A 135968-nucleotide genomic window follows, 5' to 3' on the forward strand; every position below is an offset into this window, starting at 1 on the left:
TTCATTCATTGGTATAGACCATGGAGGATACAGGCTATTGTATTTAAATTATTTTACTCACAAAAATAATTAAAATTTCAATTCAATGTAAACGTTTTCTAATTACAAAGACCAATACGATTTTACTGTAATGAAACAGTCAGTAGAATACATTGTAATGCTTTGTTATTTAATTTATTTGTTATTTATGTCTGTGCCTCCTCCAGTTCCCCATCAAGAGGCCTTTTGTCTCTCACCAGGCCGTCACCGTAAATAACAATTTGTTTTCTTAATTGACTGGTTAAATAAAGGTTAAATGAAGACAAAATGTGCATGGTTTTCCTGCACTTTGTCAACAAGAGCTACAGCTGTAGGACACTATATTCTTACTGGATTATTAAGTTTCCCCCCAAAAAATATTGTTTCCCAGCTTGATCTAAATGTTACAGCTCCTGCAGCCACTAGGAAGAAAACATTTGTGCAATAAAAGTCATAGTGCCAAACAATACATTTCACATATACCTCAGATTTAGATATATATTTGTACATGTAGATGACATTCATTCAAAAATATATTTTAGACATTGGAAACACATTTCTCTTCCCATGTGCTGTTGCCACTCAAAATATATTTCAAGTATATTTCATCTACATGTACAAATACACAAGGATGGAAGTAACATTTACTCACATTACTGTAATTGAGTAACTTTTTTGAGTATTTTTTCAAGTCAGTAATTTTACTTTTAGTGCATTTTTGCCCTAGTATTGTACTTGAAATCACATCCATTAAAGAACAAATTCTGTGGCTCTCCATCAGCAGCAGAAACGCGTTGCAGTGAACAGTCAGTCAGCAAAGAAGAGAAGAGGAATCTGACTTTACTTTGTTTCTGCACTTTATTTTGTAATTTCCAAATTTTCCCATTAAAAGAATCTAGTTTGAACTCTGTCCTAACAACGTTCTCTTTTCTAAAGAGGAACTCAGTAACTTTTACTCTGAGGACATTTTAAATTAGACACTTTTTACTTTTACTTCAATAGATTTTTACACCGGTACTTTTACTGCTACTTAAGTAAAATATCAGCAAAGTAACAGTACTTCTACTGGAGTAGGACATTCTAGTACTCCACCACTGCTAATATATTTTTGAAAAAAATATATATTTTAAGTCATATCTCTGCATATATTTTCAATTCAATCAGTTCAAGGGGGGGAAATTCTCCTTGCAGCCAGGTGAATGGGAACAAGCGTAAAACCCAGAATACATGAATACAGAAAACATGAATACAGAAAATAAGTGAAAAAAAAATACAAAATAGCACAAGACACAAGAGTAATGAATTGAAAACATCTTCCTCCATCCATAGAGCAGCATTCAAATAAACAGCACTAACAATGGACTCTCTACTCCCCAATAAAAATACATTTACCACCAGAGTTGTGTTTATAAAGTTGAAATATAGAGTTAATCTGACCTTGTAAGACATTTTAAGGTGTGTAAAGTTACTCCAGACATCACTGCAGACAGCTCAGCAGTTGTGAACAGGCTGTTGTACTCACAGATAGGAGGTGAAGCCGCTCAGGTTGGAGGGAATGACGCCGAGACCGAGATCCACACAGTCGACCCGCCGGAGCCTCCCGTCGCCCTCACACCTGCAGGCGGAGGGACAGCCGCTCCTCGGCCCCCTGCCGTGAATAACTCCCAGTGAGGCGAGAATAAAAACAAGACGGTGCATCATATCTGTAGAGAGAGAGAGAGAGAATTCAGGGTTCCTGTCATCCGGCAGCCAGCTGCAGGCCAGAGGTGATGTGATGTGAGAGACGCAGGCAGCTGCAGCATCTGGTGGAGAGATGAGCACGTTCAGCACTGGACATGCTGATGGAGAGAGAGAGAGAGAGGGAGAGAGAGAGAGAGAGAGAGAGAGAGAGAGAGAGAGAGAGAGAGAGTGTATGTGTGTGTGAGTGTGGCAGGGTGCTCTTCTCTTACAATTTGAGCAGGTCGGTTTGATATTGAGTTCTGTGATTTGCTGCCATCTCCTGGTGTTTGGTAGATATTGTAGGGTGACAGCGGCTGAGAGCAGTGGTTCGCAAAGTAGGGTCCTGGGACCACCAGGAGGCCTTCAGAGGGTTCCAGAGAGGCCACAGCAACATCAGCATCAGCTGAAAGCCACTGTTATTTCATTCACTGGTTTGTTTGGTTCGGTTCGGTTTAGTTTGGTTATGTTATGTTATGTTATGTTATGTTATGTTATGTTATGTTATGTTATATTATGTTAGGTTAGGGATAATACAGCATCAAAACTCTCCTAATCTCTACCTTTGAGTTTTGAAAAACACAGAACATTTAATCTTGATTACTGGTAAAGGTATTATTGATTACCCAACCCAAATCCCAATCTGGATGATCAGATTCTCATTTATCTGTTTTAAAAAACCCAATTTTCATATTTAATCCCATATGATTACTGAAGTCCTATCAGATAAATAAAATAAAAAAACAGATCCAATTCATAATTTAGTATTGGTCAGAGAGGGTGTCTTTCATTTCACAGCTGATTGATGTGTGTACTGCAAGTAGGACACCTAGTGGACACACCTGTCACTGCATTTGTGTCTGCCTGATTTGATGTCATTTACCACCAGGCATTTGCAAACTGCAGCTGGTTTCAATCCAAAAATATCTATGTAAATTAAAAGCGGAGGAACTGAAAGACAGAAAGTTTGAGGAACTAACAAGTGTGTCGACCAAACCTGAGAAGATTGCTGATATTTGAAATCCTTGGTTTCTATAATTGAATGGTTGGTTGACAGAATGGTTACGGTTGTGCACAACACACACAAACTCCTAAACTCAAGTATCATACCTACAAATTATGTTCTATAAATAAAATGTGCCACATAGAATCTTTTCTTAAGGAATAGTTTATCCGAAAATGAAAATTCAGTCATTATCTACTCACCACATGTCAATCAAAACGCAAAACTCAGCCTCTCCCAGACTATTTTACAGCTGCAAAAAAGCATGAAATGTCCATCAAATTTCTCTAAACAGCTTGTGCAGCAAAATCCAAGTGTTTTGTAACCAAACGATTACACTGTGGGCTCAAAAGTCCAATATTTATCTCATTATCTCCTATATTTTTCTCACTGACAATGCTCTGGTGGAAGACTCTGCTTGCTACTGTAGGGCGCGACTGTTGAAAACAAACCAATGTCGCTGAAGATTGGGATTTTAGCAATTAATTAGTGAAGGGAGCCAATCAGGGCCAAGTCCAGTTGTGACACGTTGACTGGAGTTAGTCTGAAACTTCCTCTAAAAAGGGATGGCTTTTTGAAAATGCAACAACCTTAAATTTAACTCAAATTTTAACAATATCTCCATTAAAATCTGTTCATATATATGTAGAGGCAAAGGTGAACTCCTATAACAGGCACCTTTAAATGCCCAGAAGCTGAGTGTGTGTTTGACTACAGAAGACAACAAGTGGAAGCTTCGCACAAACTCTCTTCCTTCATCAACAGAAGGTCAAGGCGAGGAAGCGGCTCTGGGCGAGGGAGCGATGCCCCGTGGGTTTATTAACAGGACCCCGGCCACCGCGCGGGGCAGCCCTGCCTGATCATAAAACCCTGGGCTGGACCACATACCGCTGCGTTTCCTCTCCAGGATGTTAGGTGTTCTCTGTCTCAATCAGCAAGCTGGCAGAGGAAGCCGAACCTCGCCGCCGTACGAATCTTCCTCCCCTCTCTGACCTTTATCTCCTCCTCAAGCTGGACTGATGCATTATTACTCATTACATTTCCCTCTAAAGCTACAGCCATACTGTGTCAGATAAGATGTGACGAACCTTTAATGATCCCTGTGGGGATACTGGGGCATTGCAGCAAAAAAATAGTAAAAGAATACAGCATGAGAAAATAGAATATAAATAAGAATAGAGCAAATGTGCTGTATTTAAACATAACGCAACCATCAGCCTTTTTGATACACAACCATTGTTTTGCTTTGATTTGATTGGCTCAGAGTGTTTAGGGTCACCAGGGACTAATTTTGAGAACAGGCAAAGACCAGTTTTCTCACAGCATTCAAATGTTATCGTCTCGTAAAGTTACCAGCCGGTGTGGCAGGTGAACCCTGTTGGTTTAACTGCCAAAAACAACTTTTACCGGCATTTGGCGCTTGGTAATTGTTCATTTTGGTCCCTGGTTGGCGATCCACATAGAAATTACAGCTTGTTCTACTGTTGTACTCATTGACTTTGTATGAATGCCAAATGCCTAAAATGTAAAAAAAAACAAAAACCACACACCTGATAAAAATATTGCCTCTGTGCGGACATTTAAAAATCCATGTGGCTAATGTGGAAAACAAAACAGCAGCTATACCCAGAAGGCCTGTTTTCTTCTGGTCCGGCACTGCGCTAGCGTGATAGGTTGGCACTCCACCTCCTCAGACAGACAGTTCAGCCAATCCATCTCTCCCCAAGGGGGTCAAAGGTCAGGGTCTGGGCGTGCGTTCAAGGTCGCCGTTCGCTGATTGGCTGAGGAAGCGTCTAATTGCGAAGGAACAGGAGGTTTCCTGGGCAGAGCGGAGCCAAACCCAACCTGCCTGCATGGAACTGAAAGACAAGGAGGAAGAGCTTTATGACGGCCTGTTACAGCCGCTGTGTGTGTGTGTGTGTGTGTGTAGCTCTAGTGTGTGCCTTTGCTGTATATATGTGTGTCTATGCAGCTCTCGTGCAAGTGTGTGTGTGTGTATGTGTGTGTGTCTGCTTGTACGTAGCTCTAGTGTGTGCTTTTATACAGCTATTGTGGATGTGTGTGTGTACCTTAATATGCAGCTCTTGTGTGTATGTGGTGTGTGTGCATGTAGCTGTAGTGTGTGTCTTTACTGTATACGCCTATGCAGCTCTTGTGCATGTGTAGGTGTGTGTGTGTGTGTGTGTGTGTGTGTGTGTGTGTGTGCCTTCATATTCAGCACTTGTGTATGCATGTGTGTTCCTTTATATGCAGTCCTTGTGTGCATGTGTATGTGTTTGTATGTCTAGTGCAGGTCTTGTGCATGTGTGCTCTAGTGTGTGTGTGTGTGTGTGTGTGTGTATGTGTGCATGTGCGTTATGTAATCACATCACCATTGAACAGTAATGCTAGTTCCTCAGTCTGACCTGGCATAATAACGTAACACACTCCTTAGCTTTTCCTACATTTACATTTCAGGCATTTAGCTAATGCTCTTAAACTTAAAGGTGCTATGTGTATCATTTTAACATCAATCAATCATTACCACATTCATTTTGAGACATCAGTACAATTAAGAAACAAAAAGGGGCCATCACAGAGAAGATTGACAGCCTCTAGCAGAATCTACACTCTATTTTCTATATTTTAAAGCTGCTGGATCGCTTTACGGCACAAAACAGGAAGAGGTTCTGTTCTTCCAGAGCTAACGGAGCTAAAGCTGAAAGAGTTTCTGGCAGCAGATGGTGGAAGGAGTTTAAGGCCGATGGAAAAATCTCTTCCAACATGTTGATCCTCTTCAGTAAAAGACAAAGAGAAAACAAAGACCAGCGGAAGGGGAGGGGGTGACACAACATCCTCTTTGTGACAGGAAACAGTGGGTTTTATGGGAAATGTCGTCTTGATTTTGAAAAACATTGAAACTAACCCTGCATTCAAGTGATGTCGGGTCGTACTTTTCTTCCGATTCGGGAATACGTCACAACTTAGCGTTCATGTGCTTTATGGTCAGAAAGTTGGAGAACGTATCCCCAGCCTTCTAGGCTAATGTTAGCAATCGAGCTAGCGATAGCCTAGCTAGCAAGCATCTTCGGCTATTTCAGGGGATTACGAATGTAAATACCACAGGAAATTGAATGCCGTAGCACTATAGTTATCAAGGAATATCCACGTCTATTAAATTTGTACTTGTGGTTCATTTTCGGCTTTATTGTTTGAAATTTCTTATGTTCACATACGACTCTGTACTCTGTTCAGCCATGTTGGAAAGAGCGATTATTTCACTCTAATTTGTAAATCCGACACCACTTCTATGCAGCACTGGTGTGAGTCGGAAGCTACCAATCATATCGACCATAGCCTAATTTGTTTACGGTAATTATACCAAGGTATTATAGTTTATTTGACAATGATATACTGATGTTTAAAAATGTTATATGTAGAAGTAGTTTGTTCAGGGGTTTAGAGCCTCAGTACCGCTTGTAGTAGAAGCAAAGCTATTGAAGAAGAACACTGATTGCTGGGATTGAACCTGTGACCTTTTGGTTATGTGATGGTCTGTCTACTGTAAGCACTGATTCACCTTGATTCGCCTCATATTTCCTATGTTTAGTTGGACGTAGGATGTCTCGATTAAGTGAGTTAGCTTCAGCATTTTAATTTGAGTGTTCCTGTTTCCCTTCCAAATGGATAAATCATGGCAAAAGCTAAAGTGTTACACAACTATAACACTCTTCACAAGTCTTGGACACGGAGACAAAGCCGAGGTGTAGATCAACAAATATGAAGTCTTTGTTTCCCCTTTAGGGAAGTGCTACCAGCTTCCATGAAACAAGTCAAATAAAATCATACACAGCATTGTTACATGTATGGGTTGGACCAGTATTTTTGGGTTGAAGTTTCTGCTGATATTTTGTGCCAAAATTCAATAAATTTGACCATTTTCATGCCAAAAGATTCAAATAAATGACAAACATTCAGTGTTTCCATCAGAGGTTTATTCTTGTCAGGATGGAAAAGCCTCTGAAACAGCATTTAGACCATCATGGGACACTAAAACTCTCTTGAAATCCATGCTAATAAAATTATTAGAGCAGCATTAGGCAGGTTTGCAGGTTTTACAGACTGACACCCCTGAAGCTGTTGAGTAAAACCATCCTGGAATGATTTCTCTGGTCAAACATCTGAAATAATAACAATACAATAAATGCATATTAGCTAGCTGTGGTCAGGAAGGAACCTTCATCATATCAGAGATGTATGGTATTGATTCGCCAATGACTGATATTCAATGAAAGCCCAATATCGAGAGTTAATATGGTTCAGGTGTTGCTCATGACTGCTTGAATTTAGCAGGGAAGTTAGCTAGTTTACTAGCTAGTTAGCTAATAACTAGCTAAGCTACATTCTCGTAGCTAGCTGTGGGCCAAATATAGGCCTGTTACCTTCAAATATGAACCTGTAACCCTCCAGATTCTTGTGATCCATTCCTTTTAATATGTTTTTCAGTGGGGAGTCTGGGAAATGAGAAATATTTGTCTGATTCCCAACGTTTGTATGATGTGCATCTTAGTACACAACAGTACAGAGAGTACAAAGTTCAAAATGGCATGGGAAGGTCTATGCTCAGGTTAGACAGTGCAGTATAGGTGTGTGTGTCAATGTGTCAGTGTATCTGTGTGTGTGTGTGTGTGTGTGTGTGTGTGTGTGCGTGCGCTGGTCTGGGCTCGTCCTCCAGGACCGATGCAGACAGGGTTACACAGCATGACTTCCTGTAGAGGGTGGAACTTCCTTCTTGCCAATCAGCAACAGGACACTTTTCAAGAGGGGTTAAATATACAAGCGCACGCTCGGCACGACATGGACCGGACCGCTGTGCACTGCTGCTGGCAAATATTAAATATACTGAACCAAATAGTTACATGTTGTCCCTACTCAGTAAGTGTTTGTGCAGTAAATATTGCAGCGTATTGTAAAAACATCAATGTATGCTGTCAGTGTATTATTAGGTTACACTACATAAAGAATACATTTACATCTTACATTTAGCTGACTCTCTTTACCAGAGTGACTTACAATGAGTAAGCAGAATAAGCTTCAGTTTCTACATTAACAACATTACAACCAACCAATAGCTCAGGTGGATTATGTATGATAGACAGAGAGAGAAAGAGGGAGAGAAAAAATAAACAGAGAAGAAACACAATAATATAGCAGAATATCATTATTCCATCTGTTAGTATGATAGTTGCCTGTTCTGGTGTGATGCTAATATTGTAAATATTTTGAAGTTTGAGTCAGATTGAGAGGATGTGACATATACAATTATTTTCTCTGCATTTGTCTTCTATATAAAAACATATATCTGCAAAAAGTGAGTTTTCCAGGAATAAAGAACGCTTGTTTTCTCAGTGATGCCGACATATTTTTTAAATTGAACAAATAAAGCACCATAGAAACTTTTCATTTCAGTAATAAAAAACACAATAAAGTTGAATTACTAAATCTATCTGTGTCATTCAGACAAGGAAACACAGGGAAGTGACAACATGTCATACCAACAGTAATGCCATTACACAGAGGAGGAGGAGCCATGATTTTAAATTTTACCCATTCTGGACTGCTGGCATAGTATGCTTTTTTCCAGAGATGCTGATTTAGACTTTGAAAGTGATGATGACTCATTGTCAAGGCTAAGAAGACAAGATGAAGGTGAATGAGAGAGAGAGAGAGAGAGAGAGAGAGAGAGAGAGAGAGAGGGAGGAACTGAAAAAAGGAGAGAGTGAATGGGGAAAGGGGACGAGGAAAGAGTCAGGAAAAGGAGGCTAGACTAGAGACTAGAGAAGGAAAAATCACTAACACTACCAACACCAGAGGGTTGCTGGCTTGAGTCCTGCCTGGGAACATCTTCTAGGGGCCAGAGAATGAGCACCAGCCTTGAGCCGCCCTTGAGCAAGGCACCTCACCCTGAACAGCTGCAGGGGAATCATCCAGCAGCCAGCAACACAAATCTGTGATTGGACTGTTTGTGATTACACTAAATGTGTCTGTAACCCTTCTCCCCCCTGCAACAACTACATAATTTTTTTTCTTTTATATCTATTTCTATCTATTCTATCTATATCTGTTTTTTATATCTATTTTATATTTTATATCTTTTTTTCTTCTTTTTATGCGTTTGAATGATTGTATATTGTGGCCTCTTGGTGTTTATGAACTCGCTTGAGGGATGAATAAAGTATTTTTGATTTGATTGACTGATTGATTGATTGATTGGTTCTTGGTAACCTTGCCTATTTTTTTTTTCTTTTATATCTATTTCTATCCTATCTATATCTGTTTTTTATATCTATTTTATATTTTACATCTTTTTTTCTTCTTGTTTTTATGTGTTTGAATGATTGTATATTGTGGCCTCTTGTTGTTTATGAACTCGCTTGAGGGATGAATAAAGTATTTTTGATTTGATTGACTGATTGATTGATTGATTGGTTCTTGGTAACCTTGCCTGGTTAAAGCTACAATAGGCAACTTTTCATCTTGAGGCAGGAAGTATATTGTTCATCCCGCCCTCCTCCCCCTCAGTTTGTCAAGCTCCCACCCCAACACTTGTCCCTCATCTTGATAAGCGGTCATCTCTCCTGAGGCTGAGGTAACTGGAAGGGTAAAAGCCTCCACTGGTGTCTGTACAGCCGATCTGCAGTAACAAAATCAACGCTGATGTTCACCATATTTTTTAATGCCTTGCCTGCTGCACGTTTAGCTTCGCTGTTCTTTCTTTTCTTACTGCTTTCCTCCATTATTTTAATTAATGACTTCCTGCTCTGTGGCTGCTAGCCTCACCTTGATAGCCACAAACAGCTCACTGGTGGCCACGCCCACAGCCAATGGTTCACACCCCAAAAAACATCCCGAACATCATTGAAAAGCCAATTTCCGGCACACGGGGGGATATAAGCATGAACACACAGGGTCCCAGACACACACAGACTGATAATGTACAGTATAACCTATGTATTTATTGTTATATTAATGTGAAAGAACTTGCATGTTGCAGCTTTAAGTAAGGCTTTTAAAAGGGAGGAGAAAAAGGAAAGTTACCTAAGAGCGCACTAGAAAATGAGGATGGAGAGGAGGGCTTCTAGAGGAAGGGGCCCTCTTGGTCCACCCCGGCTCGACCCGGACGGTACTGACCCCCCCCTCACCCACCCACCCCCATTACTCCTTGATTTATCTGGCCCCGTGGGACCCGGCCCTCTGCAGTCTCTCCGGCCTCGCCCGTCTCTACGACTGAACACAATGCACCGACAGGGAGGAGACGAGGAGCCTGGGAAACATATGCTCACATATTATACCTCATATTCCAGCTACTGTACGAAGACGTTCCTCATAGAGAAGGCGCCTGCTTTGGTTTTGGACATTTCAGTGTCTTGCAGAAATTTGGTGAGATCTTAGAAGTCATAGAAAAGAGCAAAATCTGTTTGTTTTGTTTGTTTCTTTTTGGTTGTGCTTGTTCTCTCCCTGCATGCTGCTGAAGAGGATCTGACAGGCGCGTTGCCTTGCTCATCCTGAGGTCAGTCACTCACAACATCAGCCATAAGTTATCTTTTAAACTGGAGCTAGAGGAGCTGTTGTGATCTGTGGCTAGTTGGGTCAGTGTGGCTGTCTGAACTGGGCTGAGGGGTCTGAAATGTCTCTAATGGTTTGTTTCTGTGTAGAGCCTGGATAGCTCAGTCGGTAGAGCATCAGACTTTTAATCTGAGGGTCCAGGGTTCAAGTCCCTGTTCAGGCGTTGCTGCTCTGGACAACAGAGTAGCCAGGTCTTTAGAGGAAACTGTCCTTTAACTGAAGGACCTGGTTTCGAGCGTCTGTGTGTCTGCAAACCTCTGGCCTGCTGAAGTGTCTTTGAGCAAAACCCTGAATCCCTACCGGCTTCCTGCGATGCTGTCATGTAGCTCTGACCTCAGTGGAGAGGCGTAAGAAAAAAGCGAAACTCCCTGTGAGATCAATAAAGTACCAGCTTGTTATTATTGTCTTAGCTGGGTTGGCTGGATCAGTGTGTAGCGCTCTGAGCTGCGGTGCAGCGAGGATGCAGATTTGACGAGGATGCTGCAGGAAATCGTAGTGGGACTCTGGGGAGCCGGAGAGGACAGACAGGAAAAGGGAGGAGAGGAGAAGACACACAAATAGCTGACAAAATGATAGACAGCTCAGACAGACGTGGAAAACTGAGCGGCGGTCCAATAAGTTCAGCATGTGGTTCGTTCAGCTGTGTGGGTCGTGGCACAGCAATAATATTGTGATAATGTTAGAATCTATTAGGAGACGTACTTTGTGATTAAAAAGAATTTATGTGCCATGATTTGCTGTAGAAAAATCAACTTGTCTTCTGACTTTTAGTGTTGGCATCCTTTATATAATCATGTGAGGTTTTCCTTCTTGTTTTAACAAGGAAAGAGGCTGCATGGAGAAACCAGGTTGTGTTTTGTTGTGTTTTTATAGTGATTAAAGGAAAAGTAGAAACAATAAACAGAGCTATGCCAAGGATTTCACAATTTACAATTTCCCATTTGGCAGACGCTTTTATCCAAAGCGACGTACATATGAGATTTTAATACAACACAAGCAAGGATCTAGTCAGGAGAGAAAAAGGAGAGTAAGTGCCAATCATTTGCATAATTGTCTGTGCAGAGAATGTGCAGTGGGTTTGTCTTAAAGACTTCTGGCACATTCAATTTGACCTCATATGAGATGAAATCATGTTGTGTGCATTAGTGTTTGATAACAAGACTAAAGAGTAAATTTAAAAAATGTTACCTTTCCATTTTGGAAAAAAAAAAATCCTAACCTCAAGTTCATCATTCAATGTGTAAAAATGTGATTATTTTGTCAACCAAATGTCAACTTAAGTTACCTATTATCCTCTAAAAAGTATTATATTTTTAATTAATTTTGTGCCTTTAATGCTTTTGTAAGATGCATGTCACTTTTTTCAAACGGTGGACTTCAGCTGACTTCATTCTACCACCCGGTCCATCAGAAAACACCCAAAAATCATGTTTTTTCCCCATTTAATTCCACTTTTAATTAATTGTATTATCTGGAAAAAAACAAAAAAGAAACAGACTCCCCAGCAGTGAAGGTCCAGGCTGGCAGGTTAGCGCTCTGAAGGCTGAAGTCAGGATGTGGAAGGGTGGAGGAGATGTCCTGCCTGGTGAGAACGCTCCTTTCTCTGCTCTTCCTCTTCCTCCTCTTCCTCCTCCTCCTTCCCCCAGACTACGACAGGATGTCAGTGGAGGGGAGGGGGCAGAGGGGGGGCAGGAGGGGGCAGGAGGGGGAGGAGGGGGTTATTGGTTGATTTAGCACCCTGTCCCACAAAAGGAGCGGTACGGCTGAAGATAAGAGCAGGAAAAAGGAGAGAGTTTGAATTCAAAGGCCCAGAAACTCTGCTGACCCAAGTGATTCTGTGGGGAAAAGACACAGAGGGGTGTGTGTGTGTGTGTGTGTGTGTGTGTGTGTTGGACTTGTACTACATATTTTCTCAACTACTTTATCATTTACATTTACATTTTAGTCATTAGCTGACATTCTTAAACTTAAAATGAGCGCAACAGCAGGATACATTTCAGTGTCTAGATCGCCTACATGAATCATTTTAACATCAAGAAATCATTACCACATTAATTCTGAGACATCAGTATAATTACTGTAAACAAATGAGACCATCGCTGAGAAGACTGTCAGCCTGTATTTTACATTGTGTGCCACCAGGTCGGATTTGGTGGGAAATCTGCTTTTTGTTTAGCATCATCGTCTTTGTGACAGGAAGGGGGGTTTATGGGTCTTAATTTGGAGAAACACGAGCAGTAACAATTCCACTAGTGTGAGAAAGAAGCTACCAATCATCTCCACCAGGTCTCATTTGTTTACTTTAATTATACCAAGGTATCACGGTTCATTTGACAATGATATATTGATGTTTAGAAATGCTACGCGTACCACCTTTAATTTAACAGGCCGTTTAGCCACTTGTGTCTTCTATGTCGTCTAATCAGAAGCTTTCACCATAACTATGTCATTATGTAATTATGAAACCACACATATCTTGGCACTGCTGTGCAGCTTCAGCTTCTTCAGCACTTATAATTTATTTTATTTATAACATTTTAACCTTCATTTATCCAGGAAGACTGAGCTCCAGGCTCTTTTACAGCAACGCCCTGCTTCACATTCACAGTTACTCACATTCACACCTGGGAGATGTAGTCGTGATTTTGTGGCAGCTGGTGTCACTTCTTTTTTTCAAATGATGGACAGCCCATTTTAGAAAAAAAGTCATTATATGACTAATTGAAAATGAAAATGAAATGAAAACTACAGAAAGGTTCATTCATACAGTCCCAGCAGTAGAAGTTAACATCCAGCACTATCTAGTCTGATTGTGCTCTTCTGCAATATTGTACAGAAGTAAAATTGATATATGATGTTTTATTGTTTTTTATTTAGTTATTTTTTGTTATACATTTGTATAGCTAACTATCATTGTGTGTCATTGCCTCCACAGCAGCACCAGTCTCCTGCACGCTGCCTGTCAGGAGCCATGTTGTTGTCTTTTCTGCACATGAACAGAATCAAACCCGGACGTAACTTTTCAACTTGATTTATAAAGTAAAAAACGACTGTCTATGTGAAAACACTGGGGATTTACAAATGACTGTGATTAATTGTAAAACGAATAGAAACGTTTGATTTCAAAATGTCATATACAGCATTTGAAAAGAACTGACATCTGTTGCAAAATGAGTCAGGAAATGACTCTTGAGAGATTTGCTTACAAAATAGTCCAATAGAATAGTGCTGATAGACTCCTTGACATGTTGCCTGATGAATCACCGGTAGCAATGTTTTTCATAAAGTATATATAGCATTTCAATTATAGATGTTCTTTTTGCAGTATTCTCTGGTCCAAACTCTTTTACCTTCAACCATTCTGTCAGCTGTCTGTCTCAAAGACCGAGTTGTTTGTGAAAATGGATTCTCACTATTCAAATGTGTTTTGGACATAATAACAAAATGCATCATAGTACCGGTGGACATATAAGTGTGATGGAAATGGATCTCTGCATGTAACCGTTAAATTGTTTTGATTGAAACCCATGCTTTCCTGTCAAACCTTACATCAGTTTGTATAGATAAACAAACTTCTTTATAATCTTGAAAACTGAAGGATCAAAAAATGATTTGCCCTTGAAAAGCGACATTTATGTGATGTGAAGTTGTATAAAATGATAATAAAAGAAAACATGGTTTCATTTTCTTCTTGTCAGTGTGTTGTTCTTGTGTAATGTGAAGTGAATGTAATAATTGTCCCCACATTCAGCATCTCTGCTGTTTGTGTGTCCTCTTGTTGAATGTTTTCTCCATCAGGATTATTAGAACAAGTGAACATCTGGGATGTGCTTTGGTATTTCCGAGAGACGAGCATTTCCACGTCGGTGAGCAGCGCCTTTACTATGAAACCTCCAAAACAATTGAATAGAAGGAAGCGCTGCTCGCTGACTTTTTCCTCCCCAGAAAGGCGCACTTCCCTTCAACACTTCTATTCTGCTCATCTGAACCTGGCAGACGCATGAAACCACCAGAGTAACATGGATACTTGGTTTTTGGTTATATTTATACTTCTGCGATTCTCCTCTGCATGTAAGTACTGCTGTGATGCTGTGATAATAATGTTTTGGGTAATGATCAGGGCGTTTGAGTCAGGCACAGGTTCATATTGAGAGAAGATAGCCAGCTACGGAAACTGAAGAGTTCATCCTTATCTGTATACAAAGGAGGGTCACTCTAACAGTTTTGGATTCAGATGAAATGTAATGTTATCAAAACTTTGAAGAGGTTCACACTTGTTATTCCTATAAAGTTGTTTTAACCTGATTTCTGTAAAGCTGTTAGATTCACTCATGTTAACTAACAACTTACTTAAGTGCAACATTCTGCTACAAACAGTTTAAGTGGAAACATAACTCAATCAAAATGGTATTTTTTCATGATAAGTGTTAAATGAATGTGCTGCATTAAAATGTCTGCTTCGTCATTAATGAAATGACAGTGAAAGAGACTTGTAATGGAATCACAGTTTGATATGAATTTGGATTAAAAGACATCAATTTAAAAAGAAAAAAAAAAGAAAATATGAACTGCAAAGACAATAAATGGCACAATTTTCAAATATTTCTCAAGGCCCTTTGCTATAAAACTGGTGACAGAATAATCTTGGGTGCCGCAGTTTCGTCCCGGGTCACGTGTTCTGAGAAAAGAAAATTGAAAGGATGAAAATCATGAAGTGCTCCCACTGACAGTGCATTTATTCAAGTGGTGACGTTAAAGCATGTACTGCTCTCTGTTAGGATGAGAGTTAAGATGAAAGCTTATTGTTTAAACTAAAATGGTTAAATAAGAGATTATATGGAATATTAATTATCCAGTGGAGGCTGGTGAGGAAAGGGCTTGGTCAAATTCAAATTAAAGGTTATGGACCAAAAATGTTCAACTATTAACTCTACTGTAGGCTACCTAAGACTAAACGGACACCTTTTTTCACCAGTTTATTTATAAAAAAAAATGAGGGGGATCATCTTCTCTATCCCTAACACAAAAATCTCTATAATATTCCTACAATATTCCTATAGGTTCTTATAGCGTGTCTGTGCTACTCAATCGTGAATCCTTATCGTACTTTATGGTATTTATTTTATCTCCTATGCTGGTATCACTATAGTACAATATAGTTTTGCTGTGATATTTGTATAGTATCATTCTAAAATGTATTATATAGTTGCTATAGTTCTTTTTCATTAGGGATGGACCAGCTTTCTCTGTAATTATCCATTAAGAGAGTTTGTTGCCCTTTGTATTGGACTACTTGCCACCTATGTTGATGGCTGGGCGTCAGCTGGGGATGGCAAGGTGTGGGAACATACCTTAACCAGATGAGTCCAGATTTGATCTTGTAGTTTTTATTATCATTTAGCAAAAGTTATCAGAAATTATTTTGGAAGCCAAATCTAAAAATGGAAGAAAAAAAAAAATCACATTTTCACATTCGCAGACAATTTGGGACCAAAGTTCCCTCTGAGCTGACAGTTTGGTGATCTACACTTACTAACAATATCTCCAGTATCAGTATTATTCAGTGTCAGTCATTGCGGCACTTTGTCCACAGATATTCAGTCAATATAAGAGTGTGAGGTTTTGGTGGGAAATTATATTATATAAAACAGTTTGGGTCCTAATGATCCGATTGGCTGATTCATGATAAAAGCCATTGTAAAACAGCTGATAAACACACACCTGTGACAGTTAAATCGCTGCTTATAGGCCACTGGTACAAATTTTAAAACCTATATTGCTTGGAAGAAAAACTAACATTTAAACGTTATTGATTATAAAGGAAATGATTTCTTGAAGGGTTAGGGTTAGGGCTAAACCACGGCCTCTAACGGCTTATTGCTTAAAGGAATAACAACGTTTTTGGGAGACTGGCCTGTTAAGTGATGAGAGGGGCTGGGTCCTGGTGACTCACTGAGCTAAAGCACATACCATGTAATCACAATGTTCTGGGTTTGAATCCCACCCAGGACCTTTGTCACACATCATCTTCATCTTTCCTGTCACTCTCCGCCATCAACCACCAAGAACACCAAAAACACCACAAACAATCCCTAAAAACGAAGTGATGAGACATTAAAATCATCCATGTGTTCCTGGTAGATCAATGCTAACACTTTAGCATACACTGTGTTGAGTGATAGCAGGCGAATAGCATTATCTCAAAAGTGAGAAAATGAGAACTTTTAGTAGCTCTAAAGCTAAATAGTAAGTGATCTTATGTGGCTAAGTCTGTCAGTCTTGTGTTGGAAATTGGTCAAATTTAAATGAAATATGATATAAAAATAAAGAACTGTTTTGAACGGAGGAGGAGGGATACTTTTCCTGTTTCCATAGGAAGTGAAGGTGGTGGATTAACTCAGCTGTACTGAGTTAATCATATTTCATTTTAAATATTTCTGAATCAACGGGCTAATAATAACAAAAATATTGACCACCTTTTATAACTAAAAGGTCAGTTTTCTTACTTTGGATAATGCTAGTCGCCCACTATCACTCAACATAGTGTATGCTAAATTGTTAGCATGTAGCAACAGAGCCAACAATCTACTGAGGACACATGGTTGATGTTTATGTTCTCAATCCTTAACATGCAGTGTGACCAATGGGCCAATCTCCCAAAAACTCACTGTATTCCTTTAAAGATCGGGGACTTTGCCATACTTTAGGTTATAGTAAACCGACACTTCTCTGTCGATGCGGATTTGTGTCTTTCCAGCGGGTTTCCTCGTCATGCAGACCCCGAGGAGGCTGTGTCTGTTGACCCACAGACAGACCGTCATCCTGGGCCGGTGTGAAGCGACAGACCCTGCCCAGCAGTGGGAGTGGACGGGCGGCGCGAGGCTGATCCACGCTCAGTCCTCCCGGTGCCTCTGGGCCGATCCGAGCCCCGGCCTGCCGCGCCACGCCCGCCTCGTCGCCCTCAGCGACTGCACCGACGCGCCGGCGTGGAAATGCTACGGAGGCGCGAAGGGAGCGTTCGGACTGGCGGAGACGCCGATGTACCTGAAGAAACAGGGCTTACGGCTCGTGATCCGAGGAGACCCGCGGTATTCAAACTGGACCAAATATGACGTCGATTCAGGGGGGAATGATGTCATGACGTCTTTATGTCCAGATACAGGTGAGCGGAACGAGGACGAATCACTGAGGGTGGATGTTGACTTCATGGTGTGGCCAAGCAAACCCTTCCAAGAATATGGATATCTTAAAAAGTTGAAACTTATTAAATTGAATACTTACATAATTGAACTGAATATATAATTGAGTTGAAATATTGACATGAGAGTATATAATGTTCCTCTTTTACATGATCAGTCAAGAGGAATATTATCAATGCACAATTGCTCTGACCCTTGACCTCCTTATTATTAGTTGTTTGAAATGTTGGTGATCTAGCAATTAGTGTCAGATTAATGACTAAAGAGTGTAAAATCTAAAAATGTTAATGATCTCAATAAGGAATTTGCCAAATAATATGATAAATTAGCCTATATGACTCGGTTCATCTTGAGATAAATTCATGCTAACTTAGGACGGCCTATCTAGATGATTCTATAGTGAAATGTGCGGCCCAGCTTCTCTCTGGATCAGTCGTCCCTCGGCTCATGAGGCAGAGGATGACACTCCTGATACTGACTTCCCTAACATTGTTGTCAGCGTACTATTAGCCCCCTCAGTCAGTCAGGAAAAACGTCAGCAGTGTTCTTCCTGTCGGAGTCGGTCACGGAGGGGACTGAGAGAGCGTCTCGGCCAAAATGTCCCCCGACAACATGCCAGGAGGTGTTTGTATTTTCTGCTCAATGAACGAGAGCTGACTCAGACGAGTCGCTTTTTTCAAGAAGGCAGGAAATTCTTACATCGACTGTAACGTGATCTCACTCAATGCCTTGAAGTTGGTGCATGTAAAATGGTGAAATCTCAAACCTAAAATCTTCCAATTTGGTTGAAAATGTGATCTGAAGCACCGAAGTTCATGATCACATTGCATGATTTGTTGCACCTTCTTTCCTGCACCTTTTTTCAGTTATTTTCGATGTTTCGGCCCCGGCAGGCGCTCATCTCTTCCAAACTTCCTCCAAATTGAACATGTCTCCACTGTAGCTGCGCTGTGCATTATGTCAATGTCAAAGAAAAAAAAGCAGCACCTGGGGGGAAGTAAGCAGCTTCTTACAGTTTCCTAGTCAGGAAACTTTAGCTACATCCTGCATTTCAAAATAGGCTCCTCATCCACTTCTTCAAGAGCAAGCAGAGCAATCGCTAACTCTCTCTTGTCCATTTGTATTTTCAACAATGTATGTATTCTTTTTATGGGACGTGCTTAATATTCCTCGTCTCCTTGTTTGTCTTATTGTCTTATGAACAGGCAATTTCCTAACACTGAGCTGTTGGTATGGCAATAAAGTAGTGAATCTTGAATCTTATTATCCCTTTTGTTACCTCAGGTTAGCTAGCTAAGGCTAATTAGCACACTCCTTGCACCCTTTGAGCTCTTGCCCTCTCTGTTACTGCAACGTTCACAGCTGCACTTTGCATGTGATCATGAGAAAAAGCATCCTGTCTGTTCATGGCCTAACAGTATCACAAGTGCATGCATTTTTGGCATGGGCAGGCTTAGCAGGAATGGAACAACAGTACAACACACTACTCATTTTAAGTTTTAAAACTTTAAAAAGTAACCTGCCGGGGTGATGCCACATGCCTGCAACATCATGGGTTTGAGTCTTTTTGTTAGAAGGGAATTCTGGCTCAACTTCACCTACAGTCTTTTTGTCACAGGTCTTATTCTTTCTCTCTGGTCTTTTCTGTCACTCTTGAATAACGTTATGAAAAACGTTTGCAGTGCCTACCACAGGACAAAATCCAAATGATTGTTGTGTTATTCACAGCAACGGTATAGTAGTAGTAGCCGTTATTTCTACATTTCATTTGAAACCTTGACACAGATGACTGTAAACCATATATGATGCACAATGACAATTATTCTAAACTCTGTTGCATCGACTCTACTGACCATTTTATTCAGATCGCTCTTAACTGCTGCTGTTCCTCCTGTTGTCTACATAAAAATACAATACAATCACATGTCAAAAGTAATACATTGCCCCAGCTCCATGATAAAAATAGATATAACAGAGAACAACAATGCAACAACAAGAAGGACACATTATAATATATCAAGGAATCGGATATACATATGGGCACATGGATTGTACAATATACACATTAAAAAACAGGAAGGCAAGTGTTTCTTTAGATCTTTAGATATTTCCCTCTTTGTTGTGTATGATTTCCTTTTCCTTCTGCCAAGTACTTTTCTCTTTGTTTTCCAGACACAACCCCCATCTCAACCACACTGTATTCATCCACACATGAACCACTGGGACTGACCAGCACCGTCTACGCTATTAAAACTCCTGCCATAATCGCCATTAACGAACAGTTATCAAATACAGTGAAAACCCACAGGATTACCCGACAAGTCACAACATCAAAACTCCATGGCACAATGCCTAACTGGGTTGCAACGTATGTAAACGACATTATCAAAACTCGAACCAGGAGGTCGGTAACATCAGACTTGTTTAGCGATGAGTCAACGTTCGTCACTGAGCTGTCAGCGTTGAACAGCAGCCATATTGTCTCGTCCAGCCCGACTCTGCTCACGACCGACCCAACCACGGATGTATCAGCGAGCGCTTCAGCCAGAAATGCCCCCGAGCTCGGGACTGAAGCCAAGGAGTTAGCACACCAAGGACTTTCCACCTCCTCTCTTGGAGATCAGGCGGTTTCGACTGAAGCCACAGCTGTGACTCGGGTTTCCTCTACAGTTTCCTCAGAGCCGAACACAAGTGGCAAGACAGATTCAGCAGTTCCCTCTGAGGTCACGTCTGTGTCTTCTGACGGTAAAGTCACTGCTACTGTTGGTTTATCTGATGTTTCCGACATGAAGTCAAACTCGGCCACCGTGCATACCATCGATTCAACTACTAACAATCACATACTGTACAGAGAGACTCATGCTCCACCCACATCCACCTCAGTGCAGCCCACAACTACAGATCCTTCAACAATCGATCATGTGCCTTCGACAGAAAAACGAACACCTAACTCAACCATGAAGACAGGCCCGCCATCGACCCCTCGAGCCCCGCCTACGACTTCCAAAAACGCACCTACCACTGGCTTGACCCTACCCACAATCCCCTCTACAATCTCACCAGCAGCCTCATCAAGTACCGCAACTCCCAATGCTCCAACGATGTCTACAGCAGCCTCGACCACCGCTTCATTAAGAGCCAGCGCCACAACTCCAGCAGTCCCACCCATCACTTCAACAACCACACCCACTTCCACCAAAGCCACACCCACTACCAAAACCACGCCCACTGTTACAGCCACACCCACTACCACCCCTACAACCATACCCACCACCGCCGAAACAATGCCAGCCACCACCAAAACCACACCCACTAGCAAAGCCACACCCACAATTAAAGCCACACCCACTACCACCCCTACAACCATACCCATCAATGCCGAAACAATGCCAGCCACCACCAAAACCACACCCACTACCATTCCAACAACCACACCCACTACCAGCAAAGCCACACCCACTACCAACAAAGCCACACCCGCAGCCACACCCACTACCACCAAAACCACGCCCACTACCACTCCAACCACCACACCCAGGACAACAACTCTTGCAGCCACCACAACAACAACAACCACGGTTCCCCCAACAACAGCAACAACAGCAACAACAACCACGGCTCCTCCCACAACAACAACAACAGCAACAACAACCACGGCTCCTCCCACAACAACAACAACAACAATAACCACGGCTCCTCCCACAACAACAACAGCAACAACAACCACGGCTCCTCCCACAACAACAACAGCAACAACAACCACGGCTCCTCCCACAACAACAACAACAACAACAACAACCACGGCTCCTCCCACAACAGCTGTCCCGACAACAACCACACCTCCGACTACGACTACAGAATTAACCACCACTGAACCAGTAAGTAACTTCAAATTTATGTCCCATCTCTTACACAACCTCCACCCACTTCATCCCCTTGAGCTACGGTGGCCTGTAATTGACAATACAGTCACATTTCCACACTAGAGAGAAGCTAGAAAATTACAGCAGAGATCTAGTGGAAATGTCTAGTGAAGAGCTAATACAGTATATGACAATGTTAAACAATTTGCTTTTAAATTCCAGTGGGAGTTTTTGCTTGGCAGGGGAGTTGCTTCCAAAACTGGAACTCTGGAACTGGAAAATTCATTTTGAAAGGCTGAAGTTTCAGCATCTCAGCATAATCATTGAGTCATTGGTATTAATCAACAGCTCTATCGACCCAGGGCAGATATATATAGTTATTATGTGCTACAGGGGAGTCAAATTTGTACTTATTTCCTCTTTAAAGGTGCTGCTAATATTGATATACATTGAGTCTAATCTTAATACAGTGATGAAACTACTGTGATAGACACATGGGTTGTGTAAACGCTTTAATCTAGTTAGGGTTATTCCTAGTTCCCATGTCCTTTGGGGTTTTCATGAGTTGCGAGTTGCCCAACATATTCTCAACATGCTTAGATATTACATGTTTACAGCTAGTCTGGGCTCTTTGTTTTCAGCCAGGAGCTTAAAAACAGTAAATCCTCCTGTTGTTTACAGGAGTGTAGAACAGTGGTTCTCAACGTGGGGTCTGGGGACCACCAGGGGTCTTTGAGGGAGTTCCAGGGGGTCCCCAGCAAATTGATGAATTGTTAAATTCACCATTATTTCATTTACAAGAACTTAACACAATTAGAGAATGTAGAAGAATGACTATTTTAGTTTCACTGTTATCTCTCTACCTACAATACAGATAGTCATGGGATTCTGGACAAAATCATATCTAACAATAAAAATATTCTCAGATTTGGGTCCAAGACAAAATATGTCATGAAATGGGGGTCCATGGCTCTAATGTGGACTAAATTAGGGGTCCTTGATATGAAAAAGGTTGAGAATCACTGCTGTAGAAGACCAGATAGCCTACAAAATGTGCAAAGAAACAAAAAAAAACAAAAAAAAACAACGAACAAAGACACATACTGTAACTGAGGAAGGTCACAAGACTGAAGCGGTGTATGTTTCTTCTCAGTACATTTTTTATTTAAAGTAAGAGACAGTGTGCGGAAGTCTCTTTGTAACTTTTTTTTTTTTCCCAGCTAGTCTTCACATCCCTCCAGTCTCAGCACTGGACGACCTGTGGGAATGTTACATGGGCAGCAACACAAATACAATGGGAGCAAGTTTACTGCAGTCCGCAACGGGAGGAAAATATTATTGTCACTTGTAGCCTAAAGGGGAAAAGGCGATTGATCTATTCAGTCATTAATCACAGTATGTGAAAGTGTGTGAAAATGGGACTTTTCTTTTTCCAGCACAAAAGATGAGATAAAGATAAGACAAAACTTGAATGATCCCAGAGGGGAACACCAAGAAAAATAGAATATAAATAAGAATATAGCAAAACGGGGGTATTTAAACATGACACAACTAACAAATTCAACACTAGAATGTGTTAAATAGAAATCTATGAATGAAACGTGAAAAAGTACAGCATCATGAGGCTGTGCAAAATCACAGCAGTGGAACATTAGATTAGATTAGATTAGATTCAACTTTATTGTCATTGCACAGAGTACAAGTACTAATACAACGAAATGCAGTTTAGCATCTAACCAGAAGTGCAAAAGAAGCAGTAAAAGTGCAGTGCAATGTAATGTATATATATATATATATAAATAAAATAAGCTATAAGGGTAGTATGAATGTGTTAAGATATATACAGTATGAACAGTATTAACAGTATCAACAGTATGAACAGTGGATATGAGTATGCTTATTGTGTATATGTTATGTAGTCGCTGTTTGAACAGGATGTCAGGCAATTTAAAAAACAAAGATTTGCATAAACAAAAAAAACAAGTTTGCATAAAGTTTGCTGTCATTTTGCATAAGATATTAGCCGATAATAACAGGATCTATGCTGCAATTAGTGATTCTGACTGAAATGATCCAAGGTAATTGAAGAATTTTACCCTTTTTTGCTTCTAAACACACAAATAGTTTACAGCAATCTTGCTTATCATCTTACTTCTAACACAGAAAACAAGCCTGATGGAGCGATCAGAAAATGAAATTTAAACAGCATTACCCAGTGGGAAAATGGAGGTATGAGGCTTCACTAGAGGAAACGGTGTGTGTGTGTGATAATAATGATATCAGATCAGGGTTAAGGTTGTGTTCAGGCGGCAGGGCGGTGTAGTAGCTGGAGAGAAAACATCCCACAGTCAAAAGGTCACAGGTTTGATCCCCACAACAATCAATATGTGTCCATCAGCAGCTGCATGTCCTGTCAAAGCCTTACCTGTTCACTTGTCAGTCACTCTTGACAAGAGTGTCAGTGAAATGCCTAAAATGTACTTTAATGTCAAAAACTCAAATGTGCTTTAGAAAACCTGGTGAACAAGAGTTTACCTTCTGGTGACATTAGAGGTTTCAGCTCTCTGGCTTCTGGCTTTAGGAGAGAGTTCTTCATGTTCTCATATTAATCTCGACCATAAGGATAATATGTAAGTTATTAAATAGAGTGATGTTCCTCTTTGATGAGATTTTTTGCTGCAAATGTTAACTTATCTGTGCTATTATTAGAGCGTTGTTTTTGGCCCTGGATCTGAGGCTATTTCCTGATGGGAAATTCATAACTCTTATTCAAACATAACAATAGTTGATGCTGCCTAATTGATTGTGGTTAGTTTGATGGTAAAGGTCCTCAGAGAAAGTCCAGGGCCGGCAGGAAGGAAAGAAGGGTGGGGTGTCGGGCTGGAGAGAGACCGCCTGCTTCTGTTTCACAGTTTAGTGAAAGTTTAAGATAGATGGATCCCTTAGAGAAAAGCGTGTGGACTGTTTGATATATGTTGACATCTGATGAGGCCGTTTCGGAAGAGATTTCCAGTAAAAAAAAAAAAAAAAATCTCAGATCTGAAGGTGGATGTTTGATAAGGAATTTCCCGACAACTCTTAGTCTGTTGCAACTGACGTGCTGCACCAGTGCAATTCCTTTTTGACTCGAGTTCATCAGCTGAACTTGACGCCGGTGATGCTGTAGGTTGTGGGGAGAAGCATGTAGATGTGTACGGACACTGGACGCGTTGGCGACAACTTTACGCACGACGTGCCAAGCTGCGGCGCGCGTCCCATGTGGCTCATTCGAGAAGCGCTGACACATTTCCTTAATTTTAGATGCTAGTTATGACAGCTAACCTTGGAATATCCTCTATATCTTTGTTGTTAATTGATCGGACGGATTTAAATCAACGACCGCAATGCTCACATGCGCAACAAGCTATTTGATACTTGGTTTTTTGTGGAGCTTACACGGGGTGAGTTATACTGTAGCTCATTTTGAAAAGGTAGTTTTTACTCCGTAGATTGACGTTGCTTACCTTCTTCTTCTTCTTCTTCTTCTTCTTCTTCTTCTTCTTCTTCTTCTTCTTCTTCTTCTTCTTCGTGCCTTTCAGATCCAGACCACAGAGGCTGCCAGGTGCTGCGTCAACTTCACAGACATCAACACCAACTCTGATTCTGTTGTTGTCACATTAAGCACAACTGGCCAGTCCTGTAACTTTACGGTGGTTAATGAGGACACCCGGGCTGAAGTCACCGACTGTGATCCATATGGAGAGTTCAGTAACGTGTTCGTCTGTGAGATCAGGGATCTGGCTCCCGGGACGCTGCTGCATTTAGCGGTGATATCCAAGAGGGATGGAGAGAGGGCCAACATGTCGGTGCGCACAGGTAGGAGCAGCCTGCACGAGGAATACTTTGTTCTGATGAAACTTAATCCTGGCTTAGACCGTCTAAAATCTATGCTATAAAGAATATTATAATAATTATTACTCCAAACATTATTTTTCTCCCTCAGTAAACTATATTCTCTGTACAGATTTTATGCACGTGCAGTGCTGGATAAGGGATTTTCCTTACAAACTGGTCTAATTTTATCTGCAGCAGAACTTTAAAAGGGCAAGGATGAAAATACTGCTAAACCTAAAAATGAAATGAAATGAAACAAATATTAAGGCAGGTTAGGCCAAGTTAGTGTAATTGCTTGCTTCGCTCATTCATAAATATATAAATGAATTACCCAAAACTAGTTAGTCTACATTATGTGGCCCAAGCTGCAGGTTTGTGAGTATAGCCTCTGATCTGCTGTAAGACTCAAAGGCTCAAAATATGAAAGTATTAATGCTTTTAAAATGGATCTTGTAGAGATTAAATTCCAGATTAAAAACCGTTCTGGTTTTGACCAAGGCCAAAATTTCAGTTAACAAAGTGTAAACAGTCAAGTTTCATATTCTTCACCTGATGTGGCAGGCAGACCTGGCATATAACTTATAACTATATAACTTCTATATATCTAAAATAATATATGCAATGCCTTTATGTGTTCCATTAGATAGAGGCCATACATAAATTAGAAATACAATAACAGTGTAATTATCAGTGATGGAAAGAGTACTAGAATGTCCTACTGAAGTAGAAGTACTGTTACTTTGCTGATATTTTACTTAAGTAGAAGTAAAAATCTACTTCAGTTAAAGTAAAACTGTGTCATTTAAAATGTCCTCAGAGTAAAAGTTCCTGAGTTCCTTTTTAGAAAAGAGAACGTTGTTAGCTGTGATCTTTTCCATGTGATTCTAAAAGCAGAGAGACAGAGTTCAAACTGGATTCTTTTAACTGGAAACATTAGAAATGACAAAATAAAGTGCAGAAACAAAGTAAAGTCAGATTCCTCTTCTCTTCTTCTGTGAATGGATCCACAGTTTGTCAGTTTACATTGATCCAGTTTCTGTTGCTGATGGAGAAACACAAAATGTATACCCTGTACTGGATGTGATTTAAAAAAAGCCAGGTGGTCTAAGGCGTGTACCATGTAACCGCAACATCCCGGGTTCGAATCCGGCCCAGGACCTTTGTCGCATGTCATCCCCCCTCTCTCTCCCAGTCTTTCCTGTCTCTCCTGCTTTGAACTATAAAAGGAAAATGGCAAAAAAATAAAATGCACAAAAGTGAAATTGTACTCAAATAAGTACAAATACACCAAAAAGCTGCTCAGTTACAGTAACGTGAGTAAATATAATTAGGTACTTCCACCCTTGGTAATTATAATTTATGGTTTCAATTAATTTGGCACAGTATGTTCTTGTTTAAAATGTCAAAGTTTATGTGGCATGATGAGGGCCAACCCATATTGTGCCAACACAACTCAAGTCTTCCTACCAAGGTGGGAAATAAACCAGACACCAACCAAACACTGGTGAATTTCAGCTGTTTTGGTGAATTTCAGCTGTCTGGTGAGTTTGTCTCTCTGACTGGCAGGTAACCAAATATTATTCAGAGCTGCTGCTTCTTTCAAAAAACTCTAGATGGTAAAACAGTGAAAGTGGCTAATGATTTTTGTGATTCACCAGCCACTGCGACCGGGGGACAGAAAGTTAATTTCCCATCCTGCCTCCTCCTGTTCGTTAAACGCCTCTCTGTACATCCTTTGTACATTGTCAAGGCCACAACCTCGGTGCGCTGCCAACAAGCGTCTCGCCAGAAAATCTTTTTGGCTGCCGGTCCGTCAGAGCGCCCCGGCCGGGACGCCGAGTGCCGCTCAGATCATCTGAGGCTGTAAAGTGAGAGCGCGGTAACAATGGCGTGCATCTAATCTTAAGTGTTTGTTTCCAGACTCGTCTCCTCCTCTCCCCAGAGCCGCTTCCCGCCTCGCATTGTTTCTCTGTAGCGGCGGATACAGGAGGCCTTCGCACCGTTTGTTTTTGCAGGACAGATAGATTAGACTGAGAAATCTGCATTCGCAGTCCAAGATGTTTTGTTTACCTTGAGAGCAGGGTGAAGGTTTGATACTGAGGGTGAAGAAGAGAGATGAGGGTGAAGAAGAGAGATGAGGGTGAAGAAGAGAGATGAGGGTGAAGAAGAGAGATGAGGGTGAAGAAGAGAGATGAGGGTGAAGAAAAGAGATGAGGGTGAAGAAGAGAGATGCGTTGATCATAACTACTGCCAGTTCACTGTAATCACAGCTTTTATTGCAAATACTTTGATTATTGGCAGATAATTATTAATAGCTACATATTGACTTCCAACAAGCCTGGCTGTATTTGAAGGGTTTTAATTCAAATATAATCGTTGGTGAAAATGTTACCTAATGTTCTAGCTCAATATTTCAAAAAAAAGAAATTGATTATCTTACAAATTGCTTTTTTGGCTACAGCGGTTTTCGGATTACTAATAACTTCAACTAGTGACTTTTAATTTCATCCCAGCAATCAGTTTAGTGGAGTAGATGTCACATTTTTGGCGTCTCATTATGGAACAGAACTCTTCTACCTTCTAGTGGTTTTCTCCAGGGTCCTGGATTCGTGGCTTTAGTGTCGGACATTGTCCTTGGGGTTTCACTGATCTGCCAACGAGATTCCTTAGGAAGCAACGAAGGCTCCTTGGGGAGGAAGCCATTACTAAGAAAGGGCTATAGTTCAGGATTGAGCTGTGTGTGTGTGTGTGTGTGTGTGTGTGTGTGTCCGTCCTGCGCCGCTTCTCTCCGTTTTGTCTTTTTTTTCTGCTGTTTCCTGTCCAGGCTCACACTTGTTGGAGACTCATGCAGGTCTCCCGGCAAAAACGCCACATTCTTTAAGCTACCAAAACAATCTTATCAACCTCGTCCATCGCTGCTGCCGCTGGCCTTCAGCTGGAGCACAAAGACAGGATACACACACACACACACACACACACACGCACACAGACCTGCCATGCACTTACACTGCTGTTGTGTAACATCGAAAAAATGTTTAATTGAGCTTTATATAATCTAGCCAAGGTGCAGACGAGGTCGCTGAGTAAAAGATGGAAGGAGGTCCTTCAAAACCGATCAGTGGTAACCGTCTCGGTCACCAGGTGGTGTCCCGCATTAGTCCAGATGAACTGAAGAACCTAAACACTTCCTGTTCTCACACCCAGCCAGCATTAGAAACTTCCTGCAGGATCAGGTCCAGACCCAGCATAAGAATCTTGAAATCTTAAAAATATTAGTCCATATGAAGGGTTTCATTCCACGATGATACAGATCCATTTTTGGGAAAAATGTTACCTGATGTTCATTGTTTAATTCGTTTTTTTTTTATTTATTTGATTCGTTTATTAAAGTGTCACACACACAGGCTGCCCAGCCCACATGGACTTACATGACACTTCCATGTAGTTCCATGAGTGTACAGCATCAGAAAAAGAGAAGATTCAGCAAAATCAAATATCACACAAACAAAATATCCTGCCTTCTTTCCCATGCTTTACAAATGAAGAGGGCAATATGGAAGCTGCCCTTTTTTCATAATCATCTAGTCAAAAGAAATTCATAAAGACAGAATTAATTTTGCTATACAACACATTTCTTAGATCAACATATACCGGACAGTAGAACATAAAATGAATCTCATAATATTTATAAAAATGCAGCTAATTGCATCATCTTAAATATTGCTATTTTGTAAGCAAAGGTCTTAAGATAGTAATCAAAAGTGAGTTTTACTTTCATGCCAACAAATCAGTTTGTCAGTCCAGACAAACTGCATCAACAAGTTGATTTGTATTGGAAACTAAATTAAATTAAATGAAATTAAATGACTGGCAGATTTTTTAAGTTGTTATAAGAAAATTACAATTTTAGGACTCAATAACAGACTACAAGACTTGTTAAGATGGAGATGTTTTGCAGTGCAGGTCCAGTGCCGCAGTCAGTCTCAGGTCCAAACACGAGTCCAGAGCTCAAGGTGAACTCAACCCCCTCTCTCCGCCTTCTCTCCTCTGTCAGACCCGGTCGGCCCGGCCCGGCTGGACGTGCAGCTGGACCAGGCCCAGGCTCAGTATAAGAACCAGTCTCCGGTCCAGAGCGGGACGTCGGGCCTGCGGGTCTCATGGCCCCGCTCCCCCGGCCACGTGGACTGGTATGACCTCACCCTGGAGGACACCGCTGCCGGCTCCAGCCGCAGCACCCGGGTCACGGGCAGCGCGGCCCCCCGGTCCGGCTTCACCTCCCTCACCCCCGGCTCCCTCTACACCCTCAGCCTGGTGGCGACGGCTGGGAACAAGAGCGCCCCGCCGGTCCAGACCACTGCAGCTACAGGTGAGGCTGTTTGAAGAGACGCAGTCAGTGCACAAAACTGTAGGAGACTTTCTCAATATTCAATCTCTTGCATAATCCATGTCCCAGTTGTCTGAAGGATTAAAAAAAATCCCTCTTTCTTCCCACCCAGAGTTTGTTTTCTCTTGTCCAAACCAGAGTGGAAAAGTTTACTTTTTGTATTTGGTTCATTTAGGTTCACACTGACCGATTACAAGTGAACCAGGGCTTGTAAGCAAAAGTCACATGACTCACAAGTAGCTCTTTTATTGGACAGTTTTGGTCACCTGTCATCCTGCCAGGTTAGAGATAATAATTATAATAATAATAATAATAATAATAATAAACTTTATTTATATAGCACTTTTCTTAACAATGTTACAAAGTGCTTCACAAAAGGATAAAATACAATAAAACAATAATAATACAATAATTCAACAATTCACACAGAGATAAAAGCTTTTCTAAAAAAGAATGTTTTAAGAAGAGATTTAAAAGCAATGACAGATTTAGCAGACCTAATCTCAGCAGGTAACTCGTTCCAGAGGTGGTGGTGGAGGTCAAAACAAATCTAATTTCGGTCCCTGTAACTTTAGCTCAGCATGATGGACTTGTCTGTCTCTTCTTCTCTGGTGTTGATCCCAGTTAAGAACACATGAAGAAACAGCTGAATCTGAGCATCAGCCCAGACTTCATTTTGCTCTGCTCGGCTTTCCAAGCATGAGGAACCGCCGGCTCTCAGATGTCAACATCCATCTCCTTATACCCATAAACCCTTGTGTTTTGGGGTTGTTTCCTGTAGTCAGTTGGATTACGTTCTCACTCCTAACAAACCGCACCACAGTTCTCCTGTTAGAGGACTGAGACTTGCATTTTCAGGCAGCTCGGCGTCATTATTTGGTGCCACCAGAGATCGAATGGCATCGTTCTCACCTGACCGAACAAACCAAATGAAAGGAGCTTCAGAGTTTGATTGAACTGCTTGGTATAAATGCACCTCTAGTCTACATCTCCTCTTCAGGATCTTATTTAAGATTTCAAGCTATGTTTGGTTTATTTTGGATGGTGGTAGGGTCCCATTGTCAAGCCCTTTGGTTCTTCTGACCTCGCCTGCACAGTTCTTTCCTTATTTTTTATTGGCTAAATAAAATTTGACCTAACTGTGCTGGAATTAATAGGTGAAATCAGTAAGGAATCATGAAATGGAATGGAAAGAGATGTTTCCAAATCTTTTGTCCACCCTGTGTAGAATTAGTATAGGATTCATCTACCAGCATGTTAACACTACCTAATGGTTCACACACACTAGCATATATATTACCTTCTTAGACATGTCAGGGTTCGCCTATTAATATCTTCCACTTCACTGAATACATGTTTCCAGGTGAATCATGTTTGTCTGCATGGACACAGGAAGCAACGTGATACATGTCACATACACAGAAACAACATGCATTGTTTAAAGTACAGGTGTCTATGTGGAAACATCGTGTTTACATGTGTGTTCACGCACCTCTTGAGTCCTCTGACCCCTCTTTATTGGAATAGTTCCCTTATAGGTTGTTTCACACACTGGTGAAAGGAAGGGGGGTCGGGAAAAATTATGGCAACTGAGCAGCCAATTAATAAAATAACACATTTCTGTTTTTTTTTAATAGTAATTAGTAAATAAGTAAGTGAACTTTATGTATATAGTGGGTTTCAAAGCCAATGTTACAAGGTGCTGTACAAGAGAAGATAAAAAAAAAGTAATGTAAAAGAAAACATAAATAAATAAATAATAAAAAAAAAACACAAAATACAAATAAAAGCTTCTTAAAACTAGTAACAGACTACAGAGCATCCCAAAACACTTCCTGGTGAGTGTTTTAAGACTCTAAATATTACACTGAGGCACTTTTGATGCACACACAAGACCTGATGCCACTTGTGTATCTTGTGTATCTTGTGTTAGTTTATGATGCTGAGCTGCTTGCTCACCATTCATGCTGCACCAGTCCACTCAACCATGCGGTAAATCACTGTCCCTAACCAGTAAACATCTAACCAACTAAAGGAAGTCAACACTCACATGGCTGCTGTTTACCGACCACACAGGACGTCCCGACACGCTGCTCAGCATCTTCTCCTCATTTCATCTCATATTTGTTTACTTTTGTTGAGAATTTTAAAAAAAAACCAAAAAAACCTGTGTTATTTACTGTTTTACATGCTGTGTTTAGGTGTAGCTTGTTTTTCCAGAGAGTGATGTTTTCAATGACATTTAGTATATTAATACACCTGTAACTGGGCTTACCTTCAGTTCACTTTGTAAACACCAGTTGTCAATTTACGGCTTTTGTTAGTTCCAAACGCCAATCCTACTATTAAAAAAGCCTATTTTAACATAAATCAATGTGCATATTAGACTTAAATGCTTAGTCAACTTAAAATACTTGCCAATAGGTGACTGATAGGTGACCAGCGTTATCTCAAAGTAAGAAGACTGACCTTTAAGTGCTAAAAAATTTTTTATTCGTTTTTATTATATGGCCTGTAGATTCCTAAATCTTAAAAATAAAATATGAACTCAATATAGCTGAAGTAGAAGGTTTATTTTTGGAGTTATTTCAGGTGCGCAGCCACATATTCATCTACTGTACTGTGATTTTTAGCTGTACATAGTCTCTTATACTAAGAAGTGGATAATTACAGGGAAAGTAGTCCCTGCTAGTTCCAAACAGGATGTTATTTTTGTGCGTTTTGTATACATTTTAACAATCTCCTCCACAAGACTGCCAGACTTAGCCACATATAATTTAAAATGACTTACCATTTAACTTAAGAGCCGCTACAAGAGTAAGTGAGAAAGTGAGTTTTTAATGCTAGTCGCCTACAATCCCTCAACATAGTGGATGCTAAAGTGTTAGCATGGAGCTCCAGAGCAGATTATCTACTTTGGACACATGGATGATTTTAGTGTCTCTGCTCTCATCTCTTACCGGATAAGTTGACCAACAGCCAGTCGCCCCAAAACTTGGTGTATTCCTTTAATCCAGAACCCATCTTGAATTTCTCCTTCTCCCCTCAGCTCCCTCCTCCGTCAGCGGCCTCCAGGTGGCGTCTTCCTCCTCCGGCAGCCTCAGTGTTTCCTGGCAGGCCGGGCCAGGCAGGACAGAGCTGTTCAGGGTTCTGCTGCGGGACCAGGAGGGGGTTCTGGTGAGGAACGTCACCCTAGAAAACACCATGACCTCCGCCACGCTCCCCGGCCTGCGGCCCGGGACGCTGTACACCGTCACCGTGGTGGCAGAGGCTGTCGGCCTGCAGAGCTCAGTGTCCAAACAAGCTGCTACAGGTAGATAACCAGTTCATTCACTTCTGCTGTCTGTGGTTTGTTTTTGAGCAGTTTTATTGCTAAATGAGACAGTTTATGTTGATGATTGATCACACAAGATTAAACAAATGATGGTACTTTCTAAAGGATTGTAGGTAACCTGAAAAGTCCTTTATGACAAAATGATACCACCTTTACAGACTGGATCCCCTAATCTTGGAGTTATTAAATCATAACCTTAATGTAATGATTTTCCTTTTCCAAGATTGATCCCTTTTGGAACAGAACTATTTGATTACTCAAGAAAAAAAACATTTTTGTCACCTCCAACAAGGAGTTTATGGTCTCATCCTTGTTCGTTTGTTTGTCTGTCTGTCAGCAGAATATCTCAAAAATGTATAAAAGGATTTCCATGAAATGTGGTGGACAGAAAGGCCGTGGGTCACGGTACTATAGACTAGATTCTTGTGGTGATGCAGATCTGGAATTTACGTCATTAGACAATTATTGTTTTTAAGCCGTAATTATGAAACTAACTGAGATATCCAAATTCTAAAGGTATATTTGCAGAGTCAATAAATCAATTTAACTTAAAATCTAAGTGATAGGAATGATGTCTTTGGGTGTAACAGCAAGTTGTTATGTTGGCGGACTTTGTGCTCCCCAAGTGCCTTCTAGTTTGTTTGTTTTTTTCAACAAATATTGTGATTTCAACATGTATTACATGTTGGATGTAGAATTTTCTGCATAATTTCCTTTTCAGCACTTTACATTTTTGAAGTAAATGTAGGTTAGGGGAGAAAACAGGATGCATATGCTGAGGATTTGCTCAGTTTGAAGGAAATTAATAAATATTTTCCCTTGCATGCAACTTCAATTAAAGGCACAGCACTAGACTGCCTTGTTTAAGAGTTTTTCTGAAGTTCCTTCCCTTACAAGAAGTAATTGCAATTTAGAAATTCCACTTGTCAAAAATATGGAATGGCCATAAGAGAGCAGGTTGGCGTTCGTGGTTTCTCAACAGTTGACTCTCTTCGTAGCTCTTTGTTTTAGTTTCCAGTGCTGCAGCGTCTCTCTGCTCACACACTGCCAGCGTCACGCTCTTCGCCGTTGTTTCCAGGATATTTTAGGCCGCCCCCCTCCGCCCTTCCTCTGTCTGCAGCTGGCTGCCTCGTCTGAAGCTCGCAGCCTTCCCACCCTGCACTGTTTCAGCACAATAAATCTGTTCATACCTGAGAGGGATTTAAATCTGATAACAACTGAATAACACTATATATCAATTTTGAAGAGAGAAATGCTAACCTGAAGATACAAAGAATGGAGGATCCAGTCTCTAAACATAATTTTGTCAACCAAGGACTTGAGTTAACTGCTATCTATTAAACAGTAAAGCAATTTGCTTTAATTTTGTGCAGCAAGGGCGTCAATATCCTTAGAATATAGAGGATCCAGTCTGTTGAGGATTAGGGAAGTTACCTAAACTATTTTGTTTTCATCTTGTGCTGTCAATCATTTTGTCAGAATAGGTGTCACTTTTTTCAAATGTTGGAAACAAAAAGTAACTCTAACTCTTTAAAAGTATATATTCTTTTATTTAGGCAGTTTGAAGCTTACAACCAAGGCCAGTTTCATTCACAATGCTTCAGATTAATTCACATTTCAAATTTTATGCATTTAGCCAACGCTCTTATCCAGAGAGTCTTATAATGAGTGCAACAGTAGAATAAGCCAATCCACCAATAGTAAGGACATACATTTACATTTTAGGCAGTTAGCTGACAATGCTCATTTTTACTTACAATGACTGGAAATAGAGTAAACTTGTGTTGTGAAGTGAAGTGAGAATGACCTAACCCTAACCCTAACCCTCAAGTGAGAAGTGAGAATGAGATGTGTTAGCAAAAGCAATTAAAGCCAGGGAGGAAGTTTTAATTTACACAAGACAGGAACGTTTTCATAGCCAGCAGAGGAGGAAGCAGTCTCATCTCGGGAATTTTTTGAAATGAGCAGATTGTCTGAAAATGCAAACAATGTGCACCGTGCGCAAAAAGTGTGATGAATCTGTTTCCCCGCCATGAAAGGATTAGGTGGAGGAGAGAGACTCGACTAGCAACAGGAAGTAGTTTGACATTGAAATAGTGGGTGTGGAGGTCAGGGGAGCAGATGGGCAGATGGCCCGGATTCAATTCCCAAAATCTTAACCCTAACTTTAATCAAAGTTGTTTTAGTTGCCTAAACTTAACCGTTAGCTAAACTTCTCATGTGACAAATGTGAAAATGTCATGTCCAGTTCCTGCTGTTGTCACATAATCCTTTCATGATCACAAGTAATCAGTTTCAGAGTTTGTGCTCATGTCCCGAAAAAGAGACCAGGCTGCAAATATTTACATACTGTATATATGCTGCAAAAAATGGCAAGTTGTCAGGTGATTTTATTTTGTTTCCAGACCTATCAAGCTTCTTTCATGATATGTTTAGTCAAATTATCTCACTGCACTGGCAGATAATCCCGCTGTTTTCAATAGGCTACATTTCACTTGATACATACCAATATGACATGTGTTCCATTATCCTGAAAAAAGTCAAATTTGTTGAAACCAGTAAAATGATCTGCCAGTGCAGTGAGATGATTTCACTACAGAAATCCTAAACTAAGCCTGATAAGTCTGGATACAAGATAAAATAACTTCACAAGTCTGTCAGTTTTTGCTGTGTAATAAATATTCCTCTACAATGTTCATGTAAAACAGATAGGTGCTAGGTAAAGAAACAAAATGTGATAAATACTTTCTTTATCTTTTTTAACTCCCCCCCTCCCCCCCCAGCCCCAGCAGCAGTGTCAGATCTGAGGCTGGACAACAACGGCAGCTCGGAGGCGCTGCGGGCGTCCTGGGCGTCGCCCGGCGGGGGCGTGGACTCCTACCTGGTGACCCTGTCGGCCCCGCAGGGACCCGCCCGCCCGCCGCGCCGGCTGGCCCCCAACGCCACCCAGGTGCTCTTCCAGGGCCTGACGCCCGGGCGGAGCTACCAGCTGTCTGTCAGGACGGAGGCGGCGGGGCGAAGCACAGAGGCCCGGGGCAGCGGGAGGACAGGTGGGGTCGCTGCCTGCTCACAGCATGGAAACATCTTTACACTACGTTTAGTTCCTTTTATTTTATTACACGCTGCAACTTTGATAAGAAAAGTGCTCAACAAATATTCATTATTATTACTAATGTTATTATTAGCAGTAGCAGTACTAGTAGTTGGAGTAATAGTTACAGTTAGTATTAGTAGTGCTAGTATTAGTATAAGTAGCAGCAGCAGTAGTAGTAGTTGTAATAGTTGTAGTCATAGTGCTGGTAGTAGTAGTAGTTGTAGTAGTATATAATATCTACAACATGTATAGTAGACTATAATTGTAGAGTATAGTAGTATCTAATAGTAGATTGATTTGTGTGTTATGATGACCAATTACTTCTCAGAAATACATTATTACTTATTAGATACATTTATTTCAACTTCTAATACATTACACAAGCTTGGGATAATCATGTTATGTCTGCATTCAGGATAGTTTTGAACTGTTGACGTTTTTCCATCTACTAACTACTAACTACTAACTGTCCTTAATATACATTTTCTACTTTTAAGTAAACATTTTCATAAGTTAAACTGCAGCCATGTTTGTTTAGGTGCAGCAAAGGTCCCATATTATACAGTTTTCACAGTTTTCATGACTTTGTTTTCAAATACATGATGGCTCAGGATCAGAATAATGTTCTTCATTATGTTTTGCAAATAAATGTGAGAGCCAATCAGGACCAAGGCCAGTTGTGATGCGTTTCCTGGAGTTAGTCTGGGAAAAGGATGGATGTTTGAAAATGCAATAACTTGAAATTTATCTACTCAGACAAAATCAAATTTCAACAATGTCTACATTAAACACATCTTCTTTCTCTTTTTTCACAACATCTTTGATCATATATGTAAATAAATAGAGGGGATTGTGAATTCCTATAAAAGGGCCCCTTTAAACTACAGTTAACTCCTTTTAGGTCAAAATATTAGATGCAACATTTAGTGTATGTATCCTTCATCAATCCTTTGTCACGCTTTCTCTTTACAACTGTCCCGTCTCGTGGTTCTCCAGTCCCTGACAGCGTGTCCCGGCTCTCCATGTCGGCCCTCGGTGCCGGCAGAACGCTGACGATGACCTGGTCGCCCCCCAGAGGCGAGTGGGAGAGCTACGGCGTCCTGCTGTGGAACGGTTCGGCGCCGCTGGTGAACGAGACCGTCGGCAAACTGGTCAGGCAGCGCTCGTTCCCCGGGCCCGGCCTCAGCCTGGTGCCTGGCCGGCTCTACAGGGCAGAGGTCACGGTGCACAGCGGCCTTCTGGGTAACACGGCGCACTGCCAGGGACGACTGGGTGAGTCACTTTAAGTCAAGTTATCAGTTGTTTTTTTTTTGCCCATGATGCCACAGTCATCAAGAGACAAATTTAGATGTGCCACACCTCTGTCACTAAGTCATCAGCGAGGCCGGATGTAGAGGTGGGCAGAGGTGGGCAGGCATTACCCACCCAAATTTTAGCTTTGCCCACCCAATGGTTGGTTGTGTTCTTTGCGTTTTCAATCCAGCAATCACATTTTGTTAGTTTCCATAACGCCCCTGTAGTGTCTTGCTGTAGGGGCATCAACAATTTCAAGTTGATTTCTGATTGGTTGGTTGGACAGGAGAGAAAGCAGAGACAGCACCAGTCTTATGTTACTTTACAGTGCAGCTGTCACAGCCTGTTACACCTGACCTGACAGGTTCGCTCGTAGCAAAAAACTGAAGAGAGTACATTTTAGCTAGTAAATGTAATTTAGTGTAAAATGTATAATCAAGTCTGTGTGAATTTGTTATTATCACTTTGTGGTTACTGTTTGCTGTCATGTTGTGCTGCATTAGGAGCTTTGCTGCTGGTGGTTTTAGGTTACTTACCATTAGCTAAGTAACCCGGATAAGTTAGCTGACCGCTGTCAGTACATTACGTCCGTGCATTTGTTAGTATCAGTCCATTGTTATTGTTTGTTGTAGTGTTGTTGTACTGCATTAGGAGTTTTGCTGCAGGTGGTTTTAGGTTACTTAACTAGTTAAGTTAAGTTAAGTCAGCTAGCAAGCACGCTGTGCCATGACACACAGCTAGTGTCTGTAGACTGTAGTACAGCACACTTTGATATGAATAAAAAGTTGCCCTCCCCAAATCTCTGATTGCCCCCCCAGTCAGAGCAGTCTAACCGAGTCTGGTCATCAGTCACAGAAAAGTGTATAAAATTAACTTTGATGGTCTAAACTTTCCAATAGTCATCGCTGTGCCCTTTATGTGACAAAACCCCATCCATCTGGCACTCCAAGAAGATTAAAACAAACAGCAAGAATTATTTGCACACACAGAACTGATCTGTTCTCTTCCTCTCTCACCCCCCCCCACCCCCCCACCCCCCCCCCCCCCCCCACCCCCCCCCCCCCCCCAGCCCCTCGGCCGGTCCAGCAGCTGGTCGTCCGCCACAGCGATGAAACCACGCTGAGCGTCTTGTGGAATCGACCTGCGGGCGAGTGGGAAGGCTTCACTGTGGTCCTCAAACACGTCGAGCCCGCCGGGGTCGTGTCTCAGAAGACGCTCCCCTGGGAGGCCAGAGAGTGCACCTTCAACATCCTCACCCCGGGACGCCTGTACGCCGTCACCGTGACGACCAACAGCGGCAACCTGACCAGCTCAGCCTCTGTGACCGGATGGACCAGTGAGTCATTTTTTACACTCATTATTTTTTCCTTATTGAAAGAAAGATGGAGCAGGGGAGACACAGGAGGAAAGAGTCTGGTTATGCCAATTTAAACTGGGGGTCACATGTTTTGGCTTGTGAACCCCAAAAACAAAGTCATGAAAAAAAAAACCTCACAATTCTCAGGAAGGTCTTCATCATTTAAACCATCTTTAAAGTAATAATCTGTGATATTTTATCATGCAAATAAATGTCTATATCTCCTGAGCTCAGTCCCAGTAACTCCTCCTCATCACAGCCAGTCTCTAAGTCTCTCTCTCTCTCTCTCTCCTCTCAGCTCCAGCCCAGGTCACCCAGCTGCAGGTTTCTAACGGCGGCAGCACCGACAGCCTCCAGACGCGGTGGGAGCGCGCCGCCGGGGATCTGGACTCCTACCGCGTGCTGCTGGTCCACGACAGCAGCGTCATCAAGAACGAGAGCGTGGCGGCCGACACCACCGGCCTCAGCTTCCTGGCCCTGCGGCCCGGCGCCCTCTACAGGGTGGTGGTGACCACCGTCCGAGCCGGCCAGACCTCCAGGCAGAGCGTGGCGGAGGGACGCACCGGTAAGACCGACGGGCCGGGGTCCAGTTAGACATGAGGAGGCGGTCCTGGGGCGCTGGTAGCCAAGGTTAGGGGTTCAACTCCCTGTAGAGTGTGGCACTGATGCAGGGTTAGGGGTTCTGTTCCCATTGGAGTCACCCATGCTAAAAATACATGCACTCATGGAAGGGTAAAGCTTTTTGGATGATTTGTTCGGTTATTATGTGTTTCTTCTCGATGATGTATTATTTTTGGGGGTCGGCTGTAGTCCGAATCCCAAAACCAGCTGGGAGAATGTGGGTGGGGAAAGTTAACGAGTAACACTCTCCCCTCCATCAACAACTAGCTATAGTTGAAGTCACTGTTGCCAACTTATTGATAGATTTAGCAACTTTTCAGACTGTATTTCTCAAAAGCAAATAGCAACAAACTCAGCAATTTATCCCTATGGGGAACTTTAATGTGTTGATCAATCAGTACAGCTGATTCTGATGTACGTACGATTTGCTGTACTTGCTTATCTAATCCAAAGAGGCCTAATCATGGTCCTTCCCATGTAAAGTGTAGCCCCTCCCTCTGCTAAGAATGAGTAGCAAATATATTCATATGCAAATTAGCATGTGATGTGATGACTTTTTGAGCAGCCAATAGCTGCTTCCTTGGAAAAGAGTTGGAAACACTGGTTCAGGTTCCCTTGAGCAAGGCACTAAACTGCAACAGTAGAAGACTGTAGGTTTCACTGTGTGAATGTGAAGCAGAGCATTGCTGTTGGAAAACAGCATGTTCAGTCCACTTTCTCTGAATAAATACAGGTAAAAAAAAAACTCTAGTCTTAACAGCTGAAATACCACGGACGCGCTGGTTAGATTTGTTCATTTATATTTTTGACACATCATTTTTATTGCATTTGTCGACATAGTAATGTAACAAAACACAGCATAATCAAACATATTTGTCGGGCGTTACACATTTCTTACACACAGCATATAGCAGGTACATTCTGACAAGCTTATTAGCATTGCATTTCCATTTCCATTATTATTTTGAGGTCTCTATGCCATTTCCCCCTTTTTCTCTCAAAATTAGGCTTCTTGTACTCAAAGTTTACCCTTTGAACAAATATAGTAATCAGTGATTTCATTACGATTTTTAAGTAAAAAGAGCAGTTCAATGTAAAAATGCTCGAATGTGCGGCTGTCTGTCGCTCTAACACAATAGAGTGTCACTTGTACCTCACACTCATCCTCAGCTCCTCTGGTCGCCAACAACATGGTGACAGACGGAGCATAAACAGCTCTTTGTATGTCAAACTAACTAGAGGATATTATTGAAAACTCTCTCTTATCTGATGCAACAAGAATTTTCCTGGAATGTTCAGGAAGTGTCGACCACACAACAAAAAAAAAAAACGCCAAGGTCCGTCTATCAAAGACTTCCTGCCAGGCGAAGGGAAGAGGATGAGGTTCCACTGTGCATTGTTGAATTCCAACAAGAACGCTTCACTGCCGCTGGAAAATATTTGAGCGTATTTTCGACGTCACCAAGGACTTCTAAATGATCAAACAAACAAAACAAATATAATGCAATGCATGATGGGATGCCAGAGAGGATTAGGAATCTGGAAAATGATCAACCCTTCTGTGGTATAGAAGAGAAGAGAACTTTATGACACTGCTGGATTTTGCAGTTTGGTGTATTTTTCTTCTTCGTGGATAACTGATACTGATATATATTTTTTATATATATATACGTATATTTCCAGCAGCTACAATGGAGTTTGATAGCAGAAAATGTTTCAGGATGTAAAACATCAACGGTAAACGTCAGGTTTTGGTTTTTGGAATCAAAGAGCGAGGGCTTCTTTCTAGAGCCGCCATTTTGCACCAAGAGACGTTCAACAATCATACAGGGAGAAATCCATCGTAGAAGAGGAGAGAGACCAGTTTCTCCACCCACAGTAGACTCAACAGACCAGAATGCAATGCAGTATCAAGGCAGGTTGAGTGTTGAGTAAGGGGAGACTCTCACTTTTTCTCGACTGGAAAAACTCTCTCTCTTGCCCTTACTATGCTATGGCTATCGCTCTCTCCACCTACATGTACAGAAAGCAACAAGTTGGGGTCCGTTCTCTGCAGGTTGTCAGAGGGCATTCTGGGAAACGTAGGAAATCACAAGCTGAAGTAGAAGTAGATGAGGCAGGTTGAGGGAAAGTGGGCACAGAGTTCTACTGTTTCAAGATTTTCTCCAAGGAGAATACATGTTTCCATTGATACCTAGATCTTGAAAAATCTGTATTTTTTCAGAGATTTCTGAAAAATGTGTTTCTGATACATTCTCTCTCTATCTCTGTCTCTCTCTCTCTCTGTCTCTCTCTGTCTTTCTCTCTCTCTCTCTCTCTCTCTCTCTCTCTCTCTGTCTCTCTGTCTTTCTCTCTCTCTCTCTTTGTCTCTGCCTCTCTCGCTCTCTGCATCTCTCTGTCTTTCTCTCTCTCTCTCTCTCTCTGCCTCTCTGTTTCTCTCTCTGTCTCTCACTCTCTGCCTCTCTGTCTCTCTCTCTCACTCTCTCTTTCTCTCTTTCTCTCTTTCTGTCTCTCACTCTCTCTCTGTCTCTCTCTCTCTCTCTCTGTCTCTCTCTCTTTCTCTCTCTCTCTCTCTCTCTCTCTCACTCTGTTTTTCTCTCTCTCTCTGTCTCACTCTTTCTCTCTCTCTCTCTATGTCTCTCTCTCTCTCTCTCTCTCTCTCTCTCTCTCCCTCTCCTCCTCTCTCCCTCCCAGTCCCGGCGGCGGTCGGCGAGGTAACGGTCAGTAACAACGGTCGTATGGACTTCCTGAGCGTGTCGTGGCGTCCGGCGCCCGGTGACGTCGACGGCTACATGGTGACGCTGCGGGACCGGGAGAAGACGGTGCACACGCTGGCCGTCTCCAAGTCCAGTCCGGAGTGCGTCTTCAACTCGCTGGTGTCCGGACGCCTCTACAACATCTCCATCACGTCCCGCAGCGGCGTCTACGAAAACCACACCGTCGTCCAGGAGCGCACAAGTGAGTAGGCAGAGTTAGGGGAAAACATCAGGTCGGTTTATGGATAGTGAGGACACATTTAACATACTTAAAGTAACTAAGTACATTAGTCTCATCAGCCTAAGCATAAAGTGGGGCTGCAACAGAGAAGAGCGTCCCATCAAACTTAAAAACTCAAGAGTGAAAAATCTCCATCTTAAAAAGTCAGTTAGTCTATTATTGAGTCCTAAAATCAGAATTTTCTTAAAACAAGTGGAAAAAATCTGCCAATGTGGGCTAGATAATTTCACTTGTTTCCAATGCAAATCAACTTGTTTAAAACATTTTGTAGAATCAAGTGTAATTTTTTTGATAGTAGTGCAGTGATCTGTCTTATTCTGAGTAAATTCTGCAGTACATGCGAAGTTGCCTAGTGCTTTAATAGGGCTGGGCGATATGGTTGAAATCAATATCACAATAATCATAAGGATTTTTCTCGATATCAATATATATCACGATATGGTTCATGTATGCATAATCACATTAAATAACCAAATTAATGTTCATCTCATTGAACCGAATGGTAATGTTAGGTGTGATGTCAAACAAAACAGAAATATTCAAATAATATTCCTACCATACCTCATTTTATGAGAGTTTTGAAGTAAAATTTGCTTGTCATCATCAATTTAGACAGCAGAAATGTGTGTCACGATATTAAAATATCTTCATATCATCACGATATGATTCCACTGAAAGACGATAAACGATAATATTGAATTATCGCCCAGCCCTATATGCTTTAATGTATAGAACCGAACAGCAGCCTGGGCCTTACACTGACATCTAACAGAAATGTGACAGGAAATACAAACTGTCCTCCCTCCTCCCCCCTCAGAGCCGTCCAGGGTCCAGAACCCCACGGCGACGCACGCCGCCCGGGACGACTACCTGAAGGTGTACTGGCGCCACGCCGCCGGCGACTTCGACTTCTACCAGGTGGTCATCAAACACAACAACATCTTCCACCAGAACAAGACGGTGGCCAAGACGCAGAACGAGTGTGTGTTCAGCGGCCTGGCGCCTGGCAGGCTCTACACCGTGCAGGTCAACACCTGGAGCGGCAGCTACGAAGCCAGCATCTCCACCGACGGCAGGACCTGTGAGTGACCTTTGACCCCTCTGACCCTGCTACTGCTGCAGAAAGGCTTCTACAGATACAGATACAGACAAAAAGTTTAAAAATATGACATAGGCTGACAAAATGATAACACTTTAACAGACTTCAGGTGATGATTATATTTATTATTTTTTGGGTGTATAATGGGGGTATACTATAGCTTTTTGTAATTTGATTCTGCATTTATTCTTTTGCTGATACAGTGATGTATAATGTAATGAAATTATAGTGATGACTATGGGAGAAAACTGTTACTACTGGAGGATATTGTGTTTTGACATGCTGTGACCAGTTCACTCCTGCAATGCTAATTGAATTTTCTGTCCCACGGGTTTCTGCAGATGCTTTTGCATTTGTTCTCGTCCTTTTTTGTTAAAATAAATACTTATAGTGACGTGGTGGGTGTTGTAGAAAGAAGTGTAAGATGTCACGTTAGAAAGATGCCACTCCAAAAGACATTATATGTTCAGTTGTGTGTTCACCATTCTAGTGTTGATTAATTAATCTATTCATATACGACAAGTTGTCGTATATGTACTTGTCATATTCCAAATTTTGTCAATATCACTTTTTCCTGCCAACATTTTTTATAGAAGAAGACATAAATGATGGTTGGTTACACATCAAAGTGGTTGGTATGGTAGACAAACTTCCCATTTACCAGCATTTGGCCAGTGGGCGGAGGTAATTTCTCACTTTATTTACATGGTTACCTACAGAAATAGAAGCCACTCTGAGAGCTCAAGCCTGTGCCAATGCTGAAATATTCTCCAACTTATTGTTACACCCAAAGACATCACTAAAATCACTCAAATTTTAAGTCGATTAATTGATTTCTTGATCCCGTAAACTTACCCTTAGGATTTGAAATCAAGTCTCTATCTCTGTTAGTTTAAAAATGATAATCATCTAATGGCAGAAATCCCAGATCCAAAATCCAAAATCTAATCATCTCTCCCTTGGCCCAAGAACTATCTGTCCCCCTAACTTCATGGAAATCCGTTCATAAGTTCTTGAGAAATCCTGCTGACAGGCAGACAGACTGACCTCTGCTGTGGTTTCTCCAGTCCCGGCAGCGGTGCGCTCCTTGTCTCTGGCGGGCCGCGGCACGGAGGACCTGCGGGTGACGTGGGCGGCCGCTCCGGGCGACGTGGACCACTACGAGGTGCAGCTGCTGTTCAACGATATGAAGGTGTTCCCGCCCATGACGCTGGGCAGCGGCGTGGGCGAGTGCGTCCTGTCCTCCCTCACCCCCGGACGCCTCTACAAGATCCTGGTCTCCACCTTCAGCGGCCCGAACCAGCGGGCGCAGTTCATCGAGGGGCGCACAGGTCAGAGTGAAACCAGACGTTAACGCAACACTTCCACCTGTGTGACTTTCATCGTCTGATCACACCAGGGCGCATCAGGCTGGGACACACTTAGAAGACCTTTCAAACCCTAACGAAGTTTGAAAACTCATTGCCTCACACGCACAAATATCACACACTTTTTGAGCTCTCAGTTGTAAATCTGCTCATACTAGACAGGCAGACTGAGGCAGACTCACTGAACGATAAAACCATTATCAATATCATAACCATTATGCCATTATCCTGTTCTTCTGACATAATGTAATAATAATAATAAACTTTAGTCCCAAAAAATAGAGTAATATCAATATCATATATATATAAGTAAATAAAAACAATTAAAACATAGGCTACATTTAAAATGAGACACCAAGAAAAAGTACCAAATGAGAACAACACAGCAAATTATAAGAAGGCCTTTTCAAAAAGATAAGTTTTAACTTAAGTGATCCAACATGCATTAATGTGTAATGTGAACTTATTATAGTTTGCTGATATGTTTGTTTTGTTTCTCATTTTACAGCACCTAGCAACTGTTTTAAGGAAAGTGTTGCATATATATTATCATTATCACATTATTGGTATCAGTATTATTGTCATTATCAGTAACCATTAAATTCAATTGTGGCAAAATAGAATTACTAGCTGTCAACAAGACAGTGACAGTGTTGATATTCATCATGGATTTAAAAGATTTTATTCTTTCTTTTCTGATTTGCTATATTGGCTCCCATAGACTCCCATTCATTCTGACCGCAGTTCTGTTCTCCTGCTTTCATATTCCTCATTTGCCTCAACTGGTGACCCCTGCTTGGTTTCTGATCAGGACTAAAGCTGGACTCTACTGCATGAAGACCTAGCTGTATATTAACAAATGTAAAACTGTGCTCTTGTGAGAAAGTTTAGAAGACATTTGACACAAAATTTAATTAATCAAGGTAAAACAATACATTACCTTTCAGTGTAGAGCCTTAAACACTTGTGCAACATGTGACAGAAACAATATGTTACACAACAAATTGATCCGGGAGAGCTGCTCAGTGTCCAGCAGTAGAAGTCAGTGTTTGTACTGGGAAGCTCCCAGGTGTGAATGTGTTTAACTGTATGAATATGAAGCAGAACTGGGCTGAGAAAGAGCCTGGTGCTTAATTAACTTTTCCTGGATAAATAAATAGATTAAAGACCCCATGAAATGGCATCTTTACTTCCTGGATTTGATGCATTTCCTGTTGAAACAGGATGTTGGGGCGGGACATAATGCAGTGAGGGATCATTCGAAAGTCTAAACCAATGGAATATGAGTCAGGGAGAGAAAGGCAATTTTATTGATGGGAGGGGTGCGGAGGAGCGGGATTGTTCAAAAATCTGATGGTTTTATTGGTCAGAAATTTATATTTATGCCTACTAGTGCAGCATGCGATCACCATGGAAGATACTCTGTTTTCCACAAAGTAAAAGTAATGGGAGTTCATTTCATGGGGACTTTAAAAAGAAAATACCTCCAGCAAAATCCTACCTGAAGCCTGAAGTCCGTTTCCTCTCCTTGCCCCTCTCCCAGTTCCCAGCAAAGTGAAGAACATTCACGTGAGCAACAACGGTGAGAGCAGCAGCCTGAAGGTGAGCTGGACGCCGGGGCAGGGCGACGTGGACGCCTACTCGGTGTTTCTGTACCGGCAGAGCCAGCAGCTGGACGTCCGGCCCGTCCTCAAGTACCGGAACGAGCTGAGCTTCGGCTCGCTGCGGCCGGGCCAGCTGTACAGCGTCACCGTGCAGTCGGTCAGCGGAGAGCTGGTCAACAACAACACAGCCAGCGGGCGCACAGGTCAGGACACACACACACACACACACAGAGGGGAGATTACCGCTGTACACCAACTGCAAATATGGTGTTTTTCTTTTTCTTACTGGAATTGGTTGTTTATGTCTTGAAGGGGTTTCATGACCCTTGGATCACTGAACCATGTTAATGAGTGGCACATGATAGTGGTTTAAAAACTGTGGTATTTATCAAGGAAGACGACTTGCAAGTCATGGGGACTCGAGTCACATGACTTGGACTTGGACTTGGAAGTCTGACTCACAGTTTTAATTGCTTAAGACTTGACTTGCTGCATGAAGAGAAGACTTGAGACTTGACTTGACTTGGGTTCTGGTGACTTGGGACTTGACTCTGACTTGTACTTTGATGACTTGAAAAGGTTTCTAAAGTCTTGACTTGAGATCTTGTGTTTGTGTAAATGACTTAGATTGAAAGTGATGAGATTTGTTCCAGCAGACGACTGAATTTAAATTCTGTTTTCTGAATTTGTATGGAATGATTGAATTTACTGAAGTTGAAACTGATTATAGAAATCAAACTCATGATGCTGTTACCAAGATTTTATCCTATTAAAACCATATTGCATTGAAAAGTCCTAGATGATTTGTTTATTGTTTATTAAATTGATACTGGACTCTTGATCTACATTTAGACTTGAGACTTAAACATTTAGACTTGTGCCTCAAGACCTGAGACTGACTTGGGACTCAAACAAAGTTGACTCGGTCACACACTGATGTACGAACAATTTAAATTGTATTAGTGAGAGAGAATATAAAACCTTTTCTATGCAGCGTTGATAAATGAAGGCCCAGCCCAATATAGAGAAAGTGAGGATGAACTGGATAAAAGATGGGTGAAACAAAACAGGTAATTTTATTTCCCCCTCCATCCCCCACCCCCAGTCCCCTCAGTAGTGACGGGCCTGCAGGCCGACAACCGCCACACCACCTGCAGCCTGCAGGTGAGCTGGCAGGAGGCGCTGGGCGTCGCCGACGGCTACAGCCTGCAGCTGCTGGACGAGAGGGGCGTCCTGCTGGCCAACTCCTCCCAGCCCTCGGGACGCACGCAGCACCGCTTCGACGACCTCACTCCCGGCAAGAAATACCGCGTCCTGGTCCAGACCACCAGCGGGGGGGTCCACAGCCCGGGGGTCGCCACCGAGGCTCGGACACGTAAGAGTCTCTGTTTCTTGTTTGGACAGGATAAGGCCGGGTTCACATGAGCATCTGTGATGTGCCAAAAAACAGACAATATCCCATGTATTTCAGTGAGACCTATGTGTTGTTGGATGACGCGGATTGGAGTGCAGTGCATAAAAATATTGCAACTCAGTCCGTCAAAAATGTTTCGAGATGCCCACACCAACGCCCACACCAGCACATACTTGAAACCTTGAAACCTTGAAAGCTTGATGCCAAATGTCCCATGTGAACGCCTCCTGTGAACTCTTTTCTATATACAAAACTAGAAAACGCTGAAGAGACACAACTCTTGCTCTCAGTAAAAACAACTTTATTTAGTCAACTTGTAACCCCTCTGTCAAGAAACAAATGCTTACACTGTGTGTTATCTGGTGAGACAAGTGCTCTAAAATTCCTCATTTGGTAGTGGAATTAATAGGGGAGGAAATGCAAAATGGAAACTAGGTAAAGTGAGCGAGCATGAAGAATGTTTGAATGAGATATTGAATGGACAATTATGAGTTATGATCAGAGAAACTACGCCTGCATTTGCAGTTTGTAGAGAAATGTTACTTTTCTGAGTATTTTAAAATGCCTGAACTTGTACCTCAGTTTGAGTATTTTTTCTCGAATCAGTTTTATTTTTAGACCCAAGAGCAGTGAGTTTAATGGCAGCTGGCATTTCCAGTGAAAGTCATTCTAGACTTTACTGCACATAACGGGTACAATAGCTTTCTTTGATGTGAGCTATAAAAGCTTGGCTGAAAATGAGCCATCAAATTATATACAAGGACCACAAAAGAATGGGTAGATTTTCTGTCAAAAGTAACTCAGTACTTGAGTATTTTTAGTGAGCCACTTTTACTACTACAGCTACTTTTACTTAGTAAGTAACAGCTCTTCTGCTTGAGTAAAAGATTTCATTACTCTTCCCACCGCTGGTTCAGAGTTAGTTGAGGATAAATAAAAGAGAGAGTGATGGTAAAATAAATAAATACTGAAAGCTGACATCTTAAGCCTCCCTCCCTCTCTCCCTCTCAGGCCCTGCAGCGGTCACTGACCTGTCCATCAAAACCAACACCACCAGCAGCCTGTCCTTCCACTGGTCGCCACCGGAGGGCGAGTTCGAGGCGTACGACATCACTCTGTACCGGGCCGACGACACGCTGCAGGAGCGGCGGCGGGGCCAGCCCAGCACCCAGCTGTGCTCCTTCCACCGCCTCACACCTGGAGCGCCGTACAGGCTGGTGCTGCTGACGCTCAGCGGAGAGCAGACCAACGACTCAGCCGTCTGGGCCAGGACGGGTGAGCGTGTGTGTGTGTGTGTGTGTGTGTGTGTGTGTGTGTGTGTTATACTGCTCTGAAAGATGGGGAAAGTAGGAATTAACATATGATGCATTATATTGTTGGAAATATAATGCCTCTGATATTTCTAATACTACTAAAGGGTATTTGCAGGTCTGAAAAGTCATGAAAAGTCTTAATTTAAGGCCTTAAAAGTATTAAAATGTCTTGAATACAGTTAATTAGAGGTCTTATTTTTTCATCATGCAATGGCAGGTTTCTTTGCGCTGCATGTCCTCTCTTTTAGGTAACACAGGGCAGAATTAGTAGTATAATATGCTTCCTATCTTACAATTAATTTCCTGTTGTCCTTTTTCTTATTATACCTTATGTATAGTTTCAGAACTTTCATTAGCTGTGTTCAATCAGAAATTGGCTGGTTTAGGCAGCTTTATTTATTTATTTATTTATTTTTTAAATTAAATTCCAGGCAAAATTAAAAGGGTCTTAAAAAGCAACCTGCAGATTCCCTGTACTATTACAGATTCTAAAACAACATTTTATTCAATATGTCTCTGAAATGAAAGCACATTATGCAATGGAGTATTTTCTTTTTTTCTGTGTAACATTTGTGGTTTATTGGCCTTTATGCCAAATCCTGCAGGTTCTGGTGCTGCAGGTTAAAACTAGAGCTAAGAATTTACTAAGAAAGGAGTTTCATTCCACAATGCTATATATCCGTTTGAAAGAAAATTGTTGCCTGAATTACTCAATATTTCAAAATCAGGTATAATTACATCTGCAAAGGTCTTCCTACTTAATAACTACAATAATATTCCCCAGTGACTCTTGCTTACATGACAGCAGTTATATTCTAGGAGCAGGTCTGCATGCTTTTTCACATAGTGGATCTCTTTTTGGAGGAAACTCTTCAGAAACCGCCTGACTTTATGGTCTTTCCTCCAGTCCCGGCGGCGGTGACGTCTCTGAAGGCCATGAGTGGAAACCAGACGGACGCTCTGAGGGTGAGCTGGGACCGGGCCGGCGGCGAGCTGAGCGGCTACCTGCTGTCCCTCTACAACCCCGACGGCTCGCGGCAGGCCGAGGAGCGGCTGGGGTCAGAGGTCACCCAGTTCGTCTTCCCCGGCCTGGTGCCCGGGCGGCTCTACCAGGCCGTGGTGCTGAGCCGCAGCGGAGAGCTCGCCAACGGAGCCAGCGCGCTGGGCCGGACGGGTGAGACGGACGCTCAGAAACATGCAGTGTTAGCACAATGTCATGGAAGTTTGAGAGGTGTTTTCCTGACAGGGGAAGTCAGGGAATTTGATCACTTCTCTGGGGAACTCAGGTAATATCAGGGAATTTTTATAGGTCACTTTACAGGTGCACTACCAGTCAAAAGTTTGGACACACCTGATTGAATGTTCTATGTTTTTCATTATCTGAAAGCCATTTTGATCTAAAGGCTTCTGCTTAAATGCTTGAAATTTGTTCCTTAGACAAATATAAATAGTGAAGTTGATCCTATGTTTGAATTTCTTTCCAAAGTGGCTACTTTAAAGAATCTAAAATATAAGATAGCTTTGATTTGTTTAACACTTTTTTGGTCACTGCATAATTCCACCTGTGTTATTTCATAGCTTTGATGTCTTTGCTATTATACTAAAATGTGAAATAGTAAAATGTGAATAGTAAAAATAAAGAAAAATGTGGTGTGTTCAAACTTTTGACTGGTAGTGTATAAAGCAGAATTTACTTTACAACTTGTTTCACATAAATAGAGTGATAAATAACACTGATGAAATACAGTGATAAAAAACAGAACAAAGAAATGCAATAATAATCTGAGCAAGGGAAATAAAAAATGATCAAAGGGCTTCTCAAATCTCACATCTTGTCTAACCAACAACAAAGCAGGTTCGTTGACGCTATATTTCATCACTCATTCACCCCCTCCCTCAGCCCCCAGACCTCCCACCTCCTTCCTGTTCGGCGGGGTGACCAACACCTCTCTGGAGATCACGTGGAGCGGCCCCGTCGACTCGGACTACGACGCCTTCGACCTGCAGTGGACGCCCCGGGACCAACTGTCCGTCATCAACCCCTACAAAATCCCCACCTCTGGCAGCCGCATCCTGAGGGGGATGTACCCCGGGCGGCTCTACAACTTCAGCCTGCGCTCCGTCAGCGGCGCCGCGGGGGCCGTGGCCACGCCCACCTACAGCCTGCCCATCCACAAGAGCATCCGCACCAGTAGGTGGCAGCGACATCTTCTGTAGAGTACAACAGGTGGTGACATCACCTGGCACCAAAGACCAGCCAATAGCAGATGGCCAGTTCAGCAGCATGCTTTTTACCATTAGATGTCAGGCTTCACACAGGTTTCACACCCTCCTCCTCCTCTTCCTCCTCCTCCTCCTCTCCACCCTCTCCTCCTCCTCCTCCACCTCTTGTTCCTCTTCCTCCTCCTCCTTCTCTTCCTCCTCCCCCTCCTCCTCTTCCTCCTCCCCCTCCTCCTCCTCCACCTTTTGTTCCTCCTCCTCCTCTTCCTCTCCACCTTCTCCTTTTCTTCCTCCTTCTCCTCCTCCACCTCTTGTTCCTCCTCCTCCTCTTCCTCTCCACCTTCTCCTTTTCTTCCTCCTCCTCCTCTTCCTCCTCATCTTCCTCCTCTTCCTCCTCCCCCTCCTCTTCCTCCTCCTCCTCCTCTTCCACCTCTTATTCCTCTTCCTCCTCCTCCTCCTCCTCTTCCTCTCCACCTTCTCCTCCTCTTCCTCCTCCTCTTCTTCTTCCACCTCCTCCTCCTCCTCTCTTCTTCCTCCTCCTCCTCCTCCTCCTCTTCCTCCTCCTCTTCCTCCTCTTCCTCCTCCTCTTCTCCTCCTCCTCCTCCTCTTCCTCCTCCTCCTCCTCCAGAACCGGAGCGAGTCCTCGGCCTCCACTGCCGCCCCCAGAGCTCCACGTCCATCTCGTGCTCCTGGGGCCCGCCGGAGGCCGACTACGACTCCTACACCATCGAGTGCCTCCACCAGGACTCCCGAACCCTGGTCTACTCCCGCCGCACCGGCCGCGACTCCACCGTCTACCTCATCACCCAGCTGGAGCCGCACAAGCGCTACACCGTCTACGTCAAGGTCATCTCCGACATCATGACCGGCGAGGCGGCGCAGGACAGCGTGGTCACCATGATCGACCGTGAGTGACAGAAGTACACACAAAGTGCAAATACTCACCTAAAAATATATGCTGGTAAAAAGTAGTCGTCTAAAAAAGTCATTTCTAATGTTCTGAACTGGTTTTCTGTTGAGCGTTCCTCTGAATCCCAGATGAGAAAGAGTCTGCAGCTCAAATCACTGAAGTTAACTCTAGCAGCTGAATTCACTAACGTTAACTCTCTCTCTCCTGTTGCTTCTCTCTGTCCCTTTCCCTCCTTTTTGATGTCACTTTGGTGAACAAGCAGCCAATCACATCTGTCTCTTGATCAACAGAAAGATCAAAAGAAAATCAGTTGATGGTTTCCCGAGAGTAACGAGTCTTGGACGAGTTTTGAAAATGAGTAGAAAGTATAGATTTTTCTTTTGAAATGCACTGAATAAAAGTAAAAAGTTTTAAGTGAAAGAAAAATTTGAATGAAGTACAGATACTTGAAAATCTTGAAAGTATTTGTAGTTCCCACCTCTGGAAGGGGCTTAGCGTGTTCTGCCCAGGCAAAAGGCGGTAACTTTTGATTTGGTTTGAAAATGAGAGTTTGTGATTTTTGTTTGTCAGCGTGAGGTCAGAGGAGGATGAGAATGAGGACTAACCTCTCACTAAGTCGACAAATCACTGACAAATCATTACGTTTTCAAAGATCTTCTTACCAGTGACAAGTGATTTGGCTGAGTAGTAAAAAAATAAAGCCATTTTCTCAATTACACGCTTTCAGAGTTTGTGACTTTTTCCTTTGTAGTTTAGAGTTTGTTGAGTGATCCGTTATACTGTAGGTTGCTGTGGACATGAGGCAAACACTGTGACTTTGTTGAATCCAGAAATGCTGAAATGTAGGGTGGTGTTTGTCCCTCCAGGTCCGCCCCTCCCCCCCCTCAGCACCCGGGTCAGCGACAGGACGGCTGTGGTCACCAAGTCCTCCATCTTCTTCAGGTTCAACTGCAGCTGGTTCAGCGACGTCAACGGAGCGGTCAAGTTCTTCACCGTGGTGGTGGCCGAGTCCGAAGGTGGGGAGACCGGAGTTTTACTTAAACAAACATTTCTCTGAGGCAGAGCTGCTGTGGAGGCAGAAATAATCTGATTGGTTGAGTTAAGGCCTGAAAAAAATGATAATACATGTTAAAACCTCCTTGATGTTAACCAGGTGTTTGGAAAAGTCATGGAAATTTGTCCATGATCTTTTTTTTCCAACTGGCCAAGTGTTAAATGTCAAGCTTGACTGCTGATAAACATTTAAAAGGTATAATAAACTTAAATCATGTTTCCTCATTACATAAGTCCCAATGGATAAAGGTAGTGAGGCCTGGAAAATTCAAATCATCAAAAAACAACATTACCATTTGGACAGAAGTACTGACAAATACTGGTCATGGAAATGTAGCCATATTTGATGGAGCAGCTTTGGGAAATGAGGTTTTTAAATCGCAAAAAATTGTGGATCCTCAACCTACCATATTGAGGACAAATTCTCAATCAGAACAGCTGCAGATCCTGTAATCCAACCTCACCTGTGCTTCCTCTCCACACCTGAAGACATGGAGAGCGTGCAGCCGGAGCAGCAGCACCCTCTGCCCTCCTACCTGGACTACAAATCCAACAGCTCCGTAAAGTCGTACCAGACCAGCTACTTCCCCAGCCGCTGCGCCGAGGGTCCGGACAGCGGCTCCCAGGGCTTTGAGATCAGCCTGGGGACCGGCATGGACAGTCTGGGAGGGAGCTGCGACCACAAAGCGTCCCAGGACAGAGACCGAGACCCGGACCCGGAGAGGGAGAGGGAGCTGAGCGCGTTCTGCGACGGACCGCTCAAACCCAAGACTGCATACAGGTACTGAAGATAGCAGGTGATACAACCGATTTAATTTTATTTCACTTCATTTTACTTCATTTTACTTCATTTCATTTCATTTATTCGTTTTTTATTTAACTTACCTTTATTTTTGTTTATTTTTGTTTATTTTATTATTTTTTTTCCAGTGTCATACACTCTAGGTACATGTTTTCTAAACAAACTCAGCTGTCACACACATCGAGTATGTTTTCCACATAGAATCAACTTTATTTGAAACATACCACAAAGATGAGATATTCACCTTTCAAAAAACATAACCCAAATAATAAAAAAAAATTACAAAAAAAACACTTTTACACTGGATATTCTATATTTTAGTGATTTTGAAAGATGAAATTCAGGCAATTGTTTTTCTCTCCAAAATGGATACATATGGTTTAGTATCACAATTCATTTTGGCACAAATCTCTGCAGTTGTGTCTGTACTGACTTGAGTTGACTGAGCGGCGATGAAACGGAGCATCAACCCGGTGTGTGTTCTGTCCTCCAGGCTCAGCGTTCGAGCTTTCACCCAGCTGTTTGACGAGGAGACGAACGGCGCCACTTCCCCGCTGTACACCGACACCTTCCTGTCCCTCCCCCTGCTCACTGAGGCCGGTGAGGAAGTCAAGTTTATTTAGAAAGCATTTTCAACAGACAAAAAAACTCAAGAGATCAACATAAAATAGAGGGTGTTATGAAAGCAGGCGGTCGGCAGGAGCAGAAAGTAAATGACAGGGAAGGAAATGAAGAGAAAGGAATGGCTGGTAAAGGGAAAATGGAAAGATAATCATTTCATATAGTTAACAGAGTATTCAAGTGTGACAATATGTATATTCTTATGAATGAGGAGCCAAGACAGTGAGGAGCTTAGATTGACTAAATCAGTGTCATCTTTTAAATCAGTTCTTCAAATGCAATTTTACAGACTGGCCTTTATTATTTTTAGTATTTTTCTGTTCAGAAAACGTCGGACCCGTGACAACTATGCTCCACTGTACCTTTGATCAAGAAAGTATAAAATAGAATAAAATAGAATTGAGTTTCAGCCACAATCGACCTTCGTCAGACTTTCTTGAATAAAGCTGTAGTTATGCCGGGTCCTACGTTTTCTCTTTATGATCCATTTTTTTTGACTCAGCACCTGAAAACGCAATGTGCGTCGAACTATATACATAGTAATAGCAGTATGAGTAGTAGTATTATTAGTATTTGTATTAGTAGTAGTAGTAGTACAGTATAAATATTGATATTGGTGTTAGTGTTAATGGTGCAACATGTCTGTCTGTCAGTGTGTGATGAGTTTTGCTGACGGTGTGTAAATGTGGTTTTGCTCCTGCAGAGCCTCTGACTGGTGTGATCGAGGGCATCAGCGCCGGCATGTTCCTCATCGCCATGATCGTGGGAGTCACCGCTCTGCTGGTCTGCAGGCAGAAGGCCCGCAAAGTGTGAGTGTCTGTCTGTCCGGCTGGGAGGCTGTTGTGTGCTGTTGTGTACTTTTGTGTACTGTTGTGTACTGTTGTATACTGTTGTGTGCTGTTGTGTGCTGTTGTGTGCTGTTGTGTGCTGTTGTATACTGTTGTATGCTGTTGTATGCTGTTGTATGCTGTTGTATATTGTTGTATATTGTTGTATGCTTTGTCCTTGTCTAACTCACACACACATACATTTACATTTTTACATTTTATGTATTGAGCTGTCAGAGTGCAGCAGGGTGTTTCTGCTCTGGATAATAAAGGTTAACATGCTGCTGTGTGTTTGCAGGAGTGTTCAGGAGAGACCAGCGGTCAGGATGAGCATGAGGAGAGAGAGACCGACCTCAGCAGTACACATGGGGGTCAGAGGGTAAGAGGAACACACTAATACTAATGCTAATGCTAATGCTAATACTAATATTAATGCTAATACTAATGCTAATACTAATACTAATGTTAATACTAATACTGTTGGAGGTGCATCAGGCTGCAATGTCCAGCAGGTTAACATCCATGTGTAAACTCACCATACTAATACAAATACCAATACCAATACCAATACTAACACCAATACTAATACTAATATTAATAGTAATAGTAATACTAATATTAATACCAATACTAATGTTAGTACCAATGCTAATACAAATACCAATACCAGCACCAATACTAATACTAATACTAATACTAATACTAATACTACTGCTATTATTACCACTACTACTGCTACTACTAATAATAATAGTAGTAGTGCTATTAGTATTATTACTACAACTATTACTACTGTTACTACTACTTGCTGCTGCTACTAATCCTATGTAGCATGTATAAAGGACGGACAAGCAATGGGACACAATTAACAAGTAGAAACAATTACATAGAAATACGCTGTATAATATTCTGTAAAAGTGCATTTTAAGACAATCAAGGCCAAACAAAGCCATGATATAAACTTCATTCAGCTTCAGTTTGGTAAGGTTAAGGTCACACCTTTTTTCCTCTGGGTTAAAGCAGTTTGTGGCTCGTTATGTTTGCTGGCTCTCTTGTTTGATCATACCATATTTTTATTACATAATTCAGTGCAATTAATGTTTAGGTGTGCCTTGGTTTGTTGCGTGCTGCATACATCTGCCTTAGTAATAAAAAGGTGGGGAACGGCTGATGTAACAGGTTCTTATAACACAGTAAATCCTTCAGCAGATGTAGTTTATGACCAGTCACTCACATTTGTCCCTTCTGTTTCAGCAACCGTCGCATTTCCAGGTAAATTCTGTGTTTTCCTGCTGAAATCAAAAAATCTCTTCTGTTGAATGGCTGATTTGTCTTTTGCCTTCTGGATATTTTGTGTACTAAATATTTTGTCTGTATCCTGCAGCCCCATCAAGATCATGCACTTTGAGTCTCACTACACCAAACTGCAGGCCGACTCCAACTACCTTCTGTCAGAGGAGTATGAGGTTAGTGTGGGGTTGTAACTGCAATTCAATTCAACTCAAATAAAATCAATGGGGAACATGGGGAAAATTATAATAGTTTACAATTGTCCAGTGTTAGAAACATCATGATTCTCATCAGGATTTTTTATTGCTTCTGGTATGGGGGTATTTTTCCTTTGATTTGTCTTACACTGGAATACCAGAAAGTGGCGACCTGACAGGAGGAGGGTGGATTTCTTGTGTAGTAGGTGTGACTTGTCATCTAATATTGCAGTGTTGCATAAACAGAATGAAGGAATGTGCATTTCATAAGCACAATAAATGCACAGGAATTTGTCACAGATTGTCACAGACAGTGATAAGCTATCGAGTTTAGCTGAAGAGTTAATGTCCAAAAATGTGTTACATCCATTTTGGAAAATAAAAACATTACCTGAAGTCCATCATTCAATCCCTAATATACTATAGGATTCATTATTGAAAAGTGTTTTTTTTAAGTTGCGTGCTGCGCTTTAAAAAGTCCCAGAATGTATCTTAATTTTATTCCAATTTTATTCTTCAAGTTACGTGACACTTTTTCCAAATGGTAGATATGTTTGAACAAAACATTGTATTTGTTTTTTCAAAATGGATATATATGGGTTTAGAATGCAACCACAATATATTCGTGTTAAGACCTGAAAGACTGGGGGTTGTTGAAAGGCATTCTGGGAAATGTAGAAAGTCACTAACTCAAGTAAAAGTAGACGAGGCAAGTTGAGGGAAAGTGGGTTCACCAAAAAAGTAAATTACAACACTTCATCACTTCATAACTCTTGAACACTGAACATCACAGTTATATGATATATAACAGTGTGAGAGGATCTGAGGTTGGATTTTCCCTTCTAACCCCCCCGCTGCTCCAGCATGCGACCCTTCATGCGTTATTTAACCCTGATCCTGTTGTTCTGCTGTCAGGACCTGAAGGACGTGGGTCGTAACCAGCCGCTGGACACCGCTCTGCTGCCGGAGAACCGCGGCAAGAACCGATACAACAACATCCTTCCCTGTGAGTGGGAGGCAGCCGTTTACAGCCATAAATATGGAGTGATTAAGAGAGATTACACTGGGCTGCCAGGCCACACCCCTTCTAGTTTGGCAACCTCCACATTACTCAGCAGTGCATCCAGCATTTATGTGGGAAGCGTCTTGCTCAACCTCTCTTATTTATCTGGTGTTCAGATGACTCGACGCGGGTGAAGCTGTCCTACGTGGATGACGATCCCTGCTCCGACTACATCAACGCCAGCTACATTCCTGTAAGCTCACAGATCCATGGAGGGATTGGATGTACTTGACAGTTTCATGTTTGAGAATATGGACAGTGCTGCTAAAATAAAGAAAACCACACCATGCATTATAAGAAGATACAAAATACAAGACAATCTTGTATCTTGTATGTTGTAACAAACGATCAATTTGATATAAATATTAATAGAATGTGTGGAAAGTGAAATGCATCAAAGAATATCTTTATTTCTTCAGACTTTCCCAGTTGTATTTACCACTTTGTTGGTTCGTTCATGTCTCTCTGCTGTAATTCTGATATTTCTGACGGGACTTGAAGCCAGGATAAGACGAGGGGAATTTCCATAAATATTACACCAATAAAGAGGCAAAAGAATGTAATGCAAGTAACGACCAATCTGTTAGATCAGTAACTGTAACGTGATGACTGAAACTGGAACAGTGATGCCGTACTTTACTCTGTTACAGGAAAAAGTAATGTGATTACAGTAACACATTCCTTTGTAATGCGTTCTGTTATCCTACTGCAGCTGTTGTTATTCTGTGAAAATGTCACTGAGTTTTGATGTGAAAATGTGTTTCAGGGTAACAACTTCCGTCGGGAGTACATCGCCACCCAGGGTCCGCTGCCGGGAACCAAAGATGACTTCTGGAAGATGGTGTGGGAGCAGAACGTCCACAACATCGTCATGGTTACGCAGTGTGTGGAGAAAGGCAGGGTGGGTAGAGGAGGCTCATGTCATGTGAATAGAGTCGATCGTTTTTAGGATCCGTTTATATTGTTGATCAGGTTGGGGCCATTCATGCATTGAATTGAGAATGCATGGTAAATTCCAGTTCAATTCCTGGAGTTGGAATGTGAATGTCACCCAAATCAAATACAGTCATAATGTATGTATTACGATTACATGTTCTGCACCTGAAAGTTACCAATAACATTTTATGATATTCAGTATTGATGATATGTAACACTACATGTAATCTCAGATATGTGGTAAGACACAACCAAAAAAAACATGGAATTTCACAGAATTTCATTGAATTAAATTCAACTTCCTCAAATTCCAATTCTAGTTTCAATTCCTCAGCTGAATTGGAATTGATGAGTTCATTCATGAATTCCAACCCTGCTGTTGGTCATAAGGGTCAGCAGGCCTGGCTCAGCAGTTTGGGTGGCGGCCTCCTTTGATTGGCCCGAGAGGTGCTTACATCATTTGTGAGGGGACGACATCTTTCACTTGTGGCAGTTTTGCCATATCAGTGATTTAGTCATTCATCCAAAACTGTTCCTTCCCCCTGTCCAGGTGAAGTGTGACCACTACTGGCCGTTTGACCAGGAGCCTCTGTACTACGGCGACCTGATCGTCCAGATGCTGTCGGAGTCCGTCCTGCCTGAGTGGACCATACGAGAGTTCAAGATCTGCAGCGTACGTTTGGATACTTTTCTGAACCATTTTTTCACTTGTTTTAAGAAAATCTTGATTTTGTGGTTGGACCCCAGTATTCCCCCGCCCCCCCCCACCATCAGCATCCTAAATAAATCGTACGCACTGCTCCGTCCTGACCGTGTCTCTGTGTTTGTTAGGAGGAGCAGCTGAGCTACTCCAGGCTGGTGCGTCAGTTCCACTACACGGTGTGGCCCGACCACGGGGTTCCAGAGACCACCCAGTCCCTCATCCAGTTCGTCCGCACGGTGCGGGACTACATCAACAGGACGCCCGGATCCGGCCCCACTGTGGCCCACTGCAGGTAGACACCAAGGACCGTTCAGTCTTTAATAACCCACAGACCAACTGGTCTCACTTAAGATGTTTCTATTTTTGTCTATTTTTGTGTCTTTTTTCTGTAAAACACTCTGTTTGTTAAAAGTACTTGAACTGACTTGACTTGGTCCCACCTGTTCTCCAATACTGGGGAAGTGATGGGACCAGTAACATCTCTAAGTAACAACTCTAAGTAAATCCATAAATGTTAGTAACCCATCACTATCCACATTTTTTATACTACTTTAAATCATTTTAATTCTTCTATTTTTATTGCTTATTTTTATATTCAACTTGTGCGCTTATATTCTATTTCCTTTTCCCTGCTGAATCCTATTACTTTTGCTGCTGCAACAATTTAATTTCCTCACAGTGAATCAATAACGTTTCATCTAAAATCATCCTAAATTAAGATGATTTAAGATAAGATGAATTAATTTAAGTGCTAATTTAAGTTTAATCTCTAGTCTATGAGTGATTAAGAATGAGATGTCCTGTTGTGCCGGTGTGTGCTTCTGTCACCATGTGAGTCGTCGATATGCAGATCTGTTCCTGCGCCAGTCTCCAAGGCAAATTCCTGCACATTCCTTGTACTGGGTGAATAAAATGACACTGAGCTTGAACCTGGTGTGTGTGTGTGTGTGTGTGTGTGTGTGTGTGTGTGTGTGTGTGTGTGTGTGTGTGTCCCCTCCCAGTGCTGGCGTGGGGCGAACAGGGACCTTCATCGGTCTGGACCGGGTGCTGCAGCAGCTGGACACCAAGGACACAGTGGACGTGTACGGTGCCGTTTTTGACCTGCGCCTTCACCGCTCACACATGGTGCAGACCGAGGTATGACATCACGATATGAAGAGTGAATGGGAGTGTGTGTGTGTGTGTGTGTGTGTGTGTGTGTGTCCAGTGATGTACGTGTAAATTAAAAGTTGGGTCAACTACAGTCTACAGTTTGTGATCGAGAGATTTTGAAAAATATACTACTATATAAATTTGTCTTTTATTTTCTTATATAGACCATATGTTTTGGATTACTTGCATGAGACTGATGTTATTTACGTAACATATGCCATTTAATGGATGCTTCTATCTGTTAGTATGGGTGGCCCTGGTGGGAATTGAACCCTTAACCCTGACAGCGTTAGTGCCTTGCTCTACTATCTGGCCTACGGAGAATCAGTATTGAATTTGAGGATTTGTATTGTCTGAAAAAGGCGACTAAACTATATTGACAGTACTAACCAGTGAGTAAAGACACGCCCCAAACCCTGAACCCCAACCCTAATCCTAACCCTTCGTCAGGGTATGTAAAACTACTACTCATGTAAAAGCCTACATAAATACGTAAGACACGCTAACATCAACCAATAGAATAAGAGACAATGGACATAACAGAGAGTCTGGGATTAGTACAGCTTTGGGTGCCCGTGTGACACTTGATGGATCTGGTGTGACATCATGGCACTCATCCCTATGTCCCCCCCTCAGGTCCAGTATGCGTACCTCCACCAGTGCGTTCGCGACGTGCTGCGAGCCAGGAAGCTGCGCAGCGAGCAGGAGAACCTCCTGTACCCCATCTATGAAAATGTGAACCCCGACGCCCACAGAGGTACGTGTCTTTCAGCTGCAGGCCTCCCAGGTTAAAGTGGGGGGGGAAAAAAACACGAATTTGACTTCAGATTTCATTTGCGACTCACATAGCTCAGTTAGAGAGATCTGAGTTGAAACAATCTATTATCAAAACTAATTTATCCCTTTTTTTGTTTTGTTTTCGGCCCACAGATATGGTGTACACCAGACGTTAAAGATTGTATTGACTACTGAACGAGAACAAAAAAAAAAAAAAGAAGAATCACTTTGTACTTTTATATGTTGAGCACTACAGGGATACATGGCAATTTTATTTTTCTACTATTTTTGTTTATATTTTCATCACCAGATATTATCGAATAGAGAAAACTATATGACTATTTAATTACAACAGAAGATTAATTTCAACAGAATTGTATATACTTACATCATATCTGTGTGTGTGTGTATATATGTTGCTCTATATTTCTATTATGGCTGCTTTTTTGAATTATGTATTGTCACTGTGTTTGATAAGCTATAACATTTGCACATTATGGCTGTGACAAATCACAGAGAAAAAACTGCAACTGACCAAAAGACCACTGTCTTATCATCTGCTTCTCTGAATATGATGCTGAAGAATCGCTTAAAGCAAACTCAGTTCTGTACAGTAAACATTTTCTGCATCACTATCCACTTTCAGAGGATGATTCATCATGACTCAAAGTGAAGTAAGCCTATATATCCTGGCAGCAGTAAATGCGTCGCCTTTATCTTGGGTTTCTAGCGGTAAAGAAAACTGAGCAGCCAAACTCACAGTCATATTCTCAGCACTGAGGCATACGCTGCATTGATTGTCTCCTGAACCAACAAATGATTAGCAGTTATCAGTAAAGAGATTTTATAGAAGCCTTTCAGAAAGTCGTCCATAATTTCCCTTGAGCAGATAAAGTACTTACTGTCGACTGAGGTGTATTTGTTTGATAAATTAGACATTTATGTTTCAGTGTTGTATAGCCATGGCTGGTTCTTGTATTAGCAAATGGAAAAAAATAGTTTATTTAATCATAAATCTATGTAAGGTATCATATTAAGAGTGTATTATGTATTTTATTTGTTTTTACAAGTATTAATTGTGCTTCATTGTATAAGAGGAAATTGTACAGAAGGAAGCATAGCATGTGTAAGCAATTAAACATCATAGAAAAATGTAGAAATCTCTTAAATCTATGAGTATTCATCCATCAACGATGCATACCTGCTCAAACATGACTGTAGTACTCACTGTCAAGGAATGCTAGATGGGAATCATTGCACAAACAACCAATGACAGAGAATTCCTTGCACATTGTAACAGTTAGCTCTCGGCCCCATATAAATTATCCTATGTATATGACATATCGTGACGCATTTTCTGTGGGTGTTTCAATAAAACAAGTAATTATGTTTTTTAAGATTGCATGACTGACATACCATTATTTTCTATTACTCATTCATTATGTCCCTCCTGGGAGAGGCCCTGGCTATCCCAAACCACACAGCCGCGCATGCGCACTGAGCCGAGCCTTCACCACATTGGAGATTCCTGCCTCTAACTCTCGGAAGTTTAGCCAAGTTGCAGTGATTTAGCCCAGCAGGCTAGCAGGATAAAAGACGGTGCGACCAAAGCAAACTTGGTTTTCAGGGAGAAAAAAGTGTATCTTGACGGACTTTTTTACCCTATAGTGAAACACGAAGGATTATTGATGGATTTAAACCGTTTTTCATTGTTTTGTTTTCGCAAACGTGAGCGTTAGCCACCTTTGAAAGAAGTTGTGATTGTTTTTTTGGCGCTCTAGCAACGCAGAGGAAAGATGGTGGATTTGCTGGTGTAGCAGCAGGCTAACGCTAGCTAGCTTGTTGGTTTACTAGCTAGCGTCGTTTTGTGATAACCCAGAGCTGCTCACTAACTATCCGAATGCCCGAAAAGTTTGGATGTTTTCATTCAACATATTAACGGTACCTCGTAAGTATCCCTTTATTATGTTGTTAATTTATTTACAAGAAGAGGCTGGCTAGCAAGCTAAATGCGTTGGTGTATTCTCGGGAACGCTAACGCTAGCGTCCGAGCTAATTAGTTAGCTGAAATCTAGTGTTAGCTTATTCAACCAGCAGACAGTCAGCTTAGCTTTGTGCTAACTAGCTGCCATTACACTATCATAACGTTACCACACTGAGCGAATGGAGCTTGCTATCTGGCTAATTACAAAGTTACTGTAACAGTAGCTACTGATATAGTTAGTTTTATAAACTTCGCCAACTAAGTTAGCAAGCTAACTAAGATAGTTAGCTCGTGTCTAATTTGTTTATTTAGCTAACTTGTGTGTTTATTCGCTTCCGAGCTACTTGGCTGGTAAACACCCATAGATGGCTAACTGGAAACATACGGCTCAGCGAGCTTTATGTATGGACCTTTGCAGCTTAATGGGAGGTGATATTGATAATTAACATTACTGGATGTATGGATGCTCCTATTGTATCCTATCCAGATATAATGAAACATGACAAGCGGGCAACGCAAGGCATTTACAACAACATACATTTTGCACGTTTCACTGGCCGATGTATCCCGACCATTCAAACCACCTCCCACGATAATTTATAAATATTAGGTTGCTTGCTACTTTGAAGAAGCAGAAACATTTCAGACAAAAAATATGTTTAATGTGCACTTGGTTGTAAATTTCACAAGTGCCACAAATCAATCGTGTTGCCTCTGAATTTTATTCTGTGCAGAATTGCTGTTCATGTTGGCAAAGCAGAAAAAGCATGAGTGTCCCTCAGGCTCTGAGGATGGAACCAGGGGTACTGGTGGCAGGATCTAGGTGAGCAAACCGGACAGGATAATGTCAACGAAAATTATGTGGGCAACTGTGTTTTAGTGTTGTGCTGTGATTAAACTCTGGTCTAACTGAAATGCTGTTTCCTTGGGTGTCAGACATCAGATGGTGCTCTGAAGAAGCCATGGGTAGCTGTTTAAGCTGTCCAGAGAAAGAGTCAATTCCAGATAATCATCAAAGCAAATTCAAGGTGAGTTCTTGCCTTGGCCTGTCTCAACACCAACCTTGTAGTCAGTAGGAGTCCCACACCCAGGATTATTCACTAATGATTGTGGTTGGGAGGTTTCTGTCACAATATCTGCTGATTATACTTGCTCAATTTCCAAAACTGGTTTCAGAGACCTACATCTGAATACGAATTTATGTTTTTTCAGATTCTTGTTTTTGCTCAGTTACGTTCCTGAGGCCTAGTTGATGCCTCATTCTGTGATTGATGGGTCAATGCATTTCAGGGAACTTGTAGTTCACCAGCTTCAGTGTCTAGAAATTAAACAAAAAAAAAAATCAGTTACTTTAACTATTTTACCAGCCAACAAGATTTTTCCATTAGAATACAACCTTTAAATGAAATTGATGATGAAAAACGCCTAGTAGAGTAAACAAATTCACCGACATTTGGCTTCTGGTTGGTGTTAATTTCCCACCCTGGACATATTTCATTCATAAACACTGCTTATTATGTACTCAATCTCCAAAAGTGGTTCAGGAGCTACATCCCAAAGAGAATTCAGGGTTTCCCAGTGTAGTCTCCTGTACTCGTTACAGTCCCGAGGTCCAGTTGACGCCTCTGACTGTGTTTGGTGTGTGTGTGTGTGTGTGTGTGTGTCCAGGTGATCAACGTGGACGACGATGGGAACGAGCTGGGCTCTGGCGTGATGGAGCTGACCGAGGCCGAGCTGGTCCTCCACACCCATCGCCGTGACGACGTTAGGTGGCCCTACCTGTGCCTGCGGCGCTATGGCTACGACTCCAACCTCTTCTCCTTTGAGAGCGGCCGCCGCTGCCAGACAGGCCAGGGTACATGTCAAAAAAATAAAGCTCCTCGTAGTATTTCAGCTTCGCTGTCTTCTAGATAGAAATTGAATTGGCACAGCAGCAACAAACACTCGAGAAACAAGCAACATAACAAAATGCTATAATAAAGCTGAAGGGAAAAGAAAAAATTAAAAACAGTATTTGCCTCTTTGTACAATCACCTGACCTATTTACATAATAAATGACACAATAATCATCTCAACATTTGGCACAATAAGTCATTAACAATAGAAATTATATGTGCCAGAGATATATGGGGGATATTGCACAAATCCGTATCATATCCTCACATTGACTTTTGATTGTCTGTGTTCAGTTAGCATGTTACCCCAGTTGAGAAGGACATTTTGAAATACTGGCATAACATATTACACATGAACACATAGGAAAAGATGTCGAGTGTACTGACAGTTGTATCTATATGTAGTCCAGAGGCAGAGAAGGGAATATTTCATTTGGTAAAGGTAGAAACTCAGATTTCTCTTTGTGCACCTATTATATGAAACATGCTGAAATCAGTTGACTTCTCTGTTTGAGTCGGGCAGCAGAATCATCTTTGCATTACCGTCAGGACTGTGTTGCCAATCTATCACGAATCACATGTTTCTGCCACTGCCATGACACGCCTTTTGTGCCATTATTTTTGGATCCCATGCTTTCATAAGGATGAGGTGGAGAGAGCTGGGGGTTTGGGAGGGGTTCTGTAGGTTCGTGGGTGCGGTAAGTCTCAGGCACGCTGTGTTTTCCCATCTCATTCATATCATGACCACCCAATACTGTGATCAGCCGTACAGTATTGATACCTGTAAATGCCGGTGTCTGTGGTGTTGTTGGACAGGGAATTTTACCCTTCTTAGTGTTGTGTTTTCTCCCTGTGTGCAGTGTTTCCTTGCAGTGTGATTATTATCAGTCTCAGTGACAGCACCGTGCGTGGTTTGTCCTTGGTGTGTTGCCATACCCTTGGTTTACATGTTCTTTAGCCTTTTTTGATGGTAGTTTTTCCCCTCCTTGTCTCCTCTTATTGCTCCACCTCGGTGTTAGCACCTATCCTGTGATAGGTAGCTAAAGGGAGACCAGTGTTAATTTTGGCAGCATATCCGTTTTAGTAAAATTACTAAAATGTTTTAGTTGTACGAGTTATTCCAGTTTTCATTTTTAGTTTTAGTCAGGGAAATCTCTGGATATTTTTAGACTACTTTTTGTCACATCCATTTCAGCAACATTCTGCCACATTTTTGCTTTCCCTTGTAACATCTATACTGGCAGCAGTTGGCCTCCGAAAAGTTTCCAAATAGTTGAGAATCCCTCTATTCACAAGGGAGGGGCATGGACTATTTGTGTGGGAGTTGGGGTGCAGAGAGGGGATTAGAGAGAAATGTTGAGAGGTGGAGAATATCCATTAATGTTTCTTTTCTAAATACAAATACATGACCAAATATAATGTGAATGCCCACCCATCTCCTAATCCATGTTATTCTGGTCTCATTTTAGTCTTGGCAGTCCTTTCATTGCTGAAAAAGCTAAATAATTTTAGTCTAATCTTTAATTTCATGGTGTCCGTTAGTCATCAGATCTCAATCATTTAAAATATGTCCGCTGAAAGATATTTTTTTGTCCTGACTTTGTTGTCAACAAAATTAACACTGAGGGAGACAAAGACCAATCAACAGGAGATTATGTTGAATGCACTGCGCTAATACTGGCTGTGGTTTCTTGTGTGCGTTTGTTTTGTTTGGGTGTGTTTGTTTTGTATGCGTGTGTGTGCAGGGATCTTTGCCTTCAAGTGCGCCCGGGCGGAGGAGATCTTCAACATGCTGCAGGAGGTGATGCACAGCCACAGCATCAGCGTGGTGGAGGAGGCCGTGCTGGAGCCCAACCACCAGGCCGCACACACACCACACACTCCTGCAGGTACACACACACACACACTATACATCCCTGCAGGTACACACACCACACACTCCTGCAGGTACACACACATTTACATGCTGTCTTAAGTGCATTTTTAATGTTGAATCATCTCTGACTGGCTGCTGTCTCTTGACCTTGTGTGTATGTGTGCGTTTCTCTGACTTTGCTGTGGTATCACAACTGTGTTTCCCTCTGGGATTAATAATATGGATCTCACCTCAAATTGCACACTCCTATGTAGGGAATCCACTCCTCTCAGTTGTCTCAACATACACACCATACACAGAAAGTTGCTGATTTTCAAAAGCCTATCATGTTGGTCACTAATCTAGCCCCCTATTTGGACATTTAATTAGTTTTCACATCTGTTTTTATTTTTGAGAAAATAGAATTGTGTTGATTAACAATGCAAGCGCAAGTAAATTCGTTATGAAATCGTCTCATTTCATATCAGATTTTGTGTTTGCATGAAACTCGTTTACTTGTTTACGTTTACTTCCATATGAACAAATCAAGTCTTTCCATCCTCTACAGATTTAGACGTCATCCATGCTTTTATTTCATCTCATGTAGACTGCAACTTTTTATTCCTGCCTCAGTCAATAGTCACTTTCATTTCTGTAGCTCATTCACAAAGCAGCAGATTTTAAAGGGGCATGAAGTAATTTAGGAGTCCTTTTTTATTTTGACTTCTATCGGTGACCAAGGAATTGCAGTAACATTGACAGGTCTCTAACACAGCTTACAGTGGCCTGTAATGACCAGAAATAAGACACATTTTCACAATATAGCGAGTAAGCTAGCTAGTAGAGCAGAGATCCAACAGAAACATGTAGTGACAAAGTAATATATCACTAAGCAAAATAATGGAATAATAATAATACTGCTTTTTCATTTGCTTTTTTGGCTTCAGAACAAAATGTGTTATGATGCCAGTTATTTTGTTTTATGGGATAATAAAACTCGTACTTATAACGCCTTTAACTGGTGTCAATAAAAATTAGATTAGATTGTCCTTTTTTGCGTCACTGCTGTGTTTATTACATCTGAGGCAGGCAAGTTGTTTTGTTTTCCCTGCAGAGCACAGACACACCTAAACCAGTCTGCATAACAGTTTATTAAAGTGCCTCCCCTGTCTTCCCTGTGTGTGTCGTAGCTCTGGGCTACTCGGTGCCCACGGTGCCAAACGGTGTGACCAGGATCCCCTCGGTGGGCGAGGCCCCGTCTCACCCTTCCACCCGCCACCCGTCTGTGGCGAGCACCCGTCTGCCCTCGGTGGGAGAGGAGTCCACACACCCCCTACTGGTGGCTGACGAGGCGGTAAGAAACCACAGACCACTGGTTCTACTAGTACTACAACTAGTACTATTACACCTTTACTACTACTACTTATTATTATCATTATTATTATTATTTATTTTGTCAGATAAATCATATTTGACACATCAAAAAAATATCAGCCAGTTTGACTGTTTTAACAGCCAACTACATTTTTATGACTACATTAGGAAATCTAAATGATGGTGATTACCTGGTTAGATATACAGACTTAACACCATCAGCCAACTGGTGGGAAATTTTGGCGTTAAGTTAATATAATTAACTTTATATTAACCAGTATTAACTTTGCACCATGTTAGAATGATCAATATTGGTATGTATTTATTTATTACATACTTCCTTTAACTTAATTGGGGTCCCTTTAAGCTAAATTGGGCTGCTACTTCAAGAGTCCACAGTAAGAGAAGATCAGTTTAATCAGTTCTATTTCTATTAATTCTACTATAGTGCAGATGAGTAAATATGAGCTGATGGGAGAGAAAACCCTTCCTGACTGCTGTGTTGTTTGGCAGGTTCACACCTACGTCAACACCACCGGGCTGCTGGAGGACCAGCCCAGCCCGCTGACGGTCACCACGCCTCTGGAGAGTCCCGGCTCTCCCCAGTCGCAGTGTCCCCCGACCCCTCCGCCTCCCCCGAGGATCCGCGCCGACCCGCCGGCCCCGCCCGCCCAGCCGGAGCCCCAAGTGCTGCTGGAGCCCCAGGGGGTTCGCTTCGTGCTGGGACCCACCCCCGTTCAGAGGCAGCTGATGGCCAAGGAGAAGGAAAAGCGGCAGCTGGAGGCGAGGGACTCCGGCGAGGCCGAGGAGCCCAGAGAGACTAACGGCCACACGGACGCTCCGCAGAGCGCCAAGGAGGCCCCCGCCGAGGCCGAGCCGGCCCCCACACACTCCAACGGCTCCTCCTCCGCCTCCTGCAACCCGGCCACGGCCCCTCGCCGCCACCGCCCGCCCCCGCTCACCCCCGACGTTCAGAATGTCAACAACTCGGCCCAGCGGCGCACCGCCCTGCTGGACTACGAGAACCTGCCGGCGCTGCCGCCCGTCTGGGAGGCCAGGAAGCCGAGCTCCGAGGACGAGGAGAACGGCCGCGGCAGCGGCGGCAACCTGAAGACGCCTTCCCTCAACGGCTATAACCACCACCACCACCACGGCCTGCTGCACCACTCCTACTCCCACCCGCTGTCCGCCCACCCGCTGTCGGCGGCCCTGGAGCCCTCCCACAACTACGTCAACACGGAGAACGTGACGGCGCCGCTCAGCGCCCACCGGCCCGAAACGGCCCGCCGCCGCACCGACGGACCCACCGTCTTCAACTTTGACTTCCGCCGGCCGCCGCTGCCGGGCCACGCCGAGCCGCCCAAGACGCTCAACTATATAGAGGTGGTGACGGACAACAGCGCCGGGGCCGGCAACAAGGGCGCCTCGGACGGCAGCAACCCCCACACGCCCCGCACCCCCACCTCTCCTCTGCCTCCCACCACCCCCACGCGCCGCACCGAGCTCTACGCCCTCATCGACATCCAGCGCACCGCCGCCATGTCCAACCTGCAGAAGGCCCGGCCGCGAGACGACGGCACGTCGCGCAAGACGCGGCACAACAGCACCGAGCTGCCCACCAAAAGCACTGTCTGACCACGCACCTTTTCCTATTAACCTTTTTGTTTTTTCTAAGTACGATACACAGAGGCACGAAGGGTGCCGTCTTTATATTCACATAATGGAGAGACATCGGAGATGCAAATAAGAGACTCCGCAAGTAAAAGTCTTAAAAATGAGTTAACTGACTTTTTTGTGTGGTTACCTGTAAATGAATTCAGGTAGACCAAAAAAAATTAAACCTAGGTACTTGCCATATACCAATTTATTCCTATGGTAATATAATACCTCTCTTCCTTCACTCATTCTACAGTGCATTTGGGTTGTTTATTATGTTAATAAGACTGGACTGCATTCCTCCTCCTCCTCACCCATTCCCTCTCCTTATATGGTACAAATCAGTATTACTGAACAAAGCATTCCATTTAGCCTTTTTTTTTATATGATTCACTACATGCTGCTGTAATTTCAGTATCTAAGGATTACATGGTACACTACATTATGTTTCTGACTATGTACAGTAGATTCTGGCACAATAAATGTCTGTTCTGTTTTTATTTGTACTTAGTCGATAAGATGCCTTTGTCCTGTCTCGTACGTTATCTCGGCAGATTGGGAAGTGTGGCGTTGACGCGTCGGTTTGCCGTTCCTTCAGGTTTGATGCTGGTTGCCTTGGTTTTGTGGATTTGGGCCAAAGTCTTGGGAAGGTTTTGAGAGAAGTGAGTCAGGAAATCAGAGGGATTTTACCCCGTGTAATCTTAGAACAGCCTTGGGTTTTTTTTTTTGCACTGATGGTTTTTTTTTGTGTTTTTAAAATGTGTTGCTTACTGTGTTTCTGCAGAATGCCTTTAGAGATGGACTCAGCAGTGTGACGCATAAATAACAGGACAGCTTAATTTATTGGAAGGCAACCGCAGGCACACTAGTCACTAAATGCAGAATGTCAATTCAAAGGAATGTAATTGTCAGGCTTCCTACACAGTGTCAGTGTCAAAATCCCAGACTTTTTTTCAGACATTAACTTCTTGATTTGAAGATTCTAGTGTTCAGTATCAGTTATGATGATCGTCTCCCCTACTAACTTATCTCTCTCATATCTCTCTAAAGATGATTATTCTTCACAGCAAAAAATATCAGAATATGTGAGATGACAGGGATCTAAAGCCACAGAAAATGTGTAGATGTATGTATGTATGTATGTATATCAGGACATTTTTCCATGTTTTCCAAACTTTTTGTGCAATTTCCAAACTTATCAAGACCTGCAAATGACCAAAATATTTTTCCATACTTCTACAGACTTGTGCAGGAGTCCAGACCTGTGTAGAAACCTTGAATTGTGCATGACTAGGGGAAATATGTCAGTATTTCATTTAACCTCCTGAGTGTTTCTGGCTGTCTGAACCCTGGAGAAGAGCAGCAGGGTGGTGAAGGGAGACCGTCCTCTAATTGAAAGGCTCAGGTTCAAACTCATGTGACGGCAAGCATCCGGCCTGCTGAAGTGTCCTTGAGCAAAACACTGAACCGTTAACCAGGCTTTCGGTTACAGTTCTGTCTCTTTAACCGCTTGTTCACTCTGCTTCCTTTTCCTCATACAATCGGATGAAAGTAGAGAATTTACTTGCAAAAAAGAACCTGGGTTTGCTCTGCCAGATACACGTCACACCGCTGAGTCTTGAAGTCAAACATCAGGAGGTTTATGGCAGCAGTTTGTCCAGGATGCCCGTTTCCTCCACATGGCTGTTGTAAAGGAACAGCGCCCCCCCAAACTCCAACTTCACGTCTCTGCTCCTTTAAGACGGTTTAAAGATGAGGAGAAACCCCGTGTGTTTACGGTCCATGTGGGGAAAATGGTGAATGTATACAGTGTCCGGTCAGTGTGTATATTAACCAGTTAGTGTTGAATTTTGGATAATGGCAGTACGATAACACCGTATTCCTCCTCCACAGAGCTGCACTTTTGAATGACTGAATGATTTTTCCCACACTGACTAACATGTATATGCAGTTTGATTCCAAAATGAGTTTGAAGAAGTTACATCTACTCTTAGAGAACGATTTATAGCACAAAATTCAAAGAAATATTGCTTTTTTTGAGGGTAGTATGTAACTGAAGTCTGATGAAATATGGCTTTTAAAAATCTTCTATATTTTAGAGATATGGAATGACAGGGAATGTTTATTTTCCCAAATTGATATCTAGTAATCATTAAATAACAGGGCAGGAGATTGTTTGGCCACAGTTGCTGGTACATCAAACCAAAATTAACCATCTACTTTCATCGTTTTAATTTTCAAGTACAACAGGATAGGACTTCCAAATGAGGGTTGGAAGTTAGATACAGCCTAAATGAACCAGCTGGTGGCTGGTCTCGATTTCCTACCTTCCCAAATTAATCAATCAAGTCAAATGCTTGTTCATTTTGGCTTTGGCTCATAAATGTATCTCCTCTACCAGGAAGATAATCAGCTGTGGATTTACTTCCTTTTTCAATAGATGCAATTTAGAAATCCAGCAGCATCCGTCCTGTTGCCAGTGGATGAAACATTTCCTTCTCTGACATCAGTGTTAACACAAACCTAATGAGCATGAAGAGAGGATATGTAAAGTTGAAATTCTGTTGAACTGTCCCTTTTAAAATAGTAATGCCCGTTTCCAGTAGTCGGTAAGTGTTTCTTTCCGGTTTAGGTCAACCGTCCCTCTCTCTGGTTCCTTCATGGACTGCACACTCCAGATTACGCAAGGAAACTCTTTAATTTCATCACAATTTACAACAACCCTGATGGTAAAAGATCACAGGCAGAGTACAAAAAAGAAATAATGATTATTACAATGTCCTTCTATAAAAATACACATTCATACAGTGTGAGGAACACCTTCTGAGTTCTTACCACGTGCGCACACACACACACACACACACAATATTTACAATATACTTAAGAGCCATACGCAGGTAAGACCAGACCATGCTCCCTGTTGGTTTTACACCCGAGACGCGGGGAATGACATTTCCAACCAAAAAGAAAACAATTTCGTACAAACTCCTTTTTAAACGTAGCAGTAGAAAAATATTTTTTCTAATGTTTTGTTCCTGGTGGTGTTTGGAGGGTCGGCAGTGTTGAGTGGAGACCTGGAGAAGCTGTGGGTGGATCTGCTAGGCCAGCAGCCGTCGCCTCGTCGTCTGCTGCACCAGCTTGTGGTAGTCGTCCAGTTTGTCCCGCACTCGGTTGTAGATCTGGAGGAAGAGGAGGAGGACAGGTTTCATTAATAGAGCCCAACAGGTGGAGCGAGGCACCAACACTGCCGGGGTTTAGGGTTCAATTCTCTGTGTCTGACACTTAAATTTCATTCTCAAGTCTCAGATTTAACAGCAGTTTTGCAGTTCAGATAGGTAAGTGAAAACTGAATTATCTATCAAGATATGGCAGGAAAATCAACCCAGTGAGAAACCACAAGATTTTTTAAGAGTTGTAAAACTGAATTTAAGACTTAAAACATCAAATTATCTAAACTCTAAAATGCAGTTAAATGAAGCATTAAGACTCGCTGTGAAAAGAGCGAGGCACCAGAACTGCTTTCAATTCAACATCAACCACGACGTGTTTACTTGCACAATTATTCCCTTGTTTATCATGATTCTCAAAGGCTTTGTTTCTTTTCATCACATCCTGTTTACCAACCTGAACAGACTCATAAAGAGAACATGACAGCTGGTATATGCTAATATTTAGGATAGCATGTATACACAATCTAATTTCCAGTTGGTTTTTGTGATTAGTGCAAACTTGGTTTCCATAGTAATATTCAGAATATTGTATTTATTCATATACAAAGTCTTATCATTTTGGATGTGGGCGTTGCAATTAGTTAAATGTGCTTTCAAGTTGTAGCAACGAGATGTCTTTCCTGTTCTTCCACTTGGTCTGACATGAGTGTGTGTGTGTGTGTGTGTGTGTGTTTACTGTTGATCTGTGCCACAAAGCGTTGGCACACTTGTTTTCCCATCTGAGTGGTTTCAACCTCTAACAATCGTCAACAAGGCGTCTGCAGCCTTCAAAAGTCTTGAATTATCAAAACTCAAGGCCTTTAAAGGACTTGAATCTGCTTAAATACAGCTTTTTATGAGGATGAGGATGAATTTTCAAAAGGTATTAAAAATACTTTCTCAGTGTATTAACTTTCTAGCAACTGTCACACATCGTTCTCTTCTTCTTCTTCTTATTCGGTGTGGTATTTTACTTTCCAGGTTTAATTTTGCAGTCGAGTTTGTCTTTATCTTTACTCTAACTGCCATTAAAAAGGTTTAAAAAAAATAAAATAAACACCTGTTAGAATATAAGGCTGTGTAACCAGCTGAATTCTTGCTAGACAACTGAGAAAACCCTGAAACCGGCTTTTCGGACTCCTGTTTAACACCCGGACCGAGATGCTCTATAAGTCATCCACCTGACCGGCGTGAACCAAGATGGCCGACGGCCGTGCGCCACAGGCGAGCGGGAGGCGGCGGAGGAAGCGGCGACTTACGCTGGCGTTGGTCTGCGTCTCGTTCAGCGCCTGCAGCAGCTGGTCGATGGCGGTGTACGGCAGCCAGACCAGCGGAGCCGTGGCTGAGAGAGGCCTCTGCCAAACACACAACACACAACACGATCACAACAGTGGAAACTAAGTACGTTGACTTTTTCACCTTATTAGATAATTCTCCATATCAGAAGGTATGCTGATTTTTTTTTTTTTTTTTAAATCAAAATTAGATTACTTTTACTTCTTGGAACAAATACAAGCACTTCAAAGCAATAAATGAACACAAGAGTGCCAAGCTTGAAACGTGTTGCAACTAGAGCTGCAACGATTAATCGATTAGTTGTCAACTATTAAATTAATCGGCAACTATTTTGATAATCGATTAATCGGTTTGAGTAAAAAATTCTCTGATTCCAGCTTCTTAAATGTGAATATTTTCTGGTTTCTTTACTCCTCTATGACAGTAAACTGAATATCTTTGGGTTGTGGACAAAACAAGACATTTGAGGACGTCATCTTGGGCTTTGGGAAACACTGATCGACATTTTTCACCATTTTCTGACATTTTATAGACCAAACAACTAATCGATTAATCGAGAAAATAATTGACAGATTAATCGACAATGAAAATAATTGTTAGTTGCAGCCCTAGTTGCAACTGAGTAGCTGCTAAACCAAGCCTATATTTGTGTTCATTTATTGCTTTGAGGTGCTTGTATTTGTTGGCACTATTTATAACAAATAAACTACTTGTTTTGTGCATTATAAGATTTCCCACCTTTTCTATTTTATGTTCTCTGACCCATTGGGAACATTTTTTCCACTTGCCTTTTTATATAAATGTATGGTATACATCATGTAAGTAGTATCAAACTGCTCTAAGTTGCATGAAGATAGTCGTTTAAGGAAAGAAAAGCATAAATTGATGCTTTACTGAAAATACAACAGAACTTTTTGTTCATATTGGTGGTTGTTGACAGACTGCAGCTCACAGTTGACCCGCCTGTTTATTTGCCACTGCATCATTCATCATGATGACAGTATGGGAAACGTGCCTTGAGGTCCTGTGAGAATGAAGCGTACCTCTATCCCAAAGTACTGGTGTCCCTTCCCCAGCAGAGCGTCCACGTACTCCAGCACCAGCTCAGCCGCCGCCTCCAGCAGGTCGTAGTTCAGGTAGAGGCGGAGCAGAGCGGCTGCGTCCACTCCCTGGACAAACAACACAACACAACGCCACGTCACACACACACACACACACCGCTCAGAGCATGATGGGAACAGCTGTGGAGTCAGTGCTTCCTGCAGTGTTTTGTAGATGTGGGGTAATTTCAAAGTATTCAAATTCTCGTTTTTAGAAAGATGGAAAATCAATTATTAACTCTGGCGTCAGGGCAGGAAACCTTTTCATGCACAGGCTCCTGTGACGAGCGGACTTCTAAATTCACCAGATAGTTTTTACCATTTTACTGATTAATATAATTTGTAGAATAGAAAAGAACCACTGAATGATGGCTGGTTATCTGTGGCTGACAGAATACACTATTCACCGCAAAAAGTTTTAAGTCCCCTTCCATCAACTATTATATTTTCAGCTATTTAATTTAAGTGCCACTGAGACAAGCACAGCAAATAATTCATTTCTAACAAAAGATTAATATTTTCCTGTTTTTTTATGTCCCTGATGTTCCCGTCCTGCAGAATAACTTGACAGCTCTGCTCAGTAGAAAGCCGTCATGTCTAGCAAAACCTTTCCTACATTCCCATTGGCTGACGTCTCACCTTGTAGGCATTGACCAGCCAATCGGGCAGGGGCACGCCGTGCGACAGCAGCTTGTTGATGACGCAGCGGTAGTGTTGGGCGTTGGGGGACGGATACCTGTCCAGGTAGGAGGCCAGCAGCCGCCACGCCTCGTCTGTAGCGCTGGACAGACGGAAAACAACAACAGACGGAGTTAAAACTACAGACAGCAGAACTCTGAACTCTTCTAACCCCGACACTAACTCCTATTTCAAATGAATAGGAGTTGTATAATAATGATAATAATGCTACTACTAGTAAGAACATTGTCATCATTATACAACTCGAAATTTAACAATATTAGTTCCAGTGCTACTAAAAATAACAATGCTTCACTATTAAAAATAATTGTTAACTACTACTCCTGCTATTGCTAGTTCTACTACTAATAATAATTCTACTACTACTATTATTAATATGCTGCTTCTACTAGTCCTGCTGCTGCTGCTACTACTACTACTAATAATGCTTTTATTAATAGTAATATTATTGCTACTACTAATAATAATCTACAAAGCCTCTTTGTCTAAACAAAATCTCAAAGTGCTGACAAAGTATGAACAAATCAAGATCAAACTACTCTTTCAAATATTTACAAACTTTTGAAATATGGAAATATGTAGAAAACCCCCAGAAATCCTAGATAAATAAATAGGTAAACTACACAAAAATCACATCCCTGACTGGTTTTCATAGCAGTTCTGAAAAGCCGAGCCAACCTTGACTCTTTGGTGTTGACGACTGTCGACAGCTGGTTGGCAGCCAGCCAGCTCCAGGCTTCGTTCTGAGTCTCCTCTCCTCCGTACTGCAGCTTGATGCATCTGCACAAACAGAAATAAGCTCAGTCAGACTGCCGAGCCTCCTGGAGGAGCTCAGGGTCTGATCCATCCAGACATCAGTGATGGGAGCTGACAGCTACATAAACCCCAGTGACACCTGCTTCTCAAACACAACCCGCTTTCCTCTCAGCCGGGTTCATACAGACTGCAGAGAGAATCTGCAGGTTTCACAAAGGCAAATGTAAGACTTTAAGATCTTTTAAATGATACCAGGAATCGACTGACAGCGACAGAAATAAAGAAACAAAGCTGGTAAAAACAAACGTTTTCTTACTGAACATAAAAAATAAAAGTTGTGAAATTATGGACATGCTTCAGGGTGAAACTAAACTGTGTATGTGGACTGTCTTGTGTCCTCATTTGGGAAAAAATAAATCAGTGTCACGATAATCATATTATCGTGACATATAAGACATATTTTGATATCAATATGTAAAAACATGGTAATATAAAGTATGATAGAATTCTGTAAATTCTGAATAATATTCCCCAATTTGTTTCAGATCTCATTTTGTCAGAGATTATGATTAGTATTTGCTTTTGAATATTAATTTAGACAACAGAACTGTATATCTCCATAACTCGATATCACTATTTCATCAGAATATAATTCTATAGAAAGACGATAAACAACCACAGTGGTATCTGCAGAGGGAGGAAAGAGAGTTTGTCTTTCATTCTCTCACCAAGATGTTCCCAGCAGAGGTTTGAACCGCTGACCCTTCAGTCATTAGTTCACTTCTCAAACTATTCAGCTACCAGCAAGAGGAAAAACCACCCGGAAGTGTTAAGGTGTGATGTGGGACTTACTTGAAGGCCAGACCCTCAAAGACGGGCGTCAGGGGGAGTTTGAAGGTTTGGCAGAGTGAGAGGGCGCAGTCAAACAGTCCTGTTTGGACCAACAGGGCCACCATCTCCACAGCAGAGGCACTGCCTACACAGACAGAGACAAAACACAATGGATACATAGGGGATGTGCAGTATACTCACTAGTTATTTTTATTATAATTATTGGTATACAGTTATCAGCGTGCATTTTAAATGCCTGGATGTTTATGATGGCTGCTATAGATGATTTTGGATTACTGTGGTTTCTGTTTATTGATGTGCTTTCAATGGTTTATATGCTCAGGTATACAGTTATCGATATGCACTTTAAATGTCTGCCTGGACTGTGATGGCATTTATGATGGCTGCTATAGATGATTTGGATTATTGTCGTTTCTGTTTATTTGATTTGATGTGCTTTAAATGTGTCTATATGTTCTGTGTTGTACCACAAATTGCCTCTTGGAGGACATTAAAGTTTTTCTAAGTCTAAGTCTAACACTAGAGTTAGCTATTAAGTAAGAGAGAGAGTGTGTGTGTGTGTGTGTGTGTGTGTGTGTTGTTGGTCTTGGGAGGGGCAGATTGTGTTCTCAATAGCGTTCTGAGATGCCAAAGATTCAAATAGTTAAATATTTCCTAAGTAAGGGTATGATGTCTTCTGTATTGTACATGTATTTTAGATTTAGTATCTAATAGACTATGTATCTATTTTTGATCACAGGCAGCCTTCATCACACCTGCACTGTTAGTGAACTGCTGAGCGAACCTGAATATCGTTGCACTCTTATGTTTCTACTTGAATAAAATATGAATAAAAACAGATCAGTCATCTGAATAAGTCGGTCTGAGGGTGCAACAAACATTTATTCCTTCTTGGATGCTAATTTTTCTAACTTTAATATTAACAAATTTTGAAATATCCTGGTTTGTTTAGCTCATCTTTTTTTTTTTTTTAAATCACTACACATTTTTTACAAATCGAGTTCTACAACTCTTCCATAAAATCTTTCCAGATCAATATTTGTATTTCCTTTTGGTCATGAATAATTTTCAGGGACCTTTCCATAATTTTAAAATTTCAGGACTTTTCCTAGGAAGAAACCCCGTCATTGTAAACCATTTATAATGCTTTTTGATTGTGAACCAAAGGCATTATAAAGAGTACTGATCTTCATGTTGGTGGTGCAGACGGAGGTGGAGGAGGAGGTGGAGGTGGAGGAGGAGGAGGAGGTGGTGGTGATGGTACCTGCGATGGCAGCGGAGGGCGGGTGCTGCTGGGCCAGGGTGAGGCGGCTGCGGGCCAGGATGTACTCCTTCTCCAGGTCCTTGAGCTCCAGGATGTCGACCTGACGTTTCACTGCAGGAGGAAACACCCAACACAAACACTACAGTTGTACAGAGCGGTGGTTATCAGTCTTATGCAATAGAGGTCCAAGAGTCTGCAGGTTTTTATAATAACATAATAAAACCGTGTCCCCGTCCACTCGGATGCAAACAGGTGAAACATTTAATAGGAAACCCTGTACAGCTGGCTGGCAGAGTTATACTTGAATACGTGTCCCTAAATTATTTAACGCACCCAAAAGATAATGTGTTCTTTAAAATGTGGGAACCCTTCCTCGCATACATTGGTCCAGATGTCTCTTCTACTTGACTTTACTTATTTACTTCAGGTCTCATGTCATCTTTGTGTCTATTCTTCCTGAGTCACTCTTGCATATATGTTTGTGTTTTAAAGCTGAAAGGTTCTATTTTTATTTTATTTTATTGTTTTTATGGTATTGGTTGTTCTTTATAATGTGATATTGTGCATAACCTGTACTGTCATTTTCATAAAAGAAAATTAATGAACATATTTGGTGGAAAAAAAAAGAAACATTTCAGGTCATCAAGACTAAAAACAGGTTTCAGACCTGAGACCTTTTGGATCGACCTGCATGAATCACTATCATCTTTATTATCACTTCCTAAAACCTATATTTATATAGACTTGTTTTTATGTGAGCAATTTTTCACTTGTTTTAATAAATTTTCTTTTTAAACTCTATTCAAAGTTTATTATTATTATTATTTCTAAGGATCAGTGAAAGCTGGATTTAATGATATTTTTCCAATTATTCTACTATAATACCATCTGAATAAAGTTTGGATAGTAACAGGCTTCTCATGTGATTCTGAATGAGATAACTGTCACCAGTCAGGCTGCTGATAAAGTTTTGTTGAAGACTGTTGAGCTCACCTGGATCAGCAGCAAACTCTCCGTCGTAGTTCCTCTTCGGCGACGCCCCCGGACGCTCGTACTGCAGGAGGGATTATTTACAATTATTGGTAAACGTACTATTTTCTTTGTTCCATCGCTTTAAGTTTCCTCCGACTGGATTTCGGTGTTACACTTTTAAAAAGGTTGAAAAAGTTCTAATAAACATAAAGAAAGCAATTCACTTTAAAACAATTCAGCAGCATGAGCAGTTTTTTTTATATATATTGTCAGAATCTGCTTTGTTTGCGCTCGTTTATGTGCTAGAAGTGTGATTCTGTTTCTTCATACAATGGCAGAGAATAGAGAGAGAAAAAAAACATACATCTCTAATCTCCTCTACCGGAGCAACAGATAACAGAGAATCACTGATTTTGGGGTTTTATCATGGAGGAAGAGACACAACCCAAGATACTGCCAAAGTTCAACATCACTTTAAAGGGCAAATAATGAGCTTTTTACTGCCCCATAGAACTAAATGACCATAATATATCTGCAGGGGGCTTACTGATCAATACCAATGACTCAATGATTACTTCTACTGTGTTTAAGAGTGTGTGTGTGTTATAGTGTGAGTGTGTATCCTTAAGTGTTGGTGTAATGACAGTGTGTGTGTGTGTGTGTGTGTGTGTGTACGTACCACAGCTCCGGAGGTGGGCTGGACGATCCAGGCGTACTCTGGTCTGATGAGGCGGAGGCAGTTGAGCGCAGCCAGATAACAGTTGACCTGCTTCTGGAGGCCGAGGCGAGTCCGAACCTCGCGGCCCAGACGCATCCCGAACTCAAACATCACCGTTCCCGCTGCACGCACAAAAACACACGTCCAGTCAGTTTAGTCGAGATATTTGGACACACGTGAATAATAAAACACAAAATGAAGAAAAGGAAAAAGAGAATCAGGGTTTCCACTGTGGCCCTGATGTGAAATTCCATGATTTTTCCTAACTAATTTGAAGTGCATCCATGACTGAAAAATGTTATTCATTCCTGTTTTTTGTTTTTCTAAAAGGGGTAAACAGTCTGATTTCCACATAATTGTATTTCAATCAATTTAATATTTTTTTAAGACCTTAAATTTAGCTAATTTTATACCATTTAAGTAATCGCAAATACCCCGAGTTGGAAATTTTCCTCCTTAATGTTGTGGATCAGTGTGATACGGGAGAAAAAGAAACTTGTACTTATTTTTCTTGCATGTCCTTGGGTCAGTTAGGACTGTGTCTTGCCATCATTTAAAACATGTTGTAATGTTTTACTGAGACAATTTCTTCATTCGGTTATGGCAGTGGTCCTACAGTAAGATTACCTTTCCTGTAGTTGTGTCTGTTGATGTGGAAGGCGTACAGCAGCTCGTAGTAGTTGTGGGCCAGCAGGTCTACGGCTCTGGCCCGAGACTCGATGATACTGACAACCTGACAACCAGACAACAGCCCGGTTTACACTTTAATATATGTCAGAAGAGTGGGACAAATACAGCATTCTTGTTGGCTTTTATTATAGCGTTTGGTTGTTTAATGTGTCTCAAATTTGATGCTGCTGTGACAATGAAATTTCCCCTCATGGATGGATAGATAGACCAGTAGACAAATAAATAGGGCAGGCATGTATCTATCCATCTAATATCCATCTGCAGTGACAAACATATCCCCAAAATAGCACTTTTACATAGGGGTGTACAGCTGGAAATTTCTGAAACTGCTCAGGAGTTAAAAAATTACTGAAATGTAAAATATGTTTCCCAGTCTAGAATGTTTGTCAACTGGAGCCTGGACCCTGATCCAAGGTCTGTTTAAAGCTCCATACTTTCCCCAGACAATCATTTCTTTATTAAGTAATATGTTGACATATTACCATAATATGATATAGAGTGTATATAGTATATAGAAATATAAAGGATAGTAATTAGGTAATATGACTATCAAGAGCAGGTAGGGGTTCGGTGCCTTGCTCAGGGACACACAGCTGCTGATAGGACACACATCTGCTGCTGCAGGGATCTGAACGTGCGACCTTGTGGATATGAGAAGTCAGATCGGGGCTCAGCGGAGGTTTTACCTCGTCGTGCAGGTTGACGTAGGAGAACTGGACCAGGTCCTGGAGCTGGGAGCGTTCACACAGCACGACCACCAGCTGCCGCAGACAGTCCAGCTGCCTGGTTTTACACAGTAAACATATGGAACAGTTAGCCAGACTTTAACTTTTGACTTATGTGAATTGTAATATGTGAAATACTACTCCTCTCCTTAGAATAATGTGCTATAATTGGTATGACTGCCATACCACAACCTCATGTTCAAGTTTAGTTTTACAGCTACAAATTTTAAAGATTTTCTCTTCTCTTTCCTGCTTCTTTGTGTGTGTGTGTGTGTGTGTGTGTGTGTGTGTGTACCTGCTGGAGTCTGGGTTCTGGGTGAGAGCCTCATACGCCTGGCTGTTGTGGCCCAGATCCAAGTGGTGTTTGAATATCCGTGTCCACAGAGCAGCCTGCAGAAAACCACATGTTTAATATATAGAAATAATGATAATTTATATTGAACTTATCTAACATCAGAGTTTACAAAGTGCTTAACAAAAGGCAAATATTGGGAAATGATAAATATTGGGAAATGCATTCATAAGAAAAAGTGATTCAAAAACTTAAACAGCACTGGAGTAAAAAGTGGGAAACATCAAAAACGTCAGATAAAAGCAAGTCTTGTAATGGCCAATCACAGAGTCGATGTAGCTCACTAAGAGTAACTAAGAGTATCAGCTACATGTCTAAAATATAAATGTAAATGTTTCTCTGGCGTAGTTTGACCACTGCTGGCCGTTGTTGATGGTAATTATTCCTAACTGCTTACCTGACTCCTGACGTCGCTGACGGCCTCTGTTATGGCCAGAGTGGCCAGGTGGATGACCAGCTCAGGTAGACCCACATCCTCCAGCAACCGCAGCACCTAAACACACACACCAAAGTATGTGGAAAGTATTTCAAAGGCCGTTTTGTATAATTTTATTGTGACTGACAACTTAAGCCAAAATATCTGAATTCTAAATTGTCCTAATGCAGCAAATCCCACCTGCCTGGCACTCCAAGTTGAATAAAACAAATCCTAAAAATGTTTTTTAAATAACGTCTAGCAAACACATAGACAATTGCACAACGGATGTATTTGGGATATTGATACTTTAAAACGGTCTAACATCTCTATTGTTATTAGAATTAAAGAAATGAGCTGAAGTTAAAAAAAATAAATCGCCCAAGTACACTGGTATTCTTGTTATTTCTCATTTATGTAGATAACCAGGTAATTTATTATTTATGCAGACAGCCAAGGTCACTTCCCTACCTTGTTGTAGTATTGTAGCCGGGGGGTGGAGGCCGCCTCTTCCTCCTCGGCGCCCGTCAACCTCATCAGAAACTCCTCCTTCTCCACCTCAGTCGCCACCTCCTGGAAGCACTGCAGAGCCTGGGCAACAAATTCAAAACAAGCTTCTAGTGAATCTGGCTCGATGTGTAGAGCATGGCACTAACACTATCAGGGTTAGAGGTTCGAGTCCTACTGGGCAACACATTGTAAAAATATATGCACTAGTATGGTATGGTAAGCTGTTTTGTATAAAAGCAGCCACAAGATGGCGTGTTGCCCCTACTGTTGTTCTCATTATGAAGCCAAACACAGCACTTTCAGATTGTTGTGACCATAAGTAGTTTTGATTGAATCGTTTCGTTTTGTTTCATATATTTCTTATGTTATCTGTTTGTGCCATTTTGTTGCCTTGTAAAACACTTTGTGACAAACTCATTTCTTCACCAAGCGCTTTACACAAAAACGGTTTGATGTGAGCAGAGGAGTGTGTGGCAGGTTTTCACAGACCTTCTGCCCCTCTCCATTAGCCAGGTAACACTGGCCCAGCATGAAGCGACAGGAGCCGACGTTCACCTGGCACCAGGGGCCGATCAGCCGGACGTACTCCTACAGAGAGAAAACACGGGTGAGAAAACGCTTAGCATGTTCACTGTGACGGGTTTATTAATGTTAACACTCAACTAACTTTGTGTTCAGACCACCAGCCACCACACTGACATGCTACAGTACACTAGCCGATTACAAGCTGTAGCTCCACTGCAACAGATGGGATATAGCAACACCAATACATGATTGGCTGCTAACGGGCGCCGCCACCCAAAAGTTCAGCTGCAGCAAACTTTTTACCAATTATGCTACATGATTGTTAACAATACACAACGTTTCTCTGATCATACAAGTTGAATGGAATTACAGTTAGTCGTTTCTTCAGTTGCTTGTTGTGTGAACACAGTTACAGCGTGGAGTGGAAAGGTTGGCTGTGGCCGGACTTTTGGGCAACATCACCCTTCAGCAGTCAGTCTCATACATGAGTTATTACACATCCTGCCTATTGCTGCAATACAATGTTACAGCAAGCAATCAGCTAGCTTGACAGTAGAAAGGCCAAAAGCCCAGATCAATGGCCACTGAGATTTAGAAGTAAAATTTCTCCAGCACTATAAATGCAATTTACACATCTTTCTACAACTGTTCTTAAATATTGGCCTTTAAATGCCAGTGTTTTTTGAATTCTGGGGGAAAAAAAAAATACATTTTCTCAATACAAAATACCCTCCTTAGCAGCAGAACAGTGGACTACAGGGTGCTGGCACTAAAGAGTGAATCTCTCATCCAGCTGCTGTTTAACAGTTAGATAGCCTTGCATTTACTCACTGAGACAGTGAGAACCATCAAAACTCCACTAAAGCTAATTTCACACATATGATGATTCAGTAGTGTGATGAGGATGATGAAGACCTTAGTGTAAGGGGGAAATGTGGTTAGATGGTAAACAGAATGGGACCAGCCATTGGACAGCTGCACGGCGTTGTGGATGCTAGCAGTATGAACACAGTCGGACTGTATTTTGGAGGGAAGCCCACCTGTAGTTGTGTGTACTGGCAGTTGGCCATCAGACACTCAGGGAACTGGAAACCAGGGTTACTGGGCCAACTGGGAGGTACTGGTTAAGGCTTAAGAGTCACACAGAACATAAAAGTAACCGCTGGTGAAGAGAGGATGTCACTGGAATAAAGATGATTGGGTAAAACCTTTGCATCGAGTGTAAATTATGCTATTTTAGTACTAGGCATCTGTGTGATGATGTACAAACTGCTCTGATACTATTCCACTTAAGGCACATTAGCTTCATGCATGTCAACACACACACAGTAACAAAACACACATTCTCTCACTCCTCTCTGAAAAACACACATTCACATTCCCTCACTCACTATTCATGTATTTTGCTGTTTTTTTGAGTTTTGATGTTATTCCATTTCAGTCCAATTCAGTTGCATCTTTATCATCTATATCTTTTTTCTTCTGTTTCCTTTTAGTCTTTTATCATTTTAGTGTGCAAAACAACGCTAAAAGCTGTTCTGTGGCTTGTCTTAGCTTGGAGAGAATGGAGGATACAGGAGCTGTGCTAGCAGGTTGACCACGTTGGAGACCATGTGGGGCCAGTGGAGCAGGGCGTTGCCCGGCGAGGGGCTCTGCTGCTGGGTGTAGATCTGGGAGATGACGGTCTTCCTGGCTACAGTCTGGTAGAACAGCTCCACCACCGTCTGCGGACTGAGAACTGGGAGGAGAAGAAGTTACACTTCTGTCACACACTGAAAACAATGTGAGGTGTTTTTAGTTACAAAATGAGACCCACCAATGGAAAAAAGTGACATCTTCTCTAACAAATTGACGGATAGCATAACATTAAAACAAAATGGAGAACTTTTTTAAGCATAGTGGCTATATAACCTTAGTCCCTGGTAAACAAATGATAACACTTTTGCAGTCTGGATTGGCTAAAACGAAAACTCCACATATATATGTGGTTGTAACTGAACACTCACTGCCACACACACACTTCCAGGACTGTGGATTCAATACAAAAAATTATCTTCCTTTTTTGAAATTGAATTGAATCCGTAGTCCTGGGAAGATCCTTTTTCATATTGAATCCATAGTCCTTGACCTTGAGTGTGTGTGTGTGTGTGAGTTTTTTTGCTTTACCTTTGATGAGATATCCACCATTTAAAAAAAGTGACACCCACTCTGTGCGGGTGCTAGCTGGGTAACGTCACTGACCTGATCTGTTGGTGGCGAGGGCCGGGGAGTCGGACAGCTCCAAAACTGACAGGTGCTGCAGGTTGGCGTCTCTGGAGGAACAGAGGAAGTCGCGTTGTGTGTCAGTATAACTGCCATAAAGGCTTTTACTGGCATATTCTTTGCAACCATTAAGTAACAAGTGCAGATTTTCTTCATGCCGAGCTTTTAAGTTTAATTTGAAGAATTGAAGTTGAAGAATAATATCTTTGATCAGAACAGCCATTCTACACATTCTTTTATTGTCCCCAAATTTTTTGTAAAATAAACCAACAGTGAAAATAAACTGTCCCACTCTCAGAACCAGTGAGCTGATAGGTCTGTGTGAAACTTAATGTCTGTTTATACCTCTTATATCACTTTTATCCCTACTTGTCTGCGTGTGTATGTACATCTCCTATCCTCACATGGTATAAACTGAGCTACTGCATCTGTCATGGCACTCAGAAACTAAGTGTGTAAGAGTGTGTCTGAAGCATGCTTGTGTGTGTGTGTTCGTCTCAGTGTGTGCTTTACTCACATGATGTCCATGGGGACGGTGGAGGCCAGGCTCTGGCTGATGTGTTTGAGGAGGTAGTAGGAGGACAGGAGGTGGGAGCTCCGGGGAATCAGATCCTGCTGGAGCTGCAGCAGCTGAGCCCCCCCACCCAGAAATACCTGGCGCACACACACACACACACAAACACAATATAAGGAGATGTGTATAGCAACTTTGAAGTGTTAATTAAGTGGTTACTGCTGTGACATCTTTTTCTTTTCTTTGTCTGTTCAGCCATGGTGGTTATCGCTGCTCATGCTAACTACCCAGTTCTTCTTCTGTTGATTCTAAACCATCTGTTGTTGAAACTTACAACGCATCACTTCCTGTGCGCCAGGAAAGACCTACCGGACACCGGGTGTTTAGAACAGCAAATGTAAAAGCTTTCATGAACTGGATATAGGTTAAATCAATATTGTGTCCAGCTATAGAAAGTAGCAGATGGGACATTTATTTCTATGTAAATGTTGCAGATTATTACCTTAGCTACATATACATAGATCTACATATACATTTATATAATGTATGCATTTACACGCTGCATGAAAACCATGTTTATGAGTATGAGATATTAAAACCAAGTAAATTTAACATAACATTTTCCAAGTTTATCACTCACTATGTCTAAAAATCCAGGATTCATTCTCTATAGCTGTTAATCATTTTGTCAGCATCAGTTACCTACTATCCATTACAAAGTACTGTGATTTTCTGCTAAAGCATGATAATGCATGTGTGTGTGTGTGTGTGTGTACGTGGTCGGCTTACATTGTCTCCGAGGCGGAGGTAGAGCTTCTGCAGGATGAGCAGGTCTCTACAGAACAGCGCTCTGGTCATGGCCATGTGGCAGACGGCCTGGCAAACCACCGTCACCGCCGCACTGCTGCCGTACAGCTGGGACAGGCTGATCCGCACGTTCAGGCTCTGGCCTACAGCACCAAGACCAGGAACAAAACAGAATAATCCATTTACACACCTTTTAAATGAAGGGTTTCATTTCAAAATGCTACTCCTCTTTTTTTTCTTTTTATGAGGAAAAAAGTGTTTTGTTTTTTAGATAGTTTCTTGGAGCACCCAGCCAGAAGGCCAACAGGACGTTCCTACCTGGTGCGACGGGTCCTTCCCCCCCGGCCTCCGAGTCCGTCTCCAGGTCCATCTCCCTCAGCAGGACGATCATGGCCGCTGTGGGGTTACGGATGTCCTGCAGCTTGTTCTGGATGTCCTCAATCATGTTGTCACTGAGTGGATGAGGGAGGAAATTGATTTATCACAGAACCATAAAAACAAACATAATACTACTGTGAAAACATCTTGTTTTAATATCTTATATTGGTAATTCTTTTCTTTGCTGTAATCACAGACTAAGTTTTATAGTTTATCCAACTTTTAGACTTTACTCTCCACTACATCCTTGATGTAATCAGAATCAGAATAACCTTAATCACCAAGTACAATGAAAGTGTATTTAGGGATTAGGGATTTGTCTTGGTGATATTGGTGCAGACACCTTATACACCTTAGATAAGTGCATACTGGTGCAACTTAATACATTTTTTTTTATTTGTGAAATTAGTACTTAGTGAGTTTACCAACCATTATTAGGTACTATAAACATTTACCAAACATAACACTAATGTAAAAAAAAATGTTAATGTTACATAAAGTTTTGTAAGATTTAAGAGTTTGTAGTTTAACCAACTATCATAACATCATATATGCACAGTGGCAGGGCAACTATGACATATAGTTGGATAGTTGGATATTATATAGAATATTCTTTACAACATCTTTACAAGTTTTCACCTTTAAAAAGGATCAAAATTATTTTTCATACTTTTCAGCACCTTGCATTATAGTCATAATATGAAAAAAATAACAACAAAAACCTAATTTTACGAGATAAAACCCAGTTAACGCTCATAATGACAACATAAAAGCAAGCTCCGAGCGTAATAACTCGACCCTATTGGTCACAGCGTGCGTCAGTCGGTGTGTACTGACTTGTCATTGGCCAGCATGTTTTCCAGGACGAGCTCGGCGGCTCTCTCAGGTGACTGTAGATGTTCCAGGGCTTTCTCCATCTCGTACGCCATTTCCCCCGAAACCGCGTCGCTCACCAGCCGCAAACACTGAACCAGCTGGAGAACTTCCCGGCTCACCTCTGGGTCTGGGAACAGGACAATAATAAATATAACAATAACAATATATACACACATAACTTATGCGCACATCAAAAGTTACACACCTTTTCAAATGTTCTAGTTTCTATTGCCTTGAAGTGATGTCAGAATTAGTAACCTTTGTTACTAGATTTAATGGGTTTTATTTCAGGTGAAAGTTTTAAGGGGGTACAGACTTTTGATATCCACTGCACATAGATATACAGATACATATAATATCAAATTATTGTACATATTTGTATAGAAATTTGTAAAGCAGTTTTCAAGTTACAGTGTTTCATAGTCATGCAAGTGAAAAGTACATACATTAAAAACAATTAATAAAATTGCAACTAAAAAAACGAACAAAAGCAAACTTGAAAAACTTGATTAAAGTAAGTATAGATTTTTTCCACCAGAGGGGGTACTGTGTCATGTAAATGGTTGGTGGATACAGGTCAAGGCTTGGGTTAGAGACTTAAAGTGCCGCTCTGTGCTCTACACCTCCCTTAGCTGCTGGAGAGCCCTTGAAAGCCTTGTTGTCATCAAATGGCAAGTAGGTAACAAAAGGTTGTGTTACCTTCAGCTACAGGCGTCTCCTCCTCAGAGAAGAGGTACTCGTCGTAGGAGAGGTACAGGTGGTCCACAGCAAAACAGGGGAGGAGGAAGGACACAAAACCCTGGAAAAGAAGGCCATGTTCATTTAAATCAGCTGAACATCAGTTCAGACTGCAGTTTTCCCGCAGTTCAGTTTATTATGCTAGGATTTCCGTCTTCTTATACCCATAAAATCATGTGTTTTGGAGTCGTTTCCTGTTGGTTCAGATACGTTCTCACTCCTAACAAATTGCACCGCAGTTCTTTTAGAGGAGGACCGAGATCTGCATTTCCTGGCTGTTGTTTGGTGGTTTGAGTTCAACTGGCATCGTTCTCACCTGGCCAAATGAACTGAACTAAAGGAGTAAAAGTTCCAGAGTCACCAGTTTAAATTATGTCATGATTTGCTTTCACAGGGAGACGGTGGACATCATTTATTGCAAAAAAGGTTCCAGCCGCATTATTTGGAACTGGTTCGGATTTGCTACATTGTTCAAAGTGCTGTCATTTGTAAAATTTTCTAAGATAAGATTGGTTCAACGGAAGGTATTGCAACCTGTTCCAAAGGAAGATCAGGTGCATCTTTGAGAATAGCCATAGAGACGCGGTTACACTGCCTTCAAGTGGAAATATAATTACGAGCTGAGCACATATGAATGGCTCAACAAAGTGGTAAATACAACTGGGAAAGAAAATTTTCTTCTGATACCCAAGTTGCTGAGATGTGACATTTAGGCGGGGGAGAGCATGGAAACCCTCTCAACAACTAATGATAAAAGTGATTTTTAGATCTTTTCCAGGATTTCCGGAACTCCGATAATGAAATCTGCCTTAACAATATGAACAGAGTGTTAAGCATTTGTCCCTGCTTACTTTCTTCAGCAGGCAGACCATGGCGGTGTGCGGGCTGACCGTCAGGCCCAGAGGCATGGCCAGGGCCTCCTGGTACTGCAGGCAGCAGGCGTAGAACTTGGACCAGAACTCGACCTGGAGCTGCCGGTACTCCTCCTGAGAAAACTCAAACTCCGTCACACTGCTCTGAAGCTAGGGGGAAGAGATGGAGATGGGGGGGGGGGGGGGGGGGGGGGGAGAGGAGGGTTAGAAACAGCTTCACGTCCTAGGGGGGGATGGGTGAGGGAGAGGGGAAGACTAGGAGAAGCTAGGTAGTCTTCCGATTTTTCAAATAAAAGCCACAGTTGGACGTTAGAATCTTAATCAGTGTTTTTCTTTGACAGGTAATTATGGCATTATGCGAGAGAAGAAGATGAGGATGCATTTGTCATCTCTCTTGGAGGTCTTTTAGGAAAATCATTAAAGAGATCTCATATGTTACTAATTTAATAGAGAAATTAATTCCATTTATTTATTCATTTTGCCCGTCACCTGGTCATATCATGAGAAAAAAGTTTCTACATTGGTGTTTAATTAAGCATTAAAATGGCTTTTTTTTTATTGTGCAAACAGTTAACAGTACAAATAAGTCAAAGACATAAACAAGACAAACTTATACAAAACATACAAAAACAGAGACAATGGCAAATCTGGTGGTTGGGCAGACATGGGGGGGGGGGGGGTTCTGATTACAAAAGTATAAAAGGTATTCTGGTATGTTGCGTTTATGTCTTGTATGTTTACCTATGTATAAATATGCTAGTGAAAGTGGTAGTGAGTGTCAGGATATGCATGTGTATGTGTGTGTGTGTGTGTGTAGGGGGGATGCAAGGGGGGGGGTTGCTTAGTTGGTAGGGTGGTTGGGTGGGAGTGAAGGAGGGGGATGTGGGGGCCCCCCCCAGATACAGTGACCGCCGGGTTAGCATTAGCATTAAAATGGCTTTGGTTCAGGTACCTCACTCTCCACGGCCACCGTCACCTCTTTCTTCAGAGTCTCCCAGGGCAAGTCCACAATCCTCTCTGAGCCTCTCTTGTAGATCTGACAGACACAAAACACACAACGGGCCGCTACATCAGCCTGGGACGACAAACACAGCTGGGGTGAAAAGGGAATTCATTCCTCAAATTGACGTGGCTTGACTGGGGAAAAGAACAATTACCATTTCTGAAGTTTGATATGTCGTTTTCATGGTGCGGTGTGCAAATTTTTTTTTTTTTTACTTCTTCACCTGTGTCTAACATACACTACGGTCAATGTTGTATGGATTTTTAGCTGTTGTGGAAGAAGATCCATCGTCTTTTCGAACTTCCCCCTTTTTTCAGTGACTTGACCAACATTAATTCCCAATTCACACATCTGGTAGTTAACATTTTAAACTTGAGGCATTTGTCACAGCATTTGAACCTGTGACCTTTTGGTTACATGGTGATCTTTATCCCTCCTCCCCACATGAGTAACAAACATTTAAAGCAGGAAGAAACTGAACTATGTTCTTTTATTCTGACAGATCCTTGCAGTAAATAATAAATATCGCCTTAAGGAGAGTTTAATGTGGCGTAAATCTGATGTTTTCATTTGGCTGATGCTCATATCTAGAGCGACCTTAATAGGTGAGCAGGTAGGGATCAGTATCTTGCTCAGAATCACATAACATTACATTTTAGGCATTTGGCTGGCAGCATTATCTAGAGTGACTTACAATGAGCGCAACAGTCGCTTAAATTCCTACTTCCTGCCAACAAGAAAGGGCAAAACAATCAAACCCTCTACAAACAATAGATTTAACAAATATTCCTAAAAAGTGCCAGCGAAAAAAACATGAGAGCCAGGTAGAAAAGGTAGAAAGCTTAATAAGACTCATTCATTACATTACATATTGTATTCAGTTATTTAATTTAAAATTTCTCTATCCATCCTGGAATCTGTTTGCCTCTTTCTAACTGTCTTCTATCCATGGACTAATTCATGTTTTACTTATGACGGAAAAATTCCCCTGAAGAGTCTCAACAAAACAGGAGCATTCACTTCAGTGTAAAGTAAGCGGGACACAGCAGAGAGCCGGTCTTCCTTACCTGTAGAGCTTTAACTATGGCCGAGGCGGTGAAGCGCAGAGGGGAGAAGAGCACCTCCAGGTACGTCTCCTGTTAACATACAACACACACGCATGAAAAAAAATGGATACAATTATAATGCTGATTATTTAGCAGCTATTGCAATCCTGATTATTTATCACAATATTTTGTCTCAATAATTTGAGGGGGAAAAAAATGTATTGCACCTTTGGCATTTTATGTCAATATCATTTTCAACTACAATATATAATGCAGGAATACTGAAATGTTTCAATAATGCTGGTGTGCTAATATTCCATCATTTAGTTTCATTGATTGAAACTAAAAAACTATATACACTAATTTGTGCAGTCCTAATGAATATACATTACTTTCTCTGATAGATCCAATTAATTCAGCTACATCAGAAATTTGATGGATACTCATTTGTGATTTATTGATCCCTGAAGGAGCAATTTCTCTTTTTCCCCACCCCACACAGAGGTCAGAGGTCAGGGTCTGCTACAGAACAGCAGCCCTGGAGCTGGCAGGGATGCAGTGCCTTGCTCAAAGACACCTCAGCAGGCTGGATACTAGGTCGATTGATGGTTAAATGTGGGGTGATGGTACTATGCTGATGTTACCCTGGGGTCCTGGTCCACTCCTATGTGAATCTCCTCCTCTGGTGGCGGCTGAACAAACACCTGGTTCCACTGGCCCGCTGTGTTACTGAAAAACAAACAGACAGAAGCTAAACAAAACAAAAATATTTCCCGAAACCATTTGTCCCAGGTCTGAGATGATAACAAATTTCCACTGTCGCCTCATTTAACGTTGTGCCCTTAGTGATCACTTTCTGACCATCCTACTCACTGTTCAAAGTTGATGTATTTGACGACGGTGGTGTTGGAGTCGTCCACCCAGAGGCCCCAGATGTCAGTGGAGGTCAGGGCAAAGTCCACCATCGTCTCCTGCTCAGAGACAATCAGATAAACAGACAATCAATCATTTCATACGTGTTTGTGTGTTTCATAAAACACACAGACTGTTAGTCGGCACTAGAGAGAAAAACATACTTTCTTTTTCACAGAAAGGGGCGCGAATAGCAAACGTGCAATTGTCCTTTGGTTTTAACCTCAACTTTGGAATGCATACAAGACCCTTCCCCGAGGATCTCAGGCTCCACTAGGGCTCACATGGGGTTAAAAGATAAATTATGTAGTCAGGAGTTAGACTAAACACATCCAAGGTTAAACTGGGCGTAGGTTGGGGGAGCAGCAGAGTTGTGAAGATCCACAACAGCTGACAGGACTCACAAAAGGTATAAAGACTAGTAACATCATTAGTTACAGTAGCTGTACCCCAAAAGTACCCATATGGTCCAAGTGTATGTATATTTAAACTTTGTAGTAGAAATTCACACCCATGAAAAAGACCCCCTCTTCCATACGCACCGGCTCCACACAGGCCCACATGCAGGGCGGTAGAGCTGAACAATTAATCGGGGAAAAAACTGAAATCGTAACATGAACTTTGGCAAATTCCAAATCACAGAGGCTGCAAGCAATTACTTAAGAGAGAGGAGCTTCCAAAATGGATTTCTGAACAAGGTGTTTTAGAGCTGGTAATCTTTGGTCCATGAATCAATACAATATTGGTGAAAACCTTTCATCACACTCAAACTCAGTAAATCCTGCAACACTGACATCTACTTTTTATTTTTTTATTTTTAAACAAAATCACTTTTCTTTAAATTTTAAAGTTCTCAAAATGTATGATAACAAAAAGCTGTGATGATATGAATATCAGTTGAAATCACTATAGCAATATGCTGTCAAATCCCTTCTGTACATTACATGCCGCTTCTCATGCTCATTAAGCTTTAACTTTGTGTTTAAGTGATAATCTGCAAAATTCTTAGGCTTTAAAATTTTGTCTCCATCTTTGTTGCGCTCATTGCTGTGATATTTCTGCACTGCACTTCCCAGAGATCACCTGTCAATCAAACAGTGTGGCCAGCACCGTGACATCTTTATTATCTATCTATCTATTTTTGTATTGATGAAGCCTCTGTCAGTGCCACTCTTTTCTCTGTCTGTTCTGCTACACTGGTTTTATTTGGTGAAAGTGAAAGCAACCGGTGAATTTCTGGGATTTCCCGAGTTACTGTCCCATGCCGATTAACGAGTCTGCTGACCTGCGTGGAGAAGAGCGTGGAGATGTGGTCGAGGCTGTAGCGGTTGTTGTCGGTGGCGACCAGCTGCAGAACGGTGAACTGTCCTCTCTGCGGCACGGCCAGGTAGACGGCCAGACACAGGCCTGTGGCGGAGGAGAAGGCCAGACGCAGCCGGTGGCCATGACCTGCCACCCGCTTCACTCCTTTACAGGCGGGCATGTACTCCAACATGTCAGCCTCCAGCAAACAGGTCTGGTCCTGTGTGGAGAGGAGGCTTTTATTGTTATTATTTTAATGTGCTACATATTATCATCATTAAGTATTTCTTCTATAAAATATCTAAATTAGAATACTTTCATAAATATAGTTTTAATATATTTACTAATCACTACATTTCATATATTTCCTACAAAGATAAAAAATAACAGCAATACTACTACTACTGATAACATTTAATAAGATTTGAGTAACAAAGTTCTTATAACCCTTAAAACTGACAAAAATAACAAGGCAAGCTTCATTTCAATGTGACTTTAAATTCTTTTTTTTTTTAAGAGAGACCTGGCCAATAAAGCAGCACCAGAAACATAAAAGACAAAAACAGCATTCTGTGAGTTTGTCACATAAAGTGCATTATCAGTCATAATATATGACATTAAAATAAAAAGTGAACTTGCTAAAAAGTGCAAAAAAAAATAAAAATCCCAATCCATCAATACATACTAGAATGTGCACAGCTTGAAATGAAGCAGCTGCTTAGTGGCTGGACTCACAACTGAGAATATGAGAGTTACTCAGTGAAAAGCGTTAATATCCAAGTAAGCGTCTGACCCTGAAGGACCACATGCGGAGTTTGTGATCCTGGCAGAGGGCGAAGATGAAGGAGTCGTCCTCCAGCTCCCGGACAGCCAGGCTGAGGGCCAGATCCCCGGGGCTCTGCTCCCCCCGGATGGCTGTGGGCATCCAGCCGGCCAGCCGCTGCATCACCGTGCTCCTCTTCAGCTCCACCACCGACACACTCCCTGCACCGCAGACACACACATTCTTTTTAAACATTTACATATACATATAATCTGATGTTACTATCATATGTGCTATAAACTAAGGGGAGAAGCTATGAAGAAAACTGGCTTGGAGATGAGAAGAAATGACATGTTTCTTCAGAGGGCATCAAGCAGGCACCTCCCATCACAGATATTTGGCTGACTTCAGTCCATAACACCTCCAGACCTTGAATCATCTCTCCACACCAACTACACACCAATTTATTTTTTTATTTTTTCATCTAATGATGTGTATACTTTAAACTAGATAACTAGATACAACTAGGTGCTTCTATGCTGTATCATGTCATTTTGATTGCGTGTTTTAATGTTGCATCATGTTATTTTGATGCTGGAGCATGTGTTGCAAGACAAATGTCGGTGAGAACAGACAATAAAGTATTATCTTATCTTATATTATTGTGATGCTCACGCATTTCAGATGACTTGTCAGCTGCCATGTGAGTAGTTAATAAACTTAATTGGACTACACTGGACTAACAGTGCAGTCACAAGTTAGTATCCATTCAATTTTATGGCAGAAAGCAGTCTCAATGAAAACACAAACATAAAACACAACATTTAGCTATGAAACAATAATATTACCATACAATACAAACATTAACAAGATGCTTAAACCCCAACTGCTTCAGTGGAGTTTGCATCTGTATAAATATGAAGCAGAGGTTGCCGACAAAGAGAATTCATACTCAGTCAATCTTCCTTTACTAACTACAAGCTGACAAGAAAAAACACACATTCACACACTCTACTTGTGCTCTTACTAGGGCTGGTCTGGACATTTTTCAACACTACTACAGGTTTCAATACTATAAATTCAATACCAGTTCTAAAAAGATTGTTCTTTTCAGTACCTTACTTTGTTTAATGAAAGCATGTTTCATTAAGTGAAAGACAAACATTTTCGCTGTAATATTTGGACATGCCATCTAACTTTCTAAATAAAATCAGGACAAACTCAACTGATTTTACTACTTTTACAAATAGAAGAACATTTACGTTAAGGATCCAATATGTGGCACTTTGAAAATCAGTTCTAATACCAAAAATTGGCAGTGCAGTGATGGGTATCATTTTTGAATACAGCGGTACACCTCACCCTGTGTGTCGTGTGGTGGCAGGGTGACGACCATGATGCCGCCGGCGGGCGAGGCCAGGGCGTAGTGGGATTCACCCTGGTGGCTGAGCCAGGCCGTCGAGGCGCTCGGACCCCCCGTCTGCCCCGCCGCCGTGGGGATGACGGCGCTGTGGGCGGGGTCCTGCAGGCTCAGCTTGCCCATGTCGGTAAAGATGGACTGCATCTGGAGCTCCGTCACCAGCTCCTGGGAGAAGGAGGGATGGTGGAGAAAGGTTGGAGGTTAGATTTTGGTATTGTTGGTTGGTGGAAACGAAACTGCCATGTTTAATCGCAATGGTGCTGTTATTCTGACAAACATCTACAAAACAGTGCTGATTACAAAGGTAGACAGGCAATATTTAAGTCAAAACCAAGAGCAACATGGCATTGTGTATTTCCTGCATCTCCACTATATGTACATTTATTCAAATTATTTGTTCTATTGTTATTAATATCTATTCTTTACTGCTGCAGACCCAACTTCTGAACTCTGTTTTCCCATACTTTTCAACACTTTTTGTGCAATTCCCAAACTTTTCACGACATGGATATTGTCAAATTCATTTTCCACACTTTCCCAGACTTTCCACACCTATGAAGGAGCCCTGCAACAACACAACTTTCCATGAGAGCATCTCTCCAGTAGCAGAGAGTAAGGGTCACTCACGCTGCGGTACATGCGTGTGGGGTGAGGCAGCACCACACGGTGTACACTCTGGTTGGTGACGATGAGGATGATGACATTATTGAGGGTCTCCTGGATGTTCACTCCCCCAGGCAGCACAGTACAGTGGGTGAACTTGAGTTTGACAGCGTTGTTGAGCAGGTTGGTGTCCAGACTCTGCTCCACCAGCTGCACCGTGTCGCCTGATGTAGACCTAGACGCAGCACAAAGATCAGAAATTTAGGTCCAGTCAAATTTATTTACACCTTGTTCACATCTTCACGCTCCACTGGTTTAAAGGAAATGGGAAGTCATTCACTTATTGAAAGATGGATGGGGCGAATGATATGATGGAGGATGTTTTGACGGAGAACCGGATCAAAGTTAAGTGTTTTGTAAATTAGCACTACTTGGTGGATTGGGTATATAACATTCTCTCCTAGTTAGAGAGGAAAAAGACAATGGCGAATAGCAGGACTACCTGTATGCTGTAGCATAGCAGAGAATGGCAGGAAAATGTCAATGTCACTCACCAGTGTATGAATCTGTTGCTGGTGACGGACAGCAGCTTCCCACTCTCCACATAGTGAAAGCCTCCGGCACTGTCTGGGAACTTGACCCCACCAGGAAGTGCATTGAGACCTATGGATGAGAATCACTACCTTTACTATCAATGCTCACTTTTCTGCAATCACAGTTTTGAGCATAGTGTGCTGTAGTCCCAATACATTCTGTTCTCTCTTATATGGAGAGAAAATCAAACCAAAATCCATTCAAAAACCTGTCAATTTAACATTACTTCTCATTGGCAAACGTACATACCTAATACAACATGGTTTAAGAACGTTTTCAAACAGTTAGGGCTTTCTGGTAAACTCGGCATACAGATGATCCACCAAGCAGCACATTATCTGAATAACATCAACTTTTACAAGTAGTTCACACTGCTTGCTAACGAACTCCACGGTGTATATTGGTGGAGGAAGATTGCGGGAATAACAGGCAATTCAGCTTTAATTTTACATTTTATTGTAATACGAGCTGCTTGGTGTGGCAGATGTATGCCGAATGGAAGCGTGAACCGTAACGATGCGTAAAAAGCCTTAAGACATATTTTACGAGGTATATACATTTGCCGATACACAAGACCACATTAAATTGCTATATTTTTTAAAACGGAGTTTGGTGACGTCTCAACATACCACAGCGCACGGCACGTATTGGGACTAGGGGAGGTGGGTAAACGTTTACATGTGTAATTGTATGTGTTGCAAGCCAGATAGCATGCTTTTCTGTTTGACAGGTGAGTACAAAGCTCTACCTGCTAACTGATACTAATGTGAAAGCAGGTAGTTTCAAACAGAGGACATAGCTACACCGGCAACTGTCATCACAGAGGAGCTAACAATGATGAATTTGAAAGCATATGGTGATTCAACATAACGTTATTTCACCAGACATTATATTTTACTATAGCAACATACCGGGACACCTGATAAGGCCCCGTTATACCGCTACTAGCTAGCGTGTTAGCTATGTTAGCCGTGCTAGCATGTGTTACCAAGTCATTACATCCCACCCGCCTCGTTTTTACTTCTACAGAACACAGAATACAGACGTTAGAGCTATAGTGGTACTCGTAAAGCTTTACCGAGGTTTACTGTTATTTCTCGGAATCTCTGAAGACTTTCCCTCTCAAATCCACATATTTCTATGAAGCTCCGCTCCAACACCGCCGCCATCTTTGCCTCATGGAACTGTGGGATTGACGTGATGAGAGCGGCCGCGCGCTGGCCTTTCAAACATTTAAAGGGACAGGACATACACTACTGACATTCAAAGTCATACATCAAATTCTGAAAATAAACGTCTTTCATAATTGATTGAATGATTACACTGGCCACGTTTAAATGAGACATAAAATAAAGGCTTTTTTATGTATGTATCTATCTATGTATGTATATTTTTTTTCAAAGAATAGTGCCTTGGACTTTTGTTTCATTCAGTTACATACTCCAACATACACACATACTTTTTTTTTTTTTTTAAGTTACACTTTGCACCATTTTTGTAGCACTCTCTGTTTTTCTTCTTTGTTCTATGTATTTTTAATAGCATGTGTATGAGTCTGGATTTCAGTTGTGTATGTGAGAGGTTTATTTTCAATAGTATATGAAAGACGTTTATTTTCAGTATTTTATATATGAGTTTGAATTTCAGTAGTGTATGTGTGAGCATTTCAAAAGTGTTTATGAGAATTTTTCAGTGGTTTATATGAGCATATAATATATATGAGAATATTTCAGTGGTGAATGTGAAAGGTCTTACTAATGTGTGTGAACATTTTCAATATGAGAGTGGTTTAGTAGGGAATGTGAGGGGTTTTAGTAAAGTGTGTGTGAGTGTTTCAATAGTTTAAATGAGAGGGTGTGTGAGAGGTAAAGTAGCTGTATGTGCACGCCAAAGTTTGGATTATGTCCTGTACGGCACCTCATATTATTAACACACACACACACACACACACACACACACACACACTATACTTTTTTTATTTACACTGTTATTTGTTAGTTGAATGCATATTAGAACACTGTAACATTAAAATAATGTTAATAACATTCAAATATTACAGAGGTTCAAATTTTCTCTCTCTCACTCACACACACACACACACACATAACATCTACAGTTTTATTTGTAATTTGAATGCATATAATATTAAAATATTATAGAGGTTCAAAGTCTTGAAAATAGACTGAAAACGTACATTTAACACGTCGGTGAACAGATTCAACAACAGATCCTGCTACTGTGATTTTCAGTTGACCTTTGGTCCGGCGTTTTAGAACATACTTTTGCCAAATAGCATTTTTATTGATAGAAGAGAACATATCAGAGGGATACCATTTAGGAGAGATAATTCCTGTTTGGAAGACCGGATTTTATTTTAAAATACTAATTTTAGTGTAAACCAAGAATAGAAATGCAAAATGACGAAGGACCCAGGACTGCTTTATTGTCTTAAATGCGGGATCTGTTCAGAGATGGATTGGCCATCTGGAAATTCTGGAGAAGTCCAGAACGGCAACCATTTGGTTCCTGAGCCTCATAACACCCGAAGAAGAAGTAAGCGACCGGAAGTCAGATCGTGAGCTACAGTCAGACGGTTAGCATACAGAAAAAGGTTTGCATGCAATTATTAAAAAAAAAAGTCAAATTTACTTCATGTCAGTCTCATGGTTTTGGATGTTATGCCTTAACAGTTAAAGTTGCAACCTTTTATCGTTGCCTCTCGTACAATTTGACATGGCAAAACAGCCGCGTGAGCAAGGTGTATATGGGTTGCCATGGTGACGACTACTTCATCAGAAGGCCCTCCACAGCTGTGAGTGTAACTTGATTTGGAGTGACACTTAGTGGTGAAGAGGTGGTAGGTAGAAGCTGGTTTGGGATCGGGCCAAAGACAACATGGAGAGCAAAAAAAAAGAAAAAAGAAAGGGTGGTGCTGAAAAAATATGTGATAAAAAGCTGAAGTCATGGGAGAGTGCCCTCATGGGTGTGTCCTCCATCTCTCAGTGAGATGGAGGACATGTTATTCTAGTTAAACTAGAATAACATCTAGAATAACATATTCTAGTTAAACTAGAATAACATCATATTATTATGATACTACTTAGTATCGTGATACCTTGGCTGCTATAGTATTGTGAGGTAAGATTAAGGTATCATGACCCTGCAAGGGACTGTGGAGTATCCGCGCGCCGGTTGTGGTGGGCTGGTCTGGGTCTGGTCCAGGGCAGTCCGTCCCTGGATCTGTTGTTGAATATGTTCACAAATGTGTTAAAAGTTTTCAGGCTATTTTCTCGGCCTCATTCAAATGAATGGGAAGTAAAAATCCGAATGCTAGAAACTCGTCCAGCTGCATCCGACCTTGGTGAGTAGTTTATATTCTGGTTTTCATGGTGGTCAAGTGCCATAAAACCCCCATGTTAAAACTAAGTGGAACATTGCTTTAAAGGATCAGTTTGGCAATTTTGGACCTTCATATAATTTGTCTCTTACATATCTGTAGTACTTGGACTACAGATATATATTGACTCCCGAGTCAGCTGTTGGTTGAAACAGTGAGCTCCGCTGCCTCTTGCTGCTAAGAAGCAGTCCAAACAGGATTTGTCAAAATATCTCCAAAAAAGCCGTTTGTGGCTCCACAGCGCAGCCGAGAGTAAATGGAAAAGTTTCAGACATATAAGACATAAATTGAAATCGGCTCTGATTTCATGACACGAATTCTGTCATTACGCACACTTTCACTAATCAGGAAATCTGCTGTGGGGTGAAAGTGCGTTACTGGCAGAGTGATCTAGCTTTGGACAGTCAGCTCAGATTGGAAACAGTAGAGTTTGGTAGAAGACGATCCACCGAGTGGAAATGGAGCGGCACTGCTGCTTTCTGGGCCGTGGAGAGAAATATCATTTTCACAGACTGGCTTTGTCACGGGGATGCCCGATGCCCTATATTAACATACACCGCCAAACATTACCTGCATTAACTTTCATTTCTTTACCATAGATTACATCTTGGCGCCACTAAGAGATGTTAGTTAAGTGTTACTGTGTTTTGGTTTTGATTGTTAGATTCTCGCATTTTCATTGTAGTCTGTGTCTCACTGCAGTGTTCCAGCCATACTGGGAGGCCTACCGGCATTGCCGTTATTTAACATTCCCGCCTGCATTGACGCAATTCCGCAATCTTTATACATTATATAATTAATTCAAAAGTTAAATAAAGAAGCGGAGACATTTCATTATTTATCATGTTTAATGAAACAGTTTGCAGATTACTCTTACCCCGTGTATTTTTTCTTCTCCTGCACTTGGCAGTTCCAGTTTTAGACCCAGAGTGCGAAACTGAGGCGGAGGGGTCCAACCTCATTTGTAGAGAGGGGTGGCAGTGGAATGTGCCAAGTGTGGTTGAGATAGGGGGTGTCCAAATTGATAAAAGTATACATCTATATTTTTATGCATCAGACTGATGATAGGGTCATTGCAATTTATTATGTGTGTCACATAGTTACATCAATGTAATAATAATTGTATTGAATCAGACCCTTGATGTATTGTTGCATTAATTGAAGACTAATTATGTTTTGTCTTCATAGGAGGGGCTTAGAGTATATAGGAGGCCAGCACCCATGGGTGCCCGCTCACTCTGCCTCGCTCCAGCCAGGAATTGGGACCAGGACTGCTGGCCTAATAGCATAGGGCCCACGTCAGGGGCTTAGCCTATGTTTTGGTTTATAGCTTAGTTCTGCCTTTGTTATTTTTGTTGTTTTCTTGATTCATTATCTATTTCTTTATTTTTCTTTTCAAAACATTTTGAGTATTTTCCATTTTTGTGTTTTTTTTTACAACTCATCTTGTAAATACACCTGGTTTCTCCACAATAAATCCCACGTGGTGGTATTGAAGCCTGCCTCAGCCTGTGCCTTCCTCTTCTACCCACTCGCCATCCTAACAGGCTTTTTTGGAGATATTTTGAAAAAATCCATTCGGACTCATCATTAGCAGCAAGAGGCCTAGCAACAGAGCTCTCTGTTTCAACCGACAGCTGACTCTGGAGCCGCTATAGTGTGTGGGTCCAAGTACTACAGGGATGTAAGAGACAAATTATGTACAGGTCCAAAATCACTGAACTTATCCTTTAACTTTGTTTGGGCAGGCTACACTGGCCACTTGCTTCACAGAAGGAATAGAGTGCAGGATGAGTATGCTGCTGAGTATGCAGGTTTCTCAGGGGGATCTACTGATCTGTTATGGCTGTATGGGGCCACAGTTGTGTGTGTGTGTGTGTGTGTGTGTGTGTATGTGGGATGGGGGGAGTATTTTACATTATGTGTTGAGTTGTTTTGGGGTGTTCTTTTAAGTTGCATGTTTCATTAAAGGACATCAAAAGTCAAGCCTCTCTCTCCGAGGTCCTGACTCTGTGGTCAATAAAGATCCCATCGGCACTCATCGCAAGAGTAGGGGTGTAACCCCGGTGCCCTGGCCAAATTCCCCAAAAAACAGGCCTTCCTTCCATCATGGCCACCTAATCATCCCTCGTTACCTAATTGGCTCTTTCCACTTTCCACTGAGATAGCTGATGTGTGGTGAGCGGTCTGGCGCAAACCGGTGGTGGATGAGCACTTTGAGTACTTAGAAAAGCACTATATAAATGTAATCAATTATTATTAATTATTAATTCAAGAACAGTTTGCTCTCATCAGTGGATCAGTAGAGGAAAGCAAAAGCAAGAGCATTGGCAAACATTAGCTTAATCTACCAGGAAGGAGCGGCTGTAAATATCTAAGTGCAGACAGTGAATGACTTCCGCTCTCTCCTCTGTCAATAGGCCTTTGTGCAATGTACTTGTGCCAGAGACTTGTGAAGGAGGAAGAGACAAGTCTTATCAATGTTGAATTACATAGTGATCCTATAAAAGTCATAGATTACTTAATACCCCTTACCTCCAACTGCTCCATTTGAGCTGTCCAGTAGCCGACAGCAGACTGTGGAACTGTTCAGCATCCAGGTGGGAAATATATGTGAAACTGTATGAATGTGAAGCAAGGCAATGCTGGAAAAGACCACAGTGCTCAAAAACATCTGAATTTGATATGTGTGTCAGGTTTCAAGCCAACATATCAATAAAGAACACAGATATTAAAATTGCTGATGGTACTTAATTCTACTGAACCAGATTTATCATGGCTAAACACTAAAAAGAGAGACACAAAAAAAGGGCAACAAAGACATGACAGATGTTAGATATTAAATGTTAGAATGAGCATATGTGTGTGTGTGTGTGTGTGTGTGTGTGTGAGGACCAGATTAGTTGAAATGAAAGTGGGTGTCAAAAAGTTTCCTGAGAATATTATTCCACTCCTTCTAATCTTTTCATCAACACCTCCTGAAATAAATATGACTCATACAAAGTTAACTAAAAAACTCATCTAACCCCCTCTGGATAAATCATTCCCATGTCCGCAGGAAGTGCTTTGGTGTAATTACATCATGTCTGTAAAGCCTTAAAGCAGATAAGGGATTCTGCAGAATGTTGTGTGCTTCCAACCCATAGAGAGCAATGCAGCAGCAGCTTTCTGGCCCATGTGACTTACTATTGTTTTATTCGTTAATGGAGAGCACTACAATGTTCTATAATGTGATTAGCACTGTCAGTCTGTCAATCATAGGTTGCAGTATCACGCTACTTCTCCCTTTAGTTAGTTTCTGCTCACTAAACCTGTAACAGGTGTTTGGCTCAGTAGGTAAAGCATCAGCCTTTCATGTGGCAGGTTGTGGGATCAAATCCAGACTTGTCCTTTCTGAAGTCGTTAGTCATCAAGGACAAATAATAGAAAGTTTAGCTGTTGTGAATGTGGCTGCAATGAAAAGATTAACTTGACAGAAGTCACGCGCCAACACAAAAGCCGGTGTTAGACTGCATGTTTGATCTTCACATGTCAGTTTTTGTGTGTGTCTTTCTACCTTCTGTAATGTTTTGTCTATCTGTCTGTCTTATCAAATTGTGCTTGGACCATACAAATAAATGTTATTATTATTATTATTATCATCATTATTATTATTCCATTGGGCTTGCATGATGCTGATTTCTTCCCTCTTCTAATCTTTTCATCAACGCTTCCTAAAGAAAACGTGACTCATACATCAAACAAAAAAACGTACCTAGCCCCCTCTGGAAAAATCATTCCCAAGCTCACAGGAAGTGCAAGTTGGGTCTTGTAAATAGACATCATGGGTGTGAAAGCTTGAAGCAGAAAAGGAATTCTGTAGAATCTAGTTGTGTGCTGTTTCTAAAATATTGCTCAATCAATAGCTACAGCCAAACAGGTCTTGTTCTTGCTTGCATGATTTTAATCTTTCCTTGGAACTCAAGCTCAACACACCCAGGTGTTATATAAAGTCATAAGGCATTTCGATGTCTTGCTTCCATAATTAGGAAGGTCATAATCTTTACCTGTCACAAAGTCCAGATTCTTCAAAATGAATACATTCAGCCACCGGGACACAACCATGGTGTCTTAGGATAAAGGAAACAGGGTTTCCACCACTGCACCATGTTGCTACCCTTTGAAAGTTGTGAAGTTTCAAGTTTTATATGAAGGAATCATGGAATGCCTCCTGTCTAACTGTTGTATAATATGAAATTAAACATACTCTTCAGCTTGTCTTGGTGGATCAGTGGTCTGAGGTGCATACCATGTAACTACAATGTTCTGGGTTCAAATCCGACCCCGGACATTTGTCACGTCATCCCCTGATTCTCTGTCTCTCTTCACTATCAGCTGTCCAATAAAACCAAAATGTAATCTGAAAAAAAATTGCTCCCAAAGTTGACATCCACAGTGACTGATTTTTGAGGTCAAAAAGCCGGCTCACTGCTTGTTGACGCTCGCTGTCAGTGTGTCCAGCTTCATTCAAACTGCCTGCTATTTCCTTTTCATGCCATTCTGCTGTTTGTAATGTTAGGAACCACTGAAAAACTATTATTCTTGTTTGTTGTCTATTCTTGTTTATTTACATAGCCCTTTATCACAGTCAAGTCTCAAAGGGCTTTCCATATACATGTCATATACCATACTACATCATACATATACATACTGCATATATATACACATCATATACATCCTATACTAGGACATATACATACTTCATATACATTGTTTACTACATCATATACATAATATACATCATATACTAGATCATATACATTGTTGCAGTGGATTTTCTTCTTTCTTCAATTTCCACTTCAGGTTCGAGGAGGTGAACACAACGAATGAGACAAACTCTGATTCTTTTTCTTTGGCTTTATTCTTCATATAACAGAGTACATAATACAACTGATATGTTAAGGGTCTGACAAAGAATTCTCATCTTAAGGTTCTTTTCTACCTTCTAACCCCCCTTCACACCATGCTCCACCTATAGGGATAGCCTATTCCTAAACTTGATCTATTATGGCTTTCTAATTGGTCTAACTGTTGAAATGTGGTCAGTGCGTCAATCCAGCTACTGCTGATGGAAAGCACCTGTTGTTTTGTACCTCAAGGCCGAACCTAGGAGTCTTCCTCCCTAATTCCTGTATCATACTGTCTCTTATAAGAGTGCTCTCTGCATACAATATTTGGCTACAACCTCTCTTTCTGGCATTAACAATCCCATTAATCTTTCTTATTTGTGAGAAGCTTACTGGCATGAGCTGGTATCAAAAGCCTCTTTCTCTCTACTCTCTTCTTACTGTGCATAGTATGTATGTGTGCTGTCTGATCAAAGGAATGTGTTCATTTCCTTCAACAACATCACATATCATACTACACACAAACACACTCACGCCTATAGGAAATTTAGAGTCTTCAGTTCACTTGACCTGCATGTCTTTGGACTGTGGGAGGAAACCCACGCAAACACGGGGAGAACATGCAAACTCCACACAGAAAGGATCGGGGCGGAGATTCAAACCCACAACCTTCTTGCTGTGAGGCAGCAGTACTGAGTACCACTGAGCCACCGTGCTGGGAAAAAAAAAAAAAAAAAAAAGTCATTCACTTATTCCTCAGAACTGTGAACGTGTCCTGTGTGTTCTGTAGTTCAGACACAGCTGAAAATCCTGTTTGCCCACAAGGATACGTTTTCTCATGAAAGTGAAACGTACAATTCCACCCAAGCCACAGGTATTGTGTAAACTTGCCTTGCTCTTGGCAACTCCACAATCAAGATAAGATGTAAGCTAGTAATGACAGCAGTACTACGTCTGCCTATAAATATGAACCTCTGTCACACACTGAACTCACTGCCTCACAGCCAGCAAGGAGACAGAACATTGGAGACTCATCATTAGAAGTTTTCCTTGACTCAACAACATCAAGATGATCGATAGAGAAGTTGCACTTGAAGCTTTGTCCGTGGTCTTCAATGCCAGTGTAACATCTGTTCAGAAACAGTCGTCACAGGCTAGCTTTGCAAAAGATATATCTGGAGGAGCTTATGTTGCCAGAGATGACTTCTCTGTTAGACATCAGGCTGTCGGAGCTGCAGCAGCACCTCAACTGCTGTCCGCCAAGCAGCTCATCCCTACACTCCTGGATGCCGATGAAACCAGGTAATTATGGAAGATGGGATTTTTGGTCAATTGTATCCAGAGACAATGTCACTGAAAATGCGATCTACCTATTCTAACCTTCCTTCAAGGATAAGGCTGGTGTTTTTTAATGCATTGCTTACCGTCAACAAATCCTATGAAAATAACAAAATCACAAAATTATTTTTTTGTTTGAAGTCTCGTCCATGTAGCCGGTGCCCAATGAAGCCATGTCCCAGCAGCCATAGAACTCCATTGTATTAAAAAAAAAAAGAATTTGTTCCCATTTGAATTTGATTTGGTAATAACTACAACAGTCTGACTTTTCGTGGTAACAGTTAGCGATTTTTTAAATTGAAACTATGTCTTTGTGAGCTGTATTTCAAGGTTTTTATCTTACAATTGGATCCAATGACTTCCGGGTTGACGGCTAAAAACGGTACGTGGGAAGTCAGAAAGTAACGGGAGTAGAGCAAACACATTGTTGATTTTGTTATTTTCATAGGATTTGTTGACGGTAAGAAATGCATTAAAAAACACCAGCCTTATCCTTTAATAACTTGATATCCTCAAAGACATTATGGTGTCGTTCACACTGGTTGTAAAACAGATTTTCTTTTTCTGCAATAGTTGTGAGACAATTTGTATGTTAGATTTTCCCATTGCCATTTGCAACACTCACAATTCTTTACATTTCCAATCTTTCAAACGAAGACTATATTCAAAAGGCGATTTATACAACAGTTAGTTCCGGTCGAGCAATTTGATTGGACAAGAGGCATTCCATGAGTGCTGATATACAGTATAACAGCACTGGGACTTTTTACTGTATGTATCACTCCGCTTCACAGCTGTTCTAATGTAACCTTGATTAGGCTGCGTTCACACACAGTGTTTTTCTGTGTGGAGAAAGCTCTGCCTGGAGCTTCTTGTGAGGAGAAATAAAAAGCGGATCACCACAACGTCATCTGATGTTAGCCGAGTAGCTGCTAGCTAACCAGCTGGTTAGCACTTCTACAGTGTTGTGCAACAAACAAATGCTTACCAGATATTCCCAGTACACGTCCACACAAAACTCTAACTTCATTCACACCTAGTAGCGACAGCTATATGGAGACATTTGACCTTAATTATGAACGGTCGGCCGAGGCGGAAAATTGGGAAGAAAGTAAGCTGAAATCGTCTGTGCTAACCTCAAAGTAGCAGCTAGCCTGCAGTCGGGAAACAGTTTACCTGTTGCTTGGCAACACTTGGTAGTGGAATCCTGAGGGAACTGTTTTTGTTGGCGGAGACAAAAAATCATCTGTTGTCTCAAATTACCATTACTTGATGAATAGCTTTGTTTATACAACTGTTGTATAAAAGCAATATGACACTCGAGGTCGTGCTGTTGTACTGTATATCAGTGTGACCCTTGGTCTCTGGTTCTGCTTACTAGCCCAAGTACTGCACAGGAGCCAGGATGTACGGAGCATTCACAGTGGTTCATCCTGTAATAGTGGGACACACACACACAACCACAATCGGTTGGCATTAATGGAAAGTTGGTCTGCTATTCGCTCCAGCTTGAGCCACAGCATGAGAATCCTACTCTGCTGTCTTTTACTTTTACATTGTGACCGTATAGTGGTACATTGATTATATATAAAAAAAAGATAACTTAAAAAAATAAAAATATTTTAACTGTACAGATATTTTATATTATCTATCTACGTAATAGTGTCAATATAATAGTGCAATACTATTAATACTATTACATACAACTACTATAACAATATCCAGTACTACATTCTTATAACATAAACATACAATTCTTGCATTAAAACAAAAGCATACATATCCCTGACTCTAAATGCTCCGTTTTACAAGGAAACAATACATTTGCTTTGCTGCCACCCTCTGGTGGTTACCGAAAATAACAGGCATGTAAGACGTGCAAGTCTTGGCAGTCTTCACAAAAGGATTTTCACCCAATTAACTGGCGATCTACATAACATATAATACAGCACTTCACATTTTAACATATGAACATACCTGTAATAGTGGGACACACACACAACCACAATCGGTTGGCATTAATGGAAAGTTGGTCTGCTATTCGCTCCAGCTTGAGCTAAAAGACAAGGTTGCACATTAATAGACTATCACGTGCGCTTCAGAGCTAGTTAGCGGCTAGCCAAAATGCGACATGTTACGATACTTTCAATCAGCAAATGTGCACGTAGCGACAGAACTGCGAAACGACTTGCATTGTATATATAAAAAAACACAAACGGTAAATGCTGACAGCTTCCACACATCGAATGACAATGCAAATTACTTTTATAGATCAAGTTAGATCTGAGCGGACGGGAGACCAATTTACCCACAGCATGAGAATCATACTCTGCTGTGGGTCACCCACAATGCCCTGCATATAATACAAAACACAAGCCTTGGATTTCCGCTATGCACTTTCATTAGAAAATAAAAATGAAGAGAGAAATTATGGTTGGTGGTCCCAAATTAAACAGGAATTGAAATATATACATAAATTATTTATTCATACTGTTACATCAGCACGGCTGTGATTATCTTCGACCGAATCACAGCCGTGCTGATATACAGTACAACAGCACTCCCTCTCGTGTGATATTGCTTAATTAAAACTCAACATGACGAAACAACCAATTATCTGGTTTGCTTCCTCACAGCAAGGTTTCAAGATCCAACTATACCTGCATCAAAAGCGTCCTCCAAAGTGGTAGGCTGGCATCAGACTTCTCCACCTTGGACCTCCAGGACGCCATTGAAATAGAAGGACCAACAAAGAAGTATCACATCATTGATGAGGATGAATTCTTCCACCCCAAATACGACTATGATTTCACCCATCTGAAAGACACCGAGACATATTACAGAGGTGGGGAGGTGTATGAACGCCCATGCGGTTGGACCCGTTTCGCCATCAAGGTTCATGTTCCTTTTACTATATTACTATTTGAATTTTTGTTTTAAATCAGCATCAGTCATATTCTTCAGAGCATCTGTTAGGCTACATTATAATCTGGCTACTTAAAGTGATTCCTCTTTAAATAATGCATTCATACTCTGAACAAGTTCCACAAAATGTGTGTTTTCAGCTGAAAGTTAATACATTTAGCCACAAAAAAAGAAAGACAAATTTAAAATCCTAGCATTAATGTAGACAGGTGATTCATTTTGTATTGTTGTAGACATTCACAAATGTTGTGTTCAAGATAAGATGAAACTTTACTGTCCTCCAGGAGAAACCGGATCATTGCAGCAGCAGATAGTAACAGGATACAGCAAATAAAAATAGAATATAAAGAGAAAAATGCAATAAAAACAAGAATATAGCAAATTGGGGTTATATAAACATCTGAGCAATTTCAATACTAAAACATGTTAAAGGATAATACCTTAAGTCAGTAGCAGCGGTCCAGGTTCCCCTCCCCCTTCTGCACACAGTCAGCATAGTTACAGATATCAGCGCTCGTTTTCCTGCTTCAGAAGAAGCCATTTGCTGCCATTCATTCTTGTCCAGTATGAAAAACAACTTCCACACAGCGAGAGAATCCATCACAGGAAACATGAAGCCTTCATTTGGTTTGGTCAAGCTTTCTGTTTTCTCCTTATTTCATTGTGCTGAGTTGAGTGTTTTCATATCAGCGCTGTGTTACGGGCCAAAGGTATACAGAATGCTCTAATATGCACCAACAAACCCCTTAACTGCACTGCTGCATCTTTTAGTATGACAGGGGGGCGGAGAACAGCCAAAACTCTAGGTGACGTCACATTTACATGTTGGCATCTGTCACATTATTGACTAATGCTTATTGTTTCATCTCAGGTTCTGGATAAATACTCGGGTGGAAATACCTGGCTGGGAAAATCATGGCGTAGCACACAGTCAGAGCCAGGGGAGTGGCCTGTGTCCTACCATGGGACGTCCCAGAAAGGTGCTGAAGGCATCATCGAAGGACACTACGAGGTTCATTTTTATCTCCATTATTAAATGCATAAAAAGTGCTGTAACAATTGTGAAGAAACATATTTGTGTGTGTATTGTGATTATTTGTGCATTACATTATATCTATAAACTCTTGTGAAATTGGTTTAAAGCAATATTCAAATTAGTTTTATGGGGGGTAGGGTATTTGGCACTTGGCCACCATGAAAACCATTATACCATGAATTGAATATGTTCACCAAAGTGTTAAATGTAAGTTTTCAGGCTATTTTCGTGGCCTCATTCAAATGAATGGGAAGTAAAAATCCAGAATGCTATAAACTCGTCCAGCTGCATCCAATCTTAGTGTGTAGTTTATATGTTAAAATGTTAAAATATATAATAAATGTTAAAATATATAATAAACATAAAATATGGAATATTGCTTCAAGTTTTTTAGATATATCTGATTAATTGGTTGAAAGTTTATAAATACTAATTTAATTGCATTTAACAGGCAGGTTCAGGTCAGGTGTATGGCAGAGGGATTTATTCCACTCCACTCATCTCTGAGGCGATCTACTACGCCAAAACCTTCACCTCTAAGAAGAATGGCAAGAGGTACAAAGTGATCCTGCAGAATCGAATCAACCCCCAGTACAGGGAGAAACACAACAAGGATAAGTACTGGCTGGTTCCCGTCCCTCATGGAACATCGGATGAAGAAGAGCAGAAGTTGGTAGAAAGAGCCATTCGTCCTTATGGCCTCCTACTGAAAGAAGTCTGACCAGGCAAGAAAGTTCAGGAGAAAAAAATAAAGAAATTCCTCCCCTCCTCTTCTCTCTGTGATCAATGTTGATTTAAAATCTCTGGCTACTTGGCTCACTTGTAATCACTAAGGTGTGAATATTGTGACTTAGACTAGTTATATGTTCACAAGAATACAGCTTGTACTTCATGTTATTAATGATATACTGCTCAATAAAAAATACCTTTGACCACACCATGATGAAGTTTCATATGTGTCCAGCTATAGAGTGAAGTGTCTCTGTTCCAGATGATTGTGGCTCTTGTTGACCGTATGGCACTGTGGTGAAAACAACCAAGTTTAATTCTCAGTTTCTTTGCTGGTTCACCTTGTCTGGAACTGATGTGGCAGTGATGTAGGAGGGCTATGGCACTAATATGAAAGCAGGTTGTTTCAAACAGGCAGAGGAAATAGCTAACTTTTGTCTTAGAGCGGCGCCAAACACCGGCAACTGTCATGCAAAGAGAAGCTAACAATGATGAATTTGACAGGATATGGTTATTCTAATCCAAGTAGTTTCACAGTAGAGCGCACACCCATAAAAAGGTGCAAACCAATGGTCCAAAATCAAAATAAGTAATCATGAAGGTTGCACACTTCTCTCCATATGAAAATATTTATTTTAGATCACCAACATGTTTTGGCATTCTGCCTTCTTCAGGGTGTCATGATGTCAGAATATGGTTATTCAACATAATGTTATCACGCCAGAAATTATATTTTGGTATAGCAACATACCGGGACACCTGATGAGGCCCCGTTATACCGCTACTAGCTAGTGCGTTAGCTATGTGAGCAGTCATTACATCCCCCCACCTCATTTATACTGTATTTCTACAGAACACAGAAATTAGAGATATAGTCGTACTCATAAAGCTTTACCGAGGTTTACTGTTATTTCTCGGAATCTCTGAAGGTTGGCGAGGTTACTGCCTCGTCAGCTTGAATCTACTTTGCAAATTCAATAAGTCAGCACCCATATTAATGTTTAATGTCATAATAATAATGAAAAATGCCATAAACTGTGCCATTTTTAACTATAAACGCATGTATTACACTGTGCAGAATACATACAGAATGGAGACTAAAGTGGACATCAAACATTAATATGGGTGCTGACTTATTGAATTTGACGATTAAATACAAAGTAATTGGTTTAAAACAGTATTTCTATCGATTTTCAAATCTCACGCTTTTATTTTGAAGGCTAAACGGCCAAACCGGAAGTCTTGTTTCTGCTAATTCGAGCTAGTCTTACCTATCAAGGCCAGGGTGGCGCAAATGTGACGTATTTTGAAATAACAGCTGGCGATTTCAGCTAAATAATGGTGTAAATGTTGATCTTTTCAAGTCACTTTGGGATGGGGTGACCAAATCCAAATGACCGAATTGCAGGACAGGCATGTGGATTTTGCAGGACATTGCGGGCAGTGTTGCCAACTTAGCAATTTTGATTCTAGATTTAGCAACTTTTCAGACTACCCTGGCAACTTTTTTTTCAAAAAGCATCTAGCAACAAATTTAGCTACTTTTAAAATTTATTTGGAACTTTTAGCAACTTTTGAAAAGTGACTCAAACGCTAAAATGCACGCATTTTCCCTCTAAATGACACAAAATCGATTTTCTGTCACACACTCAGTCACAACACACGGTCCGTCTGCCTGGCTGCAAAAGTGCATTGTGAGTGACGTCAGCAGTAGTGACGGCTCGGCTCAACAGCCAGGCACAGGCAGCAGCAGCAATCATTGTTGGCTGACTGCAGCAGCAGTAGCATGCGTTCGACGAGACAAACTTAATTTTTTGGGTCAAATCATTTAAACACATTCAGTTCAGAGTACAATTGTTTGGTTAGGAAGTCACAATTTAAAAAAAAAGACGAATTTAGAATTTCCTCCACAAAGTAGCATTAACAATCTGAAAAGGGCTAAGCCTTCAGTTACGTTACTAAGTTACATGCTAGCACACTCACTGCAGACGAAAATTAAGCTACCGTAAATCCTCTAATATTGGCCCGGGCCTTTATTTACCTCAACTGCAGAGGGTACCAGGCCTTTATTGGAAGCAGGCTTATATTAGAGACAGGCCTTTATTTCTAATTCACTCTGTTTGATAAGTATATTTGCTCATATTTCAGTACGAAGCCTCCTTGTTTTCTGATCTGCTTCTGTTGGGGTTCGTTAGGTAGACGTTTTTTTGTTACTGCGATGCATTACGATAATTACGGTAATCGACGACGGCACGCTCCAGAGACTTCCGCCGGCCGAGCCGTCTTGTGGCACTTGTACGTTACGACAAACTACAGTTACAAACAGGCACCGGGAGTTTACCGGTATCCACCGTTGTTTGCATGTAAGCTGAAGCTAACTGAACCTAAGAATAGAATCTATACAGTTATATCATATCGGCGTTTATTTCGATGCATATGCGCGAGCTCAGTCCACCTGACAGCCCTCTGTTCTGTCGGCGGAGAGAGAGACACAGACAAGCACGGAGGTTTCGGCGTGCCCCCGGAGTTTCCCGGGGGCACGGTCCAGCCATATACTGGTTTTGACCTAATCTTGTTTCCTTTGTTTTTTCCCCGGACTGCATTTGAGGCCGGCCTTTATTTGTTCGTGTCGATGACGGCCCCGGCCATTATCGGAGACCCGGCTTTTAATTGACTACAGGCCACTATTAGAGGATTTACGGTAGTCTTGAAAAAGGTAAAAAAATTAAAATATCTGATCAAAAAAAATGTGTTGTGTTTATATTACTTTTACAAATAAAATTATGTGATAATAAACAAACAAATCTAAACTAACAAATTTCAAATCATATTTTTCGCCAAGATGGACAGTCAATTTGAGTAACGTCATTGTGTATTCTATGTAATGACGCAGTTTTACATCATTACGTAATGACGTCATCACGCAATGACATCACAATGTCATTTAGCAACTTTTAGCAACAAATCGACCTGCCTGTAGCAACTTCCCCTAAAAATTAGTTGGCAACACTGATTGTGGGACAGTTGAATAATACTCAGGAAACATGTTCACGTGTTATATTCTTTATCTTAGTCTGACAAAAATGGAAGAATATTACAACTTCACTGAATTCGATTCAATAGCTTGCCTAAAGAAATTCACCGTTTGAATGGCAAGAGAACGGGCTAATATAGGCCACAATCATAAATCAAATGTGCTCTATTGGTAATAAAACACTCAAAATAACATTTATTAACCCTTATTCAATTTCTTCCCTCCTAATTTTCTTCATACCTCCACCACATTCTCCTCTCTCTCTCTCTCTCTCTCTCTCTCTCTCTCTCTCTCTCTCTCTCAATCTCTCTCAATCTCTCTCAATCTCTTTCTCTCCACTATAAAACCAAACCACTTCATTGCCTGAAATGTCCTTAATTTCTCCATTACATGAACATTAATTATCCATTAAAAATAACATAGCTTTAAAAAAGTAAGGTTAGTATCATGGCCTTTTGTGCAGGTTTACAGGTTATTAATGACTTTAGACCAATTGCTCTCACTTCAATCATAATGAAATGTTTTGACAGGTTTATGTTATGGCTGCTATGTAAAGAAGTCAACACCCAGTTAGACCCATGTCAGTTCACTTATAGACAGAGACGTGGTACAGACGATGCCATCACCACTGTTGTTCACCTTATTACCAAGCATCTGGAGGACCCTGAGTCATATGCACGCCTTCTGTTTGTTGACTTTAGTTCAGCGTTTAAAGGATAAGGCCGGTGTTTTTTAATGCATTGCTTACCGTCAACAAATCCTATGAAAATAACAAAATCAGCAATGATTTTGTTTTGCTAACAAGTCTCGTCCATGTAGCCGGTGCCCAATGCAGCCTCATGTCCCAGCAGCCATAGAACTCCATTGTATTAAAAAAAAAAGATTAAAAACACGTCAAACAGCCATGCCGTTGCTCTGGCAGCATATTTCATCATCATGATGCACCGGGCCGGCCGACTTTTTCCTCAAACAACTTAATAAGCCGGCATTTTGCAATCTCAGGAAAGTAGTTCCGTAGCACCGAAAATAGTCCCCAGCGTAATGAAGAATTTGTTCCTATTTCAATTTGATTTGGTAATAACTACAATAGCCTGACTTTTCGTTGTAACAGTTAGCGATTTTTAAAATTGAAACTATGTCTTTGTGAGCTGTATTTCAAGGTTTTTAGCTTACAATTGGAGCCAATGACTTCCGGGTTGACGGCTAAAAACGACACGTGGGAAGTCAGAAATGGGAGTAGAGCAAACGCATTGTTGATTTTGTTATTTTCATAGGATTTGTTGACGGTAAGAAATGCATTAAAAAACACCAGCCTTATCCTTTAATAACTTGATATCCTCAAAGACATTATGGTGTCATTCACACTGGGGTTGTAAAACAGATTTTCTTTTTCTGCAATAGTTGTAAGACAATTTGTATGTTAGATTTTCCCATTGCCATTTGCAACACTCCCAGTTCTTTTTCCAATTTCCAATTTCCAATCTTTCAAATGAAGACTATATTCAAAAGGCAATTTAAATCTCAACATGAAGAAACAAACAATTATCTGGTTTGCTTCCTCACAGCAAGGTTTCAAGATCCAACTATACCCGCATCAAAAGTGTCCTCCAAAGTGGTAGGCTGGCATCAGACGTCTCCACCTTGGACCTCCAGGACACCATTGAAATAGAAGGACGAACGGAGTGTCACATCATTGATGAGGATGAATTCTTCAACCCCCAATTTGACTATGATTTCACCCATCTGAAAGACACCGAGACATATTACAGAGGTGGGGAGGTGTATGAACGCCCATGCGGTTGGATCTGTTTCGCCATCAAGGTTCATTTTCATGTAGGCATCTTTGTTAGCCGGGACAGCAGTTCATTTCAAGCTAGGTTTGACACCGTAAACTTTCTACTAAATAATGAAAAATGAGTAAATGTTAAAAAATAAGTATTACAGCGTGCATTGCAAAATGTCAACTGGACGTTGACAGCACTAAATGGGCTGTACCTCTAAATGACACTGCTATTCTCCTTTGAGTAGAATGTATGAATGAAAAGTAAGGGGAAAAGTTTGGATTGCAGCATTATTATGGGGTGCAAATTAATAGCAGTAGAATTTAGTGAGCCAAATGAACAATGAATGCAGAATATGTCTGATATGAAAATATACCCCCACTCCCCCTCATACACACTTAACAAACCTCCAAACTGCACTGCGGCATCTTTTAATATGACAGAAGGGCAAAGAAGAACAGCCAGAACTCGTCACTTTTAAATGTTGGCATCTGTCACATTATTGACTAATGCTTATGATTTCATCTCAGGCTCTGGATAAATACCCGGATGGAAATATCTGGCTGGGAAAAAATGTATATTTAAGCAGTATCACACGAGAGGGAGTGCTGTTGCACGAACCACCAGAGAGGGGGTGGAGCGGGGTGTCCTGGTGGCTCAGTGGTGCCATGTGGCAGTGGCGTCCTTGGTTCGAGTTCGGCCCGGGACCTTTGTCGCACGTCATCCCCCTCTCTCTTCCCCCTTTCCTGTCTTTCTCAATTGTGCTGTCTAATAAAGCAGAAATGCCATAAAAATAATCTTTAAGACTTCTCACCAGCTAGTGCAGTGTTTGATGGAGCATTGGGGGTGCGCATCTACTCTCTGGACTGGTGCAATGAGCCAGAAACGGTGGATGAGCAACCTAGCTAAAATGATGACTCCCACGTCTCCGTGCAAAACTCCCTCTAAAGTTGTAGAAGTTTGCCACATAGCACAAACATTCGATGAAACATTTTCTATTGTGCTTTGTTGAGTGTAACACCTTAGTGTGTAGCTAGTTGTTTGTATCTTTTTCCTTATCGGATGACAAAAGTTGACAGACCAAATGAAGATGTGCGGATTTGATGTAAGATTAGCCTATCACCAAGCAGCACTGGCTCCCACACTCAATTCAAATGACCTACCGAATGCAGCTTTTACCAGACATCCAAACGAAGCTAGTATTCTCGCGAGACTTGACGTCTGGCTACACAAAAGTACCTCGCTGCCGCATTCTGCACTAGTTTTAGCCGAACCAAGGCAGCCTGGTTGAGGCAAGTGAACAGGGAATTACAGTTTAGTGTTGAAAAAGTAAAAGCATGACTGATGCGCTCCAAATCCTTGGCTGACAGAACTGTTGTAATTGTTTCTCAGTTGAAGAAAACAGGACTGAGCCAGATTATTTACATGTTGCTCCTAGGAATCTTGATGTTATTTTTGACCAACACATGAAGGAACAGGATACCTTTTTATTACACACACACACACACACACACACACACACATAACATAAGACATTTTACAGTGTAATATATCCAATGTATATGACATTATACTTGTATATCTACAATGTGTGTGTGTGAAAAGTCTTTCACCAGGCGAGTTGAAATGAAAGTGAATGTGAAACAGTTTCCTGGAAATTCTGCTCAAAGAACAGAGGGGCGAATTCACAAAAGGATTGCGCGGCTTTTGCTGACGCTAAACCTGTGCAAATAAGACAAAAAGAAACCGTGTAATTCACAAAGCACTCACAAAGGGTGAAATGCCCCGCTAACTGCGCTGCCACGCAAATAGCGTCTCGGTGCTCCTGTGCTATTTGCACGTATTTAAATTAGGTAATATGCATACATTTGGCGCAAAATTGGCCCCTTTCTATGCAAATGAGCCTCACTGCAAAAACAGTCCAATTCACAAAGGTCGGCGCTAATTGCCACACGCAGTTAGAGTGAAATTATTAGCGTCTTCAGAGAGTTGGTGGTAACTGAAGCGCATTTATAAGGGGTGTCACGCCCAGACTTTATCACTTGTTGATTTAACTGAGAATTGAATTGAATTGACCTTGCAAATGTCTCTGCAACAATTCCACCTTTGTGTGACCTAAAAAATAAGATTGTCTGTAAATACAGTCTGTAAATAATATTTTGACATTATTATTATTATTACTATAGAACTTTAACACAGATTGCTTCACAAACAAAAGCAAATAAATCAGTACAACCAAACAATCAATACAACTCAATTTCTCACTCTGAAAATATTTTCACTTATCTCACTAGTCAGCACCGTGGGCCTTATTTTGGCCTAAAGATTCAGCACCATGGACAGCCCCGCTCAAACTCATTTACAGTATTACCTCCGCCAAGAAGGTTATGTTTTCAGTGCGTTTGTTTGTCTGTTTGTTTGTTTGTCTGTCTGCAGGATTACGGAAAAACTACTGGCCCGATTTTCATGAAACTTCGTGGAAGGGTGTAGCATGGGCCAAGGAAGAACCCATTCAATTTTGGAGCGGATCCGTATATTGGTTGCGCTTGCACATTTGCATATCATAGAAGACTGGATTGGCCTTGGCGGAGGTCTGCGCTCTCCGAGTGCCCTTCTAGTTTATTTTGGGATGCAGTGAGATGCAATGACAAACAAAGGATGCAGTGACACATGAAAAATAAATGAATAAAGCTCCCCTACATTCTCCTTTGTTCTCCGCTTCAAATCATGCCATCTTCTTTTGCAGTCTGAAGGTGCATTTGGAAACACCAACAGCACTGACAGACTGGTATATTAAATCCCAAATATGGTTTCTCGCAGTCCCGGTTAAATTTCTTGCCTGAAGTTTTGAGGAATGCCTCTGCAGCTCGTCCGTCAGGACTTGCAGCTCGCGGTCTAAAAAAATCATTTTTCTCTAAGGCAACATTTATACTTTGCCACATTGATAGTTGCAATCAGACGCAAAACAGGGGCAAATTGCACACAGTTGCAACAGGTTATGGGCGTGTTTGCGCTGGCATATCATTAGCGCAATATCTTTTGTGAATCGGTCCTTGAGACGGAGCAAATAGTGGTTGCAAATGATACGCAATTCATGGTGCTGTTAGCGGCCGCAATCCATTCTTTGTGAATTCGCCCCAGAGTGTATAATTACACTGGGCTTGAATGATCCTGTTAGTCACCTTGAGATTTGGAAAGTTCCTTTCTTCATTTCACATCAACGCGTGATAAAAGAAATGTGACTCATACAAAATCCAGATTCTTCAAAATGAATAGCCAAATTCAGCCACCAGGACACAACCATGGTGTATTAGTGAGTCAAGCTGATGCAGTTTATTACAAATGACGTGCTTGTATAAGTATATTTGTGCATTAAATCTTAAATGTGGCCCACTTTGTTGGAGTCGGTTCTGAAGATATTTCCTTCTATTTTCTATTGCAGATACTCCAAATATAAAGTGAATAGTGCAAAAGTGCTATCCTACACTTGAAGCTACGGTCAGAAATTGAGGGCCTCTGCTGGAACGGCAGCGTTCATATTCTAATATTTAATCAGTTCTGACTTAATTTAAGCCTACAGCAGAAATGATTTGGTGGCAAAGGTCTACCTCCAAATTATCCCTTCTAACCACTTGGCCAAACAGTAGCTAGCCTACAAGTTCATTAATTGTAGATCACAGCACTTACCTGGCTTCTCAAGTGTAGGTATAGCTATAGTTACTATAGCTTTAATAGGAACTGTATGTTTTGTTCTTTTACTATAAAATGAAACATCCATAATGGATGTTGATGCTCACTGTCAGTGTGTCCAACTTCATTCAGACTACTGGTTGCTATTTACTTTTCATGTCTGCTGTTCGCCCATTCGTAATACTGTGTTAGGAACCGCTGAGAAACTCAAAACGTTACAGCAAAAAAGTCACTTATTCCCTAGAACTGCGAATGTGACCTGATCTGTATGTTCTTTATGGTATCAAGACTATCTCTCCACCCAGATACATGTGTACAGAGAACCCCTCACCCCACCTTACAGGTAACCAGCTGTGCTGTGCTCTCAGCTTAAAATACACAGGTGTGCGTAATAGGCTTGGGCCGGTGTGAAAATTTGCATCATCTGCCAAAACCGTTAATATTGACAATAAACCACAAGAGGGCGTGTACAATCGCATGTTAATGCAATATGTGCAGGGAAGGTTAAACGTGTAACACAGATAGTCATTACATCATTGCACCGGGTCGTATGGTCTCAGACCATGATAGAAAAGCCCCAGATGAAAAAAGCCTTGAAGCCGGCTTATTGGTGGCGGTGAGTTGTGTGTGAAAGGGTCAGAGCAGCGTTTTTCAGACACCAATAAGCCTCCTTCTGACCGTCATGAAGCTGGTTCAGAGCGGCTTTCTGTGCTGTGTGAAAGGAGAATTTTAGATCCTGGTGCTGCTGAAGACTCCTTTTTACGTGATATCTGCTCCTGGCCTGCAGAACCACCAAACTGGTCTTACTAGTAGCTGTAAGTATAACTTCCATTGCTTTAGCGCACTCTCAAACAAAGAACATATTAAAAAAAGTAAACAAAACTTCTTCTATAATCTGTGCCACCCTTAACAGCTGCGTTGCTTAGCAACAAAAGCAATTGTGATTTGTGTATGAAAGGGTACAAGCCGGCAAATTATATCAGTTTTATGTTATCTTGATAATGCAATAGAAGTTCATATATTTAGTGTTGGCACAGGTGATGTAGGCATAGGCTACTTTTTAAAGGAATAGTTCACCCAAAAATGAAAATTCAGTCATACAATACAATACAATACTTTATTGTCCCTCAGAGGGAAATTTGTTTTCACAGCTTTGCAGGCCTCACATAAATACATAGATACATAAATACATATATACATATAATTATCTACTCAACCCCATGTGAGTTCAAACTCTGGTGAAGTTTGTTTGTAAAACAGTCCAGGAGCATTCCAGCACGACTTCGTAGTAGCGCTCTCCAAAACAACTGAAGTCGTTAGGGACCAGTGTTGGGGGTAACGAGTTACGTAATATTATTACTAATGTAACGAGTAACTGTTTTAAATGAATTAATATGATTACAGTTACTTTTGTAAGTAACTGTATTAATATTACTGGTGGCGATGATTCAAAGAGCAACTGAAATAAAATATGTATATCCTCTTGTCTTTTTTCTCAGCTACTGTAGGTCTGACGTAACTTCCTGTTTACTGTCCCGCGCATGCTCCGTCGCCTGTCGCCCATGCGTTGCCTAGCAGTACAGTACAACAATGGCGGATTCAGAGGCGGCTCGGTTAACATTTTTGGGGTGGAAATATTGACATTATTTCACCTTAATTGAAGAGGCAGGTAAAAACATTGAAGTCAGATGCAAGTTGTGCCCTTATAAGGTATTATCTACCACCAGAACCAGCACTTCAAACTTAAAAAAACACCTTGAGAGTGTCCACAAAGGTACACACTTGTAGGCATTATGCTACTTAATCCCCATTTAGGCACTTTATTTTATTTACTTATTTATTTTTTGTTAGTATTTGCTGCTAATCACAAGTTTTTAAGAGTGAAGAGTTTGTTTGATCTCTTTAAATAAAGAGTTAAAAAAAAAACTATTCGAAAATTAGAAAATCATGACCCATCCCAAAAAAAAAGATGGACGTAGTGAGTGTGACATCACCTGGTAACACTTTATTTTCCGGGTCCACAATTTCCTAATAATTTCCTAGAAAGGAACTGTTAATTCCTTAGGAAGTTTCCTGGAAAGAACCATGAAATTATGTAGTAATTATAGGGAAAATAGTAGGGTAAATGGTAGTTGGTACTCCAATTTCTTGTTGTTTCCAAGACAGAACCATGAAATTATGCAGTAGTAATAAATTAACTAAAATTAATTTAGAATTCAACAAGTAACTATATTATGACTTCTGATAATTGACTGATTATCGACTCCACCAGACTGCTTACATTTTCTGTATAACTACTACATAATTTCATGGTTCTTTCCAGGAAACTTCCTAAGGAATTAACAGTTCCTTTCTAGGAAATTATTAGGAAATTGTGGACCCGGAAAATAAAGTGTTACCAGGTGATGTCACACTCACTACGTCCATCTTTTTTTTAGGGATGGGTCATGATTTTCTAATTTTCGAATAGTCATTAAATTATAAAAAATCGAATAGTTTATGCGACTATCGTCTTGTCTTAAAAAGTATATTTTCCCTTGTTTTTACCGGCGCCTCTATCGGGGCTAATCAGCTAGGTAGCTGGCTTAGCTAGCTAGCTAAGTCTATGCTAACGTCCGCCTATATAGCTTGCTAGTAGTAAATAGCTATGGCTTGATTAGCCCCGAACCGGTCCTTCGGGGCTAATCTATACACTATACAACCGTTTTAACGCTCTCGGTTCGGGGCTAATGAAGCCATAGCTATTTAGCCGGACTAGGTAGCTGGCTTAGCTAGCTAGCTCTATGCTAACGTCCGCCTAGCTTGCTAGTTAGCCTGGCTAGCTAACGTCAGTATGGCTAGCCTAGTTTGCACCTTCCGTGCGGTGGGGTGGGGCGGGGATCTTCGAAGAATGGTCGAATAGTTCCCAGTGAATATCGAATAGTATTTTTGCTTGAAATGCCCATCCCTACTTTTTTTACAGTCTCTGGTGTGACCGAAGCTTTATTCAGAGTACAATGGTTACATTGTAACCTGCAGTATTGCTCAGACATGTGATTTCCCCTCAAAGAGCCACTTTCTCCTCCTCGAAAGTGAAACAGACAAAAATAACCACATCACCACAGCTCACTCACTTGCATCTTAATGGTGTATGGTAATGTCAGCAGTATACTGTACGTCTGCCTATAAATATTAACCTTTATCCCACACTGAACTCATTGCCTTTCTATATTGCAGCCAGCAATGAGAGAGGAGACTCATAAGAAACCCTCAGAGATTTAATTCTTTCAAAGCGAATACTTTTTCCTTGACTTTTCCTTGACTCAGCAACATGATGATCGATACAGACGTTGTACTTGAAGCTTTGTCTGTCCTCTGCAATGCCAAGGTAATATCTGTTCAGAAACAAAGGTCCGAGGCTGGGTTTCTGAAAGATGGGTTATCTACCGGAGCTGCAGCAGCATTTCCCCTGCTGTCTGTCAGGCAGTTCATCTCTACAGTCCAGGATGCCGATCAAACCAGGTAATTATGGAAGATGGGAGTTTTGGTACACTTTATCCAGAGATAATGTTTCCGATAATGCACTCTCTCTATCTATTGTAATCATCGTCGTTAAAGGATAATTCCGGCTGGGAGTTATTTTCCTAGGTTTTGCCATCATGACAATTGATTTGTGTTAAAAATGTTGTCATAGGCTGCTTCACTGTAGAAGCTTTACCTACCTCCAGTTCGCTAGGAGTGCTACTCTCCAATACACACACACACACACACACACACACACACACAGTCAGGTTTAACGCCTAATCTCCAACAGTCACACACTTTCACCTTTACTTTGCTGGTAGCCCCGTTGGGACTGACACAACACTGTGTGGGGTGTCAGTCCCAGGCAAGGAGGTTCTATATTAAGGTCCCAGGTCCCTGCATTAAAAACCTAGCATGTAGATAGAAAACGTGCTCTTTGTTGCCCCCTCTGGCCGCTGGAAAAAACACCCGTTTTACACACATTGCTAACCTGTTGTTTAGTAATAATAATAATAATAATGCATTTTATTTGTATTGCACTTTTCATTCATAGTGAATCTCAAAGTGCTACAGAGGTAAAAACATAAAAATAAAAACGAAGAAAAAAGAGATCGCTAACAAAAGTTAACACGAAAAAGCCTTCCTGAATAAAAAGGTTTTTAGGCCTGTCTTAAAAGAGTCCAGGGTCTGCGCTGCCCTTAGATGGTTAGGAAGGCCGTTCCACAAGCGCGGTGCAGCTGAGCAGAAGGCCCAATCCCCCGTGGTGCGGAGCTTGGTACTGGGGGCCCGGAGGAGCAAGCTGTTGGTAGATCTGAGAGTGGGGATGGAGGTTTGTGGGGTAATCAGTTCTTGTAGGTAGGGAGGCGCATGTCTGTTAATGCATTTGTAGGTGAGTAGCAGGACTTTGTAGTCGACCCTGAAGGAGACAGGGAGCCAGTGCAAAGAAAACAGAGTTGGTGTTATGTGTTCGTGTTTTCGCACTCTCATCAGGATCCTGGCAGCGCTGTTCTGAATATACTGGAGCTTCTGGATGCTCTTGCCAGGGACCCCAGACAGTGAAGAGTGCATTGCAGTAGTCCAGTCTTGAGGAGATAAAAGCATGGACAAGCTTCTCTGCATCTGACAGGGTTAGAGTGGGGCGGAGTTTGGAAATGTTTTTGAGATGGTAGAAAGAGGTCTTGCACAGATGTTTTATATGGTCATGAAAAGTCAGGTGAGGGTCAAACCTAACACCCAGTGGCCATATGAAAACAACCAGGACAAGCCAGATTCAGTTTAAACTTTAATAAGTGTAACAACTGCGGTATTGAAATAGAAACTACAGACCACTTATGTTTCAATTGTGTTGTAGCAGACCTTTTGGACTGCCTGGATTCAGTCAAAGAATGCCACTTTGCCAGCTTTTACTCCTGAAAACATCAAATTTGGAGCGATCAAATTTATATTCCATTAATATTCTTCTCTGTGTGTGTATTGGAGAGAGCAGCGCTCCTGGCAAACTGAAGGTATGTAAAGCTCTACAGTGAAGGAAGTGACGAAAATTTGAATACAATTAATCGTTACGATTAATCGTTTGCATCTCCTCTGCTTCCACACAGGAAGGTTCAATCCAACGTCGGCGGTCCAAATGTCCAAGGTGGATGGCAGATGCCAATGTTTTGCTTCTTGGAAGTCCAGAAAGACGTTAAAGAAAATAAAGAAACGGGAGAGATATACATTGATGAGGATGAATTCTTGGACCCCGGATTCAACTATGATTTCAGCCATCTGAAAGACACCGAGACATATTACAGAGGTGGGGAGGTGTATGAACGCCCATGTGGTTGGACCCGTTTCGCCATCAAGGTGCATGTGCCTCTATTTTGATTTGACTGAATATCATATTCATCATTCAGTTTGTACTGTTCTAGACATTCATAAATTTAGAATTCAAGATAAGATGAAACTCTTTTTACCCCCATGGAAAAATTGGGTCATTGCAGCAGCAGATAGTAACATGATACAACAAAGAAAAGTAGAATATAAACAGAAGAACAGAATATAAACAAGAATATAGCAAATTATTGGTACTAACAATTTCAAAGCTTTTTTTTTTTCTTTTTCATTTTTTAAAGTTTGTGCCAGTCATCTAGGTTCTCCATTATTCATGCTGGTTTCTGCACACAGTCAGCATAGTTGCAGATATCAGCGCTCATTTTCCTCCTTCAGAAGAAGCCATTTGCTGGCATTCATTCTTGTCCGGTATGAAAAACAAACTTCCACAGAGCGAGAGAATCCATCACAGGAAACATGAAGCCAAACTTTCTGTTTTCTCTTTATTTCATTGAGCTGAGTCGAGTGTTTTCATCTCAGCGCTCCGCTCTGCTTCCTGTCAGTCAGCTGACACCACAGAAGAAAAGTGAAAGTCTCCAGGAAATAATCCTCAGAAACACTTTACTGTCACAAACATGGCTTTTTATTTAGGTGGCTTTGTTAGCCGGGACAGCAGTTCATTTCAAGCTAGGTTTGACACCATAACGTTTGTATTTAAAAAAAGACAAATAAATGTTAAAAAATGTAATTACATTTTGCATGGATTCCAAAATAACTGGGGGAAGTTAATGGGCTGTAACTCTAAAATAGAAAAGGAAACATTTTCTGAAGAAAATTTAAGTGTGCTTGCTTTCCTAGCAACAGTCCCTTTGACTTGGTGTTTGTACATGCACTAGGTGGTGGTAGTAGTAACAGTAGTAACAGTAGTATTAGCAGTAGTAGTAGTAGTAGTAGCAGTAGTAGTGGCAGTAGTAGTAGTAATAGTAGCAGTAGTAATAGTAGTAGTAAATAGTAATAGTAAATTGGAAGTGTTCCAGAGTTACAGTCCACTCTTCTAACTCTCTCTCCCTGAATCCCCCGCAGCAGACGAGCCATAGCCGCGGCGTCAGTGCTGCATGCATCGGTTAAACGGCGATATGATATAAATGTATAGATTTCACTTTTCACGCTTTAGTTTAATACAATGCATGATACTGGTCACTCTGCTCTGGAAAATACTTATTGGACAAACCGTGGGACAAAATGAGTGCGCTGCTGTCCCGGTGTGTAGATAAACGTCAATGGTGGAAAAACAGGATCTTCTCTGTCACAAACTCCTTCCTATAGCAGAACTTGTGCTGCCATTAAGGGTTGCCAGATCAGATATAAGTATCAGCTTAGATTTATAGTTCATATCTCCGAAACCTTGAGACAGATCTCTTAGAAAAATACAAGCACACTCGCCCGACGTAGAACGCACATTTTGATGTATGATATGTCTATGTAACGTAAAAACTGTAGAGGAAGAAAGGTGCCAAAAAAAGTCTGCCAGAAAAAAGACAATAGTAATAGTGTGCTTTGCTTGCAGCAAGCACACTAATGACACCGCTATTCTCCTTCAAGTAGAATGTATTCATGGAAAGTATGGGGAAAATATGGATTGCAGCATTATTGTGTGCAAAATAACAGCAGAATATGTTTGATATGAAAATATACCAAACATACGAAATATATGCACATTAACAAGTCTACAAAAGGCCATACATGTGTACAGCATGTGCTAATTTTTGGCTGCCCACCTCCCCCAGGGGCGGAAAACAGCCAAGACTCTAGGTGACATCACATTATTGACTATTGATTATTGTTTAATCTCAGGTCCTGGATAAATACCCGGATGGAAATGCCTGGCTGGGAAATTTATGGCGTAGCACAGAGTCAGTGGATGGGGAGTGGCCTGTGTCCTACCATGCGACATCACACTCAGGCGCTGATAGCATCACCGAAGGGCACTACAAGGTTCATTTTTATCTCCATTATTAAATCTATAAAAAGTGCTGTAATAAATGTGAAGAAGCAATGTTTAACTGGCCCCATTCAGTAAATACCCTTTTAATTGATTTGCAAAACATCATAAAGAATATTATTCTTGTCCTGAGCCATAAAATATGGGACCTTTAAATTTACAAACTTTAATTAAAAACATATTCAAAAGGCAAATCTGAAAAAGAAGAGACTGCAATGAGCATGTGGTTCACATTTCTTGTACTAACACAAAGCAGTGTCTGTATGTATGTGTATATTGTGATTGTGTGTGCATTACATAGAAATGCATCTCTCTTTTCTGACATTGGTTCAGTTGCAGTGATTAAATCTCATTATAGGGTTGAAAGTTGATAAATTCATTTGCATTTAACAGCCAGGTTCAGGTCAGGTGTATGGCAGAGGGATTTATTCCACCCCATTCATCTCTGAGGCGATCGACTACACCAAAACGTTCACCGCTAAGAAGACAGGCAAGGAGTACCAAGTGATCATGCAGAATCGAATCAACCCCGAGTACAGGGAGAAACACAACGATGATAAGTACTGGCTGGTTCCCATTCCTGATGGAACATCGAATGAAGAAGAGAAGAAGATGGTAGAAAGAGCCATTCGTCCTTATGGCCTCCTACTGAAAGAAGTCTGAAAGTTCAGGAGCAAACATCAAGAAATTCCTTCACTTCTCTGTTTCTTATCTCTGTTGCCATGGTTACACCTTCAAAAGACCAGAGTCACAGTTGTGTGTGTCAACTTTTTCTGTGATCAATGTTGATTTACTGAAATGTTTGGCTACTTGGCTTGCTAGTTAACGTTAGTAACCAAACTGCTAGCAAACACAGTTTACAGGGCTTTATTATAAAATGCCAGAGCATGTGTTGTCTTATGAACATAAACCAAATTAGTTGTAGCCTATACATCGCTATATCACAGCAGTTCATGCAATATATTATGTTGCATAACTCATTTGCATATGAAAGGATTAAGGGACATTAAATCACAGCTAAGGTGTGAAAATTTAGACTAGTTACATTTTCACAAGAATACAGCTTTTACTTCATGTTATGAATGATATACTGCTCAATAAAAAATGCCTTTGACACACCATGATGAAGTTTCATAGTGTCTCTATTCCAGCAGAATTTGTCTCTCTTTCCCACGGCGCAGCCGAGGGCATCACAAGGCAAATTCAGGTCAGGCTGTCAGTCAGTCAATCAGTCAGTCAGTCAGTCAGTCAATCAGTCAGTCAGTCAGTCAGTCAGTCAATCAGTCAGTCAGTCAGTCAGTCAGTCAATCAGTCAGTCAGTCAGTCAGTCAGTCAGTCAGGTAATGCTTAGTGAGATGATGCGCTTTGTCAGATGGCCTCTAGAGGGCGTTTTGACTGTGACATGCAGTGTTTCCCATACAGAGGCACAAAATCAAAAGTTGGTCAGAAATTGATCTAAATCGATCTCTAATGCGCCTGATGTGCGCATCACATCATGTCTGTAATTTGGAGATGTACAGACAGCAGACCAGCAGCACTGAACTCAATCCCCAGTGTCTCCCGGTGTGAAAACAAAAGTGACTAACTAAACGTAACATTCCACAGTCGGTAACGGGGATTTGCAGACAGTAACTCGTCTTCGCTGCCCTACAAACTTTAACGGTAGGTGACGTCATCTTGTGGTATTTAAGTAACGTTAGTGGAATTAGGTAATTTAACGTGGCAGTGCTTCAGTGCATAGATAGTGCGCCGTGGGTCTGTACAGGACCTGTGCTTGTTGACCATATGGCACTGTGGTGAGCACACCATGGTGAAAAAAAGACCAAGTTTAATTCTCAGTTTCTAGAGTACTCACAATGGGACACATTCTCAAAAATCGACAGTAGTTTTTTGGGATCTGTGATGTCAGTTTTGTGCGGTTGGGAGAATATCATCAATTTGTTTTTTTTTTTGTGTCTTTGATGCAGAGGTGCATTGTGGGACAGGTCATCACACCCTATAGGATTCTCCTGAGGGAAGTGGGGCTGGGCCAGAATGAACAGGGCCTCAGTTTGAACCCTGGGCCAGCTGGGAAAAAACTGGGCAGCCAACCACAAAATAACGGCACAGAGACACCTGAAAAAGCGAGTCTCTGTCCACTTCCAAGTCAGATAGCATGCTTTTCTGTTTGACAGGTGAGTAAAAAGCTCTACCTGCTGACTGACACTAATATGAAAGCAGGTAGTTTCAAACAGTCCGAGGAAACCGCTAACTTTTCTCTTAGAATGATATCAAACACCGGCAACTGTCATGCAAAGAGAAGCTAACAATGACAAATTTGACAGCATATGGTGATTCAACATAATGTTATCTCACCAGACATTATATTTTACTATAGCAACATACCGGGACACCTTCCTCTTCAGCTTGAATCTCCTTCGCCTCCGCCCCTTCATCCTGAATCCCCTCCTCCACCGCTCCCCCAGCCTGAATGGCCGCAACCACCGTCACCTTAGTCTGAATCACCACCTCCTCTCTCCCCCTACTATCCTAACTGTCTCAGTCCCTTCTCACCACCTGATTCACCTGATACCACCGAGCCTGACATGGAATGAGGCCTTCAGTCTTTAAGCAACATGGCTTCCTTCTGTTCTGTTCTCTGGGCCGGCTAAGGCCTGGTGCAAGCTCTCTAAGCCAGAGGTTCTCAATTGTTTTACAGCCAAGGACCCCTTACAAGATGGAATATACCGGGGACCCCCTTATTCTGATTTGTGATTTTGGGCTATAAAAATAAAAATTGACTTGACATGTACAGTATGTCCCTTGGAATAATCTGACGTAGCCTATTTTTTACACTTCTATAGTTTTAGTCATGTGAAAGAACAACACAAGAGAAATGTATTAGAAAGATATTAGATATGTATTAAAAATATTTGCACCATCTCAACACAGAATACCCATAAAACAATCAGTCAATTAGCTGCAAGTAACACTGTACCTAAACAAAATATCAAAAGGAAATCAAGAGAAAAGTGTCGAATTTGAAGTGCATTTCAGAACACACACACACACACACAAACACACACACACACACACATATCAAGATAAAGTGTTTCACTTTTAGTTCATACGTAATGATTGATAAAAGTCTAATCATAAAATAAATGCAGGCTATAACAAACTGAATACATGCCTGCATTGCAACATCCTGTATGTATCAAGTAGATTGCAAAACATTTGCAACATTGCTACAATCCCAAACTGCTACTTTGTTTTGTAACACTCACCATCCGTTGTTACCTCTGTCCCACACTGAACTCACTGCCTCACAGCCAGCAAGGAGACAGAACATTAGAGACTCTCATCAGAAACTCATCATTAGAAGTTTTCCTTGACTCAACAACATCAAGATGATCGATAGAGAAGTTGCACTTGAAGCTTTGTCCGTGCTCTTCAATGCCAATGTAACATCTGTTCAGAAACAGTCGTCACAGGCTAGCTTTGCAAAAGATGACTCTGTTAGACATGGTGCTGCCGGAGCTGCAGCAGCACCTCAACTGCTGTCCGTCAAGCAGCTCATCCCTACTCTCCTGGATGCCGATGAAACCAGGTAATTATGGAAAATGGGATTTTTGGTAAAATGTATCCAGAGACAATGTTTCTGAGAATGAATTCTATCTATTCTAACCTTCCTTAATAACTTGATATCCTCAAAGACATTATGGTGTCGTTCACACTGGGGTTGTAAAACAGATTTTCCTTTTCTGCAATAGTTGTGAGACAATTTGTATGTTAGATTTTCCCATTGCCATTTGCAACACTCACAATTCTTTACATTTCCAATCTTTCAAACGAAGACTATATTCAAAAGAAACTATATTCAACATGACGAAACAACCAATTATCTGGTTTGCTTCCTCACAGCAAGGTTTCAAGATCCAACTATACCCGCATCAAAAGCGTCCTCCAAAGTGGTAGGCCGGCATCAGACGTCTCCACCTTGGACTTCCAGGACACCATTGAAATAGAAGGACCAACAAAGAAGTATCACATCATTGATGAGGATGAATTCTTCCACCCCAAATTCGACTATGATTTCACCCATCTGAAAGACACCGAGACATATTACAGAGGTGGGGAGGTGTATGAACGCCCATGCGGTTGGACCCGTTTCGCCATCAAGGTTCATGTTCCTTTTACTATATTACTATTTGAATTTTTATTTTAAATCAGCATCAGTCATATTCTTCAGAGCATCTGTTAGGCTACATTATAATCTGGCTACCTAAAGTGATTCCTCTTTAAAGAATGCATTCATACTCTGAAAAAGTTCCACAAAATGTGTGTTTTCAGCTGAAAGTTAATACATTTAGCCACAAAAAAAGAAAGACAAATTTAAAATCCTAGCATTAATGTAGACAGGTGATTCATTTTGTATTGTTGTAGACATTCACAAATGTTGTGTTCAAGATAAGATGAAACTTTACTGTCCTCCAGGAGAAACCGGATCATTGTAGCAGCAGATAGTAACAGGATACAGCAAATAAAAATAGAATATAAAGAGAAAAATGCAATAAAAACAAGAATATAGCAAATTGGGGTTATATAAACATCTGAGCAATTTCAATACTAAAACATGTAAAGGATAATACCTTAAGTCAGTAGCAGCGGTCCAGGTTCCCCTCCCCCTTCTGCACACAGTCAGCATAGTTACAGATATCAGTGCTCGTTTTCCTCCTTCAGAAGAAGCCATTTGCTGCCATTCATTCTTGTCCAGTATGAAAAACAACTTCCACACAGCGAGAGAATCCATCACAGGAAACATGAAGCCTTCATTTGGTTTGGTCAAGCTTTCTGTTTTGTCTTTATTTCATTGTGCTGAGTTGAGTGTTTTCATATCAGCGCTGTGTTACGGGCCAAAGGCTACATGTGTACAGAATGCTCTAATGTGCACCAACAAACCCCTTAACTGCACTGCTGCATCTTTTAGTATGACGGGGGGCGGAGAACAGCCAAAACTCCAGGTGACGTCACATTTACATGTTGGCATCTGTCACATTATTGACTAATGCTTATTGTTTCATCTCAGGTTCTGGATAAATACTCGGGTGGAAATGCCTGGCTGGGAAAATCATGGCGTAGCACACAGTCAGAGCCAGGGGAGTGGCCTGTGTCCTACCATGGGACGTCCCAGAAAGGTGCTGAAGGCATCATCGAAGGACACTACGAGGTTCATTTTTATCTCCATTATTAAATGCATAAAAAGTGCTGTAACAATTGTGAAGAAACATATTTGTGTGTGTATTGTGATTATTTGTGCATTACATTATATCTATAAACTCTTGTGAAATTGGTTTAAAGCAATATTCAAATTAGTTTTATGGGGGGTAGGGTATTTGGCACTTGGCCACCATGAAAACCATTATACCATGAATTGAACATGTTCACCAAAGTGTTAAATGTAAGTTTTCAGGCTATTTTCGTGGCCTCATTCAAATGAATGGGAAGTAAAAATCCAGAATGCTATAAACTCGTCCAGCTGCATCCAATCTTAGTGTGTAGTTTATATGTTAAAATGTTAAAATATATAATAAATGTTAAAATATATAATAAACATAAAATATGGAATATTGCTTCAAGTTTTTTAGATATATCTGATTAATTGGTTGAAAGTTTATAAATACTAATTTAATTGCATTTAACAGGCAGGTTCAGGTCAGGTGTATGGCAGAGGGATTTATTCCACTCCACTCATCTCTGAGGCGATCTACTACGCCAAAACCTTCACCTCTAAGAAGAATGGCAAGAGGTACAAAGTGATCCTGCAGAATCGAATCAACCCCCAGTACAGGGAGAAACACAACAAGGATAAGTACTGGCTGGTTCCCGTCCCTCATGGAACATCGGATGAAGAAGAGCAGAAGTTGGTAGAAAGAGCCATTCGTCCTTATGGCCTCCTACTGAAAGAAGTCTGACCAGGCAAGAAAGTTCAGGAGAAAAAATAAAGAAATTCCTCCCCTCCTCTTCTCTCTGTGATTAATGTTGATCTAAAATCTCTGGCTACTTGGCTCACTTGTAATCACTAAGGTGTGAATATTTAGACTTAGACTAGTCATATTTTCACCAGAATACAGCTTGTACTTCATGTTATTAATGATATACTGCTCAATAAAAAATACCTTTGACCACACCATGATGAAGTTTCATATGTGTCCAGCTATAGAGTGAAGTGTCTCTGTTCCAGATGATTGTGGCTCTTGTTGACCGTATGGCACTGTGGTGAAAACAACCAAGTTTAATTCTCAGTTTCTTTGCTGGTTCACCTTGTCTGGAACTGATGTGGCAGTGATGTAGGAGGGCTATGGCACTAATATGAAAGCAGGTTGTTTCAAACAGTCAGAGGAAATAGCTAACTTTTCTCTAAGAGCGACGTCAAACACCGGCAACTGTCATGCAAAGAGAAGCTAACGATGAATTTGACAGGATATGGTTATTCAACATAATGTTATCTCACCAGACATTATATTTTACTATAGCAACATACCGGGACACCTGATAAGGTCCCGTTATACCGCTACTAGCTAGCATGTTAGCTATGTTAGCGGTGCTAGCATGTGTCACCAAGTCATTACATCCCCCCACCTCGTTTTTACTTCTACAGAACACAGAATACAGAATTTAGAGATAATAGTTGTACTTGTAAAGCTTTACCGAGGTTTACTGTTATTTCTCAGAATCTCTGAAGGTTGACGAGGCCACTTCCTCGTCAGCTTGAATCTCCTTCGCCTCCGCCCCTTCATCCTGAATCCCCTCCTCCACCGCCCCCCCAGCCTGAATGGCCGCAACCACCGTCACCTTAGTCTGAATCACCACCTCCTCTCTCCCCCTACTATCCTAACTGTCTCAGTCCCTTCTCACCACCTGATTCACCTGATACCACCGAGCCTGACGTGGAATGAGGCCTTCAGTCTTTAAGCAACATGGCTTCCTTCTGTTCTGTTCTCTGGGCCGGCTAAGGCCTAGTGCAAGCTCTCTAAGCCAGAGGTTCTCAATTGTTTTACAGCCAAGGTACAAGATAGAGAATATACCGGGGACCCCCTCATTCTGATTTGTGATTTTGGGCTATATAAATAAAAATTGACTTGACATGTACAGTATGTCCCTTGGAATAATCTGACGTAGCCTATTTTTTACACTTCTATAGTCTTAGTCA

General features: G+C 41.4%; 7 protein-coding genes and 1 non-coding gene across 9 annotated transcripts in view; 6 read left to right on the top strand and 2 right to left on the bottom strand.

Annotated features, from left to right (window-relative positions):
• LOC139915910 (leucine-rich repeat-containing G-protein coupled receptor 5-like) overlaps positions 1-1719 on the bottom strand; it is a 29044-nt gene extending 27325 nt beyond the window's left edge. Inside the window, exon 1 of the mRNA XM_078283030.1 lies at positions 1541-1719. Coding sequence (XP_078139156.1) covers positions 1541-1719 — 179 coding nt within the window. The remainder of the gene's footprint in view (positions 1-1540) is intronic.
• Positions 1720-10432: 8713 nt separating this feature from the next.
• trnak-uuu (transfer RNA lysine (anticodon UUU)) lies at positions 10433-10505 on the top strand. The gene has a single exon. It is a non-coding gene; the product is annotated as a tRNA-Lys (tRNA).
• A 14619-nt stretch (positions 10506-25124) lies between these two features.
• ptprbl (protein tyrosine phosphatase receptor type B, like) lies at positions 25125-63102 on the top strand. Its single transcript, XM_078283169.1, has 32 exons — positions 25125-25259; positions 29332-29643; positions 32711-32974; positions 35779-36045; positions 37086-37361; positions 38452-38718; positions 39038-39304; positions 42055-42318; positions 43175-43438; positions 44524-44787; positions 46367-46630; positions 47533-47802; positions 48853-49116; positions 50062-50328; positions 51055-51345; positions 52003-52281; positions 53151-53300; positions 53534-53553; positions 53844-54118; positions 54633-54739; positions 55464-55569; positions 55889-55966; positions 56842-56859; positions 56972-57053; positions 57990-58080; positions 58254-58330; positions 58904-59038; positions 59624-59746; positions 59905-60068; positions 60778-60913; positions 61565-61685; positions 61859-63102. The coding sequence occupies exons 1-32, from the start codon at positions 25244-25246 to the stop codon at positions 61879-61881; spliced, it is 5802 nt and encodes a 1933-aa protein (XP_078139295.1). The 5' UTR covers positions 25125-25243; the 3' UTR covers positions 61882-63102.
• Positions 63103-63245: 143 nt separating this feature from the next.
• Positions 63246-70975, top strand: LOC139933274 (fibroblast growth factor receptor substrate 2-like). Of its 2 annotated transcripts, none has more exons than XM_071927339.2 (7): positions 63246-63653; positions 64424-64512; positions 64626-64717; positions 65358-65544; positions 67330-67473; positions 68630-68793; positions 69327-70975. In XM_071927339.2, the coding sequence occupies exons 3-7, from the start codon at positions 64652-64654 to the stop codon at positions 70446-70448; spliced, it is 1683 nt and encodes a 560-aa protein (XP_071783440.1). In that variant the 5' UTR covers positions 63246-63653; positions 64424-64512; positions 64626-64651; the 3' UTR covers positions 70449-70975. The 2 variants fall into 2 exon arrangements, with proteins under 2 accessions (XP_071783440.1, XP_071783441.1); XM_071927340.2 differs by having other exon boundaries at positions 63246-63646.
• Positions 70976-73154: 2179 nt separating this feature from the next.
• Positions 73155-99825, bottom strand: nup160 (nucleoporin 160). Its single transcript, XM_071927336.2, has 34 exons — positions 99721-99825; positions 98603-98711; positions 98073-98283; positions 97388-97610; positions 96056-96246; positions 95246-95482; positions 93922-94019; positions 93693-93777; positions 93070-93138; positions 91952-92035; positions 90979-91149; positions 90089-90188; positions 89351-89516; positions 88454-88587; positions 88118-88278; positions 87332-87468; positions 86794-86864; positions 86128-86290; positions 85593-85662; positions 84517-84615; positions 83989-84108; positions 83500-83595; positions 83046-83140; positions 82712-82808; positions 81963-82068; positions 81297-81457; positions 80639-80699; positions 79646-79756; positions 78382-78505; positions 77452-77553; positions 76714-76855; positions 76018-76143; positions 74938-75033; positions 73155-73648 (listed from the first exon to the last, which is right to left on the bottom strand). The coding sequence occupies exons 1-34, from the start codon at positions 99809-99811 to the stop codon at positions 73568-73570; spliced, it is 4188 nt and encodes a 1395-aa protein (XP_071783437.2). The 5' UTR covers positions 99812-99825; the 3' UTR covers positions 73155-73567.
• An 8120-nt stretch (positions 99826-107945) lies between these two features.
• LOC139933271 (uncharacterized) lies at positions 107946-113264 on the top strand. Its single transcript, XM_078283171.1, has 4 exons — positions 107946-108227; positions 110900-111158; positions 112060-112200; positions 112676-113264. The coding sequence occupies exons 1-4, from the start codon at positions 107995-107997 to the stop codon at positions 112943-112945; spliced, it is 903 nt and encodes a 300-aa protein (XP_078139297.1). The 5' UTR covers positions 107946-107994; the 3' UTR covers positions 112946-113264.
• An 11687-nt stretch (positions 113265-124951) lies between these two features.
• LOC139933269 (uncharacterized) lies at positions 124952-129482 on the top strand. The gene is made up of 4 exons (XM_071927335.2): positions 124952-124959; positions 126561-126807; positions 128629-128769; positions 129170-129482. The coding sequence occupies exons 2-4, from the start codon at positions 126610-126612 to the stop codon at positions 129437-129439; spliced, it is 609 nt and encodes a 202-aa protein (XP_071783436.1). The 5' UTR covers positions 124952-124959; positions 126561-126609; the 3' UTR covers positions 129440-129482.
• Positions 129483-132085: 2603 nt separating this feature from the next.
• Positions 132086-135048, top strand: LOC144538563 (uncharacterized). The gene is made up of 4 exons (XM_078283173.1): positions 132086-132365; positions 132680-132938; positions 133845-133985; positions 134461-135048. Exons 1-4 carry the CDS (start codon positions 132166-132168, stop codon positions 134728-134730), a joined length of 870 nt encoding a protein of 289 aa, XP_078139299.1. The 5' UTR covers positions 132086-132165; the 3' UTR covers positions 134731-135048.
• The last annotated feature ends 920 nt before the right edge of the window (positions 135049-135968 follow it).

Source organism: Centroberyx gerrardi, chromosome 4, assembly GCF_048128805.1.
Source record: "Centroberyx gerrardi isolate f3 chromosome 4, fCenGer3.hap1.cur.20231027, whole genome shotgun sequence".
In the NCBI taxonomy this organism is placed as follows: Eukaryota; Metazoa; Chordata; class Actinopteri; order Beryciformes; family Berycidae; genus Centroberyx; species Centroberyx gerrardi.

Excerpts from the sequence above, each read along its gene's own strand:
- ptprbl (XM_078283169.1), top strand. Across the intron at positions 47,803-48,852 it reads CGCCACCGAGGCTCGGACAC|GCCCTGCAGCGGTCACTGAC; the intron begins GTAAGAGTCTCT and ends TCTCCCTCTCAG. Across the intron at positions 59,039-59,623 it reads AGTGTGTGGAGAAAGGCAGG|GTGAAGTGTGACCACTACTG; the intron begins GTGGGTAGAGGA and ends CCCCCTGTCCAG.
- LOC139933274 (XM_071927339.2), top strand. The coding sequence starts at position 64,652 with ATGGGTAGCTGTTTAAGCTGTCCAGAGAAAGAGTCAATTCCAGATAAT. Across the intron at positions 67,474-68,629 it reads CACACCACACACTCCTGCAG|CTCTGGGCTACTCGGTGCCC; the intron begins GTACACACACAC and ends TGTGTGTCGTAG. Across the intron at positions 68,794-69,326 it reads TACTGGTGGCTGACGAGGCG|GTTCACACCTACGTCAACAC; the intron begins GTAAGAAACCAC and ends GTTGTTTGGCAG.
- nup160 (XM_071927336.2), bottom strand. The coding sequence starts at position 99,811 with ATGGCGGCGGTGTTGGAGCGGAGCTTCATAGAAATATGTGGATTTGAG. Across the intron at positions 97,611-98,072 it reads CCACACGCATGTACCGCAGC|GAGCTGGTGACGGAGCTCCA; the intron begins GTGAGTGACCCT and ends TCCTTCTCCCAG. Across the intron at positions 87,469-88,117 it reads ACCTCCGCCTCGGAGACAAT|GTATTTCTGGGTGGGGGGGC; the intron begins GTAAGCCGACCA and ends TGTGTGCGCCAG.
- LOC139933271 (XM_078283171.1), top strand. The coding sequence starts at position 107,995 with ATGATCGATAGAGAAGTTGCACTTGAAGCTTTGTCCGTGGTCTTCAAT. Across the intron at positions 108,228-110,899 it reads CTGGATGCCGATGAAACCAG|CAAGGTTTCAAGATCCAACT; the intron begins GTAATTATGGAA and ends GCTTCCTCACAG. Across the intron at positions 111,159-112,059 it reads GGACCCGTTTCGCCATCAAG|GTTCTGGATAAATACTCGGG; the intron begins GTTCATGTTCCT and ends GTTTCATCTCAG.
- LOC139933269 (XM_071927335.2), top strand. The coding sequence starts at position 126,610 with ATGCCAATGTTTTGCTTCTTGGAAGTCCAGAAAGACGTTAAAGAAAAT. Across the intron at positions 126,808-128,628 it reads GGACCCGTTTCGCCATCAAG|GTCCTGGATAAATACCCGGA; the intron begins GTGCATGTGCCT and ends GTTTAATCTCAG. Across the intron at positions 128,770-129,169 it reads TCACCGAAGGGCACTACAAG|CCAGGTTCAGGTCAGGTGTA; the intron begins GTTCATTTTTAT and ends TGCATTTAACAG.
- LOC144538563 (XM_078283173.1), top strand. The coding sequence starts at position 132,166 with ATGATCGATAGAGAAGTTGCACTTGAAGCTTTGTCCGTGCTCTTCAAT. Across the intron at positions 132,366-132,679 it reads CTGGATGCCGATGAAACCAG|CAAGGTTTCAAGATCCAACT; the intron begins GTAATTATGGAA and ends GCTTCCTCACAG. Across the intron at positions 133,986-134,460 it reads TCATCGAAGGACACTACGAG|GCAGGTTCAGGTCAGGTGTA; the intron begins GTTCATTTTTAT and ends TGCATTTAACAG.